General features: G+C 47.9%; 2 protein-coding genes across 3 annotated transcripts; both read right to left on the bottom strand.

The window, feature by feature from the left end:
• Positions 1-32622: 32622 nt before the first annotated feature.
• Positions 32623-51277, bottom strand: CLEC19A (C-type lectin domain containing 19A; the record flags this gene model as incomplete). The annotated part of the gene is made up of 5 exons (XM_080830396.1): positions 32623-32702; positions 33876-34008; positions 36725-36818; positions 42458-42623; positions 51187-51277. 5 exons carry the CDS (start codon positions 51275-51277, stop codon positions 32623-32625), a joined length of 564 nt encoding a protein of 187 aa, XP_080686522.1.
• Positions 51278-57338: 6061 nt separating this feature from the next.
• SYT17 (synaptotagmin 17) lies at positions 57339-142174 on the bottom strand. Of its 2 annotated transcripts, none has more exons than XM_080830197.1 (6): positions 141793-142174; positions 130447-130595; positions 126931-127550; positions 89103-89223; positions 87185-87340; positions 57339-58677 (listed from the first exon to the last, which is right to left on the bottom strand). In XM_080830197.1, the coding sequence occupies exons 2-6, from the start codon at positions 130592-130594 to the stop codon at positions 58481-58483; spliced, it is 1242 nt and encodes a 413-aa protein (XP_080686323.1). In that variant the 5' UTR covers position 130595; positions 141793-142174; the 3' UTR covers positions 57339-58480. The 2 variants fall into 2 exon arrangements, with proteins under 2 accessions (XP_080686323.1, XP_080686324.1); XM_080830198.1 differs by lacking the exon at positions 141793-142174 and adding an exon at positions 137247-137413.
• Between the last annotated feature and the right edge of the window lie 2005 nt (positions 142175-144179).

Genomic DNA, 144179 nt, shown 5'->3' with positions numbered 1-144179 from the left:
TCAGCATTCCCTAAGAAATTGTTAAAAACGCAGAACCTGGGGCGCCTGGGTGGCTCAGTGGGTTAAAGCCTCTGCCTTTGGCTCAGGTCATGATCCCAGGGTCCTGGGATCGGGCCCCGCATCGGGCTCTCTGCTCAGCGGGGAGCCTGCTTCCTCCTCTCTGCCTGCCTCTCTGCCTAGTTGTGATTTCTGTCTGTCAAATAAATAAAAAAAAACAAAACAAAAAAAAACCCCAAAACGCAGAACCTCTTGGGACACCTGGGGTGCGCAGTAGATGAAACGTCTGATTCTTGGTTTCAGCTCAGGTCGTGATCTCAGGGTCGTAAGGTCTCCGCTCTGAGCCTGGAGTCTGCTTCAGATTCTCTTCCCCTCTCCTCCAGCCCCTCCCCCCTCAAATTAATAAATAAATCTTTTTTAAAAAATCAGCACCTCTGATACCTGAAACTAATGCAGTTATATGTCAACTATTCTTCAATTTAAAAAAAAATGCAGGGGCACCTGGGTGCCTCAGTGGGTTAGGCCTCTGCCTTCAGCTCAGGTCATGGTCTCAGGGTCCTGGGATCGAGCCCCATGTTGGGCTCTCTGCTCAGCGGAGAGTCTGCTTCCCCCTCGCTCTCTGCCTGCCTCTCTGCCTGCTTGTAATCTCTCTCTCTGTTAAATAAATCTTTAAAAAAAAAAATGCAGATCCTCTGACTGCATTCCAGACCAACTGAATTCCAGTCCGCACACGAATAGGATTCCCGGGTGGTTTCTCTGCACGTTCAACTTGGCGATGTCCTACCTTGCCCTCCATAGAACACAGAGATTCCTATATCCTTGCCCAGTACCCACTCAGTCTTCTCATGGATGCCTCCCGCCATGGGTCTTATTCTGTGTTTTAGTACCCAGACACCTCCATGAAGAGCAGCTCAAATTATTTGCAGTTTTTCTTAGTCTAAATGGAAATACGCTTTTGTATAAATTCCACACTGTGATTCTAGCTCCGGCTTTTGGGTCAATCCAAAACACACATATTCTTCCTTCACCTGTTCTCTCTTTGGTTATTTACAGACTTAGTGTCCTTTTCTCTAGACCGGAGACTTCCAGATGCTACAATCATTTTTTGCATTCATTTATTCACTCGCTTTTAGTATTATTTTTATTGGTACTTACTACATCTAGTCACTGAACTTGACCTATCTCCAAAAAAAAATTTTTTTTAAAGACTTTATTTATTTACTTGATTTTACTTGACAGAGAGAGAGAGATCACAAGTAGGCAGAGAGGCGGGCAGAGAGAGAGGGGGAAGCAGGCTCGCTGCTGAGCAGAGGGCCCGATGCAGGGCTCGATCCCAGGACCCCAAGATCATGACCCGAGTTGAAGGCAGAGGCTTAACCCACTGAACCACCCAGGCGCCCCCCCAAAAATTTTGATGTAGAGTTAAAATGGGTTAACTGGATGGTATAGTTTTGAGTATTTCTGATAAGATTTAAAGGAAGGAAAGAAAGCATGTAATATAGATGGCTGTGACTGGAAGACACAAGCCCAAATGCTGGCAGGTAGCCCAAAAAACATCATTTAAAGGGGGGTGGTAGCTGCTGTAAGCACCAGTCTATTGTTCTGGCATGGGAAATAAGCCCCACTATTGAATCATCTTCTGACTTTCCAAAATAAGTCAGGAATGTGGGATTTGATGTGAATTTTCTGATCTGTAGATGTGTACAATTATACCAGTTGGTATATCCAGTGCTAACAGAATTCTCTCTGGTTGGCTTAAGCAGAAGAAGGGTTAACGGAAAGGTTAAACAGTTCAGAAAATTGCCCTGAAGGTGTAGAGCTGGGCTCAGGAAATGGGCAAGAACCATGAGAGGCCCAGCAGCTGGGGACATGTAGCCAGATTATGCCAAGGGAGGTAGCTGGTAAAAAGCTAACATTGGTATCTCTGCCTTGGGACATTGGGCAATGGTCCCCTGGTCCATCAATCCCACTGCCTTTTAACTTCCCCCTCCATTCATAATGCCAGGGCTGCCCTTCCAGTGGCAGCACTTGCATCCCATGTCCCAGGAACTAACAGAGGGAACATCTTCCCCTTTGACTTCCTTTAAATGGGAGAAGGACCTATTGGGGATTCTTATTTTTCAGAATTTAAATGCTGGGAGGTTAAAGAAACTGAACACAGCAACCAGATTAGGAATGCTTTAGGCTGCAAGCTACATAAACAGCTTAAAACATAAAGACACAAGAAACCAAAGACTGGCAGTCAGAGAGCTGACCCAGCAACAGCAGTGTCATCAAGGACCAGGTTTCTTTCTCTCTGCAGTCATCCTTTCCTTACTGGCTTTTTTTGCTCTTTGTCTTGTGACCATAAAGTGGCCACCACAGCTCCAGCATCACATCTCTATTCCAGTTGTGACTAAGGATGGGCTAGCATCCCTCAGTGCTCCTCATGAGGCTGGGCCTTTTATCAGGGTTTGGTCATACAACCACCTTTAGCTTCAACATAGGATAAGATGGTATCTGGCTTTTTCCTTTCCTTTTTAAAAAATTTTCCCTTGGGGCGCCTGGGTGGCTCAGTGGGTTAAGCCTCTGCCTTCGGCTCAGGTCATGATCTCAGGGTCCTGGGATCGAGCCCTGCATGGGGCTCTCTGCTCAGCGGGGAGCCTGCTTCCCCTCTGTCTCTGCCTGCTGCTCTGCCTACTTGTGATCTCTCTCTCTGTGTCAAATAAATAAATAAAATCTTTAAAAAAAATTTTTCCCTTATTTTTATTAATTTTGGCGACTTCATTTTGAAATAATTTCAAACTTATAGCAAAGTTGCAAGAATAATATTAAGAGCTTCCAAATACCTTTAGCCACATTCCCCAACTTTTCTTTTTTTTGCCACATTTGCTTTATAATTCTATATTTTTTCATACCAATGTTTTCTGGATTATTTAAAAATAAGAAGAAGGGGTGCCTGGCTGGCTCAGTCAGTAGAGCATGTGGCTCTTTGTGTTGAGGTCATGAGCTCAAGACCCACATTGAGCCTAGAGTTCACTATAAATAAATAAATAAACAAACAAATAAACAAACAAACAGATAAAAGTTGCAAACAGAACGCCCTTCATCTCTACACATTCCAGCATGTATTTCCTAAGTACAAGTTTCTTCTTACACATAACCACAATAGGATAATCAAATTCAGGAAATGACACATTTAATACAAGTATCTGGCTTTTTTCAGTCTCTGACGTGGATGACTGGCTAGAAAGAAGGGAGCTGGGAAGAGCCATTGGGGTAGAAAACTGTAGCAACTATTTTTTAAAAACTCCCACCACATAGACTACATCCCTCCGAGAGCCACTGATGTGGCTTTCCTGCTTTAAACTTCTTGCTGAACTACATTTCTTTTGATTAGAATCGTGAGACTATTTGTATACTACACAATTCCACGTTTCATATTGATGTCATTTACTTCCTAAATGGTGTTGGAAAACTTCTACTAGAGAGAACAGGGAGGTGTAGGAAGAGTATTATTCTTTCCAAATGTTTACTGAATGGATAAAAAACGAACAGGTTTTTTCTTTTCCTTCAATTTCCTTGTAATGTCAATTTCCTGAAAACCTTCCCTAAATGATGTAATTATGTTGCCTTAACTCTCACAATTTATAACGAAATCAGAAAATAAAAGAGGGATATTGAGAGTTCCTCCTCATCTCCCAGAAAAATTAAATTCAAATTGTACTTGGAGAGATAGGAGATGGTCACGTGGAATGATATTTTTATATTATCTTTTAAATGAAATTGAGGATAGGAAGTGTTCTGCAAAAAGTGGGTGTTACAGGGGCCTGGCCTCTGGTCTGCTTGGGGGTGTGGGGATGGTTATGTGTGACTGCCTAGGGGAAAGTCAGGGATGGGAGAGGAGTTAAGAAAGGAGGAGCGAGGCAGTAAGGTTTTACATGGGGAGAGGGAGAGACGTTTTGACTGTGTGAAATCTTTTGTTGTCCGAAAACTGTACTCCCTTTTGCCATCTTTCATGGATGTGCTGGGGGGTCTGAGCCCCAGGCAGAGGTTTAAGCAGGGAATATGAAAGAATGGGATATAATACAGCTGGTCCTCTGACAGGGAAGGAATTATTATTATTATTTTAAAGATTTTATCTATTTATTTGAGACAGAGAGAGAAAGAGCCTAAGTATGGAGAGGATCATGGGGCGCCAGCTTCTCCCCACTGAGGAGAGAGCCTGACTCAGGGCTTGACCCCAGGACCCTTGGATCATGAATCAAGCAGAAGACAGATGCTTAACTGCTTAACCGACTGAGCCACCCAGGTGCCCAAAAGGAGTCTGTTTGGTTTTTTAATCATTCAAGAATATATAAATAAGGAGCTGAAGGGATTTTGCTGGTTTCATTGAAAGCCAGGGTTCTGGAGGCTATCCAAAGGCAGCAGACATCCATGTTGACAAAAGCCAAGATCTTATTCATGACCAGCTTGAGGTCTCCCAGTGGCTTGATTACTGGGAATTGTGTGTAGGATATCATGGCAGATACTGTTAGTTGCTTACCTAGTAGACATTTTCCCTTTTTACATATCAACCATATTCTGGTCTTGTCCAGATATTCTGTGGTCATGAGCTTCAAAGAATGTTGGTTACCTCCCCAGCCCCATTGAATGGGGAGGGTAAATCCTGAATATTTCAAGCCAGCCATAATAATTCTGCTTCCTCGGCCAGTGACTGGTTAAAAAATGGGCATGTGACACAATTCTGCCCAGTGAAGGAAAGCCCGGGGAGGTGGGCTTCTGCAAAAGTTTCCACATCTCATAAACAGACACAAGGAGAAAGTATATCGTCTTTTCTTGCTTTGACCTTGGGATGTTCCTTTGTGGAGATGTGATTTTTGGACCTGTGGTAGTCATTGTGCACCCATAAGAAACAACATTGTATTTGGCAATGTGGAAAGCTCTAAAGAACTTAGGTATTTCATGATATTGTTGAACAATTAGGGACATCCCTCCCCTTCAGGCATCTTCTTGTATGATTGTTTCGTACATTGATCCTATTCTGCAACCTTGTCAAACTCATTGGTTCTAGTACTTGTTTTGTGGATTCTTCAGGCTCTTCAATGTAAATAATTATGCCATCTACAGAGACTGTCCTACTTCTTCCTTTCTGATCTTTTTTTTTCTTTAAAGATTTTATTTATTTATTTCTTTGACAGAGAGAGAGAGAGAGATCACAAGTAGGCAGAGAGGCAGGCAGAGAGAGAGGGGGAAGCAGGCTCCCTGCTGAGCAGAGAGCCTGATGCGGGGCTCGATCCCAGGACACTGAGATCATAACCTGAGCTGAAGGCAGAGGCTTAACCCACTGAGCCACCCAGGCGCCCCTTCCCTTCTGATCTTTATTCCTTTATTTCTTTTTCCTGCTTTATTGCAATGGCAAGAACTGGCCTTACAATGTTGAAAAGAACTGGTGAGAAGGAGCATTCTTACCTTGTTTATGATTTCATCCTGTTATTTGAGATTGTACATTTATCATTGTTTAAGCCAGTTAAACTGTGGTTTCTGCGAGCCTTAAATCTTCCAGCCGAAAACGCTATCGCTGACACGATTATTAAAGGAAAGATTGGTCCCAGAAGATGTGGTTGTTTATAGGTTGGTGTTACCAGTGAGATGGTTAAAATAATAACATCTCAAGTTACTTCTAACCACAGATCTGTTGGGTAACATTTGAAAATACAGTTTCTTTGCTCCTGGGAATCCCTGCTGTTCCCAGCGGTGTTGAGAACTGGATTTGAAATGGGGTGACCCGATCAGGCCAACATCTATGTCTCGTGAAATCCTGCCTGCATTCCCCACAGAATCAAGAAAGTACTAATACAGCTACATATTTCTGCGATGGGCTCCCAGTCTCCTAGGAGGAAGGCTGGAATTTGAGCTCACTGATGCCAATTATCCAAAGAGGATGTGATCCAGAAGCTAGATAAGGATCAACAGGGCTCAGCTGGGATTTGGCCTTCTCCAAGTGGAAGGCATAAAATCTTTGGTTGGCTCTGAAAATGAAAACTAAACAAAATCTCAGGCGATCACAGACACAGTTCTTTGCTATCTATGAGCTTTTTTTTAAAAAAAAAATTTTTTTTTTTAAACAAATGTTAAGACTCCTGTGTGGATCTTGACTCCGGCTTTTATGCTAAAACCCAACATCCCACTCAAAGCACCTGCAAGCCATATGTGCTCCAGCAAGGGCTTTGGGAATGTCAGGGGGCACCGGTGGGCACTTTTGATCCCCACCTGCTACCGCATGAATGCCCAGACCCATGGACTGCCAGTGCCTTTCTGAGAAGCCACCCGGAAGCCTGGCCAAAATATCGTGAGGCCAAGTAAGATGAACAGAGGGCGCCTGGCTTTTCACCTGCAGCGCCCACCTCTCTAATACCGGAGGCTTTGAGATTTTTCAGTTCCAAAAGCCATACGGCAGCTCTTAACCTGGAGAGAAGGCACATGGGACAAGTGGCATTCTTCCAAAGCCTTGATTTTTGTCGTTTGGGCTAACTGGGTTTTAAAATGCTGGTGCCTGTCATGTTCTTTCCAGCCTGACATTCGGGAGGAGGCGTGTCTAACTTTATAAATTTATGATGCATCATGAACCATGGAGAAATCATTTCAAGAATGTATTCTGGCGGCTTCTAAAGGGCCACTCCCACGGCTGCTGACACAGGTCGTTGATGGTGCTTGGAAGGGGGTTATGAACAGTCAGTCACCGTTTTTGGTTTGCCCTGGTTCTGAGCAGAGCCGAGCTCGCCGGCTGTTTACTTACGGTTTCGCTGTCAGTCATTAGGGCACGTTCACAAGACTGCAGGCTGGGAACACTGCTCTCTTGTGCTTGTTCAAATATCTCTGTATGGACAGCAATATCCTTTGAATAAAACACTAATATGAAACTCTCAGACCACATATCATCTGTCCAAAATAGCTCAGACACCGTGACAGTGTTAGGATGAACAAATGAGTATTTTTTTATTGTGGTAAATCGCACAGCATACAATTTGCCATTTTATACTAAATGCCACTGAATTGTACTCAAAATATCCACTGTGTTACTAATTGCTTTGTTGTAACAGGATTTGACTAAAAGCAGTTCATTTGGCAGAATCTTCGTTTCCATCTGCCAAAGCCAAGGTCAAGGTTGAAATGGACATGCAGCCTCTTTGCTACTGCCATTTTATTTATTTTTTAAAAAGATTTTATTTATTTATTTATCTAAGAGTGGGAGAGAGTGCCTGCACACGAGCAGGGGGAGGGGCATAAGGAGAGGGAGAAGCAGACCCCGGGTGAAGCACCCCGACCCCGGGTGAGCAGGGAGCCCGACATGGGGCTTGATCCCAGGACCCTGGCATCATGACCTGAGCCAAAGGCAGACGTTTAACCGACTGAGCCACCCAGGCTCCCCTGTGTATCTTTATATGTACTTGTGTGTGGGGGTGGGTGGGAGAGAGAGAGAGAGAGAAGGGCCCAAGATCACAGGCAGTGGCAAAACCAGTCTTTGAACTTGGCTCCTCTGCTCTGGCTTTTTTCGTTACTCTATGCTGCCCTTGGTGGTGGAATTAGCAATTGGGAAGTAGCACCTTTCCCTGTAAGGGAAGCAGAAAGATAGGTGGACCTGGTTTGAAGCCCAGCATTACTACCCACTGGGGGACCAATTCAAAACCAATCCCAGAGACCAAAAGATGTTAACTGACTTACTGTTTTATCTTCTGGGTCAAAGTGACCCAGACGTGTGGGCACCAGGATGGGCAAATGAGGTGGGGTCCTGTTGAGTCAGGTGGTCAGGGTTAAAACTCTGGCTCTATCACCTACCAGGTTTGTGACATTGAGCAAGTCACCGGAGCTCTATGCCTCAGTTTCCTTATCTGGAAAATGGCAACATCAGAATGGACCTACCTTGTAGGGTTGTGATGAAGTCATCTGTATACACAGTAAGAGCTCGGCAAGTCACTGTAAAAGATAATGACAATTTTCTCTATGTGGGTGCATTTTCAGGGATGTTTTAGGACCATCCCTGTGACTTGGCACCAACTGTCCCATCCCTTAATTCAGTTTGGACCCTCTGGACCCCCTCCCAGCCCCAGCCACTTTGCTAATCAGGATCTCATCACCTCTCAGTCTGGGCTCTCCCAGACCAGGAAGGGACCCCCTGGGTCCTGCCAGCCTCCTGCCACTGTCTGCACAGCCCTCAACTGGGGAGACAGAAACCAAATCCTTCCCAAAGATGCTGGGAAATTAGTTTAGCACCGTCTGCCGGTGTGCGGTGACTCAGAGGCAGCCAGCGTGCTGGGGCTCATGGGCTGTAGAGTTTGATCAAGATTGATGTCAGGAATGCAAAGTGGGGCGAGGCTGCTGGGCGGCCCGGAGGCAGGGGGGCAGGGAGAGCCCAGGCCTTCTGTCTGCTTCTTGGTTCTCCTAGGTGAGCTAAGGTTTGGGGCAGCAGGGCTGCCTTGGCCGCTCACTACGGGATGGCAGAGAACCCAGAGGGTTCTCTATCTCCTTGTTGGTCAGGTGGGTATAACAATAGCCACTGGGGTCGCTGGGAAGATGAGTGAAATCTCGGATGTGAAGAGCAGAGCTAAGCACAGTGCACCGTAAGCGCTCAGTCGTCACTCCAGTCACTAAGGTGGGGCTTTATATGCTCCCTGTCTCTTCCTTTCTTCAAGCATTCCCATCCCTTTGGACCCTTCAAAAGGACTCTCCGAAGGCAAACATTCACCAAAGCGTGGAGAAGGAAAGGACTGGAAGAAGTGTTGTGAGTGGGGCGCCTGGGTGGCTCAGTGGGTTAAGCTTCTGCCTTCGGCTCAGGTCATGGTCTCGGGGTCCTGGGATCAAGTCCCGCATCGGGCTCTCTCCTCCGCAGGGAGACTGCTTCCCCCTCTCTCTCTGCCTGCCTCTCTGCCTACTTGTGAGCTCTCTGTCAAATAAATAAATAAAATCTTAAAAAAAAAAAAAGAAGTGTTTTGTGTGTGTGTGTGTGTAAGTGTGAGAAAGAGAAGGAGAGAGACACACACACAGAAAGAGAAAGAGAGACGGCGGGGAGAGGGGGTCCAAACCCTGGCTCTGCCACTCACTAGCTGTGTGACCACAGTCACTCAACTTCTTGGTGCCTCACCTTGGTCATCAGTACAACAGGGACAGCAACAGCTCCTTCCTTCTTTGTAGGGTGAGTGTGAAGATTAGAGGAGTCCCTATAAAGAGGTTAGTAGAGAGCCTGGTACGTAGGAACTGCTCAGTGAATTGTGGCAGACAGGATTCCAAGATGGCGCCCCCGGTGTCCAGTCCCTATCCAGTCCCCTGCCCTGGAGCGTGGGTGGGACGTGGGAATATGGTGAGGCATCATCACTCTGCTGATGAGGTTACATTATTCGGCAAAGTGAAAGGATGCTGCAGACGTATCTAAGGTCTCTAATAGCTCAGTTTACCAAATGAGAGATTACCCCGAGTGAGCCTGGTTTAATTACACGAACCCTGAGAATCTGGGTCCAGAGGTCAGAGACAGAAGAAATGAAGAAAATCAAAGCCTCCGTGATGCTCTCCAGTTGGCCTTGAAGAAGCGAACAGCCGTGTGCCAAGAGGGCCCTGTGGCAGGGAACAGTGGGAAGCCTCCAGAAGCCGAGACCTCAGTCCCATGGCAGAAGGAACTGAGCTCTGTCAACAACCAGGAAAGCCCGGAAGAGGACCCCAGCCTCAGAGGAGACCTCAGCCCCTAGCTGGCACCTTGACTCAGGCAGGTGAGACCCAGAGCCATCATGGTATTAAGATACTGACTAGTCTACAGCTAATAGATGTCCGGGTTGTTTCCCATTCCCATTCCAGCTGACACTTTTGCTTTGCTCTGCACACTTCTTTCTTTCTTTCTTTCTTTTTTTTAACAACAGGGCCGATATAAAACTGTGAGAAATCCTGCCACTCCGTATTCATGCTACGGTTTGGTTCTACTTGGGTAAGAGCTTCAGCTGAACCTAGACTGTGGCCCCTCCCTTGAACTTGGAGCTGGAAGGAGAGATTAACACCTAGACCAGCCCTGTCACACTACTGTTTGCACGGAAGGGGAAGTGCCTTCCCTGAGATTACAGAGGAATAAACTTCCAGAGTAAGTTCATGGTTGAGCTGGAATTAGATCCAGGCATCTCGGAAAGAGCATGAGCTTTGGAGTTTGGAGGACACTGGTTCCAACCATGCGTCATCTGGGAAAATTCCTAGGGCCCTCTGAGCCTCGGTTTTCTGATCTGTAAAATGGGGCATCTAGTAACACCTTGCAGGAAGGATTAATGAGTTAATACTTGATTGTGCTCAGCACAGCGCCTGGCCCTTAGCAAGCATTCAGGGGAGGGGTTCTGATCCCCAACCACCCCCCTCCCCACTCTGGTGTGCTTGTCATGCACCTCACTATCTCCTTAATAACACGAAAGGGATCCCACGGTCTGAAAAGCTTCCGGCAGAACTTTGTGAGAGCCAGACTCCTCTCAGTCCCTTCCCAGAGATAACTATCTATTCATCTGGAAAGATCTATCTCGGCTTACCTACAGTGAAGAACGTATTTTGTTCCTTTAACGTCTGCTCTGGGTGCAGTAGACAGGAGCTGGTTTTTCATGGGAGGTGGAAGGAATGCCCCAGAGAAAGGAAAATCAAGAGCTCTCCCCACCCCACCCCTAGCCCCTTTCTTTTTTCTTTCCTCTCTGTCTGCAGTCCCTTCATTAAATCTTCTTATGCCAAATACTAATACTCTTTAGTATCTGGGAGTACATTCAATTTTTCAGATCCCTTCACATCTTATTATGTTTTAACTTCACAGCAATTTAGCTCTTAGCACAGGGCTATCACAGGCTAATAGCTGGTAGGATAATAGTTATGATAAATGATATAATTATATGGTAATTTAATAATGGCTAATATTTGTTGATCATTTACAAAATGTTTGGCACTGTTTTAAGTGCTTTTATGGATGTTATGGGTCTTTTTTTTTAAGATGAGGGTGCGTGCGCACATGAGTGGGGGGAGGGGCAGAGGGAGAGAATTGCCAAGCAGACTCCTCACTGAGCAGGGAGCCTGACTCCGGGCTTGATCCCACAACCCTGAGATCATGACCTGAGCCAAACCAAGAGCAGGACACTTAATGGATGGAGCCACCCAGGCACCCTGATGGGTATTAATCTTCACAACAACCCTAGGAGGCAGATACCAATACTGCTATCGGTCTATAGGTGAGGAAACTGAGGCACAGACAGGCAAAGCAACCGGCCCTAAGTTGCACAGCTAGTAAATAGAGGAGCTGGGAGTTGAATCCAGGCGGGCAGAATTTTCTCCCTTTATCCCCTTCGATCCAATGGCTGCTCTTCTCTGCCCCACTGTGTGAACCAGCACTCTGACCTCTGTGGCCTGTTCCCTTGTGCTCTGGTTTCCAGCTGGGTCCAGCCAGGGTGAGGTTTGGAGGACAGGAAGAGCTCTGGCTCTCTCTCACCTTCCTGCTCCTACTGTCCTGGCTGCAGTTCTGCTTGGCCACGCCTCTGTCTAGTGGCCCCTTCCCCCACATCCTGGCTCTCCTCTGGCTCTGGGGACACGTCCTCTCTTCCTGTATCGAGGCGGGTGGCCCGGCTCCCTGCTTCTGCTAGTCCTGCCTGTTGTACCACCTCGTCGTTAAACTCTTTTTAAAATAAACACTGTAGCAGGTGCCCTATGTTTTCCTGGCTGAGACCCCAGGTAATCCAACCTCCGAGCCTGAACACTCAGCCACTACCTTACATTGCCTTGACTCAGACAGGAAGCTTTAGGATTCCCCTTGGAGAGGGAAATGAGAGAGCCTCTAGTCTAATTATCTCATTTCACAATAAGAATGCTTTAGAAGGTGCTGCATGAGCTGTCTTGCTTCTGACTGTAACAGATGCTGGTGGGGCTCTGGGCTCTCACCATTCAGTACAGACCCACAGCTTCTTACTGCCATGCACCTGTGATTTTTCTGTCTGGGCTACTCTGTGTCTGTTCACAAATCACTCCAGTGAAGCAGCTTCAAGCGGTGACAGATAGAGGCTGGAGGATAAATGCCTCCACTCCCTCCCTGCTTAGATGAGTTTTAAACAATCTCCCAGAAGTCCCCAGCTGGATTGGGTCCCAACTGTCCTAAGCAGTAACCCACTCATGAATGCACCCGGTATTGGTTTCCCTCTGGTCCCTGTCTCACTTCCCCATGGCCTGATGGTGCTTTCCAGGGGGAAATCTCGCAAATAAACTACTTGCATCAAATTCTTGTTTCTGGGATCTGCCTCTAGAGCAGGGGGGGTCTATCCCACCTGAGCCATGGACTGACAGTGAGGAGGTAGCTTCTCAGAACAAAAGGAAATTATAGGACAAGAGAAATCCCTGAGTAGTCCCCACCTTAGTTTGGGTTCTCTAGACGGGGGGCACTCAGGGAGCATGGCAGCTCCACGCCCCTTCCTACATACCTTGCCCTAGATCTCTTCCATCTGGTTATTCCTGAGTTATATCCTTTATTCTATCCTTTTGTAATAAACCAGTCATCTCGTAAATACACGTTTTCCTGAATTCAGTGAGTCCCTCTAGCAAATTCATCAAACCCATGGAGGGCGTCACGGAAACCTGCAATTTATAGCTGATTGGTCAGAAGTAAAGGGAACAACTTGGACTTGCAATTGGCATCTGAAATCAGGTGGGGGGTGGGGGGTCAGTGTTGCAGGATGGGATCCGATGCTATCTCCAGGTAGACAGTGTCAGAATGGACCAGAACCGTAGTTGGTGATCGAATCTTAGTGTGTCACTCAAAGCCAGGCTCACAGAGATCAAGTATAAGACTACTGGTGGGTAGAGGAGCCCTCCTTCCATGGGGTCATTGAATTCTATGAAGAAGGGCGGTGGGATTGCCAGCAGACCTCTGCCACCTCTTAGAGGAAGCTTGTCTATGAATGAAGCCAGCTCCAAGGAAAACAGGGCTGAGAGAGAGAGGAAAGAGAGAGAGACTTAATTACGGCACTGCCTGCATCCCTGTTTCATAGGGTTTTTATTTTATTTTATTATCTTCTTTTATTTTAATTTAATTTTTTTTAAAATTTATTTATTTGTTAGAGAGAGAGAGTGAGCAAGCACAGGCAGACAGAGTGGTAGGCAGAGGCAGAGGGAGAAGCAGGCTCCCCACTGAGCAAGGAGCCCAATGTGGGACTCGATCCCAGGACACCGGGATCTGACCTGAGCCGAAGGCAGCTGCTCAACCAACTGAGCCACCCAGGCGTCCCTAATTTAATTTTTAAAAAAGATTTTATTTATTTATTTGACAGAGAGAGACACAGAGAGGGGGAACACAAGCAGGGGGAGTGGGAGAGGGAGAAGCAGGCTTCCCACCAAGCAGGGAGCCCAAATGCAGAGTTCGATCCCAGGATCTTGGGATCATGACCTGAGCTGAAGGCAGATGCTTAATGACTGAGCCACCCAGGCACTCCTTATTTTTTTATTTTAAAGATTTTATTTGTCAGAGAGAGAGAGAGCGTAAGCAGAGGGAGTAGCAGGCAGAGAGGGAGGGAGAGATGCAGACTCCCTGCTGAGCAGGGAGCCTGATGCCGGCTCTATCCCAGGACCCTGGGATCATGACCTGAGCCGAAGGCAGATGCTTAATAGACTGAGCCACCCAGGTCCCCTATAGGTTTGTTTCTTTTTTTTTTTTTTTAAGGTTTTATCTATTTATTTGAGAGAGAGAACGCAAGCACAGGGTGGGGGGAGGGGCAAAGAGAGGAATAAAAGCAGACTCCCCGCTGAGTGGGGATTTTTTTTTTTCCCCCCAAGGCGGGGCTTGATCCCAGGACCCTAAGACCATTGACCTGAGCCGAAGTCAGAGGTTAACCAACTGAGCCACCCAGGTGCCGGGTGAGAGTCCTTTTTTTTTTTTAATTAAATTTTTTATTTATTTTCAGCGTAACAGTATTCATTGTTTTTTCACCACACCCAGTGCTCCATGCAATCTGTGCCCTCCCTAATACCCACCACCTGGTTCCCCCACAGGTGAGAGTCTTTATTGCGGTTTCTGTGGGAAGGGACAGGTGAGGCAGGGTAAGCAGGTTTGAATAACTTCAGTGGGCCCTGGGGCTGTCCCTGATTGTTCCTCACCTGGCCCTGGGGCGAGGGGAGCAGGTGAATGGCACTTGGGTGTGATGAGGCCCCATAAAGAAGGTGATGAAGGGCGCAGACTCTGGATTTGTGCCTGAAAAGCACATCTGGAGGAGTTCTCATGAGGATCGAGGGTGACAAAGGAGGCAGGAGGCCCAGGCAAAGTGACTCGGAACTGAGGCATATTATCGGGTTGTCTAGAACAAGGCGTGTCCAGCATATGCACGCGGTGCAGACAGTAAAGCAACAAGTTTCCAAGATCTAGAAGCAGAGTGAATATTGTCCCTGGATCCAGCCATCCCTTAATTTTAGACTTAGTCACAGGAGCCAATAAATACCCTATTCTTTTGCCGAAGTCCTTTGACGTGTTGTCACTTACAAACCGGAAGAATTACGCAGCTGGTTGAAGGCAGGTTTGGGAGTAAGAAACCACATATCTTAATATTCAGGCCAGTCTTTTTTCCCATTGCACCCTTGATTGTGTTCTATGTGCCACATGGCCCCCGGCGTGCAAGAAAAGGGTGGGAGTGACAGGACTCCGTGGAGATCATAATGACACCCACGTGACCAGCCCCAGCCTCCCATCAAAGCTGGATGGGAGAATCAGGGACGCGAGCTGTGCTCAGCCGGGGCAGCAAACCCATCAGCACGGGCTGGGCACCTACTCCTTCATTTCAGTCTCCCCAGGATCACAGATTAAAATTCCAGAAATGTGCACCTGTTCTGTATTCTGGAGATTGTTTTTGTGCATAAAGAGACCACCTGAGGCCCTGTAAGCAAAGACTTAATGGAGCTGAGTCAAAGTCTGGGAATGTGATGAACTCACGTCCTCAGAGAAAGATGACTTGTGGGCATAAACTAACAGAGCAGATGTCATGGGATGGTGAGGACACTGCCGTTGGAAAGTGCTTTCCCTTCCTTCGGGGTCTGCTACCAAAACAAAGCAGAGACGCAGCCACTCCAGAGGGTTTCATCCAGAGACCAGAAGTTCCCTGAATGCGGGAGAGGGAGATGGGACATTGTGTCCGTCAGCACAGCGGTTTGACGACTGTAACCAAAACTCGAAATAATTACGGCTCTAACAAGATGAAAGTTTGTCTTTCTCTCTCAGGCAGAAGTCTCAGCTGGTATGGGGGCTCATTCTGTGATGTCATAAGGGTGCAGGCTCCTCCCATCTTGTCAGCCTGCCCTCTCTGGGGGTGTTGCCCCATCTGAAAGTTCCAAGATGGCCAACCCCGTGTCTGAATTCCAGACATCAGGGAGGGGAGAAGGGGAAGAGGAAGGCACACTTTTTCCTTGAAGGGCATGATACAGAAGTCACTCATATTGCATTGGGCAGATCTTGGTCACATGCAGTCATTATTCCCGACAGCCTGTGCCCAGCTGAAAATTGGGACTTTGTACCTATAGAGCTTGGTTCCCCAGCCTTGGTGCCATTGATATTTTAGGTCAGATAATTCTGTGTGTTGCGGTGGGAGGGAGGGGGGTGCTATCCTGTGTGTTATAGGGTGATGAGCGATGTCCCTGGATGCCAGGTGTCCTCCTCCTCCATGCTGTGACAACCCAAATAATGTATCTCCAGACATTGACCAATGTTCCCTCCGAGGCGAAACCGTCCCTGTTCGAGAATCCAGTGAATGGTGCTTTGTAAAGATAAAGCATTGTCTCTCACATGAAAAAAATCTGGAGGCAGGTGTCCAGAGTCGGAAAGAGAGCTCGGCATTGTCAGCAGAGATCCAGGTTCCTCTGGCTTTCTGCCCCACTATCATTAGCATGTGCCTTTCAATCTCAAGGTCGTCTCACGGTTACGAAGGTCATCTCACGGTTACAAGTAGTCGCTGCAGCCACTGCTCTCCCATCCGCATGCCAAATGGCAGGAAAGAAGGGATAGGAGCAAAAACATGACTATCATCCCCTTTTCAGAGAGCTTTCCCAGAAACCTTACCCAATAACTTCTATTTCCATCTCACTGGCCAGAATTCTCCCTGAAAGGGGATCTAGGAAATAGAGTTTTTTCAGGCAGGCATATTGCCTCTCCCGGCATCATCAGAATTCTTTTGGAAGGACTAAGGGGTGAATTGATGTTGTAGAGGCAACTAGAAGTTTCTGCCTCACTTTCCAAGGTAGGAAGAATCTATGAATGACCAAAGGAGAGGGGGTTGGGGCTGGGGTTGGGGGGAGTAGGGAGGAGTGAGAGAAAGGGAGGAGAGAGAAATCATTGCTGAGTCAAATTCTGAAAGGAAGCATCACTCCTAGGAGCTGCTGGGTCTGGGTTGAGGAGAAGCAGATCAGGGCAGAGCTGGCTTGTCACCCCTATGCTGGGTCTTGCCCTTTTGGCTCTTGGCTACTGGAGTGGCTAAGTGCATGGGAGGACCTCGGTCAGGTTCAGGCTCTTCCTGGGTACATGACTGAACCATCAACGGAAGCTCAGCTTGGATCTCAGGAATGGAGATGTCTGTGGCCTTGGGATGGGTAAGGGTATCTGGAGCTCTGGATCCCATAGCCACTTTGGTGGGTGGAGTCAGAGGTCAAGGTGGCAGGAGGCACTAAGCTCCAACGCGCTGAGCTTGGGGCTCTTTCAGGGGCTGCTTGGCTGGATTCCGGGAGGAGTCCTGGCTCTTCTGTGAAGTTACCTGGGGCTTTTTGACCTTGGAAGTCTTGGAATGCCTGCTGGAGAATTTCGAGGCTTCTGAATTAGGCTGGCGCCCTGTCTGGGGTATTCGTGATATAGGTCACTCGTTTTGTGAGTGAACGATAATAGGAGATTGTCTTGGACGCCCTGGGCTGGGACGCATGGGGGAGTCTGTGACAAGCTGGATGGCTTTGGTCTGAGCCAGTGATGGCTGGAGGGCACCAGGGGCCCTCTGGGGGCCGGTTGCCATGGGGACTTCCGCCTTACTTGCTTCAAAGGAAATTTCTTGCTAGGCACCCTTCCTCTTTCCTTTTCTGGGGTTTGGCAACGCTATTACACAAAACAAAAAGGAAGTTTTGTTCCTGAATGACTGTATGGATCAGAGTTGCCCCACCAGCCCAGACTACTCTCCTCTGAACTCAGAAAAGCAGGCGATAATAAGTCAATAAACATCATAAATAAATAACAAAAACAAGCCCAGAAATGACCGTATTTGGGGATCTCTGTTACCCAGCTTAGTTCATACAGGAATATAGAGTACATGTTCCTTTCTTCCCTCCTCCCCATTCTGTTCTTCTTCTTCTTCTTTTTTTTTTTTTTTAAGTTTTTATTTATTTCTTTGACAGAGATCACAAGTAGGCAGAGAGGCAGGCAGAGAGAGAGGGAGGAAGCTGGCTCCCTGCTGAGCAGAGAGCCTGATGTGGGGCTCGATCCCAGGACCCTGGCTGGGATCATGACCTGAGCCGAAGGCAGAGGCTTTAACCCACTGAGCCACCCAGGCGCCCCCCATTCTGTTCTTCTTCTCACCACCTGCACCCCTTCTCAGCTCAGCCTGAGGCAAAAGGAACACTTGTTTTGGGTTTCTGGTGAGTTCGGTTAAGCAAGTTATTTATCCAACCTGAGGAGCTCCTCTAGTGAGGGGTTACCACTGGGACATCAGAAACAGAGTGGGGGCACCCTTGTGGCCAAGAGGCTATCACAGCAGCCCCAGCAGGTGAGTGCCAACCATGTCAAGTTCTCACAGCAGTCACCACGGGGAGCTTTCCCACGTGGCAAGCAACCAGTAAGCACCTTACATCGCCAGGACCCACATGTCAGCTCCCCCAGCCTCACTGTGCTCCCACCACCCCGACCCTGAGTCAGAACCCATGCCCTACGCCGGTCTCATAGAGATCTGATCGCACCAAGAATGTGGGGGACATGATCGATGTCACTGAGGAGTTGCGGGGTCACCAGGCACAGGGGGCATATTAGGCTGGTCACATTGTCCCCTTGGTGGTCTGTAGTGGCTGTTTCTGTTCTCCCCAAGTTCCTCAACTGGGACGCCACTGAGCCCACACTCTGACTGCCTCTCATACCTAGCACCTAACCTTAATGTCTGCCCTCTTTCGGATTCCCATTCAAACTCTTTATCCTTTTAGTGTGAGGAGCAATTCAGCTTTTCTGTCCAAATCCACATCTAAACATCCATGATGAGACTAAACAAAACAGAGGCTCCTGAATGGATAAGACCCCTCACTTTGGAAGGTATCCTAGTGTGGCATGTTTCTGTATTTGAGCATGACCTTTGAGGGAAGGGCATGGTGTGGCCTCATCGAAAAACATCGCTGTAGTTTTTTCCTAAATAAATGTAGCCAAGTTTTATCCAAATTAATCTATTTCCCACATAGATATAGGAAAATAAAGATGAAATTTCCCACCAGCTACCGAGGCTTTAACAAAGAGCATCCCCTCCCTGCCAGACGCCATTCTAAGTGCTTCACGAGTATTAACTCATTTAGTTCACCAAAACTTGCTATTGGTTGGTAACTGAGGCACAGAGAGGTTAAGTAAGAAGCCCAAGGTCACCCAAGTGAACTGAGATTCAAACCCTGGCCGTCTGGTTCTAGAGCCTCTATGCTGACCCACTGTGTCATCTCTCCTTCCATCATTCTGAAGGAATAAATAAATAAATAGGGGTTCCTTGTGTGCCCGCTGTACACACAAGGTTTGTTCTCTCTTAGGGTGCTTTTGCATTCTGACTCATGTACAAATTAAGTCACGGATCCAATGAAGGGTCCTGGCTAAACATATAAAATAGAGACAGCCCTGCCCCCAGGGCAGTGGCTTCTCATAGCTGCTCTCAGGAAGTTACCAGAATTTGGGCACCTCAGTGAGAAAGCCCGGGAGGACAGCAATATCATGGGGAGCATGCTGGCCTGGGAGTCAGCCAACCTGGAACCAGAATCTTGACTCGCTTGGCCAATTCCTAGTCATGAGACTTGGGCCAAGCTACTTAAGTTCTTCATTGCTCAGTTTTCGTATCAGTAAAATGGGAATAATATCACTTAACCCACTGAGTTCTTAGAAGGCTCAGTTGAGATTATGCAAATGGAATGTCTGGAACACAGCGGGACCTCGCGAAGCACTGGCTCCTGGTATCGTTCCCCCCGTTATAGAGTGCGTCCCACTCAGCTGCGAGTCCATTATTTTTTTTTTCAGATTTTTAAAAAATTTATTTATTTCTTTATTTGACACAGAGAGAGAGATCACAAGTAGGCAGAGAGGCAGGCAGAGAGAGAGGAGGAAGCAGGCTCCCTGCCGAGCAGAGAGCCCGAGGTGGGGCTCAATCCCAGGACCCTGAGATCATGACCTGAGCCGAAGGCAGAGGCTTAACCCACTGAGGCACCCAGGTGCCCTGCGAGCCCATTATTTTTATGCGAGCACCTGTCTTCCATACTGGATTATAAACCCCAAGAGTGGAGGCTGTATATAATCCAGTGTTTTCAGAGGCATACCCGCCGGGCAGGCACAAGAGTAGGGTGATCAAACAGTTAGCAAACAGCATTTCTTTAGATCTGTCCCCTCTTTTCCCATAGAATATCCCTATTATCAATTCCTTCATGACTTGCAATGGGAGTCCCAAGGCACACGTGCTCTGAACGCAGACCTCTTGATTTTTAAGCTACTTCCTCCATTTGCCTCTTTCATTAGTGATGGGCTCTTGGAAGGAAATGATCGGGTCAAAGGCCATGGAACACAGCCCACCTCTCGACAGAAACCTCCAGACTGCCTCCACAAAAGCGTTACAACTTAAACGACCCAACAGTGTATGAGGGTGTCCGTTTCACCATAACATCTCCAACAACAAATCTTTTCTGTTTTTTAGCTTTTTGCCTATCTGAAGGGTGGACCCATCTGGGTCCTAGCCTTTACTTTATTATGGAGTCTGAATGTTATTTCCTACAGTTACTGGCCATGTGGTTTCCTATGAGACACCCTTCAGCAGTAGGGGTCATGTAGCTTGGATGACCACATTGGGACCTCTTTTTCATGTTTTCAAATTTCTGTGCTCCCAATGCCTACCACAGGGTATGGGATGAGGCTGGCCTTCCTTTGTGTCTGTTGAAGGGCACTGAATCTTTTTGCAGTCAGCAATGGTCTAACTAAGCTGTTCCTGGGGTTGGAAACCATCCAGCTCTAGAAATCATACAAAAACAAATTGCAGAGAGTGAGCGGAATAAATATTTGAGCATTTCAGAGCCACGGAGGCTTTGATTGTTAAGCTGAGTGTCTTGCTGGGGGGCAGGTGTCTAGATGGACAGATTACAGGCTGTGCAGCCCTTTGTGGGCCAGACCCACTGTGCTATTTGCCAAGTCTGTCCCCAAAGATTCATTTGGAAGCCACCCAGTGAAGAGTCCAGGCTACTGCAGAAAGCGCTGCCTCACGGGGCATGTGTTGGATGTGACCTGTCCTGTGAGTCAGAGGCTTCTTGGCTGCAAGGAATCCGGAGGGACCAATGTGAGCCTACCCTGACCACCAGCTTGCCACGTCATGCCCTTCACGACAGCCAGACTGCCCATAAAATTACCCACTTGTCCCCGAGCCTGGCCCTCTGGCCGTGGAGCCCGGCCTTGGTCTTGCTCCCCCAAGTCCCACCTACTATTGTTTCCATTCCCTGCATCTTGAGCACAAGTGCTCCCACTTCCTTGGCTGCGGGCACAAAGTTTGAAATCAGAGACCTCTGCATTCACACCCTGAGTGCTGAGCATGATGTCTGGTATATAAGAACTCCATCATCAATTGAAAATAAACGACTCCTTGCCACTCAAAGGAGGGTCCCTGGATCAGTAGCAAAGGCATCGACTGGGAGCTTGTGAGAAACCCAGCATCTCGGGGCCCCGCTCCAGACACACTGGAGCAGGAAGTGCATTGTAACAAGACCCCCAGGCGATCCATACGCACCTTCGAATTTGAGAAGCACTGTCCTAATTTATACGCTTGTCCTGAAAGTCAATGACATCAGGTGTGTACGTGCCGGGCAAAGAGTTTGGTATATTACAGATGTGCAAATAACATGAGTCATTTCTTTCTCTGTCCCTTCTGCCCTAGACTGCAAAATCTCTGAAGCTAGGGGCCATGTCTCATTTCTCTTGAGATCACTAGTCAAGTTTAGCACCTGGCTTGTTGTCACGCTCGTTAAGTTTTTAAGTGCTAAAGACGTAGGGTAGCTTAGTAGAGTGATCTTTCCAGTTGGAGGTGGAAATCCATTAGTGGGTAGGGAAATAAACTAAGTGGGTTGCAACCATTTAGAAAAATAATTAGGCGGTGCCTGGCTGGCTCAGTCAGTAGAGCGTGCGACTCTTGATCTTAGGGTTGTGAGTTCGAGCTCCAGGTTGGGTATGGATATTACTTGCGATATAAATAAATAGATAAATAAAAATTAAAATAGAATAAAAATATCAGAGTGCATCCCATGTAATAAGGGTGAGTTTTATTTTGTGAGATCTTGCTTTTGTCTTGTGTGTGCATGTGTGTGCCTGTGGGAGTGGACGGGGTCACTCTGTCAAGTGTATTTCTTCCTGAGAGTCACAGTCTAACTTGGTCATACTAATCCTTACTTAGCAATTCTGTGTGCAGGTTCTAGAGTCAGAGAAAGATGGATCCAAATCCCAGTTCCCAAATCCCAAGTTACTTAACCTCTCAGTTGCTTCCAACGGTGAATAAAGTTGTGATAAACATCTATGTGCAGATTTTTGTGTGAACATAAGTTTTCAAACCCTTTGGGTAAATACCAAAAAGCATGATTGCTAAGTTGTATGATAAGAGTATGTTTAGTTTTGTGGGTTTTTAAAAAGTTTTTATTGAATTCTTTTTTTTTTTTTAAGGAGGCTCCACACTCAGCATGGAGCCCAACATGGGGCTTGAACTCACAACCCTGAGTTGGAGACCTGATCTGAAATCAAGAGTAGGACACTTAACCGATTGAGCCATCCAGATGCCCCTTAAAAAGTTTTTATTTCAATTCCAGATAGTTAACATACAGTGTTATGTTAGTCTCAGGTATACAATATAGTGATTCAACTCTTCCATACATCACCCTGTGCCCATCATAACAGGTGCACGCCTTCATCCCCACCACCTGTTTCCCCCATCCCCCACCCACCTGCCCTCTGGCAGCCATCAGTGTCTTCTCTGTAGTTAGGAGTCTGGTTCTTGGTTTGCCTCTCTCTTGCTCTCCTTTTTTCTCCCTTTGCTCGTTTGTTTCTTAAACTCCACATACGAGTGAAATCATATGGTAATTGTCTTTCTCTGACTTACTTCCCTTAGTGTTCTACTCTCAACCTCCATCCACGTCATTGCAAGTGACGCAAGTATGCTTAGTTTTATAAGAAACCACCAAACTGGCTTCCAAAGTATCTGCACTATTTTGCATTCATTTCCACGAGCAATTAATGAGCATTCCTGTTGCTCCCCATCTTTATCAGCATTTTTTTATTGTCAGTCTTCCGGATTTGGGCAATTCTAATAGGTATGCGGTGGTATCTCACTGTTGCTTTGATTTGCGTGTCCCTCATGATATCTGATGTAGAGCCAACAACATGTTCAAGGTTCATCCGTGCTGTAGCAGGTGTCACTGCTTTGTTCCTTTTTATGGCTGAATAATACTCTCAATTATTTATAGTAGAAGAAATAAAGGACGTAGGTCCTGGGTGTTTTGGTTTATTTTGTTTTAATGCTTCAACAACTACATGGGGGAAAATAAAAGTCACTTGTGTATCATTTTCATGATGGCAGTATCACCTCCACGGTGCGAAGAACTGTCGCTAACGAACCTGTTGCGTGGCCTTAATATGCTTCTGTTTAAATTAGCTCTGCTGGAAAGAAGTTATTTGGTTTCCCCCACAACCCCTGCTTTCATTGGGCTGGTGATTTGGAGCTGACAAACTGTGTCGAATTTGTATTATATCAATGGGACTGCCTTTCTCAGAACTCCCTTTCTTGCAGGGTTCCCCGTTAGCATGAGCTACAGACATATCTGTGCAAGATCTGAAAGCTGGAAATGGAGTGGCTGCCATGTTGCTGTCCATATGACAGAGATTATACTGGGTTTTTTGCTGTTGTTTTTCTGGTGGAGTTGTGTCCTTTTTTTGCTCTCCCAACAGCTGATCACCCAAGGCCAGGGGAAAGATCCAGATTATATAGAATCTGTTGGAAAGTATGTTCAATGAATGGAAACCTATAACAAAACATATGGATATACTTCCCAAATTTGAAAATAAACAAGAGAATAAATTGGAAATGTGTGAATCACCAGATTTATTATGCATTTTCCCATATGAATCCCTCCTGCGAACACCTCCTCAATAAGTCCCTTGCACATACGTCCTTGTCTTGGGCTCTGCTTCTAGGAAATAGGACCTAAGAGAGCAGGAAGTCCTGGATGCCTGGAATGTGTACCTCCTAAATGCTGGTCTAGGGTCCTGAAAAGTCCGATGACAACAGCCCTCACCCACCTCTTTGGGGACAAGGGACTATGTTTCCCAAATGCCAACTGCCTACAGGTCCGTTTCACAAATCCAAATGTCTCCATGGCCCTTAAGATACTGATAAGTTACAGGAAAAAAAGGAAAACAAAGCAAGGAGTGTTATGGCACCATATAGCAGGGTCATCCTCTACCCCTCATCCTAGAAATGTACCTAAGAGCATAGGGTGGGGGGAGATGGTGGGAGCTGGAAGTGGGAGAAATATCATGGACTTGCAGGAATATTCCAATGCAATGAAATGCTGATGTTGGGACTTGGACTTTGGGTCTTGCCTGCTGGGAGCACATTGTAAAATAGGTGGGCAATACCTCTGTGATATATTGATGTGTTTAAGTCCCTGACTCACCCACTGTTAAAAAAAAAAAGAACAACAACAAAAAAGACAGCCCACTTGGCCTGGGGCTAGGGGCTTGGGGTGATGGCTAAGGAGTGTGTGTTTCCTTTTATGGGTAATTAAAATATCCTAAAAGTGATTACTGTGATGGGTGCACACATTTGTGTATGTTCTAAAAGCCATTAAACAATACACTTTAAATGAATGAATTTTATGGTGTGTGCTATAGACCGAATGTTTTGTTCCCCTCAACCCCCCCAATCCCTAATTCATAAGTTGAAATTTATCTCCAGTGTCATGGTAATCAGAGGTGGGGTCTTTGGGAGGTGATTAGGTCAGGAGGTGGAACCCTCATGAATGTAATTAGTACACATACCAAAGAGACCCCTGAGCTTTCCCTCGCCCCTCTCACCCTTTCCACCACATAAAGTCATGGCGGGAAGTTGGCACCATCTCTGAACCAGGAAGCGGGGTTCTCACCAGACACTAAATCTGCTGGTGACTTGATCTTAGATCTCCCCTCCAGTAGTGTGAGGGAGAAACTTGTTTATATAAACTACCCAGTCTGCGGTGCTCTGTTACAGCAGCATGCACAAAGACAGCGTGTGAATTATATCTCAGAAAGCTTTTTGAAAAAGAAACCCACCCAGACTTATTTCTGGCACACTCCCGTGGTGACAGCAGAGGTGGTGTGCCGTGTGGCCACTTGGATGGATGGGGATACCAGCCGGGAGTAAATGATGGGGAGCGCAATCTCTCCCCCAATTCATTGGAGAATGGCTACTAAGTCTTGGGAAGTTCCTTATACCAATAATAATCAAAATGTCACCCAAGTCCCAACATACCCCCAAGCCATCTTGGCTGCCACTTTGATATTTGCCCCTCTCCACCCCCATTCCACCTAGGCTGATGCAGAATGACCTATAAGGTAGACCAGCAGGCCAGCTTTTCCCCAGTCCTTCCTATCTTCTCCTAGGTCTGGTTGTCTGCTGTCTGCTCAAAATGAGAGGCCTCCTCATTCCCTGGGCTTTATGAGAGGGCTCGCCAATCTTTACTTCTGAGAACTCATGAGAAGGAAGTGACTTTCTAGACCGTGTATTGTAAATCATTAAAGATCACTGAGTATTACTTAATGATCTTTTGGTTCTAAGTGTTAAGAACAATTATCCGTGAGTTTGAAAAAAAAAAGGAAAAAAGACAGCAGTAAAACTTTTCAAAATTAAATCAGAACACTATCTGCTTTAAGGTTATCTGATTTTCGACGGGATGTAACTGTTTGACTTCGTTATTGACTGGGCCCCAATTCTATAAAGGTAGGTGTTAACTTGTAGAAAATTGATGAGTTGCAAACGATTTTTGTCCTGTGGAGATGCAGCTGATTTTTGCCCAGTAGAGACGGTAATCTCAAAGATTATTGCCATGTTATTATCTTCGAGCAGGGGTCAGCAAACTTCTTCTGAAACTTCTTCTTCTCTTTAGAGCCAGACAATAAATATTTCAGGCTTTGTGGGCCATACTAGTCCACTCTGCCATTGTTACGTGAAAGCCACCATGGACTGCTGGGAATGAGCACGGTTGTGTTCCAATAAAACTTCATTATGGACATTGAAATTTGAATCATATGTCATTTTGATGTTATAGAATATGTTCTTTCTTTCCCTAGCTGTGCAAAAATGTAAAAAAAAAAAAAAAAAAGAAAAGAAAAAAGAAAAAACAAATACAGGTGGTGGGTTTGATCACCAGGTCATAGTCTGCTAATTCTTGGCCTAAAAGTTTTATTGTCCTGTAGGTCCTTAACTAGTTTCATATTTAACTTGGAAATTTATTCCAATATTCTTTTTCTTTTTAAGATTTTATTTTATTTATTTGAAAGAGAGAACACAAGCAGAGGGAAGGGGCAGAAGGAGAGTTCTTAGAGAAGCAGACTCCCCACTGAGCAGGGATACCCATGCAGGGCTCAATCCCAGCACCCCGAAATCACGACCCAAGCTGAGCTGAAGGCACACACTCAACCAACTGAGCCACCCAGATGCCCCTAAGATTTCTTTTTAAAGTAATCTCTACATCCAATGCAGGGCTCGAACTCACAACCCCAGCTCCACTGACTGAACCAGCCAGGCACCTGGCATTCTTTTTTTCTTTCAAACCCTGTGCAGGTGTATATGTGGTGGCCGTGTGGCTGTATTAGTTTCTTCTATTCTCTGAACCAGTTTTGCCATCTAACTGGTCCCTTCATTAGTGACTTAAATACATCTTTGACACATGTCCACCATGTATTTCCAATTGAATGTGGAACCGTTTGGCTATCTCTTTCGTTCCCTGGGCTCCTCTCCTCTCCACCAAGTGCTTTATCAAGATGTTTGCCTAAATAAAGTCAGGTCTGTGCCTAAGAGAAATTCTGATGCCTATGATTTTTCCCCAGCCCTCTACTATTAGGATGAGGCCCTTTGTGCAACAATATCCTCTTTCAAGAGGCCAATTGCTGGGGCTGGCAATGGGCTGGCTTGTCTGGATGAAAGGTAATGAGTTAATGACACGGATAAGGGGACATGCACAGCGGGGCTTGGCAATGAGTTACCAGTGAACGTCAAGCTGCCAGGACCCATGTGGAGGAAAGCAGGGCGCACGTAGCCCCCGAGGGCTCCTGCACTGTTTCTCGCCGTCTCCCCCCTGCCTCCGTGCTCGCAGCACAGCTGGGCACTCATTCCTGGGGTGTCATTAGCAGGAACCAGGGATCCCTAGAAGACTTGGCTCTGACAGGCCAGCGTTACTGCTGGAGACTTTTTATAGTGAGACAATAGCAATGACTCCAGTGGGCATAGCGAGAAGCTAAGGCTCCTGCCGAAGGGAAGCTCAGTGTATGCTTGGTTGTTATTTGGTTCCATGGGGGGTAACTATCTATTAATTAAATAGTCCCTGGGTGGCAGGAGGGGGGCACTTCCCAGCTGAGGAGGCCTGGAAAGACTGGTACCTCTCCTCCCAATTCAAGATGGCAGTGATCACTATAAACAAATGCTCGCCCTTACTGGTAATCGAAGAATTACTGTTTTTAAAATCAGAACCGGCAATGAATGTCATTATTTTTGTCATCTTTGGCTAGATTTGGGTGGAAAGGGGTAGTACCTTCTGGAAGGCATTTGGCAATAAATATATTAAACATACTGGTGTTTTGTCCTGATTTCTGCAGTTGGTCCTGGGTCCCTGGCCAAGTCAAAGCTAGCCTTAGGGGTTATGAGAGAGAATGGGCTGAATTCATCATATTTTAGAAGTAGCCACAGGATGGACATCCCCTAGGGATCACAGAAGGAAAGATCTGTGGCCACAAAGACATTCTCAATAGGTGCAGTCATCCAGGTTGAGTACAAAATGGGCGGCGTCCTGTCCTTGTCCTAGCTGACGAAGAGGTAGGATACCAACCACCATAATGCCGGTGAACGCTTACTGAGTGTCTGCCGTGTGCCAGCCACTGCGTAAGCCCTCTTCATGGAGCGTCTCACTCCAACCTCACAGCCTCAGAGGAATACTGGCATTCCCATTTGCGTCTCCAAATGGAAGCCTGGCAAGGAGAAGCAGCTTGCCCAAGGTTACATCTTGCAAATGAGGCAGCCGGGGTCTGAGCCGTGAATCTGACTCCAAGCCCATGATCCTCACCTTGCCCCTGGTGTGGGGTCGTGGGGAGGACTGCATCGCCTTCCATGCCTAAGGTCCCTGACGGTCAGTAGACGTTAGGAAGAAGTGCTGCGCGGTTAAACCTGGATGGAAAAGAAAGCTGGATGCTTCTAACATGGCATATTTGTGAGGACTGGCTTCCTCAAGAGAATTCCCCAGCTGGTGACAGCCTCCGTAAAAAAGACGGATGCCGGGCTGTTGGCTCCGAAATTCGCTTCAGAATAACAGAGGTCTGATTTCTCTGTTGTTTTTTCTTCTTCTTTTAATATTATTACTATTATCCTTCGAATAGGGCAAACCACTTAACGACATCCCATGTGTTTATTTTGACAGCTGATACAGTTCCTGATTCTCTTTTGCAGCTCTACAGAGAATATCCTACTTCTTATGAGCTGAGAACAGGAAAAAAAAAAAAAAAAAACTTCCTCCAAAGACTCTTCACGGGAGTGAGATGTGGTCTTGCCCTTCTCCGGGAAGACTGCCCTAAGGCTGCAGTTAGCTGTTTCTGTTTTCAGCCTAGTTTGAAATTTAGAGTTTGTTCCTCGCTGCCTTCTTGTTTAGAGATATTTTATTTTGTTTTCAATATGGCTTCCATTAGTTTTTTGTTTTGTTTTGTTTTGTTTTAACAAAACTCACCTTCAATTCCTTCCGGAAAGCCATGTGTCTTTGTTCTCAGGCTTGATTGCATGGACCCTGATTTACTTAAACAACCAATCTTTTATCTTCCTGGCAATGATGATGGGTTGAATTGGCCAAATAACCCAGGGATAGCCAATGATACGAAAGGAGATGTTTGCCGGGGCTTCTGACAAGGAGACACCCCTTTTTCTCCTGAAGGATATAAGATGTAGAATTATAATGGCCATTTTTGCTTTCCCAAGTAGAGAGACTGGAGCCAATACCATGGAGACAAATATCTTTGGCAATACCATTTAAGCCCTAGATCACGCTGAGTCTGAAGCCAGATACCTCTGGACTGTTCAGTTAGAGTAGATCAAAGTCTTTTTGTGTTTAAGGCAGTTTGGGTTGGGTTTTCTGTCACTAACAATTAAAACAGTCTCAATGATGCACTTGCCTCTGAGGACAGCCAAGGGAGCAGAAGGAGTATCCATGTGCTCATTGGGGCTCAGTCTGAAGGTAGGGACCAATGTGTTGGCAAAAGCACAGGTGAAGAAGAGCTCTTGTATACTGTAGGTATGAGTATAAGTTAGTATGGGCTGTTGTGGGAGTGTCTCATTATATTGTAGGTGTTTACGTGTTAATCTGGGTCCTCTGAGAAGCAGACACAGGGATGGATTATATGTGCAAGGATTTTATTAGAGGAAATGCCTTTGTGAAGAAAATATGGAGGGAACCAGGGAAAGCCGGGAGAGGTATCAGCCTGTGATGCAAGTCTGGCCCTCTAGTGAAGGACAGAAGGTGAAGGCTTCCTAGACTGGCCTGTAGTCTAAGTCAAGTTCAGCAAGGCCATCAGGGTATCCCTGACCCAAAGTCCACTACCAAGATAATGCCACCCCCCAGGAATAAGGCTGCCTCACTTAGTCATAGCCTGAGAGCAGCCTATGGGAAGTAAGGCCTGCGAGCAAACAAAATGATGGATTTCGCCCACAAAAGACAGGACCCTCAGTCAATTTTGTCACTGGGAATAGGAGGCCCTCAAGGTGCATTCTCATGGTGTTCATGGTACATATGCCCAGAAAACACTATTTAAAAGGTCAGTAGTGGTTAATTCTGGCTGGTGGGATTATGGGAGATACACACAAGACACTTTATATATGTTTCTGCAGTCCACATACATATTTTTGAAATAGAAAACTAATCCTATTTTCTAAATGTGCTTGCACTTTGAACTGGTAATTCCACTTCTAGGACTATATCCCCAAGAAAATAATGAACGTGTATGCACAGATGATTAACACTGTGCTATTTGTAATCATGAAAAACTGGATGGCACTGAAAAGACTAACAGTAGAAGGTCTGTTAAATACATGTTGATATGTCTACATGTTGGGATCGTATGCTTCATTTGTGATGATCGTACCGCTGATATGTATTTACTGTCATGAGCCCCAGCCTCTCTGTTTGCCTGTCCATCTATCTATTATCTAGGTCTCTCTAAAAATATCTCTTGATTGTTTCCACCCTTTCCTCTATCCATCCATGCATCCATCCATCTACCCATCTAACCATGTGTCCACACACCCATGCATGCATCCATGCACCGTCCATCCATCTATTCATCTATCCATGCATCATCCATCCAACCACCCATCCATTCATGCATCATTCATCTATTCATCTATCCATGCATCATCTATCCAACCAACCATCCACCTACCCATGGATGCATGCATCCATCCATGCATTATCCATCTACTCATCTAACCATCTGTCCATCTACTCACGCATCCATCCATGCATCATCCATCTACCCATCTAACCATGTGTCCATGTACCCATGCATGCATCCATGCATCAGCCACTCATCTATTCATCTATCCATGCATCATCTATCCAACCATCCATCCACCTACCCATGTATGCATGCATGCATCCATGCATCATCCATCCATGCATCATCCATCCATGAATCAACCAACTACCCATCTAACCATCTGTCCATCTACTCATGCATGCACCCATGCATCATCTGTCCATCTATTCATCTATCCAACCATGCATCCATCCATCCATCCATGCATTATCCATCCATCCACCCACATACCATCCATGCATCCATCCACACATCATCTATCCATCCATGCATCACCCACCCATCCATGCCTCTCCGCATCTGTGCATGCAGGCATCCATCATCGATCTATGTCCCCCACTCTCCCCCCACCCTCTCTCTCCCTCTCTTTTTCACAGATTATTCTCAGGCTTGGTTGCCTGGCTTCCCTGCCCACAGCATCTCAGCAGCAACAGTCTAGAAAAGATGGGAGATTCTGTGGGCTGTCAGAGACTGGCACAGTGACACCCAGATATGATGACAGGCGACAAAAATACCTGAAGTAGATGAAGCGCACATGACCCTGAATCATCGAGAAAAGACTAATCTTGTTGAATATCATCTGTTTAGGGAAGCAGGGAAATGTATACGTGGTTTAAAAAGATTGCCACCCAAAGTAGAAAAAATAGAGATAGTTGTGATGCTTGGGGAATGAGTTTCAGTTTTCAGGAAAAGTCCTCTATGCAGAGCTCCTTGTTCCCCAGAGCTGTCTGATAAATCACAGTCAGAGCTGGTGGGGAATGCATCTCCATTCTGTAAATGAGGAAACTGAAACTCAGAGAGGTTAAGCCACTTTGATAAGGTCACATGGTAAGCTGCAGTGGTGGGATTTGAACCTTTTTTTTTTTTTTTTAAAGATTTATTATGGGTGGGGGGCAGAGGGAGAAGAGAAAGAGAATCTTAAGCAGGCTCCACACTCAGCACAGAGCCTGACTCGGGGCTTGATCCCACGACCCTGAGATCATGACCTGAGCCGAAACCAAGACTTGACTGCTTAACCAACTGAGCCACCCAGGTGCCCCCAACCTAGGTCTTTTGGATTCCAGTTGTGGTAACACGGAGTTGCACTACCCAGATCCCCCTTCGAGGAAGACAGCAGAGAGCTTTCAACCATCAGCTCCTTCAGGGTCAGTATCAGCTCTGGAGAAATCACATCCTTTCTAGGGAAGCCTGCGTCACCCACTGCATAAAGTTCAGGTCTAAAGATCTGGCCCTTTCCGCCCCATGTGGTCCACTCTGATGGCAGTATTTCTTTCTCTTGCATCTCCTGTGAGGTTGGCTGATAATCTGCCACGTCACACCCCAGTTCCACTTCTTTCTCTGCTCTCCCTTCACAGGTATTGATCCCTAAACGATATCTACACCAAACTTTGTCTCAGTGACTGCTACCGGAACACCCAGTCTTGAACCACTGATACTGGGAGCGGTCTGAAGAAGCAGGCAACACTGCCCGGCTGAAGAGCTGGATGGATTGCTTCCAGACTGGCAATCGGTCATGGTGGGTGGAGCACAGTCCCTGGCACAAGGTGGTTCAAACCCTCTGGAGTGAGCTGGGAGGGTATCCTGGGCGGGGGGGGGGGGCAGGGAAGGGAATGCACAGCAGAAGCCACGGATCGGGTAACTGATGAACAGAGAAAACAGTACGCAAAAGCATAAGTGGGTTGGATGGCTCTTGCTACAAGGCTTTAACGTTCTACTGTTCTACTGATAAGTAAGGATACTTATCAGTCAAGGACGAGTAGCAGGCCCTTGCTCTAGGAGTGAATGCCAGAGAGCCTCTTTGGTGGAAGACAAAGAAGATGGCAGGAGGGCAGACCAAGGCCAGGACTCAGAGTGACCGAACTTCAAAGACAGTGTAGGTCCCCAGGAAGGCATGCATTATACTATAGTCAGGGACCTGGTTGGGACCCTGACTCATGGGATGAGGTCATCTGGGTGGTACCCCCAAAGATGTTTCCACTTTGGGGGTCATTCCGAATAATGCTGCAATTTCAATGCTGCAATTCTGCTAATTCCAGAATTAGCATTTCTGGGTCATTCTATGTTGAACTTTTTGAGGAAGCACCATCCTGTTTTCCAGAATGGCTTCACCATCTTATATTCCCACCAGCCATGTATAAATCTATTGATGTGTTTCCCTCAGGAACTGCCCACCTCTTTGGGCCCATGTAGTTCAGAGGATATTGACTTCCAGCCCTTTCCGCCCCAGAGATGGTCATCTAAGTGGGGTCTAGCCAACGACATATGCCAAAGTGGAATGTGACTGATCCAGGCCAATGAAATTCAACTCTGAATCTAGAACAAACTTGGACTTCTGTTACTTAGAGCAGGAAATTCACCGCCCCCTTTTATTTATTAAGCCAGTTTAAGTTGTGTTTCCTGTCACTTATGACCAAATAACCACTCTGTAGCATTAAGACTTGCTTGTTTAAAATCTCTGCCCAGGAGCTTTATCTTCCCCGTGTTTCACATTTATTGAGTGTCGGATCTACACTCCATATAGCTATAAGATGGTGCTGGAGTCGGGCTCCCTGGGAGGGGGCAAGACCGGATCAGTGAATAGTCAGAGACGCGATCTTGCAGACAAAGGGGAACTTGTGGTTGCAGGTGTTATCATTCCATGACCTCAGAGCTGCAGTGGGAAGAAGCAGAGAATCTGGGTGAGGGTCCACCTACCACAGTAAAAGTCACCTCGCCTCCCCACTGGAGTAAAAGCCCCCTCTTCAGTGGCCTCATGTCTACACTGGCACCCGTTTCTTGCTGATGTTTGATGAGGCTGCTGTCCAGCCTCTCTCTCTCACAAGGCTGATCTTGACTTGCCACTGTGCGTGGGGCAAGACAAACTTCACGCAGAGGCTTGGCCCAGCTCTGGCTCCCAGAAGTCCCCATTCCATCCCTCCTTCCTCTAATCAGGAAAAGAAAAAGGAGCACAGAGGAAGTAGCAGTTGAGTGCTTGACTCTGGACTTTGGTAGGTTTATTTTGAAATCTGCTTCACTACTTGCTGTGTGACCATGCACAAATCACTTAAGTTCTCTGAGCTTCCGTTTCTTCCTCGGCTAAATGAGAATATTAATAGTTTTTACTTCTCAAGACTGGTGTGAAGAGTGATGATGTCGCTAATGCTGATGGCAGTGATTGCTGATACCCCATGGGGGCCACTGTGGCCACTTGATGTACATGAGCTTCTTTCTTCTTCACAGCAACCCTTTGAGTTAAGTATTATGAACCCATTTTGCAGATGCAGCCACTGAGGCACCACGAGGTTAAGGCATTCACTTTGGGCCACACGATTCATAAGGAGTGGAGCTGTGCTGGACCAACTCTACCTCCTAGAACCTTCAGATCTGCCCTGTGAGTTGGAACGATTACTAAATCCATTCTACAGAAGAGGAAACGGAATGTCAGAGAGAATAAGTAACTCCCCATAAGGACACAGAGCTAGAAAGCAGCAGTGCCCAAGCTTGAACCCAGGTGTGTATTCTTCTCACTGTTTATCCCCGGGTGCTGCCCCAGCACACCTCCGTTCTAACACTCAGGAGCCTGGGGTAGGGGGCTGACACTTGGGTGCATCGGTGAACAGACACAGAAGCACGGTCCTTTGACGGATCTTTGTACAAATCCTTCCCCTGACCCGCCCCACGCTTCTGCCACTAATACCTTTCCATGCAACACTGCACCACTATGTACTGTTAAATCCATCCACTGCAGAGAAGGACGCCCCAGCCACCCAATTCGCCGGTCTCCCTGCCGTCCGTGGCCCCTCCCCAGCGCCCCTGCGAGAGTCCTGATCTCAGGGGCACCCACCGCTGGTGGGCCGGTACCATATCTGCACGCAATCCTCCTCTTCCGGGTCCGCGTGGATGCCACCATCCGGCTGGCTCCCGTCCCAGTAGCTGTAGTCGTAGGAGGAGCCGTCGGTCCATTCAAACTGCCCTTCCTGGGCACGCCCATCCGGCGGCGAGGAGGAAAGCCGGCGAAAGAAAGATCTGGCATTAGCGCGAGCCCCAGCTCAGGGACGACGTTCTAACACCTCCACGTGGAGCAGCACAGACGTCCTCCCCGGGAGGTGAGATACCGTTACCGCTACCAGGTTTGCTGAAGCCTTATTAGGTGCCACGCCAGGCACTGTCCTCCGAGTGGGCATCCCCATTCCCCTTTCACAGATGAGGAAACCGAGACCCAGACTGGTCTAGCCGAATCCACACAGCTCATACGGCAGTGGTGCTGCGATTCAAACCCACGTCTTGACTGCGGTACCCAAGACCTCACCTGCTCCACTTTTTCAAATTTCTTATTTTTTTAAATTTACCACTGGACGGGGGTGGGGGGGGTCACCATTCATTTCTTTCCTTTCGTCCACATAGTGTGTGTTTTTTCTCGCCCGAGGTGGGACCGCTCTGTCCAATTACAAGAAAACGCCTGTTGGGAATTTGATTGGTGTTAAAATAAATGTGCAAATTAACTGGGGCGAGAACCACGTCTTTGCAGTGTTCTGGAACACAAGCCGTTTCTGCATTTATTCAGGCTCTGAGAAAAGTCTCCCCCGAAGCACTGATGATTACGGAGGGGGCGTCAGATAATGGAAATAGCATGCCGCCTCTGAGCCTGCCGTTTGGGCTCTACCCACTTCCTCACTGGAGGCTGGACAAGGGACTTAACCTCTCAGGGGTCTCTCTGCACCTGTACAACGGCGCTGTCTCCCCCAGAAAGCTACTGTGAGGACTGACGACGTAGAGCGGTGCAAAGGGCTCGCGGTGCCCAACCCTGAGAAGTTGAAAACACAGGCCCTTTGACTCTACTGTTTGTAGCTATTATTCTTAAATCTTGGGATACAAGTTCCTTAAACCCCAAATAAGTTTATTTGTCATTCCATTTTATTATATATATATTTTTAAAGTTTGTTTGTTTGCTTGCTTATTTAAGTACTCTCTGTGACCGACGAGGGGCTTGAACTCATGACCTCAAGATCGAGAGTCACATGCTCTTCTGACTGAGCCAGCCGGGCACCCTCTAATCCCACTTTATTTTAATATTTATTTATTTATTTGAGAGAGAGAGAGAGCGAGAGCATGAAAGCACATGCACACAGTGAGGGGAGGGAAAGTGGGAGAGAGAGAATCTTCAAGCAGACTCCCCGATGAGCACGGAGCCTGACCTGGGGCTTGATCTCATGATCCTGAGACCATGACCTGAGCCGAAACCAGGAGTCAGACGCTTAACCGACTGAGCCACCCAGGCAGACCCCGCCTCACCACAGTCCCATTGTAAAGTTACTATTACAAACAGAAATTTTGTGTTGTTTTTTTTTTAATTACTTCTATATCGCTTCTTGCCTGCCAAATTCTATGGATTTAGAAGATGGATCTCTCTTGAGTCTGGACCTCTGCTCCTTTGCCAGCAGCTCCTGCCAGCCTTAATGAGCTAGGACAGTGTACCAAGCACCAGGCTCATTGACTTTCTGCAGGAAGCCACTGTTATCACTATCCCCATTTTGTAGCTGAGGAAACTGAAGCTCAGAGAGGTTAAAAAAAAAAAAAATTGCACGAAGTCTCCTACCAGCCAGTCAGCGGTAGGACAGGAGCTGGCACTGCAGCCCTGTTCCCCACAGTACTCTGGGGCAGGGCTGGTAGCATACATCTCTCAGAACAGAGACAGTATTCAGCTCACCCAGGGAAAGTCTAGGGACAAAATTTCCAGCTGGAGTCTGTGGTGATATTTCCAGGCATAAGCTCTGGTGTCAGCTCTCTTTTTTGGCTTAAGCTTCACCATGAATCCATTGACCCCTGACCCTCTCTGCTTCCCAGAACCATTTGTCTCCAATGTCCTCAACTGGGTCAGGATTGCTCACACCTCAGGCCTCTTGCCCATGCTGGTCCCTCTACCTGGAATGCTTCCTCCTCTGGCTGACTCCTCTTTAACCATTAGATAGTAGCTTAAATGTCTCTAACCTAGGGAGGCTGCGGCAGCCACAGAAGCCGCTCCTTTAGGAGGACCGGCTACAGGGAACATGGCTGACTGACAGCCTCAGCTCCCCTGACCCGTGGGATCCATCCCTACATTCACAGTGAGACCAGATTTCCCCCAGGCTCTGCCCCAACAATAACCCAGCAAGAACTCAGGGGTGCCAGTGCTGGCCCAATTCTGCGCCATGTGGTCTTCCTCTCCTGGCCCTCCTCTGCCTGAGGAATCCCCTCTGACCTAGCCAAGTCTTTCTCAGAACTCTGCGATAATCAGAAGCTCTTCCTTCCCCCACTCTCCTCCCAGGTCTCAGACCCACACTGCTGTCCGGAGACCTTCCCTGCCTTGTAATGCCCTTCCTCTTTTTTTTCTTCACAGATCTTTCCCCTCGGAAATCTCTTGGACATCGAATCACATTTCTGTGTCTGCTTTTTTCAGAACTCAAACCCAAACAGAGGCCTTCCCTGACCATACTATGTTCCCATCATGCTCACACCACCGTATTCTAGTATTCACACCACACTATGTTCACACCACTGTCTTCTAACTGGGACACGCCAGTGTCGGATTTCTCTCCGTGGGCTGGGCATGGAGCAGTGACCTGGCATACAGGGTCCATGTGCAAGGCTGGCTAAATGGAAATGGCATCTTGGCTGGGAGCTTCCAGGAGGACCTGGTGGTCATCACTTCCTTACCTGTCTGTGATCATGAAGCCCTGTCCAGACATCAGCTGGGATCCCGGGCACACAGCTGTTCACAAGGTCATACACAAAGACATTCTCTTCCCAGCTGCAAATGTGAGCAACATGGCAAGAGGGTTACTCCTTGTCTCTTTTCATAGGACAGAGTTGAAAACTGAAAGCAATTCTTCTTAACCTTCTGGGACCACAGTAAATTGAGGGTATGACGTGACTCTGCCTTTTTCTTCTTTTTCTTCTTTAATTACATCACTCACACGTGACGGTCCTTTTATAGACCCCTCTGGATTGTATTCATTGCCAGTTTAAAGCAGATCTCAGCACGGCTATTCATCCTAAAAATTTACATCGGCCTCAAAAGCATGAGCAAGCGAGGTGGATTCTATCGACAATATCATGAAGACAAAGAAAGAGGTTTATGCCGCACTGAACCCATCAAACAACTTCATGAAAATCTCCACTAGACATTTTTGTTTTCTCTCAAAAGCCCTCCTTGTGCTGCGAGTCCTTACTTATCCTACTAATTTTTTTTTCTCACGTACCATCTCCAGAATCTTCTGCTTTCCTGGAAAATTCAGCTCTGGGCTTGAACTTACAGAGCTCACTCAGCAAACCAAAGCCCTCCAGTGAACAGTCCACTCTCCTTTAGAAAGTGTCTTAGTCTTTTCAGGCTGCTGTAACCAAATACCATACCCTGGGTGGCTTTCCAACAACAGAAATGTATTTTTCACAGCTCTGGAGGCTGGAAGTCCAAGGTCAGGGGGCCAGCACGGTCAGGGGAGGCCATCGTTGGGCTCACAGTCTTCTCACTGTATCCTCACATGGAGGAAGGTGCTAGGGAGCTCTGTGGAGGTGGGGCGGATCTCTGGCAGAAGGGCACTAATCCCATCCATGAGGGCCTCACCCTCACGAACAAATCACCTCCCAAAAGTCCCACCTCCCAAAACCATCACACTGGGGGTGAGGTATCAACATATGAATTTGGGAGAGACACAAAGATTCAGATCATAATGGGATCTATTAAGCAACTCCCTGAATTTGACTGCTTGGAGAACCGTGTCAAGAAAGATTCAGAGTGCTGGAAGTCTGAGTGCTTCTGGAATGAACTAGTAATTTCTTCCACAATCGCAAAATTAAGAAGAATAAACGTATCTGCCTTGATTTGCTACCAATGGCTCAGGACAAAGGTAATTTCATAGTGGGCATTTCAGACAAGGTGGCAGCCTTTGGAGAGTGGCAATGACAACTGCCAATGCGAGACAAAGCCAATGAGAGCAGACAGACTTTGTGGCAACTTAAATGGTAAACACCAACATAGTCCTATTTTGAAGTGAGTTATTTGTTGGGTGTTAGGTCCAAGGCTGATAATTATTACTTTATCATAACCTCTTCAACCCACTAATGTTTACTTTTTAATGCCACATGGAAGCTAAAAATGGGAGTCTCTCATCCAGTGGGATCTGGTCCTCAGGGGGTTGGAACTACTTGAGTAGAGTGTGCCTGTTGTTTGTCCACTGGCTCACAACTCCCATGCCAGCCTTCTGAGCTCGGCCAATGGCACTGTCCAGCCTCAGCGATGTCCGGGCACTGGGTAAGCCATGATCTTCCTCTAGGGTCTCCCTGCAGCAGCTCCAAGGACCATGTCCCCACGTGACCACAGCCCAAGAAGGAAAGGCAGCGATGGAAACCGGGGCCCTTTCCACACGCCTGTGTCCATTTATCAGGGAGGAGAGTATTTCCAAGATGCCCCCTACAAACTTCCCCTTACATCCAATTGGCCGAACTGGGTTTTATGGCCAGTTGGGAGCTGCAGAGGAGGTTGTAAAGTGAAATCTAGCTTTCCTAACTTCTTAGGCAGGCAGTAGGCAAAGGGATTAGTCGTGGCTGCAGAGTGAGCAGCCAGAAGGGTCTGCCCCAGTACCATTCTGATGGAAGGATTCAACGAGTTCACAAGTGCCAAACACACCACACGGTACTCAGGAAACACGTTAATGATCAAATGGAAGTGTCTGTACGTCTCTCTCTCTCTCTCTTTCCACCCATCTCCATTTCTTTGCTGTTTCTGGCAGCAGATCATCTTCGGTGTCCTTCACTGATTTCTTTTGTTAGGTGAATTATTTTATAAGCTCTTTGAACTAGGAGGTGAGAATCTCCAAGGAGACATCAATGCCTTCTGCTATGGTTTGAACATTTGTGTCCCCCCAAAGCTCCTATGTTGGAATCTTAACGCCCATGTGATCATATTAGGAGGTGGGGCATTTGGGAGGTCCTTAAGTGGGAGGTGCTTTGATAAAAGAGATGTCCTAGTGCGCTCTCACCCCTTCCGCCATGGGAGACGCAGCAGGAAGATGGGCCATTAGTGAACCAGGGAGCGGGCTCTCACCAAGAACCCAAACATGCTGGCACCCTGACCTTGGACTTTCAGCTACCAGAACTGGGAGAAATAAGTTTCTGTGGTTTATCAGCCCCCCTGTCTGTAGGTTGTTGTAATAGCAGCCTGAAGGGACTAACACCGATACTACTGGAGGAAACGGAAGGGAAAGAGGGTGAGTGAGGTAGGACTTATGTGCCTTAGGAAAGATGAGGTGACATGGGAATGCTTAGTAAGAACTGACCCCTTGAGATGCCAAGGATTATAATAAAAGAAACCATTAACAGCCCCCACTGTTGAGCACTCATCGCAGCTACTGGAAGGGCTTCAGGGGCTTGGTCTCCTTGGTCAGATTGTGCGCGGAGGAAGCGATGGAGTTGGGACTAGTCCAGGAATGACTCTCGTCCCTTAATAAGCATCATATCTCCTCCCAATGGCTTCACCATCTGGAATATCTGCTGTTCCCATTCCTTAAGCTTCCTAAATTCTTCAAGGTCCTGACCCAGGACCAGCTCTTCCAGGAAGCCTTCTGTGAGCACCCCCTATCCACTCCTGGATCACCTGGAGCACCCACTTTTGACCTCCTAAGGGCAGGCTAGTTGGTTTCGTTCTCTGTTTCTTAGGTCCCGTCTCCCCAAATGGGCCACAAGGACCACATAGACCATCATCAAGTCTTATTTGTATCTGACACCTTCTCTCATGCCAACAGCAGGCTCTAGTCAATATCAAAGTTCCAAGAGTGTGTGGTCTGACATGGGGAAGGATCCAGTTTCTGGAGACATAGTGTTCTTCAGCCCAGTGGGTCGCTGACCTTGGTCCTGCACAGCTGGGTAAGCGCTGGCATCCCCCAATGTCTCTCTTGTGCCCAACTTGGCTGAACCAACACTGACCGCTGAACATACATTGCAATGTATGACTGGCAGTCATCTGGTGGAGAGGCTGCCCGGTCACTTTTAGCGATTTTGCCATCTTTGTTCAACAACAGCTGCTTGGGAAACTATTTCAATATTTTATTGCATTTCCCCCATATCTGGTCAAAAATAACAGGAACAGAGAGAAGCCCAAGGTGCTACTGCAAGTAATAAGGAGTGTGTATCAGATGAACTTAATTCAATTCAGCTGTCGCTTGAACCGAAGATGGAAATTATTAGGTAAGCAGAAAGTATGAGGATCTTAAGCTTCAATCAGATGCTCCACAGACATAAGCTGATTGTGTGTGTAATTATGAAAGAAAAAAACTGAAAAGGCATGAAGAGAACACCAGAAATACTGGGCTATGTCTCAAAGACAAGATGTAATTAGGGACTTTATAAGGGTGTCTAGCTTCATGCCAACTGAACTTCATGTATTTATGAATTGATGTCTGTATGAATTTGTCAATGACTTTAACTTTCCTACATGTTTCCAGGAAAGTATTATATGCCAACATGGAAAACTACCTGTAAAGGAGAGGAAAGGGAGAGAATCTTAGTATAAGAAAGGCAGGGAGGGGCGTTAGGAGTTGAGGAGACAGGAAGAAGGTTAAGTCGAGGCAGGAAAGAACAGGAACTGGGTCAGAGGTTGCCGGGAGCCTCCCAGTTTGCCTGGAATCCTTTCTGACACCCAGCTAACCAAGGCTGAGGTTACAAGCACCATGAGCAGGCTGAGCTACCCTTCTTGTGGGCTGGCTAAAGGGAAATCTTCATTTAGAATTTTTTTTTAAGAAAGAGAGAGAGCTGGGGTGAGCTGGGGTGGGGGGTGGAGGGGCAGAAGAGAAGAGACAGAATCTTAAGCAGGCTCCACACTGAGCGTGGGGCTCGATCTCATGACCTGAGCTGAAATCAAGAATCGGACGCTTAACCGACTGAGCCACCCAGGCGCCCCTGGAATCATTTTAAAATTTACACTTCATCACCTGGATCACATTCTCCTTCTAAAGGCTCACGATTTTTGAGAACTTCTTTGAACCATCCTTGTCAGTGCCAACCCTGGGCTTTGTTCTCTTTTCTCTGTTCGGGGATTTGCCCCGAAGACCACTCTTCCCCGGTTTTCTTGTCCGCTGCCCTGCCCGTGGGGGGAAGCACAGATGATGGGAGGGCGGGAAGACAAGCCAGGGCATTTGTCTCTCAGCCTCAGGAGTCACTGGCAGGGGCTGCCCCACCTCGGAAGCTCCAGCTCCCCTGAGACCAGTCTGCCTTCCTCTTACGGGGCGGGATTGGTTTCCTGCCACGGTGAATCTCTAGACTGCCTCACTACTGCCTCCTTAAGTTGTAGATTCCATTACTCGTGTGTATTAAATTCTCTGTTGAATATTAGTAGTGGTTCCTGTTCTCCTGGACAGACCTGACTGCCTCACTACGTTCTTCAGCACCAGGGGACGTAGGGAGATGCAGGTATCTCCATATCGGTGGGACGAAAACATGAAGGATTCCCTTACAGACTAAGACAGAGGACCCCTTCCCTGTTCTTACCAAAATTTGGCGGCCCTAAAAGAACCAACTGTCTTTCTGACTTCAAGTGCCTAAGAGTCTCGAAAGACAGAAGCAGGATTGTGAAGTTGTAGTTTGGGTGCCTACTTGGCACCCTACGGCCTACTTGGCTTCAAGGAACCCACACACCGCGAGGACGTCTGAGGTGAAAACATGTCATCCTCGGGTGAGGAGAAAAGTGCTCTAGGAGAGGTGGGCAGTGAGTGCAGCTAGCGTGCCATGCAGTCAAGGTGACCTCAGTGAAGAGAAGAGAAGACGGGGATAGGAATTCCCAGCTGAGGGAACAGAATGTGCAAAGGTAAAGAGGAGCAAAAGGGCTGGACCAGACTGGAGAACTCTGAGACGGTCCGTGTGGCTGGGGCTTGGGAGACACAGACGAATGTGGAATTGGTGGGGGGGGGGGGGAGAATTCGGTGTTTCGGGTTCAAATCCCAGCCCCACCACTAGCTAACAGCTAGCTGACTTTGAGCAAGCTACCTTTCGGGAGGATCAAGTTGTGTGTGTACAATGGAGATAGCTCCCTCACCGGTCTGAGCGAGCTCCAGTGTGCCGATGTACACTGATGCCGAGAAAACAAATGTCGGTTATTATTCCTCATATTATGGTCTTTGTATGTGTGTTACACGAGTTGTATCACAGGGTCAAGCCCTCTGCACAAAATCAGCACTTAAAGAGATGGCTCCAGTAGATTGCTTTTTGCCACCCAGGCTCAAGGCTTTGCCTTCTACTATTTCAATGAGAAATTGGGCAGGATCCTCTTCGATGAGAATTTGGGCTGCATCAAAGTTAGCGAAAATTACCCAAGACAAACACTAGTAAGAGTTGCCATTTTTCACTCCTCTTTCCAAAGGGGGTGCCTGGTTGGGTCATGGGGGACGGACGTCTACTCACCTGTGGATGGAGGCCAGTTTGGCGGACTTCCTACCAATGGAGAACTCAGAGCAGTAGAAGTCAGCCTCGGCCCAAGTCTTATTGAGGGGGAAAAATCTATAGCAGTGGCCTTTGAACTCCATCCAGAACAGTGGGCACAAGGAAGCCCGGGGCAGCTCGGGCATGGCTGTGGACAGAAAGAAAACAGACTGGCAGGAGGGTGGGCAGTTGTGCAAACATTGTACCATAGCTTAGGACATCTTTCCAAGAGTGAACATAAAACATGGCCCAGGGGCACCTGGGTGGCTCAGTGAGTTAAAGCCTCTGCCTTCAGCTCGGGTCATGGTCCCAGGGTCCTGGGATTGAGCCCCACATTGGGCTCTCTCCTCGGCAGGGAGCCTGCTTCCCTTCCTCTCTCTCTGCCTGCCTCTCTGCCTACTTGTGATCTCTGTCTGTCAAATAAATAAATAAAATCTTTAAAAGTAAAATCTTAAAAAAAATAAAATAAAAGTAAATGTAAAACTTTAAAAAAAACAAAAGACAAAAACATGGCCCATTATGATCAGTAAAATTCTACGTTTGAGGTCTGGAGTACACGTGCATACCTAACATTTACCAAAAGACAAAAGTAATATATGCTCCTTATAGAACACCTGGAAAAATGTGACCGCTCTGGCATATTTTTCTTCATGTCACGCTTGAATGCAGTGGTTTGTAAAAATTCAGTAGTTATATTGTACTATACATACATGTGAGTATTCCAAGTTCCAAAAATGATAATACATTTCCCCCATGTCATTATAAATTTTTGTAAACATTGTTTGAAATAGCTCTTGAATCCTCCGCTGAGTGGCTCCCCCCGCCCCAGTTTATTTAATCATTCCCCTATTTGTGGATAATTAGACTGGTTGCCTTTTTGAAAAAACAATTACAACCAATGCTGAGATGAACAGCCCTTGTGCACCAAGCTTTTTCGGCATTTCTGCTGATTTTCCGAGGAGAGATTTTTAAGGCTTTGATACAATTTGCTAAATTGCCTCCTGAAAGCAATTTATACTCCCACGGCAATGCCGGAGAGTGCCCGTCTCACAGTGCCCTCGCCAGCGCTGAGTGTTACCACTTTCATGGCCATCTTTGCAAATTTTATAAGCAAAAAATGCTATCTCGTTTCAATTTGCAATTCTGGGCTCTCCGGTGAGCATGGAGATTTTTCCATGTGTTTATTGACAAACGAGAGCCCATCGAACTATTTATACCTGGAAGCCCATTGAACTACTGGGGTTCAGGATGTGTTCTTAATTCTGAAAAAAAAAAACCGCATGGGAAATCCACGATTGAGACAATAAAGTTCTCCCAAGCGTCAGCCCCCTGGAAGGCTTCTTAGAAGACACTTGTTTTGGAAACCACTCAAGATGACTGGCTGGGGGCAGGAGCGGTGGGGTTGGGGGGTGGTGGGGAGGAAGGCATTCTGAGAACCTTCCTTGAACAACGATAGGTGGCTCACCCGCAGCTGTGGGCAGTGGTGAAATCCGCTGGACTGGGATCTGGAGGCCGGGGTCCCAGCCGGGAGCTCTAGGCTGGACATACCCTGTGACAATGGTACATTCTCTCCCTTCTCAGCTGTCAAACTGGCTAATCTTTGGGGTCCCTTTGTGGCCACCCAAGGATGTGGGATCTTCGCCTTTCCAGCCACTGGAAGAGCTGGTTGAGCTCTTGAATAATTAAGTAGTAGACAACATTCACGGAGCCTCTGTGATGTGCCAAACACATACAGGGAAACGGAGGCTTAGACAGGTCAAGTGACTTGCTCAAGGTCATCCTGCTAGTCAGTCAGTGGCAGATAGGGATTTGAACTCAGTCTCCAGACACGAAAGTCTTTGAACTTAAAGTCTGCAGGATGTTTCATCATGGGAAATCAACAGGGCTGAAAATGGGTCACAGTCTTTTAGCACCTGCTTCATGAGGTTGGTAGGCTAACTCATTGGAGCTCGCGAATGTGTGGCATGTATGGATTGCTTTGTGACAGTATGATTTTTAATGATGAGCTCAGGAGTTCATAACCAGGGCTGATGGGGCTTCAGGGATCCAGCAAATCCCCTGAAATTAAGTGCAAAATCAGAAGTGTGTATGTGTGCGTGTGCACAGGCATGTACTCTGTGCACTTATTCGGGGAAAGGAAGAGTCCGTTGTTTTCATTGAGAGCTATGCTAAGTAGACAGCTTCCAAGCTTCCCATCACTGACCACAGCCACTGGGCTCTCTCATTTGACCAGAACCAGCCCTTCCCCAACCCAGGCTGCTGTGCTCCACAGTCCTGGCTTGTCCTTTCTAGCAATGCTGGGCGTTGCTGAGCTCTTTGTAGGGACTTTGCGGCACTACATTTTACATAGAAGGAGACGGCAATAATTAAATGAAGGGGGCTGGAAGGGGAAAGGAGGGGGCCAGGGCCCTTGCTCCCCTCTCCCCAAGGCCCAAAGGCTTCTCCTGGGTCCTAAAGCCTGGTGGATATTTTAAATCAAGTCTCCATGTGGAAAACAAGCTCCCTGCTCCACATGGCTGGTTCCTTTGATTTTCCCCACTGAACAAATGGTGATTATGGATGCCTGGAGTGAAACATACCAGAAAATGGGGCTGTGACAGGTCACCGCTCAATTACTCCCTTTTCCACCTGGGCAGGCAAAGGCCTTTAATTGGAAGGATCTAGGAGGAGGCAGAAAGCCACGTGTTTGTACCGGGATGATAATAAACTCCACCCTGCCTGGTATCCCGCACCCCCTTTGCCTCTAGGATTTGAGAAACTGAGAACTGAAGAGGATCTCTGAGGCCATTCATCAGCCTGAACCCCAAAGTAGCCTTCGCTAATCCGAGTCTCTCTCATGAAGGGATTTCTCGAGGTTTCCAGCTTCACAAGTCAGAGAATGATGGCAATATAATAAATAGGACCAACACTACTGAGCTTTCATCTGAGCCGGCTTTGTGTCAAGTTCTTTGTACCTATCAATTCATTTATCGTCCAAGCATCCTACAAGGTAGGCACCACAACCACTCCCACTTTACAGAGGAAGAAACCGAAAAAACAGAGAGGTTGAGTAACTTGCCCAAGATCACACAGCTCCTAAGCAGCAGAGGTAGTTCTTAAAGTCAGGCTGTGTGGCTCCAGACCTAATTTAGGGATTCCTGCTGCATTTAAGCCCGTTTCCTTTTGCCTCAGTCTTGATGGTCTGGTCCTTCACTCACTTTTTCATTCAAGAGGTCCTATTGGAGATCTCTTCTTGAGCTCAGGCTGTTAGCTGGCTACATGCTGGAGAGACTGTGGACGAACGACACATACACATACAAACAGAGGCCCCCTCTGACCTCTTGGGTCTTACAGTCTAATGGAGTTCGACATTAAGAAAAATGAGCACAGATATAAAATGTCATTACTGTGTCATCTGTGGGTGTGTGTCATGCAGGCAAAAACTTGAGGGAGCAGTCCCCAAATTATTTCTGGAAGCTGGTTATTTGTTTGCCCCCTTTGTCTCCCTTAGTTGAACTGGTGGCCGCCCCAACCCTCTCTTCAAGGAGCCTGTGGGGTGATTAAGACAGGGTACCCGAATCCCCTTCCCAGATGGGGGAATTTCAAGGAGTTACCACAGGAGCACCTAAACAGGTCATATAAGGATTTGGAGATCCGGGAGGCTTCCTGGAAGTGATGATGTCTCATCTGACACTTGAAAAGTAAGAGTCAGAGAAAATGTTTCAGGTGTTGTGTGGACACAGCAGGTGCAAAGGCCCTGAGGTCTGAGAGAGTGGAACATTTGCAAATGGTTCAGCCAAGCTGGGAATCTGAGAGGAGGGAAGGCAAGAGATGAGGCCAGAGGTGACAGGGAGGGTGGAGGGGTAGGGAGGGGAAGGGATGCACAAAGGAGCTTGTTGCTCTGGAAACCAGGAGGCCAACTGGTAAGGTCTTTTACTTCAATTAGCAGCACTAAAGGCCACCAAGGTCTCCCAGCTCTGGGGGAGTCAAAGTCTTTGGGAGCTCTGAGCTTGTGAAGAAAAAAGAACACACCAGTGGAGTTCAGGGCTCATTTTTTTTTTTCTCTCTCTCTCTCTTTTTTAAAAGAATAAATTGTCACCTTCCCACTCAATCTGGCTGCCTGCTCCCCTGGCCCCAATCCAGCCGCCTACAAATGCACTACCCTGCTGCCTCCTGCCCAGAGCAGCCTTGAGAGCCAGCCAGGAGAGGAGGTGAGGAAGGCTCTGGGGTCCACATCCCAACCCCCACCCCACTCCCACTGTTGGCCCCCAGAAGTCCCAGGAGATAGGAGGAAGTGTCTTTCGGTGTCCTGGAAGGTGGCAACTGGGAGGGCTGTCACCCTCACTGCACCCCTTTCCTTCCCACTGCCTCCCTGGGTCACTTGTCCCACCATCAGACCATGCTCCTCACCACTGAGTCCCGGCTCTGGTTTCCAGAGCTGGTGGCCCTGGGCCTCACATGCTGAACTTGGCTTTCCCTTCTCTGGGCCACGCTTATGGCCACGTGATACAAAGAGGAAAAAGCACTGGGCCATGTCTTCTATTGCCCAAACAGCGGCCATACACTCAGTGGTGAGTATGTAACTGCTGAGAGCAGCCTCGGAGGGTATCAACATCATCCCCATTTTACAGCTGAGGAAACGGAGTCTCGGAAAAGTTAAGTCACTTATTACCACATCTAGCAAGGTGCGGGGCGGGGGTGGGGTATCAGGATGAACTCAGAAATCCCTAAACACTAAGAAACACCTAAACACCAGAAAACATCTTTTTTCTGCCCTTGGTTTTCTCATTTGTAGGACAAATATATTAAACACTAAATGTAACAGTGTCACGGACTGAATGTTTGTGTCTCCCCCTCCTCAAATTCATACGTGGAAGCCCTAATCCCCAATGTCTTTGGAAGTGGGGCATTTGAGAGGGGACTAGGGTTAGACAGGGTCATGGTGGGGGCACCCGTGATAGGATTAGTGCTCTTATAAGAAGAGAAAGAGAGGCCAGAGTTCCCCACCTTGTCTGTCTCTGCCTGTGAGGACACTGTGAGGACACAACACGGTGGCCATCTTGGAGCCAGCAAGAGAGTCCTCGTCAGGACCCAGATCACTCAGGATCTTGATTTTGGACTTCCCACACTCCAGAACTGTGAGAAATCAATTCCGATTGTTTAAGCCTCCCAAACTGTGGCATTTTTAAATTTTTATTTGTTTTACTAAAGATTATAGCGGCCTGAGCTATAGACCAAAGTTAAGCTAAGACCAAAGTTAAGCAAGTAAGCTTAGACCAAAAGTTAAGCAAGTAAGTCCATGTCTCCTGGGCGCCTATATGGGTTTGAGGTCTGTGCCTTCAAGTCGCTCACAGTCTGGGGAGAAGAACACATGCATGGCAATGAGTCATCGTATACTATGATGCAGCCCAGAAATATGCAGAGTGCTCTGTGTCCACAGAGGTGGGGTGGGGAATCAGGCCAGAGTGTCCACGGGGCACTCTGGGATCTGACTCTATGATCCAGACTCCAAGGGGTACTCTAGGAAGTGCGGACATCCTGTCGCTCAGACCTCTAGGATCTAGCTTGGACTCTGGAGTCCTCAGCTCTTCATGCCTCTGTTTTCTCATCTATAAGGTGGACATGATGATAATGCCTACCTCACAAGGAAGCCATGGCCTGGCTCTTAGTTGGCATTAGCTATTACCGCAGCAGAGACAGCCTGGGCCCGGGACCGCCTGAAGCTGGGGGTGCAGAGTCAGCCTGATTGCCACTCCCCTGCCCGACTCCTGAGGCCCTGTAGCAGCAGCACCCCACCCCTACCCTCAGCTTCAAATGTCTTGCTGGAATGGCCTTTGCTGTGGAGACTTCTTGGCCTCGGGAGCCAGGAAGGGAAACTTGATGGTAATGGTTGAAGAATCATAATAGCAAATTTTCGTGCAGCTTTTCCCAGGTGCCAGGCTCTCTTCTAAAGCACTTTACACTCCTGAATCCCCTTGAACGATGCGATCAAAACTAAGTTCGCAGAAAAGGTTTTGGGAAATGGCTCTAGTCTGGCTAAACCCTCCCAAGTCTCTCAGAAGGGTCTAAAGGGTTGGTTGTTTTTTTTTTTTTTCCAAAGCAATTCTCGAGGTGTGGCTGAGTTGCACTCTGCACGTATATTTACACATTCATGGAAGGTCGGGAGACTTGGGATGAGGATGAAATGCTCTGTTCTGCTTTGCTCGGGAAGTCTGGGATCCAGAGGAGGATTGCAAACAAGGTTCATTCTCAACAAGGGGGGCTCACCTTTGTGGTCTGCAAAGGCCCATCAGGACCCTAGAGAAGCCCTCCCTAGGCACACATCAACAGACACACTCTTGCACACACACACACACACACGTGTGTGCATGCACACACATGCACACAGACACTCACGCATTCTCCTCTGGGTTGAAGTCACTTTCCTCCAGAAGATCTGTCTGCTCAGGCTTGAACTAGGCTTTCTGCTGGGATGGGCACCCGGAGATCAGAAGAACCACCACTTGGATGGATGATGACCTTGGCAGGGTCATTGGCCTCTGTAGGCCTCAGTTTCTCCAACTGTAACATGCCAACTCCTGCCAACTCCAGTTCTGAGCTCTCCAAGATGACTGGGTTTGAAGCGATCTTAGTCCCCCCCTGGGACGCAGGGAGGGTGAGCTGGAGGTGAGACATCTGGAAGGTCCTTTCTCCAAGGGAGGCTTCTGTCGCGACAGAGAGCCGTGTCGTCAGACCATTTCTATCCTATCACCAACAACTGCAGTAGCAGAAGAGCTAACAGTAATAATTCTCATTCCTTAAGCACTTGCTATGTGCTAAGCCCTTCATCTGCACGATCCCACTGAAGATCCCAAAAACGTTTGGTAGGAACCATTATAATCCCCACTCTCCAGGGGAAGACACTTGATGCTCAGAAGAGTGGCCACAGGCACAAGCTAGTGAGGGAGAAGACTCCCTGTTGTTCCCACATGCAAATTCAGCCTCAGGCCCTTCCCCCCGACACTGGACGGAAAGACAAGACCGTGGGATATACAAGGCAGACCTTAAGGATATTTGGTCCAGCTTCTCTCCTGCTCGCCCATTGCGTGGATGAGGAGACTGAGGCCTCAGAGCGAGGATGCAAAGTCACCGTTATGGACTGAATTTTTCTGTCTCCTCCTAAATCATATATTGGAACATGACCCCCCCAATGTGATGGTGTTTGGAAGTGGGGTCTTTGGGAGGTAATGAGGGTTACATGAGGTCATGAGGGGGACCATGATGGGATTAGAAGACAGACCAGCATGTGCACAGGCTCTTTCTCTCTCTGCTACATGAGGACTCAGCAAGAAAGGTGGCCATCTACAAACCAGGAAGAGAGCCCTCACCAGGGAATGGAATCAGGCAGCACCTCGACCTCCCAGCCCCCCAAAACTGTGAGAAGTAACTTCCTGTTGCAGCCCGAGCCGACTAAGACAGACTCTCAGAGAGTTTATGATCGATCGGAGCCCCTAATGCTTGCCCAAATGAACAAAGGCCACCACCACTCACCTTGGTTTAAGAGAGATGCCCAGGGACCTCCGAATTTCAGATAAACAACAAATCACTTTAAGCCTATGTCCCACGCAATATTTGATTGTCTAAAAGATGATTGTTTATTTGAAATTCATTTCTCTGAAATGTACCTGGGCATCCGGTGTTTTATCTGGCAACCTTATCACCCCCCAGTTTCATTTCACCCCAGCACCGTGACAGCCCAATGATGGGGTCTTATGGGATTCTCAGGAGTCTGTCACTATGAGTTGTACTTTCATGGGGACCAAAATATTATCTCTGCCATAGACTTACTGTGGAGGTTCAATAGGTCTGTGCACAGAAAGGCCTCAAAACGATGCCTGGCACATAGAGAGGGCTATGTAAATCTTAACTGGTGATAGGTATTATTATTACTTTAAATATTTTAAACAGGGTTCGGCAAGAGCCCTCACGGTGGAGGTGACCGGCAGGATCCTCAGCCCGGAGCAGACTGCAGGATTCAGGAATCCTCTTGCCCAGATGCGGGTCCCTCCCAGTGAGCTCCCGGGTCTCTGGTTCTCCGCATTGCAAAGAGGAAGAAACTGAGCTCATTTGAAGCCTTGAGTCTTTCACGAGGGACATTAGGAGGCCACATGCTGGTTAATTGCTGTCCTAATTGCTGGGGACACAGAAAACCCACAGAAGTGGGCCACAGAGCAGTGACCTCCAGGGAGGTCACGAGAAAGACAACTGCATCCCCTGGCATGCCCAAGCCATGGTGGCAAACAGCAGGTCTGAATGGTCCCTGGGAACAGCTGTCACAGCCAAGGTGGGGGTGGGGAACCCCCCGCGAAATCCCTAACAAAATAAATCCCATTTTCAGATCTTGCTGTGGTGTCGAGCACCAAGCATGAAGCACTTCCCCACTTTATCTTACTTCCCTGGTAGAGTCATCCCAGAGGGTGCTACCCTGACTCCCATTTTCCAAAGGAAGCTGAGCTCAGAGAGGTTAAGAAATTTGGGCAGGTCATACAGTTTTTAAGATGCACTGCTGGGATTTAAAAATCAGGACTTTTGGGGTCTGAGCGGGGGTAGGGTGGGGTGAACCATACCCCTGGGGTGGGGAGAGGGGAGCGGGAAGGGCTGTCAGGAGGCTCAGCTCGGCCTCACTGACAGAACCTCGAGTGTCTGGGGGTGTCCTCCTCTCCACCTGCTTGGGTCCTGGCCCCGGGGCTCACCTGGGCTGATACTGATGTCCGTCTGCGGAAAGGCCTGTGCAGAGAGGAGGGTCAGGGAGGCCGCCATGGCCCACAACCCCCACCTTTGCATCCTGACGCCCGAGGAAGCCACCTTCAGGCCCGCGTGGAGGAGAGAGGCCTTTTCACTGGAGCTCTCTTGAGAGCAGGCGAGATCTGCTGGGAGCTCAGGACACACCAGACAGCCTCCAGTCTCCTCCTCCTCCCCTCCCCTCTCTTCTCCCTCCTCTCTGGAGGGCTGTCTGAGCGACAGCTTGAAGGCCGCCCCTGGTCAGCCCCCTTCAGGGAACTAAGAGAAACCACCGCTCTGCTTCTGAGCCACCCTGTGGCCTTGGGCCTGGGCTCACTTCTCTGAGACTCAGTTTTCTCCTCTGTGAGATGGGACAGTAACAGAGCTTACATGTGGGCCTGTCACAGGAGATCAAGCATCTCGGGCCCCCTCAGAGGAAATACATACCAGAAGGTAAAAACAGAAGTCAGAGGCCGATGCAGAAGTCATGGGGCCTGTGTGCTTGGGCTCAGCTCGCCCCCATCTCACTCTGGCCTTAAACGCACTGACACGGCTTGCCTGGGAAGCAGGAAGGAAGGCCTAGGTGGGTTACCCTCCTCCCTTTCCCTCCACCTTTCAGGGTTTCTTAGGGGTTAAAGGAGGTGCCCGTAGAAGGTTCTTGGCCCAGAACAAGCACTCAACAAAGAGAAGCAAATGTTACCTTCGTGCATAGGTCTCGTGTGTGGTTTGCTCCAACTTAACATAAATGTTTTCAAACCCACTGGTGTTTCATTGGGAAGGTCACCGCACTCATGAATTAGTATCTCTGATAATCGGGATCGTTCTCTCCCCCACTTCCTGTGTGGTCAGGCAAGACATTCTGCCTTTCTGAGGCCTCCGTTTCCTCCTTAATAAAACAGGGGCTACCAAGAGAACCTACCTCGTACAGATTCAATGAAATCATTTGTTTGTAAAACTCAGCATAGATGCTGGCGAGTAGAAGGTGTTCAAGAAATGATAGGCAATTTCGCTACCATGATCATAGATCCTGTGCAAACCTTTTCCAGGCAGGAGACCCTGCATGCCACCCCCGCCCCCCACCCATGGTTCTACTCCCCCGTTCCTCTCTGGAGTGTTCTGACACTGTGCGTGGCTGGCGCCCACAGGGAGGACTTGAACCTGTCCCAGGCCCTGGCTTGCTCTCTGGTCCACCTGCGAGGCCTAAGTGCATTCCTCTCTTGGCACCGGCTGGAGAGCCAGCCAAGGCCGGACTCAGGCTCAGTTTCCTCCTCATGCCCCCACGTCTACCGGTTCCTCCAAACCTTCTGCTGGGGCCTACCCCAGAGGGCACATGTGTACTTATTTAGGAAGGATATACATTTATTATCCGAGTGTCGGGCACAGATGACTTATTGTACTGAGAGATCAGGTCTGCTATAAAAGAGCCCTCCCCCATAGTGACATTTTTTTTTAAAGGTTGATACAAAACATAAATAAAAAATGTGCACCTTAGGGGCACCTGGGTGGCTCAGTGGGTTAAAGCCTCTGCCTTCCGCTCAGGTCATGATCCCAGGGTCCTGAGTTTGAGCCCCCCATCGGGCTCTCTGCTCCGTGGAGAGCCTGCTTTCTACTCTCTCTCTCTGCCTGCCTCTCTGCCTACTGGTGATCTCTGTCTGTCAAATAAATAAATAAAATCTTTAAAAAATAAAATAAAATAAAATGTGCACCTTTTCTCCCCACTCTCCATCAGCTGGAGCACTGCATTTCGGGGAGCCCCTGTTGTCACGGGAATCACGCACCCTCCGGAGGGGGAACCCACCAGGGGGGGTGGAGGGTGGTGGGACAGAGGCCACTGGAAATGCTTTTGAAAAGTGGAGGATGCTTTGATGGCAAACAAACTAAATGATCTGTGTTGATAACGTGTCGCTAGGTGACGGCGGCAGGTTTTTGGTAAATGGGTTCATGCCCCCTCTCTGGACGGAAGCAAGCGAAGGTATGCCCCACCCCATGCACTGGTGTCTCCTGGGAGCTCGTTCAAAATGCAGAATATCAGGCCCCACCCCAGAACCACCGAATCAGAATCAAGGGGTTGTGTGTACATTAAAGTTTGTGAAGCATTGTTCAAGGCAGGGGTAGGCTAACTTTATTTTTTTAATTCCACTTTTTAATAAAACTTGCATCTATCGGAGGTATCCAACATGATGATTCAATACACGCATGCGCAGTACAACACTCCTAGAGTAGAACTGATCAACGTAGCATCTCCTCATACAGTTACCTTCTTTCTGGTGGTGAAAGCCCCTGAAATCTACTCTCTTTGCCAATTTCAGTATTCAGTCTGGTATCATTATCTGTCTTCATTATGCCGTGCATTCGTTCTCTGCGCTCATTCATCCTACATTTTTGTGACTTAAACTTCTACAAAGAGCCAGACAGCAAGTGTTTTTGGCTCTGCAGGCCCCACGGACTGGGTCTCAACTAATGAGCTCCGCCATAGACGATAGGAATAGGCCCGGCACGCTTCCCACAAAACTTCATTTCTAAAAACAAGCATCAGGCTGGATTCAGTCCATGGGCCAGAGTTGCCCGCCCCTGCTTTAGACCAAGTTTACTAACCAGAAAGTAGGTAATTTCCTTATTTAACAAATCAATCTTCGCTATCACTTGGAGGTTGTAGAGGTCTCCTTGTAACATATTATATGGATTTTCTGTCTTCCTAAAGTCGTATTTATTGTGTGAGGGCATTCTGTTTCCTCCTGCCCCCAGATACACATCCACCCACACTGTGTTCATGGTGGTCTGAGGATTCAGACCACCTGCTCTCCCCATTTCCCTCCTCTCCTATCTATCTATCTATCTATTATCTATCATCTCCGTTAGTTTCTTACCTTTTAAAAAATACTGTTTATATGCCAATAAAACAAAGTTCCCTGCACCCTCACCACCATTATAAAAGGGACAGTGGAGGCTAGTTCAATTTCATGGCTTTCCCTTCAGGCGCCTGTTGCAGAATGGCCAGATACCGATTACATCAGTATCTGAACAGCCTCAGTTTCCTCATCTGTAAAATGGGAACAAATCAATGCTTGCCCCGTACAAGTGCTTAGAAGAGTGCCTGACATGATAAGCGCTTAATATACGTTAGCTGCCATTAGATCACGACACGACCTTCGACAATACCGTAGAGGAAGGTGTACGGTTGAGCGAGCGGTCAAACCACTTCCCAAAGAGTAACCGCTGTCAACCTCGAGGGTGATGCTGTCCAGTTTTGTATTCCTAGGCATTCACTTTTAGTTTTTAGATAATGCTGATCGTTCCAGAGTTATTTAACACTTTATTTTTTACGATTTTTTAAGATTTATTTGAGAGAGAGAGAGAGAGAGATTGCCCATGTGTGCATGGGGGCGGGGGAGGGACAGAGGGAGAGAGCTTTCTAGCAGACTCCCCACTGAGCACGCAGCCTGATACAGGCTCCATCCCACCACCCTGAGAGCATGACCTGAGCTGAAATCAAGAGTCAGACACCTAACCGACGGAGCCACCCAGGCGCCCCTAAGATTTTAAGTCATCTCTACATCCAACACGGGGCTCGAACTCACAACCCCGAGATCAAGAGTCACATGCTCTACCGACTGAGCCAGACAGGCACCCCAATCCTTGAGTTATTTTCAATGGTCTTCTTGAACATGGAAAAGGGCAGGTAGCCCAGTGACGGTGGAAGACAGGCCACCCAGGAAGGAAAGGAATCCTTCTTTCCTCCCCTGCTGTGATTCCCAGTGCTCCAAAAGAGAAATATCAGAGCTCCAGACAGCTGTTCCTGGTGTGCCGGGACACAGCATGTCTGAGCTGACTCCTGGCAGGAGTCACAGGTTCTGTCACCTCCTGGGGGTGGACTGAAATCCCGAGGGGCCCTGGGGTCCCAAGAGACACCAGAACTCAAGGATTGGCTGTGGGAAAACAGACTCAGCTTTCAAATTTCACCCCACCGCTCCTGCCCACCTCCTCCCTTTGAACTTGGGTCCAAAGAGGGTGTGTAGGTAGTCTGTGACTCTCCTTCCCCACCTTCTATTTGAGGAGGAGGAAGAGGGGGTTGCTAATGAAAACAAGCGGGTAGCCCACGACAGGGCACCTGGAGCCCAAGTTTCTATAGAAACCAAGTCATTCCTTCACCTTCCAACACATTTTCCTCTTCTCCTGACAGACTCTCTCCTTAGAGACGTGGACAGCTCTGACATCCATCCTACAACTGTCCCCTCCGGCCAACCAGCAAACATCGCCTGATGTGCACCTCGTAGGAAGAGCCAGCAGGTAGCTCGTGTGAAGACTGTGCAGCCATTATCCAGGCTGGTCCTCATATGAACCGTACAGGGTAACAATAGTCACCCGAGTTTCAGACAGGGAAGTCTAGCATGTGGTTAGCCATACCAGCTCTGCACTCATCTTACGCAGAGATGGGGTGGCTTAACTGCCAGGAATTCATGGTCTCATAGTTCTGGAGCCCAGAAGTCCAAAATCAAGGTGTCCACAGGGTTGGTTTCTTCTGAGGGTTGTGAGCGACAGATCTGTTCCGGTCTCTCCCACTGTCTTGTAGACGGCCATCTTCTCCTGCGTCTCTGCCCATCATCTCCCCTGTGTGTCTGTCTCTGGGTCCTAGTCCCCCCACCCCAACTTGTTTTTTATAAGGTCCAGTCATACTGGATTAGGGCCCCGTCAATGGCCTCACTTCAACTTGACTACCTCTGTAAAGACCTAACCCCCAAAGAGGTTACACCCTGAGGTACCAGGGGCCAGGCCGCCATCTTTTTTGAGGGGCCACAGTTCAGCCCATAACAGGCTCTCCAGTCCCATAGGCCCGAACGGGTATCCTACTCTATCACTTACTGGCCACTTAATCCCATTAAACCCTGGCTTCCTCCTTTATAAAAGAGAAATAAGAACATCTTCCGTGTGGGCTTCTGCGTGAGGACTGCATGAGATGTTTGGCACTTCCTGTGGTGCTTAGTCAGCCCTTGTTACTACTGCTGAGGGAGGCAGATGCTGGGGATTCTCCACCTCAGCTCTCAGGTCATCTGACTTTCCCCGTGGTTGTGGCACATGCAGACGCAACACCTGGACGAGAACCGGCCCCTCCCACCCGCCACCCCGTTCTCTGCCTGGCGATTTCTTGGTGCTATTGAAGCTTGCTCGGCCCACACAGGACAGTCCTAAAGTGCCAAACATTTCACATCTCCAGGGGCAACCCTCAGGCCCTGAAACATAAGCACCGGGAGTTAAAATACCCCAGCTTCCCTGTCATGATCATTCTCAAGTGTATTCTCCGGGGTCCCCGGCATGGCTGCGCCCCCAGCTGCCCAGTGCTAGCCCAGGCAGCCTTCATCTGCTTTTCTCCCTTCTCTAACTTGTTCTTCCATTTCATGCTTCCTGGGGTCCCCTTCCTGGTAAACAAGCAGCACCCAAGTTCTTGTCTCAAGGTCTGCTTTCGAGGTACCCTGAGATAACGAGGAGAGAGTAGCTCAGAGAAGTTACCTGGCTTGTGCAAGGATACAAGGTTAGGGGGGAGGTGAGTCCACAATTTGAACCATGGCTTCTTTGGCTCCAGAGCCCATGGGCTCGGTCACTGGTATTCCCTCCCCTCTAGCGCCCAATGCCTCCTATGTTCCTATCCCCTCATTCTCTTTGTTCTCTCATGCTTTTATCCTCTTCTTTTAAAAAAAAATTTTTTTTTAAGATTTTATTTCCTTATTTGACAGAGAGATTGAGATCGCAAGTAGGCAGAGAGGCAGGCAGAGAAAGAGAGGGGGAAGCAGGCTCCCCGCTGAGCAGAGCCCGACGCAGGGCTCCATTCCAGGACCCCGAGATCATGACCTGAGCTGAAGGCAGAGGCTTAACCCACTGAGCCACCCGGGCGCTCCTTTCATCCTCTTCTGTACAACCACGATAAGGAAGTCACTCTGTAGAAAAGGAAAATGCCTTCCCTCTTTTTCTCTTGAGAAACTTAACCTAACCTAGCCCTCCTGCCTTCCCCCTCAACCTCCATGCCATATCAGGGCTCTGAGTCATTGGGACGGTTTGTTACGCAGCAGTGGTAACCGAAACACCTTGCACTCTTCATGCCCCAGGTTCATGAAGAAAAAGATACTCAAATGCATGGCACAAATAAATAATCTTTAATTTCAATAAATAGCTCCCTGTTATACCAGACAAGAGGCGGTGGGAAAGATACAGAAGCATCCAACAGGGAGAGATATATTCTAACTACACTAATTCCTTAGCATGAGAAAAATGACTTTGGTTCACACACAAACACAGGTTGATGCTCAGAGTATGACAAGGAAGGATTCCTATTGGATGGGAGTGTGGTGGCCATTTTAATCCAGGTAACTGCTTTTGCAAGTCTTCCATGTGCCACAATCACCATGAATCGGTCAAAAAAGGTTACTTTTGCTCTATCGTATTCTATTTACTTGACATACACACATGCTGTTACTGAAGGTGGGGCCTTGACAGACAGGAGGATATCGGGTGAAATTTCACTGGGGGGGAGCAGAGAGAAGGGAATGCTCAGGACTGAGGTCCTGCCGACCACCTTGCTCACTGGGAGGACACACAGGGACACACATGAGAACATTCCCCGGGGGAGGGGTGGTCCTTAGGAATAAGCTAACACAAGGACAAATTCAGTCAAGCCAGGGAGGTTTCTTACACTGGAATATTTTTTGAGGCCATTTGGTTTCTCCAAATAGTCTGATCTACCACGTCCACTAAAGAGAAGACAAAATACTTACACTTTTCGGGGAAAGGTATCAGGTTTGAAGAACCCCAGGGAAGAGCAGCCCGTTCAGAAGCCACCCAATCGGCTGGTGTGCCTTTTGGGTGTGGGTGTCGGGCCTCCCACACACTGGCCAAGCTCCTGGAGAATTTCATCTCGATGGAGGCTGGAACCCTTGGGGAGGCCCTTTCTCTGGCCTGAGGGTTTAAAGTGCATTTGGGGGAGGGGTATCAACAGTAGCAAGCACTGTCAGTAAGTCTCACAGCAGAGCCCACTCAGCTCATGACATAGAGATGGAGTTTCCAGAAAGTTCTCAGGCTTTGCTTATTGAGGGCAACCATTTTGTGTTCAATAGTCAGCTTCCTCTCAGTTCTGAGAGGATTTAGCGTGTGTGTGTCTGTGTGTGTGTGTGTGTGTTGTGTGGATGTCATAGGCATGTGACACGTTTTCTTTCTGTCTTAAATTTTTCTTTCTTTTTTTTTTTTTAAAACAAATGAGAGCTGCTTTTGCCGCAGGCCTCAGGTCACCTCCAGTGAGGCAGGAGACACGCGGTCACACTCGGCCCGGGACCTCAGGCTGTGCCACTGCTCCACGGCCGTGCGGTGAGTGTTCAGCATCCGCCGCCAGTGGTTGGATTCGGAGGGGCCCGAAGAGTACTGGCCGATGACAATCCTTCCGATGAAGTCATTGCTGCTCTTCATGTTGTGGCCAAACACTGGGGAGCCAGAGGGACGAGGGCGGCGGGGAGGAGGTCAGAGAAGGAGAGAAACGGAACAGGGAGGTGGGAACAAGACAGAGGTCGTTAGTCTACTCGTTCCTCAAATGCAGACACTGGGCTCGTTGCTTTTAGGACATCATCTGTTTCCTTTCATGGTAAGAATGCCCCACTCCCCTCATCTCATGCGCCCGTGAGTCCCTTCACTCCAGGTATACCAGATGGCCGGCCGTCCCTCACCACGCCAGGCACGTTCCTGCCTCCTGGCCTCCACACTGACTGTTCCTGCTGCCAGACAGCTGCGTCCCCCACAATAGACAACTTGAAACTCATGGCCATTGCCCTACCATGCTGTGTACAGAGCACTACAGTTGGGGAGTTCTCCGGGGACAGTCAGCCATCACTGGAGTCTGGTTGAGTAGTTAACCCAGGGTTTCTCAATGGCGGCCACCATGGACGTTCCTTGTCACGGGAGCTGTCCTGGGCACAACGCTGAGCAGCACCTCAGGCCTCTATGCACTCGATGCCATGAGCACCCCACTCACCAGCTGTCACAATCCAAAATGTCTCCAGATGGGGCCCAATGTCCCCTGAAAGGCCAGTTCACGCTGGAGAAGAGCCACTAGGTGAAGCCATGGGCCACAGGCCAGACATCCTCGGTGACCATTAGGCTAGCTCTGCGACCTGAGATAAGGGAAGGAATCTCCCTGAGACTCAGTTTCCTCCTAGGTTAAAGAGGACTCTTGCCAGTACTTTACTTCCACTGTCACTGTGAGATTTTGAGGAGACAATTTGTGTAATGTCTCAGCACACGGTACCTAGATAAGCACTCAGTGAAGGTTATACTGTGATTCTGACCCCAATTTCTGTCTGGTGGAGCCTTTTATAAGAGAGGCTTTATGCTTCCTCTGTTCCAGGCAATGGAGGCAAGTTCCTGAGAGAAATGGCCATGGCGATTTCTTCTACCCCTTGTCGTACTGCGTGTCTCTTTGGAAGGCTTCTCTGTTAATTCCAATGCAAGCTTAATTTGTGTCTTTCAAGCCTAATGAGATGGTTAGCTTGATTTATCTTCCCAGCCAAGTTCTGCCTAATTCTTTATCTGCGTGTGGGTAGTCCGGGCATGCCATCTCGCTAACGGGAAAGCAGGCTGCGTCTGTGTTATAAATGAAGGACTGCAGAATGGGAAATATCACAGATTCACCCAGCATGAGCCGAGCAAAAGCGGGCTGGATCCCAGGAGGGAAGCCGATTATCAAATAAACCAGCTAAAATATGCAGCCAAAAACAGAGTTTGAATGCTAATGAGCCTCTATTCTCCCCCATGGGGTTCACATCAAGAATTCTAAATGATAAAAATGGGGGAGGGGGTGAATGGGGGGGGGAAGAAAAGAAAAGTAGAAAAACAAAAACAAAACCCCATCCATTGTCTAAATACCAAAAAGACCCAGCGTGAACAAGACTAGCCTGTACCAATCAAGCCCACTACCACTCCAGTGTCCAGTACCTGTCAGCAATGTGGACAAAAATTGGACCGTGTATAGTTTTTGTAACTTGGTGAAGTGTTCGGTACGCACAGGGGGACCTTGTTTACATGAAGATCCCTTACAGAAGGGAAAAACTAGGACAGGAATCTTTGCTTAATAAAGAACATTACTAAGGAACTCTCTGAGGCATTCCAAGTTTTTTTTTTTTTTTTTTGAAGATTTTATTTATTCATTTGTCAGAGAGAGAGAGAGAGGGCACAAGCAGGGAGAACGGCAGGCAGAGGGAGAAGCAGCTCCCCACTGAGCAGGGAGCCTGATGCGGGGCTCCATCCCAGAACCTGGGATCATGACCTGAGTTGAAGGCAGACACAACCGACTGAGCCACCCAGGCATCCCTTGAGGTTTGTTTGTTTGTTTGTTTGTTTTTAAAGGTAACACTCAGGTTTGTTTTGAACGATGCCTAGTGGGCAGTATAAGGTTTGAAAACAAGTTAAACGAAAATAAGTTACTGGAGTCCCCTTCTCTGTGGGCCTTGGTAAAGCAAGATCCTAGCAGGAGGCCATTCCAGGCTCTGTTTGGTGTTCTTCCTTGGGGGCAAAATGTTCTATCTTCCTATGCCTCTCCAAAGCTCAAAAATGAAAATGCAGAAACATCCTCAGAGATGAGTGTACTTTCCCCTTGGGAAAAAGGTTTTAAGAAAGGAAATCTCAAACACCCTCATGTATTGTTGGTGTAAGAGGAAGCTGGTTCACCTTTCAGGAGAGGTTCACAGTAGCTACTCAAAATAAAAATGTTGTAACTTGTGGTCCAGCAATTCTATTTCTAGGAATTTATCCCATAGAATTATCTGCACAAATGGACAAAGATATACATAAAAGGATATTCTCTGAATATTAGATATTGGATAATACCTGGGTATTAGAGCCTCTAAGCCAAATCTGGCCCACTACCTGTTTTGTAAATAAAGTTTTATTGGAACTCAGTCAAACCCATTTGTTAACACAATGTCTACGGTTGCTATTATACTACAGAAGCAGAGCTGAATAGGTGCAAAAGAGACTGTGTGGTCCACAAAGCTCAAACTATTTTCTATCTGGCCCTTTATGGAAAAGTTTGCCAACTCCTGCCCTAGAACACTGTGAGAATGAAAAATGTAAATAACAAAGAGTGTCCATGAAGAAGTGTACCTGTGGCTGTGGTGCCCTGTCTGCCCCCTCAGCCCACCCTAGAGGCTATCCCCCCAGCTCTCAAGCACCCAGAGCCCTCGCCAGTCTACACCAACTATGACTTATGGTGGAGTCTTTGGGCCACTCAACAGCAGTTTGACCACTGCAGGGGCTGGAACCTAGGGTCAGCCACTTGGATGCCTAGAGGATGGACTGCATAATCAATATCCGACGCCAGTGTTTGTGTGAACCTCCCTGGATGGCAACTCTTCAAGTGTGTCTCCCCACATCATTCCTGGGACAATGAAGTGCTGTCCTCACAACTCCACTGGGAGAGGGCAACTGGAAACTCATTACCTGTTCTCTCCTTCACTCTGCCTTTTGTGCCTCTTTCCTTTGCTGATCTTGGTCTGTTTCCTTTTTCTGTAATAAACTAACCATGAGTGTAATAGCTTTGCTAAGTCTGTGAGTCCTTCCAGTGAATCACTGAACTTGATGGTCTCGGGGATCTTCTAGGCTGCAGTGACCCACTCATCAAATATCCCCGATTGGCTTGCCTCCCTTTTGCATTCTCTTAGCAGTACTTCCTGGGGTCACCTCCTTGGTAGCCTACCTGAACCCAAGTCATTATCTTAGGATCAGCTTTGGGACGCATACAGACAAAGACTGGCGGAGACTGACTAAATCGTTTCTGATGTAATAATACCATGGAAACCAATGTTGCTGTCAAACGAGATAGACCTATATATATATATATGAAATAGAAAAATCTCCAAGACATATTGCTAGGAGACAAAAGCAAGTTGCAAAATAGTATATGTAAACACAATCTCTTTTTTGTTAAAAAAAAAAAAAAGTTAATATATAGAATAGAAAACAATCTGGAGGAATTTCACCAAACTGGTAAGAATGGCTCTCTCTAGGGAGGGGAAACAGGGAACTTTCTGCGTTTGGTATTATGTAAGTATGGTTTGCACTTCTTACAGCACATACCGTTTTGGAAAGAAAACAAAAGAAAAAAAAAGTTGTCATTAGAGAATCCACATCTAAATCACCAGAAGGGAAAGAAGACTAAAAGGAAGTCTAATATCCTACGCTCCTTATCCCCACTTGCAAAGTTACTCGGTGTGGTGAATCACTTGGCCCTTGAAAGGTAGGAGCTCCTAAGTGATTCAGTCTTTCGATGGGAAGCAGTTGTGGCTGTGACCATCTGAGTTAATTGGCAGGCTTCGGCACTTGCAAATCACTCGGTAAAGTTATGGCAATCTTAACAGACTTTTAAAAATCGAACATTGGAAATTCAAGTTATAATAAAGCCAAAGCTGAATAACACTAATGACTTCTATGATAAAAGTCACCTGGGAGAATGTCAAGATTTGCCATCACTGTAAATTCTGGGGAGCATGTTGTTGGAGAAACGGGGAATTAAAACTGGGTATCTACAGGATCCAGAGAGGGGCTCAGAGACACAGCGCCAGAGACCCCCTAGCCCTCCACTTGACAGATAAAGAAACCAAGTCACTGAGCTAGTTGGTGATACAACTTGAAGTATTTGCAGCAAATACCCCAGGAAGGAAGCCAATTTTTTCGTCACTAGATCCCTACTGTCCTCCTCCTTACAGACAATCACAATTAGAAATTTTGTCGCAAGGCATCCCCAACTATCCCAACTGGTGGTTACGGGGGACTCAGTCTACGGCAGTCATAGTGTCACTGCAGGACCAGGTACCCTAGTCATCTAGAAGCAGCTTCCCAACGACCTGCACAATCCAGAGAGCAGCACAACGGCACTGCAACAATCAGAACAGGTTCAGAATTTGCGCAGGAAACCCACGGAGAGGGCTCCCCACGTTTTCCCTGAGAACCTACATACTCTGAATAAACTTGGTCATCTCATTTCCCCCTCTGCAGTGATTAACTTTTTAATTTAATTCTTTTCAAGATTTTGTTTATTTATTTGAGAGAGAAAGCACAAGCCAGGGGGAGGGGTAGAGGGAGAGAGACAAGCAGACTCCCCACCACGCAGGAGGCCCGAATTGGGGCTTGATCCTAGGACCCTGAGCTCACGACCTGAGCCGAAAGCAAGGGTCGGACACTTAGCTGACTAAGCCACCTGGGCACCCCAAGAACTTTAAAAAGTACAGTAGAACGGGGCCATTTGGTGAAGGGGCAAACAGCCCTGTATTCCCTCACAGAGCCAAAGTATACTGAACCATATCATCATTTATTTTTATAGTCATGACTCAATCAGTCAGAAAGCTCAGGGCTCTGGTTAATGGGTCAAAGGAGGTGTGACAAGTTCTCTCTCAAACACAGGAAAAAATGTGAAGCCTTTTTTAACATCAAAGGGGAGTGGATTCAGTCAGCGGAAGCTATACTCACACAAAACCCTTCAGTGCCCCTCCCCCCAAGGTTACAGAGTAGAGCAACCCTCCCGCCCAGCAAGGTGCTCGGTTACTGGTCACTGTGTTCCCTCCCTAGCCTCAACAAATCTCAACTGCCCTGATGCGACAGTCTCAGAGGATGGCCCTCCGTGCAGACAGACAAGCCACCAAGGTCCAGTTCTACCCTCGGGGCTTGGGTACCCCTGGCATATTCTACTTTCTGGAATTTAAGGCTCAACTATCTCTAAAGAATGACCAATCTATCTCTGTGGCACCAATCACCATGCCAATTTAGGTGAGGGAAACCTCTTTGGCAAAACCAAAGCACGCTGAGAGGCACCCACTGGGCTCAGGGACCAGGCTTTGAAGGAGCGCAGAGACTGCTTTATTAAGCACCTACTACATACGTATGGCCCGGGGCTAAGCACGTCATGTGGGTTAACTTGCTAAATCTCCCTGTCTACCCCTGTAGAGTCAGGTTTCTCACCTTGAGCACTACTGACATCTGGGGCCAGATCATTCTGGGTTGTGGGGCTGTTGTGAGTGGTGTAAGATGTTTAGGAACAGCTCTGGAGGATGCCACTAGCCGTCCCCTCCCCAGCTGTGACAACTCAAATGTATCTCCAGACATCACTGTACATCCCACAGGAACATCCCCTAACCCTTCTCCACCGAGAACCACCGCTGCTACCACCGGCCCATTTTACAGCTGAGGGGATGGAGGCCCAGGGCAGTGCAGAGGGAGACTGCGCACTGCTCCGGTCCAAACCGCAGTGCCCTGAGTGAGTCAGGGGCAAGCTGAGGCTTTCACATGTTGATACTTGCTGGGAAAATGAATCTGTCCTTCCCCGCAAGAGCTAAACTCTTTTGGTTGCTAATTTAGTTTGCCAAGGCAGCCGGTCTGGAAGGGAAGCTGGATGACTTAGCATGTGGGTGTCATAAACACTGCAAATTAAAAGGAAAAAAAAAAAAATCTCAACAGCTCCCCATTTTGCATGTTTGGTTCCAAGGTAATACCCCCACATGCAGCTTCGAGGCTGATGGCACAGTGCAGGGGTGCCCCAGGTCATGGTCAGAACCCCACCTCATCACAGGCCTCACTTGGGTACTGAGTTGCACTACTGGCCCATTTTTGGGAAAAAAAAAAAAAAAATGCATGAAGCCAGCAAAAAGCTGTTTCCCAGTCTTCCCTAATTCCTCAGCATGGAGGGATCCCCACACTTCATCTGGATTTTCAGGAGTTATCTCAACCCTCGGAAAAGCCCCATAACAAAGTCTTTGTCCCTCTTCCTCCTGTGCCTCCTCTCCAGAAGCCAACTCAGATACACCCCAACAAAGATGGTACCCATTCTCTTCCCAGCTTTTGCAAAACTTTCTCCGTCTATAGCACTCCCTCTTTTTTCTTCTTCCCTCTGAAAGCTAGACGCTGTTTCAGGGGTTTCTTCAAAACAAGATAAATCATAGCCTCTGCCTGGGCCTCAGTTTCCCATTTACACAAAGGGTGGGTTTATGTAGGTTTTAAGGCCCTCTTCAACTCGAACGTTTCTTTGGGTCTAGGAAGTTTCATCCGTGACGTCAGAGTGAGGGAACTGATCAATATTCTTATATGATTTAACTTTCCCCCAGAATTTATTCTGAAATGTGATATGAAATGAGGATCTTCTAAATAGATTTATTTATCCCATAGCTATCTATTGTCCCTGAACATTATTTCCCTGTTACTTTATGATGTATGTTAATTATTAAAATTTTTACATATAATAGTATTTGTTTTTAGCGACATTTTTGCATTAATCTATCTTTACATCAGCACCATAATATTTAATTAATTAATTTATTTATAAAAAATATTTTATTTATTTATTTGACAGACAGAGATCACAAGTAAGCAGAGAAGCAGGCAAAGAGAGAGAGGAGGAAGCAGGCTCCCTGCCAGGCAGAGAGCCCAGTGCGGGGCTCGATCCCAGGACCCTGGGATCAAGACCTGAGCCAAAGGCAGAGGCTTAACCCACTGAGCCACCCAGGTGCCCCTGCACCATAATATTTTAATGATTGTAGTTTTATAATATCTTATAATCCAGAGGGCAATTCTCCCCCCCAATACTCTTATTTCTCACAAATGTTATTTCTGATGAAATTTATAATCCTTTTCCATAGTTATTACCTTGCTCTCTGTACATTACGTTTAGTTACAAAACTAATGTATGCTTATTATAATAAATGCAAGTAATACAAGAGTAAACACACACACACACACACAAAAAGAGTGAGGTTTCATTTTGTGATTCATAGCAGCTGCTCGGACAGAACGTTTTCCTCCATGTTTTTCCTTCCAACGGTCAAAATGAAGAGTTTAGGTAACAGTATTATTGTAATTAAAAAACAGCAATACTAGGGCCCCTGGGTGGCTCAGTTGGTTGAGGGTCTGACTCTTGACTTTGGCTCAGGTCATGATCTCAGGCTCTGCACTGAGTGTGGAGTCTGCTTAAGAGTCTCTCTTAAAAAAAAAAAAAAGCTCTCTTTCCCTGTCCCCCTGCCCCTCCCCCCACCATCCCCCCTTGTTCATGTACAGACACACACATGCTCTCTCTCACTCTCTAAAAAAAATAAAATAAAATAAAATAAATGATGAGTGCTGTGAAAGGTGTAAACCTGGTGATTCACAGACCTGTACCCCTGGGGTTAAAAATACATTATATGTTTATTAAAATAAATAAATTAAAAAATAAAATAAAATAAAATAAAAATCAGCCAACACCAAATCCTGAGTCCTGTATGCTAGGCACTGAGAAAAGTAGTTAATATACATTTTTTCACTCAATCCACACCACAGTCCCATTAGGGAAGGTACCACTTATATCCTTTTGCAGACGGAGAATGTGAGGCTTGTAGGGGTTCGGAGGTTGAGTGCCCAAGTTCACAGGGCCGGCATGTGCAACAGTACAATGGACACTCAGAGCCCAGCAACACTTTTCCATCTCTTGTCTCAGAAAAGTCTCACCCATTCCCCCTTCCCCTGACCCCGCTGTATGACAAAAACAAGACCTAGAGCAGAAATACATTGCACGCATGTGTGTCAGAAGGGGAGTGAGCCCCCAGGATGGCCTGTTGGGCAAGAGGTGTCAAGAGTCAGACTGAGCCTCGGAAACCCCTCACAAAGGGGCCACGTTGGAGACTGTCCCATCGTCTCTGCGGGGCCCAGCAGGGTCAGGTTTGTCTCCATCATCTGAATGGCCTCTTCTTCAGCTGGCCAGCAGACACAAAAGCTGTCTTATGTCTCCAGACTAGTGCTATGAAAACTGTCACAGTAGCACCTAACACTTACATAGCGCTTATCACGTGTCAGCCCCCGTTCCATGGATTTGCAATGACACCAAATGATTTTATCCACGTGTCTATTCACAAGGAAGTCGATCATTATCTCTTGGGTCTAGAGGTCACACACCACCATCCTGGCCTGCTTTCCTGACGAGGGCCTGGAGAGAGCCCTGAGCATGGGCTGGGACGTCACCTCGACTCGCTGGGCTTGCCTTCAGTCCTCTCACCCCACTGACAGCACAAGGCCCAGAGGAGAGGACTCTTGTGGCCAGGTCTTTAGGAACTACCACCAGATTAAAGTGAGTTGTTTGATTCCTTTAACACAGGGGTTCTCAGCTGGCCCCATTCTGCTCCCCAAATTTACTGTGTAGGAGCCACTTGGATTGTCACCACTGGAGAGGAGATGCTGCTCACCACCCTACCATACTCAGGACAGCCTCACAATAATCTAACTGCCCAAAATGTCCACAGGCAACGAGGCTGAGAAATGATGCCTTCAGGGCAAAGCATGCGACCTGGGGTTTCCCTTCATTAATCCACCACCATGAACTGGGGAGTGGAGGAAGAAGTCTTCCAGGACTGTCGCCGTGGCTTATGGATTAGGTCTCTTCCTCCTTCCTCAAGACACGGGAGCCAAGAGCGAAATTCCTTTTGGGGCACCTGGGCAGCACAGTCAGTCAAGCGCCTGACTCTTGGCTTCGGCTCAGGTCATGATTTCAGGGTCATGAGATCGAGCCTGAAAGGGCTCCAAATTCAGGGCAGAGTCTGCTTGAGACTCTCTCTCCCTCGGCCCTTCCTCCCCCCACCTCTCTCTAAATAAAATAAAATAAGGTAAATCTTAAAAAAAAAAAAAAAGATTAAAATCCCTTTTAAAATTCCCTTGGACCACGGCTGGGCCGTTTCTTTACTCCTCTGTGTGGAAACTGAGCCATGCGGAGCCTGCGTTTATAAAGACGACATATGGGTTGAAGCATCACTTTCAGATCTGAATCACACCGTCTAGAAGGAAGCATTTAGAAGTGTGACGATAATGTAATGTGCTTGTTTTTACACGAACAACCAAAATCTGTCTGTCTGAAAGAGGACCATCCTTGTACACTCGTCTCAGAGACGCTGGCATTGCTCGGGGGGAAATGCTCACTACAAACCGCTTCAGAGCCTGCTGCAAGACACCTGTTGAAGCTTCTGGGGGATAATTAACCACGTCGTCCCCCTCTCTGTCCTCTGAAATCATTGAGAAATGACTGGGCAAACAAAGGAGAAAGATCGCAGACATGTGAATCCCTCGGAAGGCTCTTAGAAAAATACTAGTGCCCAGACCCCAGCCCAAGAGATTCTGTTGATGGGTTTGGGGAGCAGGGGACTGGATGACAGTGTTTTTCACATGCTCCCCCGGGAGTCTCATGGGGTCAGGTTAGGTACACTGTGTTGGTCGCAGAACAACGTTATCAGTAGGATTGGTAGTTCAGCTGGATTATAGTAAGGGGCCTGACCCTAGTGTTTGTTCCCCTGGAATTAAACTTCTCTGACCAAACACAGGGTAGGTCTCGTCCGGGCACGGGCAGGCCTGACCAGCAGGCTCAGGGAAGGAGCTACAGAGAATGCTCTCCGTTGTAGGCAGGTCCCAGCAGGAAGAGGAGGGCTGGGAGACCTTGAACACCTTAATCCCATCCAGCAGAAGACCGTGGACCTTCAGACAGAAAGCTTACCAGGGTCCCAGTCAGGTAAGTCAATTCTTCCCTGGGCAAGTAAATACAAGATAACAGAGAATAAAGCAAATAGTAAAATGAATAGGGGCACCTGGCTGGCTCAGTCCATTAAGCATCTGCCTTTGGCTCAGGTCATGATCCCAGGGTTCTGGGATCAAGTCCTGCACTGGGCTCCCTGCTCAGCGGGGAGCCAGCTTCTCCCTGTCCCTCTTCCCTTCCTCCCTCCTCATGCTCTCTCTCTCTCTCTCTCAACTAAATAAATAAAATCTTTAAAAAAAGTAAAATGAATAAAGAAAGCCCAGAGGTGTTACTTAAGTACAAGGATAGGCAGACTTTTACCATAAAGAGCCAGACAGTAAAGATTTAAGGCTTCAAGGGCCACCTAGAGTCTCTGTTCCAACTCCTCTGCCATTGTAGCAGAAAGAAGCCACAGCCTATGTGAAACTGAATAGCCATGGGAGTGACATATATATTGGTCTCTGCTCTCACTTCCTGACACAGAGCTCCTAAAATCCTTGTAATTTCCTAAGTCATAGGGGTGATAAGAGCGTCTTGTGTTATAATATTTGGTCTTAGTGCTCGGTTCATGTCCCAGGAGCTTCTAAGTCCCATAGAATCTTCAAGTGATGCGTGTCCTCCCGTATACTAATGAGATGGTCCGTGGCAGAGGTCGCCAGATAATTTCAGGATGGGAACTGGCTGCCAGAAAGACCAAGGCATGATTAGAGGGTTGGACCTTTCAGCCCATTCAGCGCCTGGGTGGCTCAGTGGGTTAAAGCCTCTGCCTTCGGCTCGGGTCATGATCTCAGGGTCCTGGGATCGAGCCCCACGTCGGGCTCTCTGCTCAGCGGGGGGGCCTGCTTCCCCACCCTCCTCTGCCTGCCTCTCTGCCTACTTGTGATCTCTCTCTCTGTCAAATAAATAAATAAAATCTTTAAAACAACAACAACAACAACAACAAAACCCCAGATGAATGGGACTAATGTTTGCAACTGATCTTGAAAGGCTTGAAAAAAATATGAACTAAGAGAGGGATGGATAGATGTGTGCTAAAGCAAAGAGCAAAATATTCATTGTAAAATCTAGGTGGTGGGAATATGGGTGTTGACTGAATAATTCTTCAATATTTTTTAAAGGTTCTCCATAAAATGTTGAGATTGTAAAAAACGAACACACAAACTCAACTGTTTCACTTTCATAGCTGCTAATCTGCCTTTTTTTTTTAATAAAGTAGGCTCCATGCCCAATGTGGGGCTTGAACTCATAACCCTGAGATTAAGAGTCCCATGCTCTACTGAGCCAGCCAGGCGCCCCCATTAACCTGCTTCTTTATGCCAGAGAAGTATCAGTTTTTAGGTCTGCATGGCTACCCCATCCACAGGCTGGTCATGGAGTTGTTGGATTCCAGACCAGAAGGGAACCTGGTGAGACATTGGGGACATAGGAGTGAACAAGCCTTCCCTACCTGGAGAGATGCCGAGCAGCTCCTGGTGGGTCCTGCTAGGTTATCCCAATGACCACAATAACCAGACCACATGTGGCCAGAAACACCGTCCTGGGCCTGAATGGAAGGGTCCAGCACCCTGATGTTCTGTCTGACCACAACAGCAAACAAAAGATTCAAGTCTACTTTGGACCAATGAGCACACTGGATCCTGCTCGGGGCACGCCCCTCCCTTCCACGCCTACCTCCTTCCAGAGGTAAAGTACATGAAAGATGTCCCACACCATGAGTCATCCAAGAAATGCAAAATAAAAATCACATCCACATGTTTTACTTTTTTAAAAAAATTTCCCCTTGCTTTTGTTTACTGAAGTATTTTTTTCCTAGAATAAAATCCACCCATTTTTAAGCACACAATTGGATGAGTTCTGATGATTGTACGGAAACATTTAACTACCACTACAATCAAGATAGAGTTCTCTCTCCCTGAAAAAGTTCTCTCTTAGGGAAAAAAAAACCCTCTTCCCTGACCCCAGTGGGCCAAGTTTTGTTGTCACTAGAATTTCATAAAAATGGGATCATATAGTATAGACTCATTTAGCTTACTGTTTCTGAAATTCAGCTGTCTATATGAGTATTCGTATTTTGTTCTTTTTTAATTGCTGAGTAGGATTCGAAGATACAATGTATCACAATTGGTTTATTCACCCAAGATGGGCACTGGGTTTATTCAGTCAATAATGGGCATTGTTGCTGTTTTCAGTTTTTTGCCCATTACAAATAATGCTGTTAGGAACATGGGTGTACACGACCTTGTTGGACACCTGTTTTCATGTCCCTTCTACTTCTAGCGGCATCACTGGTTTGTACGGTCAATGTGTATCTAACTTTATAAGGTCATGGCATCCTGCTTTCCAATGTGCTTATCACATCTGCCATTCTCACCTGAAATATAGTAGAGTCCTAGTGGTCCCACGTCCTCACCAACACTTGGAATTTTTTGTCTTTACACTTAACTGTACTAGTGGGTGTGCAGTGGATCTTACTGTGGTTTTACCTGGCATTACTCTTTTCTTTAAGATTTATTTATCTGAGAGAGAGAGAGAGAGAGAGAGAGCGCACCAGCAGAGGGAGCGGCAGGCAGAGGGAGAAGCAGGCTCCCCACCGAGCAGGGAGCCCGATGCGGGGCTTGGTCCAGGACCCTGGGATCATGACCTGAGATGAAGGCACAGGTGCTTAATGGGCTGAGCCACCCAGGCGCCCCTTTACTTTGCATTTCTAATGACTAATGAAGTACAGCATCTTTTCAGGTGTTTCTTTGCCACTGCTGCGTCTTCTTGCGAAGTGCATCTGTTCAAATCTTTGCCCACTTTTTACTGGATCCTGGATTGGGTATCTTGTTCCTGAGTTACTCAAGTTCTTTATATATTCTGGATACAGGCTCTTCATTGGATATGTTTTACAAAAAATTTCTCTTGGGATGTGCTTTGCTCTTTTATTTTCTTAACTACATCGTTCAAAGGCAAAAGTTTTACATCTCGATCAAGTCCATTTATCACGTTTTCACTCATTTCAAAATAAAATAATTGCACACCCTGGGCGTTTGAAGCCAGGGACCAATGTGGAACTGCTTTGCCTAGGCCAACTGAGAGATGAAAAACTAATCTAAGACAGATTTGGGGGGGGTGTCAATGACTACCTGTGATTTTTTTCCCCATATATGTGAAGTATTATATAATATAGAATTAAAAATCAAAATGCTTTTTAAAGGTAAAAATTAACACCTTATAGTTGTTCAACACTTCATAATCTTCAAAGCTTGTTTATTTCTGCCTGACAAGAATCCTTTTTTGGGGGAAAGGAGTTGGGGCCTTCGTGGGCCATAAAGGCGTAAAAAATTCGCCAAAGTCATCTGTTTCAAATGCATACTGCAAGAAGACACAAGAGTAAAAATTGTTGCCACTTTTTTGGGGGGCCTGCAAATTTTTTTAAATTAATTAATTTATTTTAGAGAGTGAGCGGGGGGGGGGAGCAGAGGGAGAGGGAGACAAGCAGACTCCCCGCTGAGCAGGAAGCCCAATGTGGGGCTCGATCCCAGGACCCTGAGATCACGACCTGAGTCAGAACCAAGAGCTGGACGCTTAACCAACTGAGCCACCCAGATGCCCCTGGACTACCCATCTTGACGACAGCTATCCAAATGGACAAACATACATGCTTCAGCCAAGCAAGCCCACCGGTGTGTTTTTAGCTCATGGTACACTGAACATACCCACGGAGACATGCCAAGGGTGCCCACCCAGTAATGTTCCTAAAGGGCGAAAAAAACTCTGGAATGAATCCCAGTGTTACCAACAGGGGACTAATTAAACACATTCTTCAACTGCTGGACTTAATGAAATATCACGCGGTCATTAAAAATAATGAGGGGAATGTGCACTCAGTGTCAGCCGCACCGATCTCCCCGCTCTCTCCCTCCCACCTAAGAGCTCTGGCCCTCGATATTCTTTTTGGCTGCAATGCTCTTCCCACATCCACGTCCATGTGGCCCATCTCCGGCCTCCTTCCCGTCTTGGCTCCAATGTCACCTTCTCCATGAGGCCTGGCCATCTTAGAAAAAACTGCAATCCTCCCCCCAACCTTCACTATTCTCTGCCCTCCCTTCTGTTGCCTCCTTAGCACGGAACTGCACCATACAGTTATTTGCTTTGTTTACTACCTGACTTCCCACATTCAAGAAGTCATCTGATGAAACCAGGATTGTTGTCTAATTTGCTCACTATTGTATCCACAGCACCTGGCTTGCGTATGTGTAAACATGCTAGTATGGAAAAATATCCACGATCTAGTGTATGAAAAGAGCAAGTTGCATAAAAGTAGATCTATTCTGGACACTAACGCTAGTGGACAGAGATACACACACAAACACACACTCATGTATACCTGCCCCCATACACACGAACACACGTGCACATAGTCACACACAGAGAAATGTATCTGTTCCTAGAGCGAAGGCTTGTGAGGAGTAATTACCTTTACGTAGGAAGAATTAGGGATTTTTACTTTTTATTCTACTCTCTCCTACACGGTTGCACTATATGCACACATATATTCATATGTATGTACATATGTCTGTATAAATATATATTCCTTATCATAACAACACTGAAAAGCCACCAGAACCCCTTTTTCCCTTATAAACCCTCGGTGTCACCATACGCAGGTGATAGGCACCCATAAGCCACAAGGTGGGGAGGAGCAGAAACCAGATTTAAACATCCTGAGCGGGCTCCCCACCCCCTCTCCCACAGAGCCAGGCTGCAAGCCATCTGTCCAGGTCATACCACCGGGGAGACGGGCTCGTGAGCCAAGCGGGAAGGTTCTGTCTGCCCAAATTCTCATGGAAGCAGGGAAGCCACTTGAAAAATCGGCACAGATTCCCTCGGGTTTCTGCCCCTGAATTCTTCACACTCGGGCAGCCGAAGAAAAACCACTAGAAATGCAGAGAGGGGAACAGGCCATCGGGAGATTAAACAAGCCTCCGAGAGGGGCAGGACTGGGGCGGGACTGGAGCAGACTGGCTCGGAGCCGGCACCCCCTCGCCGACCCTGCTCTGCAGACTCGGAGACCAGCAGAGACCACTGCCCAAGCTCGGGGGTGTCCACACTGCAGGGCGGGGGTGGTGGCTGGTCCACGCACTGTGAGATGTGAGCGACATCCTTGACCTCAACCCACTACATGCCAACAGCGCGCCTGGAGTTGTGACAACCATGAACGCTTCTGGACGCCGCTGGGGGACAACATCAGCCCAGCCGAGGACCCCGGGCCCGATGACTTGCCCATGTCCGCAGGTGCCCAGCGCTTATGTGGTTATGTGGTTATGTGGCGAATTCACTAGGAGGACCACTCTTGTCAGGTGAAGTCCCCGAGGCTGGGGACGCTCATGGCGAACTCAGGGGCAGCGGGGCCTCGGGGGAGGCAGTGGACCAGGCTTTTTCGGGGCCCAGGATGGCTTTTATTTGCCCCCTTGGGTAGCTACGGCAGAGGTGGCTGTGAGGTCACCAAAGTCTTTTCTTCCCAGACTATAAAGCCAGCCTCTCCCACAGGGAGTTGTAGCCGAGAGGGTCAGGGTGGAAGTGGAAGGGATATTCCCAACTTCTAGACCCGGCCTATTAAAACTTCCCACACAATCCTCCCCTCTCTCCCTCTGCTAACCACCGGCTGGGGCAAAAACTTCCAATGCCCGAAAAGATGGCAGAGCCACAAACCGGACAGGGCCTGGCTCGCTGAATCCTTGCATGGAAGGCCACTCGTGAAAGGCCCCCCAGACACCAGTGCACGAGCAAGAGATCAGCTTTGACGGCAGTAAACCCCAAACCAGCACGGCCAACCCGCGACAGCAGCCTTCCCTGACCTCAGCTAACACAAGAACGTCTATCAAGTCACGTGAGTTTCAGTTTCCTCCTCTGTAAAATGGGTATAACACTGGTACCTCTCTAATTCAGTTGTTGTGAGGATCGACTGAGAGAGTCCTTGGGACTGTGCCTGGACTTACTAAGCCTTAATGGAGGGTGCCTCGTAAGAGTGAGTGAGAAGAAGACGTACCCCCGAATCCCTGCCCTTCCCATTACCCCTTCTGTGACCTCTTTTCTGAGTCACGCTCAATAACCTGGGAAAGAATGATTTGCCCCAGTCCTCAAATGCCTTAGCGACATACAGAGGTTTTAGGGAAACTTCTTGTAGTAAGGCTGGGGACCCTTATTTTCTCACACAGCTGTCCATGCATGTCCGAAGCGTCCTGGCTCCTCCTTACCAAAGACACCACTGAGAGGCCAAGGTGACCTTGAATAAAAATGGAAGAGGATCCCACAGATGAATCAACCGTAAGGCTGTCTTTCTTTTGCTTTCTCCAGCCCCGATAAAATTAAGCAAGATAAAACCTAAAAGCAGGAGTACCTGGGTGGCTCAGTCAGTTAAGTGTCTGCCTTCGGCTCAGGTCATGATCCCAGGGTCCTGGGATGGAGCCCCGTGTCAGGCTCCCTGCTTAGCAGGGAGCCTGCTTCTTCCTCTGTTCCTCACCCCGCTCGTGCTTGTGCTCCCTCTCCTGCCCTCCCAAATAAATGAATAAAAATCTTTAAAAAATTTCTTAAAAAACCTAGAAGCAAACACATAACTTTGGCCCCGAGCCAGTGGACAGTCTTCCTGGGCCTGCTGTGTAACTCAGGATCACAAAGAGAGTGGCCATGAGTTAAGCCCCCAAAGACCGTGCCTCCCCTGGCCAGTGTGGGGGCACCACACAGAGCGGGAAGGCCGACCCCTGTGCCCACTCTGCTCATTTTTCGCCCACCTGTTTGTGGGCGAATAATGCCCTCGGCTAGGCAGTCTCTAGAAATGATTGCCATTATAAGCCAATGACTTCCTGCTTTAGTGTGGGGGCTGGGAGCTAGGCAGAAACCCAGGGGAGCAGTTTTCACATCAACTTACACGCAGGGAAAGAGAAAATTACACCCACTGAGCATCTGCTATGTGCTAAGTATCCCCGCACACATATCATCTCACTCCTTCGTGAAGACAGAAGCCACATCTGTCGTGTTCACTAGTTTCTCCAGTGCCTAACAGTCTTAGGCACACAGTAGGTGTTCACTAAATACTTGTCATCTGAGCTTACCATGACCCCTACTTATTGCTCTGACCTCACGTGTAATTTACTCCCTGCATTAACTATGCTCTGGCCACTTTCACCTTCTTACTCACTCTGGCCCCAGGGCCTTTGCACTTGCCAATTCCTCTGCCTAGAATGTTCCTCTCCCCAATCTTTGCACAGCTGGCCCTTTCTCAGCTTATATTGCCCAGTTTAAAGTGATGCTCCAGCTCCTGTCACCACACTCCATTACTATTTAGGTATTGATTTGTCTCACCCCAACCAGCATGCCAGTATCAAGGAAGGATTAATTATTTCTGCCTTTCTGCTATTTCTCCAGCAACTAGGCACCGCACCTCAACATAATAGGGGCTTGATAAATATTCGAGGTTGTGTAACTCAGTGATTGAGAGCCCAGATTCTGGACCCACATCACCTGACTTTGAATCCTGACCCCAGGACCTGGGGCACACTACTCCTCTGAGCACTGCCTCAGTTTCCCCATTCATAAAATGATGGCAATTCCTACATCACAGTGCTGCTATGAGGATTAAATGAGTTAATGCATATATGTCTGCTGTCATTGTTAGAGACAGAATGAGCCACCCCAAGGTAGATCTTAGATGCGTCCAAAAGACAGAAAGCGCAGGCTCCATGAGATGAAAAGGTCCTCCTTGAGATGATTCAGCAACCAAGCTCTTTTGGACCTGGTTCTCTGACATCTAAGCCGAAGCTATTTTCACAAGGTTTCCCCGCGATGTAGGGAGAGAAATGAGACCCAGCCGGTGCCCCACCGCCTTTTAAAGGTTAAGCCTTCTCCCCACTGACCGGCAGCTCAGGGCTGGAGCAGTAGAGAAGGCAAGAGACAGAAGGGCTGTCCGGAAAGGATATTCTTGGTTTCTGATTTCTTCCATGTGGCAGCCTTCATCTCACAGCCACCAGGCTCTGGCCTTGGCTGCTCAGCCCAGCTGCTTCTCGCCAGCTCGGAGGCCGAAGGCAAAGCTGAACCTGACCTTCACTGGTCCTCTCCTTTCACACTCCCAGCTAGGGCTCTGCAGGGACACGTGTGGTTGGACAAATCCCCAGCCCCCTGATGCTTCCCCCCATGGGGATGTGCCTGGAAGGAGGCTCCATCCAAAGGCACCAGAATCATTAAACAGCCACACAAACGGAGTAAAGCTCCCAGGAGCCCTGGCAGCTGGACTGGTCTTTAAAGGCTGCCACCAGACCCCAAAATGAATGTTTAAGATCCAGCCAAGTTTTACCGCCTGGGTGGATGGGCTTTGGCAGCTCAAGGAGCTCTCTGGAGAAGAGGTGAGGTGGGGGTGCCATGCGGGCTCTGTGCTCTGCCAGGAGAGCCCCAGGGTAGCAGGGGTCTGCTTCCATCTCCTGACTGCTTGGCTGGCGTTCCACCTCTACCCACGTCCAGGTTCAATGCCACAATCCACTGAGGCCTCACTAAGGGCCAAGCGCTATGCTAAGCACATTACATACTTCATTTCTCTTTGTCCCTACGACACCCTAGGAGTTGGGGGGCTGAAATCTACTGACGAGGAAATCCTCATTCAGAGGGTTAAGTAGCTTGCCAAAATAGAGCGCTGTCCTTTATATCTAATCCATGAGCACTTTCTGTTGACTCCTACATTATTTCCCACTGAGTAACTTCTCTGAAACACTTCTGCTACCTCCCTGGTCCAAGCCACCATCCCCTCCCCCTTAGACCAGCGCTGTAGCCTCCCAGATGGTCTCCTGGGTCCCACTCTTGTCTCCTGACAACGCCAGTCTCCATTCAACAGCTGGAGGGATACTTTAAAAGAGGATCATAGGACTTCCTTGGTCAAAACCCTCCAAAGGTTTTTCTAGGCACTTAGGAAAAAAAAATAGAGCTTCTAATCTTACAGGCTCTAGTCAACCTGCCCTGTGCTACTTTTCCAAACTCACACTGCCTTCTGTGCTCTGGACATATTGGGGTAACATGCAAGAACAGATTATGTGTCTTCTTGCTATTTGAAGTGTGGTCTTCAGACCCCAGCATCAGCATTATCCAGAGCTTACTAGAAATTCAGACGCTGGGATGCCTGAGTGGCTCAGTGGGTTAAGCCTCTGCCTTCAGCTCAGGTCATGATCCCAGGGTCCTGGGATGGAGTCCTGCATCGGGTTCCTTGCTCGGCAGGGAGACTGCTTCCTCCTCTACCTCTGCCTGCTGCTCCCCTGCTTGTGTGCACTCTCTAACAAGTAAATAAAATCTTAAAAAAAAAAAAAAAAAAAAAAGGAAAGAAATCCAGATGCTCAGGTCTCTTCCAGACTTACTGACTCAGAATCCATATTTTGACAAGGTCCCCAGAAGATTCCTACGCTCATTAAAGTGTAGTGGTTAAGAGTGAGGAAGACTTTGGAACCAAAGAACTTGGGATGGAAGCCTGGCCCAACCACTCACCAGCTGGGTAACTTGGCATCAGGGACTAGCTACTTTCTGCGTAGTGAAGAGCTCATCTTACCCAAAGAGAGACTTCGTCTATACCCTTGGCTCCTTGGAGGTGATTTCCAGGCTCATGGTATATCTGGCAGAGGTGTCTTTGATCATCTAGGGCTCTAGCCACAGGCAATGGGGTTTACAGCGACCGCTTTGGGGTCCCCTAGAGAAACTGATGACTAGAGGTATTAGCGGGACCTCCAACAGGCGCTGGAGATCAAAGGTCAGCTCCCTGAGAGTACAGGATTGAGCCCCAGTAAAAACTCTAGACACCTTAGGCTCAGGGAGCTCCCTTTGTTGGCAATATTCTGTGCACATGGCACAGTCGGTAAGCAGGAGGAGGTAACACCATCCATGACTCCATGGGGACAAAATGACTGAAGGCTCCACATCCCATCCGCCATGTGACTCTTCCCTGGGCTGATTTTAATTTGCATCCTTTTGCCATCCTAAAATTACAGATCTAAGGAGCACCTTTCTGAGTCCTGGGAGTCATTTTCATGAATTATTGAAACTGCATGGGCTCAGGGACCATGCATGCCCAGCCAGCTGGTCCAAAGCCAGGGCAGTCTTGTGAGGACCAGTCCCCCCCGACTTTGCAACTGGCTCCACTCTGTCATTCCCTTCCCGGAGCTTCAGTCTCCCCAGCTGAAAAATGGCCATAGAGTAGATCACACCTTCCATGTTTATCAAAAGACTAAATGAGATAATGAACGCACAGGAGTTCCATGATAAACACAAGTACAATGTCCCCCGTGGTTTGGTCAAGGAAGCGGAGGGTCAGAGAGGCAAAGCCACTTGCCCACAGTCAGAGGCTGAAGCTCGGTCTGACTGACTTGAACCCTGGTGTGATACCGTCTCCTCGTGACTTGCCATCGCTTTCCGGGAAGGGAGAGACACGTGTGGTTCTGCTGAGCCCATGGTCCAGCAACCTGCTAAGGAAGTTATGGGGCCTTTGGGGGTAAGTCTCCCACCGCCATCCCAGTGCTGCCTCCTGCTTCTCCTCACTCCTCTTTTTGGGATTCGCATGACATGAATATTCGGCTGTGTGACGTTGCTCCATAGGTTTCTTTCTTCCCCTTCTGTTCCTCTTTTCCCCCAATCTTTTTATTCTGTTGCTCACAGTATGTACTTTCTCTCCATCTATCTGTACGTTCCTTAACTCTTTCCTCGATCACCTGCATTCTGCCACGGACCCCATCCAGTGAATATTTTATTCAATTCGACATTTTCTACTCTGTTCTTTTCTTCTGTTTCTCTACCAACTCCTTCTTGGAGCACGGTTACAATCACTGCTCTAAAGTCTGTGTGACCATCCCACCGTCTGGGTCATCCTGTGGTGGGTGCCTGCTGATTATATTTCCTCTGAGAATTCGCCAGACTTGGCTGGTTCTTTACGAATCAGTTTGTTCCAGATGGTATCCTGGACGTCTTGAATATTATAAGACTCTAGGTCTTGCTTGAATCCTACTAAATATATTGACTTTTTTTGGCTGTACCAGGCAACTGAGTAGGTTGGCTTCAGACCACATGTTCTAACCTGCCTTCTAGGTGCTGTTAGGCCAGAGTCCGTTCAGTTTTCAAAGTGTCCTCAAGGCCCTGCCTATCTGTCCCTCATCTGTGTCCGCGGGGGCCAGCTGCAGACCGGGGCGGTCGTCTACACTATAGTTCAGTTCTCAAAGTCTCTCCTATACTGTTCAGGGTCATATCCACTCTGTGGGGGCAACTCCAGGGTGAGCCCAGGGGTTCATACCTAAGTCTGTGGGCCTCCTCTGGAGCTGTGTCCTCTCTAGTGTTTCCTGCACTCTGGCTCCCAGAGGCCCCCTTTCATTACCTGCTGTCTAGAAAGTGGAGGCTTTGGTCCCCCCTGCTCTGCCGCTTACTTCCCATGACTGGGTCTGGGTCTGGAGCCAGGTGCCCCCGCCAGCTCCCGCCACACACTGCCAACCCCAGCACCGGCGGGGAGCACAGACCAGGCCGGTTCTGTAGCTGAGTGGGCACAGCCAGTCCGTCCCTGGTTCCCGGACGCCAAACCAGCTGGCAGCTTTAGGGCGACGGTGATCAGGAGCGGACACTGCTCAGGACGCGACCCCGGGCTGTTCACCTCCAAAGGACCAGCATTTCAACGCCGGAATTATTAAACAACACTGGAATTATTAAAACAATAGGCATGATTTTCCAAGGGGCTATTTCTGGGACGGGCAGGTCCACGTGCTGATCTGCCTTTAATTCCCATGAGAGGAATGATTTGTTATTTTAAACATGTTACACAAGACAAAGTCCCGGTTCAGAGAGGGGGAGGCATCTGCTTCAAGTCACACAGCCGGTTACCAGTGGGGCCAAGATTCCAACCCGAGTCTGCGTAATGCCGCTCTTCTACGGCAAGGTCCAACAACACCGTCCTCATCACCATCGTCACCACCATCATCACCACGTTCGGTATTTGCTGAGCACTGACTATGCAGAAGGCACTGTCTAAAGTTCTGTGATGTACTGAGGTGGGAAGAGGAGGAAACTGCATGACAGGGATGTCATTTGCCCAAGGTCACATACACCTGCTGAGCGGCAGAGATGACATCTGAACCAAAAACTGCATCTCACTCCCACCGGTGCTCTGAGTGGCCCTGCAACCGTTTCTCTCGTAGGCAGGGCTGGGCCTGGTGCCCAAGGAGTCGGGTGGGGAGAGAAGACAGAGGCTGTGGGGAGGCTGCAGGGAGGAGGTGGGGCAGAGGTGGGCTGAGGCCAGATGCTGGGGAACATCTGTGACCTAGAACAAAGCCACAGCACCTCTCCATCTCAAGGGATCTTCTGGCCCTTTCAGAATGGCTATGTCCCTCTCAAAATGGTTTCCTTCTCTCTCCTGCTGGAAACCCTCAGCTTCTCCAGGTCTGCTTCCCAAACCCCAAAGCTTTCGCAGCATGTCCTCTGGGGCCCATCCAGCCCTGAGGTCTTCCTGGTGGCAGCATCGCTTCCTACCTCTCCTCTCCTCTCCTCTTCTGCCACCGCCGCTCCCCCCCCCCGCCCCCCCCCCCCGCACCTCAGCTCACCAGCAGATTCAATTAACCAATTAGATGCTGCAGCCACAGAAAGCCAAGCAATTATGGAAGCAGACCAGGTGCCTTGGAACTCCGTCTCACAGAGGGGCCTGGGAGGCCTCCAAGCAGACAGCGGGGCGGGGAGGGAGGCAGAACACTACGGGCAGTTGCTGCCAACCCTGGGCTGGGCGAGAGAGGCCACTGGGGGGCTGTGAAAAACACACCCCTCGCCCCAAATACAGATGCCCTGGCCCACTCCGTTGCTCTGCCTGGGGCCTGGGCATCAGGATTTTTTTACAGTCCCAACATAACACTAACAACAGATGGGATCAGCAGTCTAGTGGAGATGCAGGGTAAGGATCACTGATTCCTTCTAATGCACGTGGAATGGCTGGTGCCCCCCCAGCCACTCTTCTGGGGTCTTCTGTGTATTCTCTCCCCCAAAGTGTGGTCTGTAGACCCACAGCACTGGCAGCACCTGGGCACTGTTGAAAGGCAGAATCCCAAGCCGCAGACCAGGCTGACTGAATCAGGACCTGCATTTTTAACAAATCCTAGGAGACGTGAAGGATGGAGACTCCACACTCTCTAGTCCTAGCTAGACACACTAAGGTTGGCAAGAGAGCTAGGAGCATCGGTCATTGCCTTGGTTTCTCTTCTTGCGTGTTCCGCAGCTGCCTGGACACTGATTATCACTGGTGGGCTTCCCCTCCTTCTGAGCCTGTGCCCAGAGTAATTCCCGTAGCAGCTGCCTTGAGCATGGGGCTTCCCTGCTGACCCCTGTCAACCTGTCAGCCCCCAGGCTGAACGATGAGGTTGGCCTCAATTTCCCTCCAAGACCTCAGTTTCCCTTCTGGGCTGGAGGCCTGTCTGCTCTCGCCTCACTCCCCACAACCTTCCACGTCCAGCTAACACATCGCTGGCTCACTCCCCGGACAGGCTGGGCATTCGCAACACACCTTGCTTTTCTCCTTCATAACCTTTAGGCCGATTCACAATTACATCGTGACTGCTTTGGCCTTGGACTGACGTCTGCCTGTCCCCCACTAGAATGAAACACCATGAGAATATAGGTCACGATGGGGCGCCTGGGTGGCTCAGTCGTTGAGCCTCTGCCTTCGGCTCAGGTCACGGTCCCAGGGTCCTGGGATCGAGCCCCACATGGGGCTCCCTGCTCAGCGGGGAGCCTGCTTCTCTCTCTCCCACTCCCCCTGCTTGTGTTCCCTCTCTCACTGTGTCTCTCTATTAAAAAAATAAATAAAATCTTAAAAAAAAAAAAAAAAGAACATGGGTCATGAATGTCTAGTTCTCTGTTGAATACATAACACATAGTAGGTGCTCAAAAAATATTCAGTCCGTGGAGACTGACACTTGGTCAGCTCCTGCCCCAGGGAGCTGAAATCTACCCCCACCCCCCGCTCCCCGACATCAGAGGCGGCCTCTACTCTCCTTTCTGTCTCTATCCATCTATCCACTGGAGGTACCTCATGTAAGTAAAATTCTATAGTATTTGCCCTTTCATTTCTGGCCTACGTCCCTTAACAGAATGTCTCCAAGATTCACCCATGTTGTAGCATGTGACCATGTCCCTCCTTTGAAGGCTGAATAACTGTGCCCTGAATGGATAGATCCCATTTTATTTATCCATTTATCCATCTGTCGATGGACACCTGGGCTGCTTCACCCTTTTTGCTACTGGGAATAACGCCGCTAGGAGCCTGGGTGCGCGAATGTCTGTTGGGAGTCCCGCTTTCCGTTCTTTTGGGGATATTCCCAGAAGGGGAATTGCTAGATCACAGAGTGACTCTATTTTTAATTTTTTTGAAAAGGCCTCATCAAGCTGTATTTCTTTTTTTTTTTTTCCTTCCTTTCCTTTCCCCACTTCCAAGAATAGCCCACTAACCTCAGTGGCCAATTCTACTCTACGTTCCCGGAAGGCCTCTGGGCCGCACGTCATTCTCTCATGAGCTGAAAAGCAATTTTTCCCCTTTTTTAAAACTTCAGCTGCAGAAATCACCTGACTGAAAACTGCAGAAAAACCCTCATCCCACACAGGAACGGAAGGGCTTAACCAGCCCCGCCCGCCGGCTGAGTACAGGCTTTTACCAGGATTCTTGGCAAACCCTCTAAGTGTAGCTCAACCTTACTTTTTTATCAAGTGTTTGGAAACAAGCTAATAGGCTAGGTTTCAGAGCCTTCGCCTGGAGGTGACAGCTTTCCACCCCTACCTGATAGATAAAGCAAGTTAGAACGTCATGGATTCGAATTCGGAATAACGGTAGCTTTGCCCAGACAGATCCCAGCTCTACCGGATTTCTTTTATCACTATGGTCAGTGCCCTCTAGGTAAAATGTCATCCCAGCTGCAATTTCCATTCACGGTTATGGCTCCAAACCCCGACTCAGCACAGAAATATCTGAGGTGCTTTAAAAATACATAAACACAGATAGGGAGACAGCCGACGTCCCCAGCTCAGTCTACTTGGTCATAGTCTCCGGGGGTGGGGTCTGGTCACTGGCAGCACTTTATTTTTTTCAAGATTTTATTTACCTATTAGAGAGAGACAGAGAGAGCGCTCGAGCAGGGGGAAGCAGCAGAGGGAGGGGGAGAAGCAGGCTCCGCACTGGGGGTTGATCCCAGGACTCTGAGATCATGACCGGAGCCGAAGGCAGATGCTTATTAACACAGTGAGGCACCGAGGCGCTCCTAGAAGCACCTGAGAGCTCCAGCCATTGTCAAGCATAGCCCGAGCTGAGCATCCCTTCCTTAAGAAGGCAAGAAGACCTGCGATCCTTCCTTCTCTAGAAAGAATATTTTCAATGGGCTTTAACCTGACGAGAGGCACCCCTGAGCTAGGGGCATGGAACCCCAACATTTAAACAGGAGAAGCAGGTGTTCCACAAATGGAGAGCACGGCCTTGCCTGATGGGTGGATGGAGCTGATGCCAGTCACCCGCAGTGCAGTGGGTGGAATGAGAGAAGAATGGGGGGGGCATGGGGGTGCTGCTCCAGTTCAAGGCTTTTGCCTGATGGGGTTCACATAGCGGATTCAAGGGGTTCAAAAAAAACCCCTCTGAATGGAAGGCAAAATTTTCTGTCCTTCAGGGTGTTTTTCTGGGAAGGGTGCCCCATAGTCCTGTCACCTCACCTCAGGTTCCGTCACACGCCCCTCACCTCCCCACACCCTCCCCTGCCCCCCACCGTGCGTAATGCAATCATTAAAAATAAAGAGCTAGATCCATCCACATTTGCACCGACCTAGAGGGACTGGACACAGTCACTTGTTAATCAAACAAAAGCCACTTTTTCAGGGTGGTGTCCACAGAATGATCCGCCAAGCCCCCCAAGAACAGGGGCTGTCCGTTTTGTTCCCGGCCATATTCCCAGCACCAGGAAACTGTGTCCGGCCCGAAGAAACGGCTTCATCCCCACTTCCGGAATGAATGAGTAACTTCCCAAAAGAGCTGAATCCTCTATATGCGGACGATGTTTGTGTGAATGATGAAAAAAGCGTGAAATGAGGCATATCAGGACATTACAGGCAGAGACCTCGGGGAGAAGAGACTGGAAGGGGGGTGAGAAAAAGTAACACTGCCCCTTAAGAATAGTTCGTGGTTACTGAGTGCTTATCTTGCACGAGGGACGGTGCTCAGTACTGATTATGTCTTGTTCTCATCTGAGCCACACAACAATCCTTCAAGACGTCCTCCCGTGGTTATACCCATTTTACAGCTGAGAAAGTCTAAGCACACAGATCTTGTTCAAGGCCACAAAGCCCAGACCCAGGCCCTGGCTCCACAGCCCGTGCATTTAACCCCTCTGCTCTTCTGACTCTCCGTCCAAACTCCTCTTTTGGTTGTAACACTCACTGTGACCAGCACGTGCTACGTGTGTCCTAAAATCTTAAGTAAAATATAAAAGTGTCAGGGCTTTCCTTCTGGGCACTTGATGTCCCCGTGGGGTCCCTTCCTGATCTAAATGTGCAAGCTTAAGTCCTTCACTCTCAACAGGGACTTGGGAACTGATACTCCATGCTTGGATCTTATCTCGGTTCGGCAGAGTTTCCACTGCCTAATCCATACCATTTAAAGATTCAGTGGAATCACGGTCTCTGGCTTTACCTGAAACCTTGGGGACAGTGGGACCCGTGGACAGCAGCCATCCCAGGCTGCAACAGATAGGACTGTCACACCTGCTTAGGGCAGGCGGGCCCTGACTGGATGCAGACTCTCTGGGTGACAGGCCCTAAGAAAACCCAGAACCAACCTGCCTCAGAGGAGTCTCGGAGCATGGAGCATTTGCAATCCTGGAAATGAGAAGCAGGAAGGCCGTGCAGAGGAAGCCTAGCGTACAAGGGTTTTTTTCAGCCATGGCCTTCTTTTTCGGGAGACCAGCAGCTAAGGTGTTAGAGTAGATCCGAACAGATTAGGCTTTCGATTACTCTGGAGCACCACTCCTCAGTGTGAGCTCAGGTCCCCAATGCCAGCACTCCCCAGATGTTTGGGGAAGTGCAGACCCCCTCATCTTTGAAGCGAGGAAGACCAGAGCTTAAATCTTGACTCTACCGGTTGGAGACTGGGTGGACTGCTTAGGTTTTAAGCCTCAGTCCCCAGCCTTATAAGCCGATGACGATGATGCTGACCTGACTGGGTGAATTACGATGCGTATTAGCAATAAGGGGAGTGAAGCCCTGCCGGGGACAGGACACAGGAAATAACAACCATTACTCCTATTAACTTGACGCGGTGAGAGCCAGGTTCTAAAATGGCTCCCAATGATCCCTAACTCCCAGTATTCACATCCTTTTCTAACCCCCTCCCCTGGAATGTGAGCTGGACCCAGTGCATTGCTTCTAAGGAACAGAAGACGGCAAAAGGAAAAGGATGTCATTGCTAAGATCAGGTCACTATAAGACTCCGGCTTCCATCTTGCTCAGCTGCCCACTCTGATGGAAACCATCCGCCATGTTGTGAGCTGCCCCGTGGAGAAGCCCACGTCGTGAGAAAAAGAGGAAGATCACCGGCCGACATCCAGGAGGGAATGCAGCACCATGCAGCACCCCCGTGCCCCCTCATTCTTCTCTCAATCCAATGCACCCTCGCTGTGAGGAACTGAATCCTACCAACCGCTAACGACGCGAGTAAGCCTGAGAACAGGTCCTCCCCCAGCTGAGCCTTAAGATAAGACTGCAGCCCAGCCAATACCCTGACTGCTGCCTTGGCAGAGAACCTCACCCAGAGGCACGCAGAGAAGCTGAGTCTGGGTTCTTGACCCACAGGAACCATGAGCTTAATAAATGTTGCTTTAAGTCATTATGTTTGTTCTGCAGCAGTAGATAACTAATACACCCTGAAAACAATAGATTAAATTCAACCAGAGCAGCACGTGAAGCCTTTTAAAGTCCTCCTCTCCAAGTTAGGTCACGTGTTTCTCACGTTTCCCTATAAGGTGATAAGCTACTTGAATCACCATAGCGTCTAAACGAACAGGGTGAGCACTTATCGTTTTAGACTTGATTTCACTTCATTGTATAGTCTCACTGAATCTTACAAACCTATGAAGCAGGTACTGTGATTGCCCACATTTTACAGATGAAGCCGAGACTTACAGGGGCCAAGCAACATGCCCCAGGTGTCAGCAGTTATGTAGAAGTGCCAGGAAATCTGGCTCTAAAATTTAATTTGTAATAATTATGCTTTATGGTTCTATGAATCTTGCCCAACTCCACAAATGGTAAGTGGATTCATACCCAGGTAGCTAACACCAGACATGACCCTCTCTAGACACCTTCTATCTCTAGGACAGTGAGCAGACTATGTCTCACCTGGAATTCATCAGGGTCCCACTACCTACCTGTAAACACTAAGCTGGCATTTTCAAGTTCTTCTTGGGGAACTTTGAAGCTGAAGGATTCATTGTAGAAAGGATCAATTGTGCCTCTTAAGAAGGATGTCTTCTTTGTTTTCACAAGTTTGAGTCCATGTACCAGCTGGATTTTCACAAAAGGGTCTGAGAATTGGAGACAGAATTAAAGAACGCTGGAGCTCATGAAACTCAATCCATCCATCCAACTTCCCAGCTGTCTGATAACCCAACCACCTACCTATTCTTTCTTCTCTCTTTTTTTCCATCATTCCACCAATCTTTCCGTCCATCAGTCCAGATACCCACCCCTTCTTCCATTCATCCATTACCCATCCCTCCTTTTTCCCATCCAGCTGCTTATCTGCTCATCCCTATCTCTCTTCCTCCAACCATCCAAGACTTATTGAGCTCCTCCCATGTGTCAGGCACTGTGTTCATTTTACAGATGAAGACACTGAAGACTCAAGACAGGAAATGGTCTGCTTAAGATCAGATGAGTGGGGGCGCCTGGGTGGCTCAGTGGGTTAAGGCCTCTGCTTTCGGCTCAGGTCATGATCCCAGGGTCCTGGGATCGAGCCCCACATCAGGCTTTCCGCTCCGCGGAGAGCCTGCTTCCTCCTCTCTCTCCCTGCCTGCCTCTCTTGCCTACTTGTAATCTCTGTCTGTCAAATAAATAAATAAAAAACCTTAAAAAAAAAAAAAAAAAAAAAGATCAGATGAGTGGAAGAAAATCCAGACCCAGAGCCTGCCCTGGTTTTTTTGTCCCTAGAAATCCATTATCATGTCAGTGAGCCCATAACTCCATACACGGGAGTATAGAGATGGCAGATTAGTAACCATCATTCTTAGATCGCTTTACAGTTACAAAGAGATTCATGGACACTATCTAATTTAATATTTGTCTAAACAACTCCATGAGATGGATACTGTTGTTATCTCAATTTTTCAGATGGAGAAATTGAGGCTTAGGGAGATTAAGTATCTTCCCCAAGGCCACATCATTTGTGAGTAGTGGAACCAGGACTTGGTTCCAGGCAGTTTGACTCCAGAACCTTTTATCATTTGATCCTATTGCTTCCCCCCGGTGGTCAGTCTGAAACTCTCCAGCCTTAACATCATTCCCTCCACGGACCCCTCCCAAATCTCTATTTTTTACAATGTGGTTTCTGAGAATGCAAGTTGTCTTCTAAAGGCAGCTGTCACTTTACAGCAAAAGTAATTTATTTTGGCTACTGTCCTTAGAGGAGACAGTGGTTTCTCCAAGGAGCTGAAGAGGTCCCAGAGACCCTGGCTACTTTCAGGATAATATCCTTTGCTGTCATGGGAGAAGCTCCATACAAATGGAATGTAATCTGTTCCATTTCATGAAAAGTCATCTTTGAATTGGTTTACTATAAAGCAGACATTTTAAATACAACAGTCTTTTCAGAGCCGGGATTTATAAAGATTCAAGGTACACTTGAAATGAGCTGGGGGGAAAAAAAAACACCTCAGGGCCTGTCCGCTGCTTGGGCAAATGGGACTGGGCGGTCGGTGCACACTAGCACCACCCGGAGCCTGACATCTCCATTGTAGGCACAGCTGCCGAAGGGCGGGTCCCTTCCTTGGGGGCTGCGTGGGCACAGAGGATCTGGAGGTCAGTACTTACCACACGTGGTCTCAGTCAAATCCCCCATTCGAATGGGGTTACTGAGATACCATCATTTACCTGCCTCACCCTAAGAGACATCTGATCATTTATTTTTCCTCTTGATCCAACATCCTAGTTCTAAATGCTATCTGTTTATCCTTGCGGGGTTTTAATAATAGTATCCAGAATGCAGAAAAAAAAAAAATTTTGGCCCTGGGTCAAACAAACACAGATGCCTCGTTAAGGAAATGGGGGAAGAAGGGGGTCGCACTGTACCTGAACCTTGGCTCACATCTGTCTGAAGAAGTTGCTTGGCTCGAATGACATCAACATTCAGTCTCCCAGCACTCGGGAGGTAATTCAGTGACAGAAGCAGCTCCCCCAGCTCTACTTCATTCTGCGGAGAAAGGACATGGTCGGGAAGTTGCTTTTTTCTTGTATTCCTTTTTGTACCTACTGGGCAGGAAAGTGACTCCACCAGGTCACGCATGGGCTTCTGTAGGTAGATCAGTTGACCATGGGTACCTCCTTCTTTGACTTCTTTTAGCCTCTGCCCCCAGTTATCCCATCTATCTCAGAAAGTTCTTGGGGCACGCAGGTGGCTCAATCGGTTAAGTGCGCAACTCTTGGTTTTCGCTCAGGTCATGATCTCCCTTTTGTGAGATCGAGCCTCACGTTGGACTCTGCGGTCAGTGCAAAGTCCACTTCCAGACTCTCTCCCTCTCCCTCTGCCCCTCCCCCTGCTCATGCTCTCTCTCTCTCTCAAATGGATAAATAAAAAAATCTTTAAAGAAAAAAAGTTCTTTCTGTTCTTGGAATGCTTAACAGCAGCAACAACATACTAACAACAAAACTTGCATAATGATAACACATAACTGTTACACGTCAAGTTCTGTGCTCAGCACTTTATATGTAATAACTAGTTCAATCTTCATAATAAATCTGCAAGATGTTAGAATTATTCTTATTTAATGATGAAACTAAAGATCAGAGCAGTGAAATTATATGTCCAAGGCCATACAGCCAGAAAAAGTGGTAGCCCTTGCATCTGGACCCAGGGAGGCTGATTCCAGATAATCTGACCACTAATCTCTTCTGTATCCAGGCAGAATACATTGGGAGGTTTAGAACTGGGAGTGAGAATACCCTGCAGGGCAACTATGTGGCTGAGAATCAGTTCTCAACCTGCAGTCCGCAACAGCTCACGCTTCCCATCTCATTGCACCAACACTCAGCGTGTGACACCCCTTGTTAAAAAATACCCATTCTGGGGGCACCTGGGTGGCAAAATCGTTAAGCGTCTGCCTTCACTCAGGTCATGATCCCAGGGTGCCGGGATCAAGCCCCACATCAGGCTCTCTGCTCAGCAGGAGGCCTGCTTCTCCCTCTCTCACTCCCTCTGCTTCTGTTCCCTCTCTCTCTGACAAATGAATAAATAAAATCTTTAAAAAAAAAAAATACCCATTCTGGGGCACCTGGATGGCTCAGGTGTTAAGCGTCTGCCTTCGGCTCAGGTCATGATCCCAGTGTCCTGGGATCGAGCCCCGCATCAGGCTCCCTGCTCAGCAGAAGGCCTGCTTCTCCTTCTCCCTCTGCCCTGGCTTGTGTTCCCTCTCTTGCTGTGTCTCTCTCTGTCAAATAAATAAATAAAATCTTAAAAAACCCCACAAAAACCCATTCCGTGGATAGCAACACTACCACATCGGTGGGAAATTCACCCAGGGTATGATTCTTTCCACACTTCCAAAAGTACCTAGAAAACATGAGGCCCCCACTCCTGTGTCCCATTTTTATTATTTATTTACTTATTTATTAAAAGATTTTATTTATTTATGACAGAGAGAGATAGCGAGAGAGGGAATACAAGCAGAGGGGAGCTGGAGAGGGAGAAGCAGGCTCCCCGCCAAGCTTGATCCTAGGACGCCAGGACCATGACCAGAGTTGAAGGCAGATGCTTCATGGCTGAGCCATCCAGGCGTCCATCCCTCTATCCCATTTAAAAAAAAAAAAAAAAAAAAAAAAAAAATATATATATATATATATATATATATATATATATAAAACTTGCAACCATATACAAATTACACAGGCCAGTGTAACAAATCTCCATATACCCACCACCCAGTGGTAACAACGATCAGAATACTTCTTTTGCTAAAGGCTGCTTCATTGTGTCTTAGTCTGTACTTGTCTTGGTTCGTATAACAAAAATACCATAGACTGGGTGGCTTATAAACAACAGAAATTTCTTTCTCATAGTTCTGGAGGCTGGGAGTCCAAGATTAGGGTACCAGCATGGTTGGGTGAGGGCTGTTTTCTGGGTAACAAACTTCTCGTTGTGTCCACATTTGGTGGAAGGGACTAGGGACCATTGTGGGGCCTTGTACCTAAGGCACTAAGCCCACTCACGGGGGCCCCACCTTTGTGACCTAATCACCTCCCAAAGGCCCTATCTTGCAACACCATCACATTGGACGTTAGGATTCCAACATATGAACTTTGAGGAGACACAAACATTCAGACCACAGCCTATCTACACACTGACTTGCAAAAAATTTTAGTTGAGTATTTTAAAACACGTCCCAGACATGATGTCATTTTACCTGTATATCCTTCAGAGTGTATCTCTAAATGGTAAGGACATTAAAACAAATATTTTTAGCATGAGAAATTTCCAATCATATTCAAAAGAAAGCACAAAAGTACAAGGAAACTCACTCAGATTCAATAATTATCATCTCACAGCCAATCTTGATTTACTTATAACCTCATTCAACTCCCCATACCATTTTGAAGTAATACTCAGACATAAAATTTTTCTGAATATTTTTATATCTCTAAAAGAGCAGATTGATCTATGTATTTACCTAACCATCCACTAGCTATTCAATCTTCATCCACCCTTCCATCCACCCACCCATCCACCCATCTACCATCCATCCATTCATCCCTCATCCTTCCTTTATCCATCCATCCATCCATCCATCCACCCATCCACCCATCCACCATCCATCCATCTATCCTCCACCCATTCATCCCTCATCCTTCCTTTATCTATCCAACCATCCATCCACCCACCTACCCACAATCTCTATCCATCCCTTTCATTATCAGTCATTCCAGCAAATTTATGCCAAGTGGCAGCTCTAGAACGTAGCTTGGCACACAACAGATGCTAACAAACATGGGTTGACTAGATCCCCAGTCAAACCAAAAGAGTTCTGTACTGAGTGAGCTAGTCCCCAAACAAGAAACAATCTCACACATTAACTCAGAAGTTGCAAACTGTCAGCCCGTAGATGTGTTTTATTTGGCTCATGTCAAGCTTAAATGTAATTATCTGATAATTATTAAAAAATTCAAGAATCAAGATATCTCACACGTTCAAAAAAAAAAAAAATCTAGATTTCCTGCCTTGCTTGAAAAATGAGAAGGTCCAGCAAGGCTGGACCCACATTCCTACCTGGCAACATCTGGCACAGCATCCCCTTAAGATGGGACTTGCCTCCTTCATTTCATTAGGTCCCCATCTATCCTTCACTGCTTTACGTATGAGCTCACAGGTTTTTCAAGATAGAAATGGTGAAATCAGTGTCCTGTGCGATCGGGGAAATTCCGAGCCCCTATACACAGCTTCTAGGGGTTTCCCCCTTGTTCTTGAAGGCCTGGAAGATGCTGTATCCTCAGGGCCTGACCCTGCAGACATATTTATCCTGAGACAAGAAATACTGAGAATTCTGCTGACTCCTTCCTATCCTTGTGGAGTTAGCGCAAAGTCTTCTCTGCTTCTACAACTAACCTGTGGCTCATCTCATGATATAGCTTCACAGGTAAGGATCCTAACTTGTAATTCAGTCTGCTGACCTGGTGAAAAATGGACTTGGCCAGTCTAGTGTCATCAAGGGTAGTTCAGGGAGAGATGGACCCAACTGAGAACAAAACAATGCAGCAGGAAATCAGCCTACAGACATAGACCAGTGGTTCTCAAACTGGGAGAATTTTGCCGCCACCACCCTCAATGTCTAAAGACATTTCAGATTGCAGAACTGAGATGGGGGATGCTACCGGGATCTAGTGGGTAGAGGCTAGGGATGTGGTTCAACATCCTCCAACACAAGACAGCCCCCCGCCCCGATCCCCATAACAAAGGATGATCCAGCCCAAAATGGCCACAGCACTGATTGAGAGACAAGGGACAGAAGAGAGAAAGGGGGGATAGATACCTCTTTTACAATAGCAAAAAACGTCAATATCCGTTGACTAATTATTTCCATTTCCAGGAACTTACCCCACTGACATACCTCACTGTGCGTCACAATGTGCACACAAGAATAACAAATACAGGATCATGACCTTGACAGAGTGACTGTGGGCCATGACGTGCAAGGACTGGGGAGCAAACAGCCCCTGCCTTCATGGAACATACACTCTGGCGGGGGAGACAGAGAGTAAACAGACTGAAAGAGACACAAACGAGGTGATTTCAGATACGGTTGAGTACTAGGGAGAAAAATCCAGCAGGGGAAGGGAGATGAGGGTCCTTTCTGGGTTGAGGGAAATATTCTGTATCTTGATTATGGAGGCAGTGACATGGGTACATTTGCCAAAGATCAACTATTTAAAATGTACAAATGTATTGTAAGCAAATTATACCTTAATAAAGTTGATGAAAAGAGGGGGGGAATCTGACATAAGCAAATAGGGCAGAATATTATTAGCACTTGTCAAATCTGGGAGATGGGTACCTGGGGGTTTATCACTTTATGTTAGAAATATTACATTTAAAAACATATTAAACATTTAGAACATATTTTAAAAAATAAATATTAAAAAAGCAAGCACAAAAACTTAGGGTAACAGAATGGTGACTGATAAGGCGCACTTGGGGACTGCCATGTCTGCTGCAGTGGTCAGGCAAGGCCTCCCTGAGGTGAGGTTTGAGGAAGGCCTGAAGGATGTGGTGGGGAGAGGGACACATGAGCATGCAGGTGGGAAGAGGGAGAAATCCAGGAACACAGTGAAGGCGAGTGTGGTTGGGGTGCACTAAAATGTGGGTTCTGGAAAGGTCCATGGGAGCTAGAGAAAGCTGCCCAGGGGCTGACCTGTGGGAGTGTGTCCACCCCCAGCCCTACAGGAGATGATAGAAAAGGAGTGAGGCCAGCTACCAGCTCTCATTGCCTAAGGGGGCCCTCAAGCCCTTTCCAGAGTGGAGAGAGTTGGGCCATTGACCAACCTTCAACAAGACAGCTGCCTGGTGTCATCCCCAATTTTCCTCTTTCTAGGAAGAATGTTTTTTCATCTCAAAAAAAAAAAAAGGGAAAGCTCTTTTCTTCCTCCTTCCCTTTGAGGGATACAAGCGGCTGCTCCCTCTGCCCCACCCCAACCCCAGCACAAGCCTATCAAGGTCTGCATGATGTATTTTTCCAAGGGAAGTTGTCCCATTGATCCAGCCTTTCTTTCCGTCTGCCTCGCTTTGGGAATGATCAATCTGCAAGACAGTCGTCTGTTCCTCAGGGAACAGTTGGTAGAAATTAAAAAAGAGGGCTAACTGAGCAATATCCAAAGGTTCGCTGCTTTATTAAACAAACATTTATTCTACAGTGACTCAGTCCTAGGCACCGAGACCCCACAATCATAAGAATGATGGCAAACTTTTACTGTGAAACCGCCCTTGGCCAGGCACCAGTTCTGGCAGGCTAAGGCGAAATCTCATTTCTTCCCTTCAGCAGCTCTAGAGGCTCCCACTTTACAGATGAGAGAATTCAGACTCAGAGAAGGCAAGGACACCTCGAGATCACATTCTGAGTAAAGACAGGAGGCAAGCGCAGCCTGCTTTAACTCTTATACCACATTGTTGGTAGTGAAAGCACAATGGCACCAACCATTCAAGTCTCTTGGTGGGGAATAGGGAAGATATTAGAAAAAAAAAATCAAAATTTCAGTGGCCTCACACTCACTAGGTTGGCTATAAGAATGCCACCACCAAGAGCAAAGAGAAAATAACAGGTGTCTGATGCAGGTGTGGAGAAAGTGGAAGCCTGTGCCCAGTTGGTAGGGTTGGAAAATGGCACAGCTGCTGTGCCCCGTGGTCTGATGGCTGTTCCTTAAAAGGTTACAACCAGAGTTACCATATGACCTAGCAATTCCTCTCCGCGGTATTTCTATTCTCCCAGGAGAACAGAAAAACTTGTACATGAATGTTCACGGTTGCACTGTTGGCAACAGCAGGGAAGGTGGAAATGGGCCAAATATCCACCGATGGGTGAACGGACAGACACAATGTAGCATATCCATACAACGGAATGTTACGAAGAGAAATGACATATGATACATGCTATGGTATTGTGTAGCTAAACCTTGTTAACATTAGAGTAGGTGAAAGAAGCCAGACACAAAATCTTATATGGTATGATTCCATTTCTGAGATATCCAGAACAGGTCAATCTCTGAAGACAGAAAGCAGATGGGTGGTTGCTGGGATCTGGTAGGAGTGGGGCTGGGGTGTGGGGAGCAGATACAGGGAGTGATCGCTTAGTAGGCACAGGGTCCCCTTTGGAATGATAAAAATATTCTGGACACGGGATGGTTATATTGAGAATGTACTAAATGTCACTGAGCCGTACACTTTAAAATGGTTAGATTGATGTGAAGTGAAGTTCACCTCAATTAAAGCAAATTATGGGTCTGCAGTATTAATCAGCCATATAAACCTGACCTAGTGCAAGACATACTGAAGCACAACCCATCCCGGGGAGGGGCATGGTCAAGGAAGGCTTCCTGGAGGAGGCCTTTAAGTCTTTAAAGGTAAGTAGGATGTGTTAACTAACCATATCATGGTAATCACTTCAAAATATATACGCGTATGAAATCAAGACATTGTACGCCTTACACTTACATAATATTATGTCAACTATATTCCAATTAACTAGGAAAGAAAAAAGGTAAGAACAATTTTGTCTAGCACATATTTCAGGGAAGGACAACCCCTGTAGATGGAACAGAATGAGAGAACCTTTCACCACAGTTCCATTACCCTTTGCTGTTCTGGCCCTGAAGTTCTTAATTTCCTAACAGAAAGTCCCAAGTAACTAACTATTAATAATAAAGCAGGCAAAGATGATTAATCACTTGGATTTCTAAAATAAATCAGTGACTCTCTCCTTACAAATAACATTACGGTCACTCATTTACAGTCTTGGTTTTTGTTTTTGTTTTTGTTTTAAAGATTTTATTTATTTATCTGACAGAGAGAGAGAGACAGAGAGCACAAGCAGGCAGAGGCAGAGAGAGAAGCAGGCTCCCCACTGAGCAAGGAGCCCGATGCGGGGCTCAATCCCAGGACCCTGAGATCATGACCTGAGCCGAAGGCAGCGGCTTAACCCACTGAGCCACCCAGGCGCCCCTACAGTCTTGGTTTTTGAACATTGTTTTGTTTGTTTTTTAAAATGGGAAAGACAATGCTGGCTTACCCTTAGGCAGAACAGGTATGTGCTCTCAATGCCCCCAACCTCCATTTCAAAAAAAAAATAATAATAATTTTTTGGCAAGAATATAATAGCTGGATGTTCAGAAGTAATGGTGAAGTCATCACTATGGAGAAATTAAACCATTGCAGTTATCCTGAATGACTTAGGATGGGAGGTTCCACAATTTTCAGGGCTTAGGATCTCAAGATTGTATCTTTACCCAGGCCAGGAGAAAGGAGAGGGTTCTCACTAAACTCAGGGTCTTTGTCCCAGATTATATGACACATCTGAACAACAACATTCACTTAGACATCAAAAACTGCAGCTCTAAATAATCAGAGGGCAAAAATGTTCCTTGAGGGTTCCTGAAGACAGCATCTTCTTTGTTCTTCTTCCATAGAAATATCTGATGCTAAATTTATAAGCTGACCAGCGGCCAGATGGTAAGGAACTTAGATTATAGGAACAGAAAAAGTAGGACCATCTAGTCAGTAGCTCCCCAATCTGCTCTTCCTCCCCCAAAAGAATCATGAAATTTATGGTGATCTTTGTGGACCCCATTAAGTACTGGACCCTTAACCTTATATAAACGTGAGGGCAATTTTGCCCTCCCCCACACCTCTAGAACATTTGGCAATGTCTGGAGACATTTTTTTGTTGTCACAAGTGGGATGAAGGTTGCTACTGACATCTACTGGATGGAGGCCAGGGATGCTGTTAAAAATCTTACAAAGTACAGGACACCCTCGCCCCCTCAATACAAATGATTTGGCCCAAAATATCAGTAGTACTGAGGCTGAGAAATCTTAACTACGATTCTTTTCTTATCCAATTCCAGCCTGAACAAGTGTTAACAGCAACCCAAGACTGAATTTTTCTCCAAGAGATATGAGGACAAGTCCATTCACCAGCTAAGATGAGCCTCTCTTGGATCCTCTACAGACCAAAAGAGGACAGAGCACTAGCCGTAAGCCAAAGATCAAGCTAAATTCCATCCTTTCACTTCCTCCTTGGGCTGTTCTTCGCTGCAAGCAAAGACCCAAGCACCCGATACAAAAACCCTCCCAAGAAGTGGGCTCAGCTGCCCCAGGAAGAACGGACCGCTTATTCTGGGAGAGTCTCCAACTCCCAAGAAGTCTCCCTTCTCCCACCCAAATTTAGTCAGATAAGGTTGGCGTGTCACAGCGAGAATAATTTGGTCCAACACTCTAGGTTTATAAAAGAAAACTGAACCAGGACATTCTCTCACTTCCCTATGTAATATCCTCCATCCACCACTCTTAGAATGAAAGCCAACGTCTTTAGCCTCATCTAGAGGCATCTGGCTGGCTCAGTCAGAAGAGTATGAGACTCTTGATCTCAAGGCTGAGAGTTCAAGCCCCACAGTGGGTGCAGAGATTACGTAAATAAACTTAAAAAAAAAAAAAAAAGTCCTTAGCCTCATCTACCACAAGATTTATTTATCAGCCTCAGCACTATTTGGGGCTAGATCATTCTATGTTGTGGGTGTGGTCCTGTGTACTGTAGGATGTTTAACAGCATCCCTGGTCTCTACCTACTTGATGCCAGTAGCATACCAACCACCTGAAATGTCTATATACATTGCCTAATATCCTCAAAGGTAAAATCCCCCCACTGAGAACCACTGATCTACCAGAATCCAAATAATCGGACCCCAGCCTCCATCTCAGACCTCATCCACCAACCCCATCTGCCTCCTTTCTATTCCTTGAAAACACAAGACCATTCCTGCAGCAGGGGTGTGCACCTGTTATTCCGTCAGCCTGGAAACGTCCCTTCAAACGTCACCTCCTTATCTCTGCATTCCCAGACTACCCCACCAAAAATAGTCTCCTGTCTCCCTCACTTTTGAATGCTTCTTTCATTTTATTTCTTTCAAGGCACTTTGTCCTTATGTGATGTTTTCTGGCCCTCCACGAAGGCAAGGACAGCATCCAACTCTCCACCACCATGTCCATAGCACGTGGAGCAAATTCCATCCAGATGACCATGAGAACAGGCTACACCGGGAGGAGCAAGATGGCGGAGGAGTAGGAGACCTAACTATCATCAGGTCCCAGCAGTTCAGATGGATAGTTATCAAACCATTCTCAACAGCTACAAACTCAACAGGAGAGAGAAGAGAAGAGCAGCAATTCTAGGAACAGAAAACCAATCACTTTCTGGAAGACAGGACATGCAGAGAAGTGAATCAGAGCCAACATTCAGGAAGACAGACCACGGGGGAGGGGCCGGCGGAGAGCAGCGGAGCACAAAATCAGAACTTTTACAAGTCTGCTCCACTGAGGGATGTCACTTCAGAGACTAAGGGAGGGAGGGAATCCTCACGGGGACAGTGTGGTCTCAGGACCCACAGGGATACAAAAAGAAGTGTATAGAAGTGGAGAAGCCCGTGGCAGAGATGGCGGCTCTTAGCTCGGGGCCACGGCACAGTCAGGCCGCTGCTCTTTAGGCAGCCCCCCCCCCCACAAGTGGCACATCCGGGGAGACTCACCTTCCTCCTCTGGGAGAAACGCTACAGGAGCGAGCTGCAGGGATCTGCTGGGTTTGGAGACTCCAAATGGGGCCGAGCGGCAGAGACAGAAACGCTCAGTCACAGGCCGGGTGAGCTCGGAGCGTGGCCGGAGACCATAGAGACAGGGGAGGAATTGAGCTCTTTTCTCTGAGAGCGCACTAAGAAGTGGGGACCCGAGCTCTCGGCAACTACGGGCTGGAGAATGGGAGGCCGCCATTTTCATTCCCGTCCTCCAATGCTCTAGGGAAAGAGTTCAGGGAACAAAAGCTCCAAGAACGAACCTGAGCAGATTGCTTAGCCCGGCCCCTGGCAAGGGCAGTGCAATTCCGCCTCAGGCAAAGACATTTGAGAATCACTGCAACACGCCCCTCCCCCAGAAGATCAGCAAGAATATTCAGCCAAGACTAAGTTTATGGATCAATGAGAACTGCGGAACTCCCGAGATATAGGAAAGCAACACACAGAATTCATGGCTTTTTTCCCACAATCCTCTAGTCTTTTAAAGTTAATTTTTAAAAATTTTTCTTATTCTATTTTTCTTAATTTTTCCTCTTTCCTATTTTAACATTTTTTAAACTATTTTATCTTATCAATACCTTTTTAAAAATCTTTTTTAGTTTTCATTATTATAGTCATATTTTATCCCTTCATTGTATTTAGCCTTATTTTTTGTATACATATAGGTTTTTGTTTCTTTAAAATTTTGGGATACAATTTCTTCTAATAGATCAAAAAATACCCTAAATCTAGCACATGGCTTTGTTCTATCTCCTGCTTTCCTCTTTTTTTCTTTTCCTTTTTTCAACCAACTTCTCATCAATTCCTTTTTTAGAATCTTTTTAAATTTTCATCTTTACAGTGCTATTCCATTCTTTCATCATGTTTACCCTTATTTTTATATATAAGTTTTTCTTTCTTTAAAATTTTAGAAGGTAATTTCTTCTTTTTTTAAAAAAATTTCTTCTCACAGACCAAAATACACCCAAAATCAAGCCTGCCTCTGTTTTATTCACCAACCTAATATATATATATGAAAAAAAGAAAAGAAATTTCATACATATATATGAATTTTTTCCCCCTTTCTTCTTCCCCCTGGTTTTGAGTCTCTTCTGATTTGGTTTTGTATATTTTTCTGGGGTCATTACGACCCTTTTAGTATTTTGTTCTCTCATTCATCTATTCTTATCTGGATAAAATGACAAGGAGGAAAAACTCACTCCAAAAAAAAAAAAAAAAGGAACAAGATGCAGTACCGATAGCTAGGGAACTAATCAATATGGACATTAGTAATACGTCAGAACTAGAGTTCAGAATGATGATTATCAAGGTGCTAGCTGGGCTCAAAAAAAGCATGGAAGATATTAGAGAATCCCTTTCTGGAGAAATAAAATCCCTTTCAGGAGAAATAAAAGAACTAAAATCTAACCAAGTTAAAATTTAGAAAGTTATTAATGAGGTGCATTTAGAAATGGAGGCTCTTACTGCTAGGATAAATGAGACAGAAGAGAGAATTAGTGACATAGCAGACCAAATGATGGAGAATAAAGAAACTGAGCAAAAGAGAGACAAACAACTACTGGACCACGAGGGGAGAACTCAAGAGCTAAGTGATACCATAAGACAAAACAGCATTAGAGTAATTGGGATCCCAGAAGAAGAAAGAGAGAGAGGGGCAGAAGACATACGGGAGGAAATTACAGTAGAGACTTTCCCTAATTGGGCGAAGGGAACAAGCATCAAAATCCAGGAGGCAGGGCACCTGCTCAGTGGGTTAAGGCCTCTGCCTTCAGCTCAGGTCATGATCCCAGGGTCCTGGGATCGAGTCCCGCATCAGGCTCTCTGCTCAGCAGGGAGCCTGCTTCCTTCTCTCTGCCTGCCTCTCCGTCTACTTGTGATCTCTGTCAAATAAATAAATAAAATAAAATCTTAAAAAAAAAATCCAGGAGGCACAGAGAACCCCACTCAAAATCAATAAAAGTAATCCACACCCTGCCATCTAATAGTAAAACTTAGAAGTAATAAAACTTAGAAATCTCAGTGACAAACAGAAAATCCTGAAAGCAGCTTGAGACAAGAGGCCTATAACATACAACGGTAGAAATATTAGATTGGCAGCACAGAGACCTGGCAGGCCAGAAAGGACTGGCATGATATATTCAGAGCACTAAACGAGAAAAATATGCAGTCAAGAATACTATATCCAGGTAGCCTGTCACTGAAAATAGAAGGAGAAATTAAAGGCTTCCAGGACGAACAAAAACTAAAAGAATTTGCAAACACCAAACCAGCCCTACAGGAAATATTGAAAGGGGTCCTTTAGCAAAGAGACAGTCTAAAAGTAACAGACCAGAAAGGAACAGAGACAATACACAGTAACAGTCACCTTACAGGCAATAAAATGGCACTAAATGCATACCTTTCAATAGTTACCCTGAATGTAAATGGGCTAAATGCCCCAATCAAGAGACACAGGGTATCAGAATGGATTAAAAAAAAAAAAAAACCAAGACCCATCGATATGCTGTCTACAAGAAACTCATTTTACACCCAAAGACACATCCAGATTTAAACTGAGGGGGTGGAAAACAGTTTACCGTGCTAATGGTCATCAAAAGAAAGCTGAGGTGGCAATCCTAATATCAGACAAATTTGATTTTAAGCCAAAGACCATATTAAGAGATGAAGAAGAACACTATATCATACTTAAAGGGTCTGCCCAACAAGAAGATCTAACAATTTTAAATATCTATGCCCCTAACGTGGGTTCAGCCAATTATACAAACCAATTAATAACAACATCAAAGAAACACATCAACAATAATACAATAATAGTAGGGGACGTTAAGACCCCCCTCACTAAAATGGACAGATCATCTAAGCAAAAGATCAACAAGGAAATAAAGGCTTTAAATGATACAATGGACCAGATGGGCATCACAGATATATTTAGAACATTCCATCCCAAAACAAGTGAATACACATTTTTCTCTAGTGCACACGGAACATTCTCCAGAATAGATCACATCCTGGGTCACAGATCAGGTCTCAACTGGTACCAAAAGACTGGGATCATTCCCTGTATATTTTCAGACCACAATGCTTTGAAACTAGAACTCAATCACAAGAGGAAAGTTGGAAAGAACTCAAATACATGGAGGCTAAAGAGCATCCCACTGAGAAATAAATGGGTCAACCAGGAAATTAAAGAAGAATTTTAAAAATTCATGGAAACAAATGAAAATGAAAAAACACAACTGTTCAAAATCTTTGGGACATAGCAAAGGCAGCCCTGAAAGGAAAGGATATAGCAATACAAGCCTTTCTCAAGAAACAAGAAAGGTTTCAAGTACACAACCTAAACCTACACCTAAAGGAACTGAAGGAAGCACACCAAAAAAAAGCTTAAACCCAGCAGAAGAAGAGAAATAATGAAGATCAGAGCAGAAATCAATGAAATAGAAACCAAAAGAACAGTAGAACAAATCAATGAAACTAGGAGCTGGTTCTTTGAAATAATTAATAGGATTGATAAACCCCTGGCCATACTTATCAAAAAGAAAAGAGAAAGGACCCAAATTAATAAAATCATGAATGAAAGAGGAGAGATCACAACCAACACCAAAGAAATACAAACAATTATAAGAACATACTATGAGCAACTATACGCCAGCAAATTTGACAATCTGGAAGAAATGGATGCACTCCTAGAGACATATAAACTACCAAAACTGAACCAGGAAGAAATAGAAAACCTGTACAGCCCCATAACCAGTAAGGAGATTGAAGCAGTCATTAAAAATCTCCCAACGAACAAGAGCCCAAGGCCAGACAGCTTCCGAGGGGAATTCTACCAATCATTTAAAGAATAATTAATACCTATTCTCCTGAAACTGTTCCAAAAAATAGAAATGGAAGGAAAACTTCCAAACTCATTTTATGAGGCCAGCATTACCTTGATCCCAAAACCAGACAAAGACCCCACCAAAAAGGAGAATTACAGACCAATATCCTTGATGAACACGGATGCAAAAATTCTCACCAAAATACTAGCCAATAGGATCCAACAGCTTCCAAGGGGAATTCTACCAATCATTTAAAGAATAATTAATACCTATTCTCCTGAAACTGTTCCAAAAAATAGAAATGGAAGGAAAATTTCCAAACTCATTTTATGAGGCCAGCATTACCTTGATCCCAAAACCAGACAAAGACCCCACCAAAAAGGAGAATTACAGACCAATATCCTTGATGAACACGGATGCAAAAATTCTCACCAAAATACTAGCCAATAGGATCCAACAGTACACTAAAAGGATTATTCACCATGACCAAGTGGGATTTATTCCTGGGCCGCAAGGTTGATTCAACATCTGCAAATCAATCAATGCGATACAATACATTAATAAAAGAAAGAACAAGAACCATATGATACTCTCAATAGATGTTGAAAAAGCATTTGACAAAGGACAGCATCCTTTCTTGATCAAAACTCTTCAAAGTGTAGGGATAGAGGGTACATAACTCAATACCATCAAAGCCATCTATGAAAAACTCACAGAGAGTATCATTCTCAACGGCGAAAAACTGAGGGCTTTTCCCCTAAGGTCAGGATCACGGCAGGGATGTCCACTATCACCACCGCTAGAAGTCCTAGCCTCAGCAATCAGAAAACAAAAAGAAATGAAAGGCATCCAAATTGGCAAAGAAGAAGTCAAACTCTCACTTTGCAGGTGATATGATACTTTATGTGTAAAACCCAAAAGACTTCACTCCAAAACTGCTAGGACTCATACAGAATTCAGTAAAGTGTCAGGATATAAAATCAATGCACAGAAATCAGTTGCCTTTCTATATACCAACAACAAAACAGAAGAAAGAGAAATTAAATAGCTGGTCCCATTTACAATTGCACTCAAACCCATAAGATACCTAGGAATGAATCTAACCAAAGAGGCAAAGGATCTATACTCATAAAACTACAAAGTACTCATGAAAGCAATTGAGGAAGACACAAAGAAACCTAGAAACATTCCATGCTCATGGATTGGAAGAACAAATATTGTGAAAATGTCTATGCTACCCAGAGCAATCTACACATTTAATGCAATTCCTATCAAAATGCCATCAACTTTTTTCAAAGAAATGGAACAAATAATACTAAAATTTATATGGAACCAGAAAAGACCTCGAATAGCCAGAGGAATGTTGAAAAAGAAAGCCAAAGGTGGTGGCATCACGATTCCAGACTTCAAGCTCTATTACAAAGCTGTAATCATCAGTACAGTATGGTACTGGCACAAAAACAGACACATAGATCAATGGAACAGAATAGAGAGCCCAGAAATGGACCCTCAACTCTATGGTCAACTAATCTTCGACAAAGGAGGAAAGAATGTCCAGTGGAAAAAAGACAGTCTCTTCAACAAATGGTGTTGGGAAAATTGGACAGCCACATGCAGAAGAATGGAACCGGACAATTTCCTTATACCACACACAAAAATAAACTCAAAATGGATGAAAGACCTCAATATGAGACAGGAATCCATCAAAATCCTTGAGGAGAACACAGGCAGTAACCTCTTTGACCTTAGCCACAGCAACTTCTTCATAGAAATATCGCCAAAAGCGAGGGAAGCAAAGGCAAAAATGAACTATTGAGACTTCATCAAGATCAAGAGCTTTTGCACAGCAAAGGAAACAGTCAACAAAACCAAAAGACAACTGATAGAATGGGAGAAGACCTTCGCAAATGACATATCAGATAAAGGGCTAGTATCCAAAATCCATAAAGAACTTATCAAACTCAACACCCAAAGAACAAATAATCCAATCAAGAAATGGGCAGAAGACATGAACAGACACTTCTGCAAAGAAGACATCCAAATGGCCAACAGACACATGAAAAAGTGCTCAACATCACTTGGCATCAGGGAAATACAAATCCAAACCAGTGAGATATCACCTCACACCAGTCAGAATGGCTAAAATTAACAGGTCAGGAAATGACAGATGTTAGTGAGGATGCAGAGAAAGGGGAACCCTCCTACACTGTTGGTGGGAATGCAAGCTGGTGTAGTCACTCTGGAAAACAGCATGGAGGTTCCTCAAAAAGTTTAAAATAGAGCTACCTTATGACCCATAATTGCACTCTGGGTATTTACCCTGAAGATACAAATGTAGTGATCCAAAGGGGCACGTGCACCCGAATGTTTATAGCAGCAATGTCCACAATAGCCACACTGTGGAAAGAACCTAGATGTCCATCAACAGATGAATGGATAAAGAAGATGTGATATGTATGTGTATATATATGTATATTTATATGTATGTGTGTATGTGTGTGTGTGTGTGTGTGTGTGTGTATGATGGAATATTATGCAGCCATCAAACCCCCCCCCCAAATCTTGCCATTTGCAACGACGTGGATGGAACTAGGAGGTATTATGCTAAGCGAAATAAGTCAATCAGAGAAAGACAATTATCATATGATCTCTCTGATATGAGGAATTTGAGAGGCAGGGTGAGGGGTTGGGGGGGTAGGGAGGGAAAAAAATGAAACAAGATGGGATCGGGAGGGAGACAAACCATAAGAGACGCTTAATCTCACGAAACAAACTGGGAGTTGCTGGGGGTGGGGGGGTAGGGATAAGGTGGCTGGGTTATGGACATCGGAGAGGGTATGTGCTATGGTGAGTGCTGTGAAACGTGTAAGCCTGAAGATTTACAGACCTGTACCCCTGGGGAAAATAATACATTATATGTTAATATAAAATAAAAATTTAAAAATTTTTTAAAAATTAAAAATGAAAAAAAAAAAAGAAAAGAAAAAGAACAGGCTCCACGGCCCCTCCGTGGAGGGTCACCACCACCACGTCACGGTCTGAAGTGGGGTCCCCCTCTGGGTCTGTTGCCTGCCCTACTCAACCTCAAGAGAACTGAAGCTGTGCTGGGAGAAGAAACTGGGTGACAGGTGCCACTTCTCCCTTTTCCCATTTTAACGCCATGTCACAAATAAACAGTCCCGGTTTCCTTTTTGAAGAGCCTGATGTGCTTAATTTGGTTGAACCACATGGGGTGGGCTTGGGAGAACCAAAATAGACCATCTGTAAATTACTCAAATGAACCCAGAAGCCATCCTACAAGCCCTTACAAGCAGCTTGTACAAATGCCGCTCTGCTCTCTACCCAGACAAAAATCCTCTCCCCCACCCTGCCCCCCGCAGCCTTTGAAAACCACTAGGTTCTAATCAATAAAAAGGAACTCAAAGAAAACCATCTGGGACAAAGGACATTTTCTGTGAAAAACAATAACCTGGCTCTCCTGGAAGACGTCCTCCGACATCTATCAGGAGATAGATGTCATCGGACATTCGAAATGGCGCTCGGGCTCTCACACGCCTAGCAGAGGCTTCCAGATGTCACTTTCCATGAGGACCAAACAAGGCTGCTCTGTGCTTCCCCATCTTTGTTCTCATGGGTCGCGAGAAATCTTTTGTCTCTTCACTTACTGCATGAACAACATTAAAATAGGAATGGATTTTTAAAAAAGCAAAACTCCAACGATCATCCCAGCCACACTGTGTCATGCCTTCTAGTCTCTGTTGCCTCTACCCTGTCACCTTTGGAATTCTTTCGCAGTCCCTATCAACACACAAAAATATTACTTGCATAACTGCATTGACAACACAGGCACATTCTGAACCACTCCCTAAACTTAAATGAACAGACATGCTTGTTTCTCATGTTAGCACCTAGACATCATAAGTATCTAATTCATTCATTCATCCTTTTTTTTTTTTTTTAAAGATCTTATTTATTTGAGAGAGAGAGACACAGTGAGAGAGGGAACACAAGCAGGGGGAGTGGGAGAGGGAGAAGCAGGCTTCCACTAAGCAGGGAGCCCAATGCGGGGCTGGATCCCAGGACCCTGGGATCATGAGCTGAGCCGAACAACTGAGCCACCCGTGCGCCCCATCATTCATTCATTCTTGAGTTCTATGCCCAACATGGGGCTTGAACTCACGACCCCAAGATCAAGAGTCACATGCTCTACCCACTGAGCCAGCCAGGCGCCCCATTAGTTTCATTTTTAATGTCTACACAGAATATTCCATTAGGCTAAAATACTGTAATTTATTTTAACCATTTTCCTATCGCTAGGTACTTAGGTTATTTTTAATGACCTAAATGGGCATTAAATGACCTAAAATTGGCCACTAAACTCTTCTTTTAGATTACATCCCTTTTTTTTTTTTAAGATTTTTATTTATTTATTTGAGAGAGAACATGAGACAGAGTACAAGCAGGGGGAGAGGCAGAGGGAGAAGCAGGCTCCCCACAGAGCAAGGGTATCCCCAAAGGCAGACACTTAACCGACTGAGCCACCCAAGCACCCCAGATTACATCCTTCTAATAAAACCCACTAGTGGTATTATGGGGTCAAAGAATAGATCAAGATGTATCAAAAATGTTTTTCTGCTGATATTTTTCTGCTGCTCAGTATGAACTGCAAAACCAGCCAAAAGGGCTGGACTTAATTTCATGACCAGCAGAAAGATAGGATATAAGTCTCCCCACAAAGCCACCAGGACTGAACACTAACATTTTGACACCCAGGCATGGGATCAGTGGGGCCACTAAAATATTTTGTTTGAATGAATATCTAGTCATATACTGATTTAACTGCATTTCCTCTTTGGCATGGAAACGTTGGTGTTCTTTCTGGGTGAGTTCAATGCCCCTCTGTATGCCCGCGGCGTGCCTGGTAATATATATTTCAGACTGGTAAGGCTTTCTAATTATTCCTGTCCCCTGGATATCTTATTCTGGATTTAGTTTGTATTTCCCTGGCCACTTTCATGTTCATCAGCTCTTTATACTTTCTCTTTCATGAAAACCCTGTTCATTTCTTTGTGCCCATTTTTCTGTTGGGTATTTGTCTTTCTCTTATTAATTTACAAAAAGGCCTTTAAATATTATGGATTCTATATTACCCATAGGTTATGTGTTGTTATGGGTTGAGTTGTGTGTCCCCCTGCCTCTGCAGCCAAATATTCATGTTTAAGTCCCAACCCCCAGGATCTCAGAATGTGACTTTATTTGGAAATAGCGTCCTTACAGATGGAATTACGTAAGATGAAGTCATAAGGGAGTAGGATAGGCCTTTAATCCAGTATGACCAGTATCTTTATAAAAGAGAGAAAATGGACACAGACATGTGCATTAGAGGGAGAGCTATGCGAAGAATTAAGTTATGTTTCCAAAAGCCGTGGAATTATCAGAAACCAGGAGAGAGGACTCCAGCAGATCCTTCCTAGAACCTTCCTAGAACCTTCCTAGAACCTTCATGGCCCTGCTGATATCCGGATCTTGAACCGCTAGCCTCCAAAACTGAGAGACAGTACATTTCTGTTGCTGAAGCCACTCAACTCAGTTTTTAGTACTTTGTTACAACAGCCCTAGCAACCTAATACGTGTGTATAGCAAATATATATTTCCAGTTTGTGGCTTGACTTTTAATTTTTTGAACCCTATTTTCTGATGAGCCGAGTGCAGAATTCTAATGTGGTAGAATGCACCCAACGTCCTCTTCCATGGCTTGTGCTTAATGACTTTTTTTAGAAATGCTTTGCTATGCTCAGGTTGTAAAAATAGTCTCCTTCTTTTCCTTCTAAAGGTTTGGCCTTTCAAGTCTAAGTCCTTGGACCATCTGGACTTGGTTTTGGTGTATGGTGTGAGGTAAGGCTCTGTTTTCATTTTTGAGGCAGTAACCATCTTCCCTCCTGTCTTTCTGCCCCACGAGACAAGGACCTCCTTGAGGGTAGGGATTTTACATTACTCTGTACAGAACAGAGTCCTGATGAATGCTGATGCAGAGAAATGTTTGTTTATATCCTGCAAATGAAGCTAAACCTTCCAGAGAAGACAGGAGAGAAGCTCAACGGAAAGATACGGCCTTTCTGTCTAGCATTCAATGGCTATCTAAATTCAGTCAACGTACTTCAGAACCACTCAAGCATCTCAAGAGTGAGATCCTGACTCTATTGTAAATTGAGCACCTAGTGAACATCTTAAAGCCAAGATGTTTGTTCTAAGAGACATTGCTCCAGGATATGCAATGGTATCAACCCAAACTGGAAAGGACAGCATGAAGCCTTGTCTCCAGCGACCCAGTGTCTGTGACAAAGGACTACAGTGGATACAAATGACGTCAGGGAGAGTCCCCCTCAAGCAGAAGGAGCAGCGGCCAGGATGGGCCAGGGCGCTTACTGACAAGGGCGGGGAGAAGTTCTACCAGCTAAGGGAGGGCTTGTTTTTTTTTTTTTTTAAGATTTTATTTATTTATTTGACAGACAGAGATCCCAGGTAGGCAGAGAAGCAGGCAGAGAGAGAGGAGGAAGTAGGCTCCCTGCCGAGCAGAGAGCCCGATGCGGGGCCCGATCCCAGGACCCTGGGATCACGACCTGAGCCGAAGGCAGAGGCTTTAACCCACTGAGCCACCCAGGCGCCCCTAAGGGGGGGCTTTTGAGCCAGCACAGCCCAGTCCCCAGAGCCTTCTTCCATCTACTCATTCCACTTCTGTGCAGCATGTCCCTCTCTGCTTCTCTGGGTCTCACCAATGTCTCCCAACCTCAGGTCCAGCCCCAGCATCCCATGAGTAGTTATTTACAGAGTATCCACCACATGGAGGGCACAGGGCTGGCACACAGTGGGTGCTCCATGATTATCCTGATGGTGCTAGACACAGAGGACACAGCAGTGCGCATGACAGTCAAGGTCCCTGTAATGCAGTTCCTGATAGTGAGCATTATTTAATTAATTACCATGCATGACTAATGGATATGAGATGACTTCAGTGGCACTGTGGTGTACACTCTGAAGAATAACAGAGCGCTATGGGAACAGACCTTCCCAAGACACACCCTGCAGAAGTAGGGACAGGGGTCAGAGAGCCAAGGAACAGGCACACACAATCACCCAAATGGCCAATATGGACAAGTGAGGGGGGTAAGGGGGCCTGGGGTGAGGGGTGGGTGCAGACGTGAGGCTGGTGCAGAAGACAGGTTAGCTCCTGCTTTGTCGCCAGGTAAGGAGTATGGACTCACCTGAGAAACAGGGAGCCGCAGAAGGCTTTAGCCAGGGAGTCACCTAATTAGACCTAACATTTTAAAAGGATTTATCTGGCTGCACCTCGTTGCTCCTCTGCCGTTTCAAGCCATCTCTCCTTCCAGCTCCCTCTTCCACTCACATTGTGCTTACCTGCTTCTCCAGTACCTCTCGTAACAGACTCTTTTATGAGGCTACTGGACTTTTCATGTCCTATAATTTCTGCGAGGAGGGACCACACACTCCCTGTTCTCACGCACCCCTCTTTTCTGCCCTAGCACTTGGGGTTAGGGTAGTTGTTACACATTAGACTGTTTCCATCAAAAGACAGGCTGAAACCCTAACCCGTGACATCTGTGAATAATATGACCTTATTGGGACATGGGGATCTGGTCATTTTTAATTAAGACAAGACCATACTGGCGTTGGGTGGGCCCTGGTGTCGTTATAAGAAGACAGACACAGATGGAGAAGAACACAGTGTGACAATGGAAGCAGAGCCAGGTGATATGTCTAGAAGCCTACGAGTGCCGAGGACTGCCACGCCAGCAGAAGGACATGGAACGGGATCCCCCTCAATGCCTCCAGAAAGGAACCAACTCCCGCCAACACCTTGATGTCGGACTTCCAGACTCCAGAACCATGAGAGAGCCATGAAAGAATAAATTCCTGCTGCAGTGATACATCTCCCGATTTGTGGGAACTTGTGACGGTAGTCCCGGGAAACTAACACGGTGGTAGATCAGGCAAAGGACCGAGGTCACAGTCCTACATTCCAATGCCAGCTCCAGCACATACTCACTGTGTGGCCTCGGACTTGCTGCTGAACCCCTCTGGGCCTCATTACCTATCCTCCTGGGGAAAACGGGGACATAACAGACACCCCCATGAAGTTCTATAGTGGAGAAGACCTCTTCTTGAAATTCCTGTCGATTGGCATGACCGTGCTCCCTCCCGGCTTCCAATTCTTGGTCTTCATTGTTCTCATTCCCTTTCTTTTGCTCTTAAAGGAAGTTTTCCCCAGAATTCAACTCCTAGGGAATTCAACCTTTTCTTCCTACATTATCCAGTGTTACTGGGCGATTCTGTGCCAGGCACGGGATTCCGAGTCCTTTCCTTTATTTTCTCATTTAATCCGCACCACAGGCCCCTGGAGAGGGACTAGCATTATCCTCACTGTACCCATGAGTGACCTGAGATGGAGGACGGCCACGGTGTATGCTGGACATCACAGCAAGGAGGTAGCAGAGCTGCTGTGTGACACAGTACGAAAAACATACTTCGTTTCTGTCCGAAGTTTCTGGCACACAGCTCCTAAAACCCTTGGAATTTCTGGGGAAGATAAGAGTGTCCTCTGGATGCTAACGAGATGACTAAGGGCTAGGGGTCCCCAGATAGCTTCAGGAGGAAGGCTGGTCACCAGAGAGACAAAGGCACATTAGAGAGTTAGAACTCTCTTGGCCCCAAACCCCATCCTCTGGGGAGGGGAGAGAGTAAAGGCTGAGTTCAATCACCAATGGCCAATGGTTTAATCAATTGTGTCTATGTAATGAAACTTCCATTAAAAAAAAAAAAAAAACTCCTAAATAACAGCGTTTAGAGAGCTTCTTAGTTAGTGAACACATCAAGGTACTAGGAGGGTGGTGGACCCCGAGAGGGTCCTGTGCCCCTCCCCCAATACCTTGCCTTATGCTTTGATTTCCATCTGGCTGCTCCTGAGTGATATCCTTTAAAAAAAAAAAAAAAGAAAGAAAAACAGTAAAATGTCTCCCTGAGTTTTGTGAGCAATTCTGGCAAATTACAGAACCTGAGGCAGAGGTCAGGAGATCCCCTGATTGATAGCTGGGTCTGTTAGAAGTATGGATTCACCTTGGGATTTGTAATTGGCATCTGAAATGGGGGTGGTTGGTGAGGATGGAGCCCTTCACCTGCGGGATCTGAGCTAACTCCAGGCAGTGAGTGTCAGAACTGAGCTCAGTTGTAGGACAGGTGCCCTGAAAGTAAGGTGTTTGTGTGTGTGTGTGTGTGTGTGTGTGTTTAATAACAGGGCTTCTGAGGGCAGCCGACGTAAAAAGGAAAATAGTGGGGCGCCTGGGTGGCTCAGCAGGTTAAGCATCTGCCTTCGGCTCAGGTCATGATCCGAGGGTTCTGGGATCGAGCCCCACATAGGGCTCCCTGCTCAGGCTCTCTGCTTGCTGCTCCATGGGGATTTGCCTCTCCCTCTCCCTCTGCTCCTCCCCCACACTCTCTTGCTCCCTCTCAAATGAATAAAATCTTTTTAAAAACCCCGCACTTTCTCTCAGTTTCAGGTTTTAGGGAGCCCTATAGGCAGTACGTGTTGTTTTGGTCTATTCGGCATCCCTCCCCACTTACTCTGGTCCCAGAACCTCTTTGGCTATGGTTTGGGTGGGGCTAAACCTGGGCATCTGACCCCACCAGACAAGTCCGTGGTCCCAGAGCTGCCTGGGAGCCTCGCGGTTCAATTCTTCCTTTGCGTCTGTGAACTACTCCATCACCCTTCAGAACGGCCCTCCTTTTCTCCCAGAAAGCCTGGTACGGATCTCGGCTCCACCACTTACTCTGTGAGCAGAGAGGTTCCCCAACTTCCCGGCCTTTGCGTTCTTATCTGTGCAATGGGATCGTAAGAACACCTATCAGGCCGAGCTGATGAAAGAATTAAATGGGTTAGTAAGTGGGAAGAGCTCAGAGCCCAGCATTTAGTATGTGAATCTGTTATCATTTCATTTATCCTTTCCCTTAAGCTGGCCAGACTCAGTTCTGCTGCTGCTGGAACTGAAGACCCTTCCCTTAGGGCCCCCGTCATTTTCACCTTGTATCCTCGTTACTGATGGCCACAACTGTTTGTCAGAGGCCACTCCAGGAAAGGAGGACATGTTGAGGTCACCTCGGTTCAAGCCCTGGCTTCAACATTTACTCCTTGAACATCTGAGGCAAGTCATTCAGTGACTAGGACCTCTGTTTTCTCATGTGGAACATGGGGATGATCACTGTACCTCCAGGGCTTGCGTGATTCAACGGGGTCATGTACGGAAAATGCTTCCCAAGCACTGACAGGCGCTCACCATTTGTTATACTGAGAGTCTTGAAGGAAGGGACCGGGTCTCACGCTTGTCTGTAGCCCCAGAACCTGCCATGAGAACAGCCTCGGTCCATGGCGACAAGCCCCCTGAGACCGTCCACCTCTCCTTCTCGGAGCAGAGCCCCAACGTTCTCTCTGAAGCTGATCGCCAGATGCCTGGGCCACCCAACCCACCAGCTGCTCATCGGCTCAACCCCAGCTGGGGTTGACGAATTACTTGCTAGCCAATGTTGCTTTAATCTCCTTGGTCACATTGGAGTCCAAGTTCCCTGGCTAAGAAGATTTCAGTACCATGATCACGGTAATGATGGACAGCAACATTTCCTTGTGGCTTACCAGCAGTCAGCACGCCTGACGCGAGGACCTGTGCTGTGCTGGGCCAGTGTGAACACCGCAGGCATAAGCAGATGCCACCCTCCCCACAACTCTTGAGCTCCAATTTGCTTTTCCTGCCACTTCCCACGGAGGAAGCTGAGCCTCAGGGAGACAGGGTGGAGGCCGGGAGCAGACGCCAGGCTTTGAAGTCAGACTCCCCCCAATCACTAACCGCATAGCCTTGGGCGAGCTCCTCAGACTTTCTGCGCCTCCGGTTTTGAATTTAGTTTAATTTAAACTTTTTTAAAGATTTTTTTTTTTTTAAGGTAACCTCTACCCCCAAAGTGGGGCTTGAACACACGACCCTGAGGTCAAGCATTGTACGTTCTACCGACTGAGCCAGCCAGGCGTTCCCGTGCCTCGGGTGTTTAAAATGAAAAGTGGGGAATAATGACAGTCCCTCAGGGATTTTCAGATGTATACAGAAAGCGCTAAAACAATGGCTGGTCTATGGGACAAGCTCAGGAAGAGTCAGCAATTGTCATTACCAGCAACAGAGAGTAACCACCCAAGGTCACACCACAGGAAGTGGCTGGGCTCCTGCTGGCCCGAGGACTGCGGGACTGCGGGACTATGGGGCTGTCCTCTTCACATGGCACCACTGTATACATACATCAAGGCTCTGCGCTTTCAGCCTCGAGCGAACTACCCCCTGGTAGCCCAAAAATACACCCTGAGGTAAGTACCACTATGGTCAGTGATGCGCAGATAAGTATGTAGCCCTCCAGGAGGGGAAAGGGCTCTGACTGGTAGCATGTGTCCATTTCATACACAATGGCTGACTTCAGTGTGAAGTTAAGTGGCTTGTGAAATGCTTGAAAATTTACAATTAGCTCTGTGAGCCAGGGGAAGCTAGCTCCAGCACACGATACAACCCTCATTTTATAGACAAAGAAACCGAGGCTTAGAGATGACACGGTAACTCTCTGGGCCCCACACCTCTAGCGGGTATAAAGGCCAGGACTTGAACCGAAGTCTGTATATTCCAGGGCTCTCGGGCACCACAGATCCTTTCCCGTGTGAGGTAAAACAGTGTACCACAGAGGTAAGACCCCCCACCTGGATGTGAGGCAACCTAACTTGTCTCCAAAAGCTATCGCTGAAAGCTGTGTGACCTTGGACAAGTCACTCAACAGCTCTGTGCTGCAGTCGTCTCATCTAGAAAACTGGCTCGGACCAAACCATCTCTCGTTCCCCTTCTGGTTGACATTATAACTAGGAACCAAAAGCTCATGTTGAGGTCTGAGATGTAAACTCCATTTCTATTTCAGGAGGAGGAACACAAGAAGGACCACATGAAAAGAAACTTCTAGTTAACGCTGCCTTCTAAGGCTCTGGCCTGGGCCGGACACTGCCTGCACAGTGTTGCCAAAACACGGCTGCTCACCAAAACCGAGGCAGGGAACCCTTTTAACACACAGAAAGGCCAGCATCCTATTGGACGAGTCAAGGCTGACAGCAGCTCAGGGTAAGTTAAAGAGGAATGCTCATTAAAAAACTGACATTTGCTTTGTCCAGGGCTTCGCCCGTTACGGTATCTGGCGGTGAAGGATCTCAAAATACAATATGCGGTCAGGAGAGGCTGGCGGTGTGTGTCACTTCTGGCAGCTTCCAGGTTCTGGGCCCAATCAACACATAACTCTGGGTGTCTGAGGTCATCACCGGTTTTTCCTTCTAAAAAATGTCCTAAATTCTTTCTACCTCTGTCTGCCTGGGACGCGGTAAGGTCAAAGTAGCACCTACTGACACACAAATCAGAACCTCTGGCCAATTCCTCATGGCCTCTGCCTTACTTGCTTCCCAACGTCTCCTTCCTCTTTCTGGCTTCCTCCCTCCTCCTTCCCCGCACGGGAGCTCCCAGTTAGTCCTTACTCGGTGTATATTATACGCCAGGGGCTTTGCCTGCCTGATCGTGGTTTATCAAGATGGAATGTAGTGGAGTAGAATGGCTCACAGCTGGACAGCCTGGGTGCAAATCCCAGTTCGGCGGCCTTGGGCATGTTACTTAATGCATGCCTCAGTTTCCCCATCTATAAAATGGGATGGTAACAATTGTTAATACAATAGAAATGCTTAGCCCCCTGCCTGACACAGTGAGTACTAGGCCAGAGTCAGCCCTCTCCATTATTATCCTCACATCACTGCCCCGACTTCCGACGCCGTAAGCATGGGAAGCTTATGGCATTATTGCATTATTATCCCTAACTGACAGGTGAGGAGTGGGGCTCAAATTCACACAGCTGGTAAAAGGTGAAGCCAGGACCTTCACCAGGTCCCAACTCCTTTAGTCTAACTCTAAAGCTAATCCTCTTCACACAACAATATTTATTCAACTCAGAAAACATCTAACGAGGTCCTTCCCCACGCCAGAAGCACTGAGAATACACAGAAGCAGAAGCTGATGTCATGGAGGGTCTGGCCAAGTCTTAAGCTATACAGCAACAGGATACGGAGGGGGACGTCCCCCGCTGGGCCCAGAACTGGCTGCCTGGGCCCAAAGCTGGGGACAAGGGACAGGCACCAAGGAGCAGACAACTGGTGGGGCCCAGCACCTCGCTCTGGGATTTCTAAAACGCAGAGACCAGGTCCCGCAGTATTCCAAACCATCCCCGTTCCCTGCCTCTATGAGCAGAAGAGGAGACACTGGCTGAGCGGGGAAAGCTGAGGACTGTCCCCGCCCAGCCACCCCAGAGCCGAGAGAGATGGCTGCCAAGAGATTCACTTGCAGAGGTCACACGCCCCTACAGGAAGGGGAGACCAGCACCTTCTTCTCTACAGGCATCTGTTTAACCAGCGGTCTTACCCACCTGCTTTTCAGCATTCTGACCAGATGAGAGGAGAAATGGAGAGAAGTGGCAAGCAGAGGGAAGGGAGAGCACAGGAGATCCTGCACCCGGAGCCATTGACGTGGCAAGAGTGAGTGTGGGGACGCAGAAGGTGCCACCCGCCCCCGGGCCTGACCACATCACTGCCAGAGACCACCGAGCTCCCTACTGCCAGTCCCACCTCTCCCCACCTTGAGGAGTCTCTCTGGCCACCAGAGTCCTCCCTTTCCATGTCCACAAAAGGCTGCAGGAGCCCAGGGAATTAAAGGTTTCTGGAAACAGCCCTCAGCCTCACCCTGCAGGGAGCTGGTGAGTAAACGCTCGGGCGCCATCACCCCTACACTGAGTGCCCGGGCAGATCACAACCCAGGTGCCCACAGTGGTAAACCGCCCTATAACACATCCTTTAGTACAGGTCTCACCCTCCCACTTCCCTTCTGGTTCTTCTTGGCATCACCCCGAAATACAATACTTGCACTCAAATCTTGGTCTCAGGGTCTGCTTCGAGGAGAGCGTAGCCTAGGTCAGAGACCACTTGCCCAGGGCCAATGTGCCCTCTGATTAGGACCCATCCTTGAGAGCGCCTCCCCCAGGGAAGGGAGCCCAACAGTGAAGAACCATGAGGTACTCTCCTCTACTTCCAGGAACTTCCAAAGAGTTGACATCCGCCTGCTACCAGGGCCCTGCCTACTCACCTTCTTCAGTTGGGGAGGTTGGCCAGGAAAGCGTTAGCCAGGGAAGCGGCAACAAAGAAAGAAAGAACCGCAACCATGGCAGCTAAGTAAGAAGACATTCACCCTTCCTTCTCCCAAACCACGCTCACTCCCACTGCAAGGCTCCTGAGTAGTGGCCACCGGCCAGAATGTGGATGTGGAACCACACGGTAGAAGAAGAACCAACCTTCTTCCACCATGTGGACAAGGGTAGGACTCAAGGAAAGACGGGCCCCTGAGAATCCTCCCTGGGACTTCCGGAACTCATAGAAGAGAGGACCTCTCTTCCCCCATGTATGTCCTGGTTGGTGGAAGGGAAGCCTGGGCCACCTTGCGGCCACTTTTGCTCCTGTGCACAGGAAGGGTCTTCCTGAGAAGAAAGACGAGGGAGGAAGGCCGAGAGGAGGAACACTGCAGCTGAGAAAGATTCCCAAGGCATAACCTGAACCCCCCCAGACCCAATGGCACTGGACGCCCACGTGACCACAAGCCTTCCTCTCTGGCCAAAGCTAGCTTGAGATGAGTTCTGTCAAGTTTAACCAAGATTCCTGAACAAACAGACATTTTGAGGGCCACACAAGGAAAGTAAATCTCTTTACCTCAGGGTTATGCAATTTTTTTTCTCTATTCCTCAATCAAAAAAACAGCAATCCCACACTGACACTTGTCTTGGTTCCCAAATCAGACTGTCCTGTGGACATTTAAAAAAATCCAGTCAGGGGCACCTGGGTGGATCAGTTGGTTAAGTGACTGCCTTCGGCTCAGGTCATGATCCTGGAGTCCTGGGATTGAGTCCCACATCGGGCTCCCTGCTCGGCAGGGAGTCTGCTTCTCCCGCTGACCTCTCTCCTCTCATGCTCTCTCTCTCTCATGCTCTCTCTCTCTCTCAAATAAATAAATAAAATCTTAAAAAAGAAAAATCCAGTCAGTTTGGTGCTGCTGAGGAAAGCCATGCACACGCCCCTTGGACTCTGAAGGCTCTGTTCAACAACACGTTCCAAGCAAACACAGAGTTCCTTCTAAGATAACTCCAAAGGGGGAAGGAAGCAAGGCACATATTCATATAAAAATGTGGTTATACTTATGAAAAATGCAGTCTTATCCCACTTGACTTACATAGGCTAGATCAATATACAAAGTCGTTGGCCGGGGCTTTCTCCTAAATAGATTATGTACAGGTGTGGGCTTAGACTCAAGCTCAGTTTCCAGTCCCCATTCCAACTGTGCAACCATGGGTAAGTACCTTAACCTCTCTGAGCCTCAGGGTCCCCCATCTATGAAATGCAAGTGTCATTACCATCCACCTGGTGGGGTAATGTAAGTGTTGCACACCGCCTAGGTTCTAGGATGTGTGAGGACCCAGAACATATTTACTGCTAAATGTAAATCGTTCAATCCTACTTGGCAAAGGCAATATACACAGACTTCGCTTCCTAAGCCACGGGGCCCTGAGTGCTAGGCATCAAAGACCGGAAACACGTTCCTTCAGTCAGAGCAAATCTCAGGTGAAAGCAATTTTCAGAAACATAAATATCCAGCATTCCTGTGCGCAAATGTCACTTTTGACGCAACACATTTTCTTCTTCTGAGCACAAGTCAAACATTGCTCCTCAGTAGAAAATCTGGCTTTGTAATAAAGGATACTATGTGCCACGCAATGCAGAATTATCCCCCAAGAACTTTAAAGAGCATTCCAACCTGAGTCTTCTCCTTCCCAAATGGCCCCATCAAACATAATCCTGATGGCAGCCGATGTGGGCGACGCAGCTCATTCAACCACCACAAGGGCCAGCCAGCGAGTGGCAGAGCCACGCTTCTGAGCCCTATGTCCGGCTAGGACGGCCAGCCCTTCCTACTTCCCTCTGGCCACTCAGCATCGCTCAGCATGAGGACCCCAGCCGACATGGACCAGAATCTCCCCACACGTTCACTGAAGTGTGATTCATCCAGGACTCAGGACCTTGGAATCAGTGGGGCCGAAGTCCGGGAGCCTCTGCCCCTCGTGAAAAGAAGAGAACAGCCAGCATGACAGCAGAAGCCCCACTCTGTCGGGCAGCTTTTTTTTACAGCGCCCCCAAAGCCGGCGTTGAACGTCTAAGGGCTGGTCCTGTGCCTTCTAACCATCTCTCCACCTGGCCCCTCGTGCACCTGCACCTCACACCAGGTCCAGGACATCGCCTCCTGCCTACATGACTGCAGCAAATCACTCCTAACTGGTGCCTCTGTTTTCGTCTCTCTTTGCACTCCAACATGTTATTATAAGAACTGTCAGATCCAGAAAAGCTGAAAGATCTGTACAGTCCCCTCCTTTATACATATCACCTAGCTTCTGCAATGCAGCTATTAATAATTCTACATTAATATTTTAAAGCCATGCTACACTTGCCTTATGGTGCATCTAATGATCTTTTTTTTTTTTTTTTTAAGATTCACTTATTTATTTGAGGGGGGAAGAGGTAGAGGGAGAGAGAGAGAGAGTGTCTCAAGTAGGCTCCCCGCTGCTTAGCACGGAGCCCGATGTGGGGGCTCAATCTCCCTGCCGAAATCAAGAGTTTGACCCTTAACCGACTGAGTCACCCAGGCGCCCCTCCAAAGATCTTTTTTGGAAGGCATCTTAAAATAGGCTACAGACATTGGCAGACTTCTCCCTGAAGCTTCAGCAGGCCTGTCAGTAGCCCGATCTCAATGCATCTTTACAGCATCCCACCCCCCGCAAATAACATTTACACCCAACAAGGTGCACAAACCTTACATGCACCTGATGAGTTGGACAAATGCACAACCTGTGTATCAAAAGCCTGTCAAGATGCAGAACATCACTATTCATCCAGAAATGACCCTCCTGCTCCCTTCCACTCAATCCCCTCCCCTACTGTCCCCTTCCCACAGCCACTGTTCTGATTTTTTTCACCACAGATTAGTTTTGCTGGTTCTCAAACTTGACACAAATGCAGCCGTATGTGTGTTCTCTTGGGTCTGGCTTCTGCTTAGCATGATGGTTGCTCAGAAACATGTTCTACTTGGCATAATGTTAGTGACATTCAACCGTGTTACTGTGTGTATCCCAGTACTTTGTTCCTTATTTCCGAATAATGCTCCATCACAGGAATATACCTTGGCTTGTTATCCTTCATCCTGCTGATGGGACACCTGGCTGCTTCCAGTTTGGGGACCTGTGACAGGAGAAGGTGCTGTGAATACCTCAGTGTGATTTTTTTTGTGTCGACATAATGTGATCTCTCTTAGGCAAATACCTAGGCGTGGCAGTGCTGGATCATGGAGGTAGATAAACGTTCAGTTTCACAAGAACTACTACCACATTATACCCCTCTGCTGTCTGAGAGTTCCGGCTGCTCCACGTCCTCATCGACATTTGGTGTTGTCAGTCTTTGTAGCTTTTAGACATTCCAAGAGGTGGGTGTGTAGTGATGTTTCGCTGCGGTTTGAATCTGCAGTTCTCTGACTGGCTAACAATGTCAAGCACCTCTCCATGCGCTTAGAGACCATCTGTATGTATCTTTTTTTGTGCAGTGTCTGTTCAAAACTGTTGCCCATTTCGAAATTGGGATTTTTTTTTTTTTAAAGGGGAGAAAAAGAGTGCAAGCAACAGGGAGGGGCAGAGGGAAAGAGAGAATCTTAAGCGGGTTCCATGTCCAGCACAGAGCCTGATGTGGGGCTCAATCTCACAACCCTGAGAATCATGACCTGAGCCAAAATCAAGTGTCAGATGCTTAACCCAGTGAGCCACTCAGGTGCATTTCTTTCTTTACTTTCTTTTTTTTTTTTTTTTTAATTTTTGGGTCTTTGCTGTTCTTTATATATTTTGGATGTAAGTATGTTGTCCCCTAGTGATTTCTCTGGAGGGTAGCCTGACAGGGTCACCTCTCCTTCTCAAAAACCCAGGGCTTGCCATCATACTTATGATTAAAATTAAAGTCTTCACCTATACCTTTAAGTCTGATGTGAAGTGACCTTTTATACCAATTCAACTTCATCTCTTATCATGCTTTCCCCCTTACACTACTCCAGTAACCAAGATGCCAAACCAGCTCCTGCCTCAGGGCCTTTGCACTTCCCAAAGTCACTGTTTGGAGTGCTCTTCCTCCAGACATCCTCCAGGCTCATGCCCTCACTCCATCTAGCTCTCTACTTTAATTCATCTCCTCGCCCATTTAAAATAGCTTCTTCAGCCTCACCACCCAGCCATCCCTCTCCAGCCCCTCATCCTACTTTGCTTACTCTCTTGGCATTGAGAGTGAAACCCGGCATTATTTGTTAACTCATTTATTCGCTACAAGTCTCCCTCCACCAGAATGTAAACTCCACGAGGGCAGGGACTTTTGGCTTGTGGGAGAGAACCAGTACAATGTTGTGGTTATGGCACACCATTTTTTACATCAAACAGTCTCAGTCCTACCACTTAGCAGCACAGACAAATTATTTCCCTCTGCCCAGTTCCCACATTTGTAAAATGGACCCTTGTTAGGATAAACTACTTGGGCTATGTACATCATTTAGAGCTGCACAGACACCAACCTACAGCTCTATCACAAGTCCCAGACCCTAGAACATGAAAAGCACCTGACAAATACAGAATGCATAACTGAATAATTTATACAGGCACGCTATTTTTATTGCAGATTTACTGGGTCAAAATCATTATCATTCTCCCCCAGTTCAAGGGACTTTCACTTCCAAAAAGTCCTTTCTCCTGAAAAGAGCTCACATCCGTGCAAATGCACGGTAAGGGACGCAAAGTTGTAGGTACTAGGTCTCTGCTCGGCACAGGCAAACCAGTACCCACAGGTTATGTTATTCTAGCCACAAACCAGAACAAGAACTCTGCTCCCTCCTAACGTTCTGGGGGGTTCTGCTATGTCTATGCGGCATCTACTCTCCCCACCACCTTGCCCATCCTTCCCAAAGCCACGGGATCTTAAAAGAAAATAAATTGCCTTCATCCTGGGTAGGTTTCTGGCTCAAAAAAGGATTGAAGAAATACGTATACACCCATATTCATCACAGTATTACTCACAGTGTTATTATATACTGTAGTATATGACATATTAACATCTAATAATAGCTACCCCATTTGTTACATAATAATATGTCATAATATATGTTGCAATATCTACTACAGTATCATGAAGTTCCTTACAAGAAGCAGAAGGTAGAGTGTCCACTGACGGATGAACGAATGAGCAAACAAAACGTGGTATACATACAGAACGGGGTATTACTCAACCTTCAAAAGGAAGGTCGTTCGGACGCATGCTATGACATAGATGAACTCTGAGGACATTATGTCACAAAAAGACAAATGCTGTATGACTCTACATATAGGAGGCACCTAGAGTCCGATTCATAGAAACATAAGGAATGGTGACTACCGGTTGCTGGGGGCAACAGGGGATGGGGAGCTATTGTTTAATAGGTATAAAGTTTCCGTTTTGCACCATGAAAAGAGTTCTGGAGACAGATGGCAGTGACTGTTGTATAATACTGTGAATATACTTAATACCACTGAAATGTACACTTAAAATTGGCTAAGCTGTTGCACTGTATGTTAACTAGCTAGAATTTAAGTTAAAATTTTAAAAAAATGGGTAAGCTGGTAAATTTTGTTATGTGTGTTTTTTCATAATTACTAATTTTTTTTTTTTAAAGAAAGAGTAGAGTCTAGAGGATGCCTGGGTGGCTCAGTCAGTTAAGCATCTACCTTTGGCCAAGGTCATGATCCCAAGGTCATGGGATCCAGCCCCGCTTAGGGCTCCCTGCTTAGCGGGAAGCCTGCTTCTCCGTCTCCCTCTGCCCCTCCGCTCCACTCATGCTCTGTCAAATAAATAAAATCTTTTTTAAAAAAAAAAAGTGGAGCCTACAAAGATTTCACATTCAATAGCCACAGTGTTGATTCGCTGCCGTCCACTTGGATGAGCAGAATTTCTCTCAGCGGTGAGAGTAACTTCACACCTGTTCAATCACCCCATATGCTTTCTATTTCTCTGTCCTCATTTTCATTATCTCCTAGCCAAACCTTATCAACGAGACCAAAAACCTGACAGAAGCTCCATTAGCTGCTACTGTCCTGAAGGCCAAGATCAAAGACGCAATGTTCAAAGTCACGAAACAGCTGGGACGCTCCGCCGTGAGCCAGACGATGCCTACACGCCGGCCCCACCCGCCACCGCTCCCGTGGGTTCTCCAAGGCACAGAAATGCAGAACTCAGCCCTAATAGCCACACTGATCCCACACCGGCGAGGTAGGCTGAAAACAAGAAACTGCCAAGCTCTGCTTTCCACCCCCAGACACGGCTGCATCTACCCCTCCCATTCAGTGCTCGCTCAGGTGAAGGCAGACCCTGGCCTGCCAGGAAAACCAGCATCAACATCCAGTGGCCTCCAGGGCATCGTGTGAGGATTTTGTTTTCTGTCTCCAAGGCAGGCTTACTTTGCACAGTATGGATTTTTGATCAGAACTAGTATCTCCTTTTCTACATTTGGGATGAAAACACACTTATCTGGATGTCTGCTCCTAACACCCTCCGCCCCTGGCTCTCCCTGCTTCCCAGCGACTGTTTCCCCTGGAAAAACGCTCCCCAGCCTTCGGGGACCAGCCCTGCCCTCCTCTTGCCTGCATGGCAGACCCTGTTGCTGTCCCTGAACCTCCATTTCCCCTTCTTCCACCATGGGCTTTCTCCCTCTGGCACTACGGACGCTTTGGGCTAGAACATTCTTCGTGGCAGGGGCTGTCCCGCGCACTGCAGGTGCTCAGCGGCATCCCAGAGATCTCCACCCACCAAACCCACAATGCTTCCCAGCACCGTCAACCATCCTGAGAGCAAGACTGCCCCTGGCTTAGAACCACCGTTCTGCAGGGCAGAAGCTACAGGCAGGCCCAGGGCCACCCCACTGAAAATCAGATCTCCCTGTAGGGTCCCAGCCAATGACTGACAGGTGGGGGTACCAATGACTGGCTCCCAGGCTGAGGGAGGAAGTGCCCTACAGCGCCATCCTGCGATCCACAGTCCGCCTCCCCACCCGCAATCAGGGGGAGGCTAAGACCACATCCTCCCTGGGCCATCACCCTTCCCTCCCCCCTCCCCTGCAGGGCATTGTCCTAGATCCTGTTGTGGGTTCAATGATACCCCCCAAAAGATACGTTATCATCCTTACTCCCATCACTCCAGAATGTGACCTGACTTGGAAATATGGTTGTTGCAGATGTGATTATTTGAAATGGGAACATAATGGGGTAGAGTGGGCCCCTCATCCAATAGGACTGGTGTCCTTGTAAGACAGAGATACACACAAAAAAGGTCACGTGACGACAGAGGCGAGATTCAAGTGACGCAGCTATAAGCCCAGGGACGCCAAGGATGGTGAGCAACCACCAGAAGCCAGAAAGTGGCAAAGAAAGATTCTCCCCTATAGGTTTCAGAGGGAGCGTGGCCTCGATCTTGGACTTCTAACATCCAGACTGGGAGACAATGAATTTCTAGTTTTAAGCCTCTAATTTGTGATGTTTTGTCACAGCAGCCCTACAAACAAATCCACACCCAAACCCTTCTCTCAAGCTCTGCTTCCAGGGAACCCAAATCTCGGACAACTGGCTTTTCTACTCACAGAGTGTAATTTCCACAGCCAGTCCGCGAAGGGAGAGGGGAGTCCACTCTTCCCTCAGTCGGTTTCCATGAACCTTTCTTAGAGCAAGATGGAAGGAGGGAAGGAGGGAGGGTGGCAGGTGAGGGAAAGAAACTCACTTCGGGGAATCCTTCCTTCCCTCCATCTTTCATTCATTCAACAAAGATTACTGAGCGCTACCTACCACATGCCAGGCACTGTTCTAGGCACAGGACACGGAGAAGTGGACAGAAAAGATAAAAATCTGTCCTCATGGGGTTTGCACACTAGCAGGGGAGACAGAGCAGAGAATGTACGGTCTGTGGGATGACAGAAGGGGCCAGACGATCCTTAGGTGGGGGCCACCAGGTCAGCAGAGGGATGTGGCAGACGCCGCCTCTGGTGCCAGCTACAGACCGTCCCAAAGTCCTGCTGGGGCATGGTATCAGCTTGGGCAGACAGCTGTCCCTGAGGCTGTGCGAGCGCACCTGACCAGCAGCCAAAGGGCCATTTTGGCCCAAAGACCCACTGTGGCCTTTCCCTCTTCCCTGTGTTCTCCTCACCCCCTCACTCCTGTTTCCTGGGATCACCTCCTAAAAAAACCACCTGCACCCAGGGCCTTGCCTTGGCCTCGGGTTTTGGGAGAATCAAACTAAGGTAGATGGGCCAGGACCTCCTGACTGAGACTCTAACACTTCACACTACAGCCAAGGCAAGGTGTGCGGATGTCCAGATTCTCTGGGTGTCCAGGGACTTCCACTCGAATGTATACAATCGAGCTTGACCACACAGAGTCGATGTGGTCCAGTGGGTCTCCCTCTTTCAAGTTTCTTAATAGTTGGAAACCCAGTGAGGAGGCTACACAGAAAGCATCCAGTGTGTCCTGGTCATGTGATGGGAAGGAGGACATGGGATTAGAGCACACACTGGTAACACCTGGACCACCCCGTCCCCATCCCGATCGCTTCGGTGCATGTGGGCCCGAACGCGGCTGCCAGCTCTCGTACTTTTTTTTTTTTTTTCTTTTTTGCATCTGTGGATATCAAAGATCTCTTTATCCCCCAGTGGAACAGGTCAGAAATGCCAGGGAAGAAGCGTCTCCATCCCCCACAGCCCTTATTCAACGGCTGATAGGAGCTGGTGTATAAACACCCCAGCTCCCCAGCCCCCCAGGTGGAAAGACTCGTAGGCATGTGTCTAACGCTGGCTTCCCATTTCCCCAGCACGTTTTGGCTCCGTTCACCCACAGTGGTGGCCGGCCGGGTAATACACACGTTATGTGACTGTCCCACTCCTTCCTGGTGTGTCCTCTGGTGTCACCTCCCTGATAAATGATTTCCCTTGCCTTGGGATTTTCTCCTTCTTGGGGGATCCAAATGAAGAGAAGGATAAATCTATCTTTGAATGGAAAGACACACACACAGTAGAGCAACCCCTCCAGTCCCCATGTTTAAAGCCTGTCCTCAGGTGTGATGCTGGCTCATCAAATCCCTGACCAGGAGAGCTCAGCTCTGAAAAGCACCTTGGTATGTCAGACCTAAAGTAAACCTGCCTGTGTTACACGTGATTGTCACCCTCGGCGTGAACGGACGACACTGGCCTCCAACCGGCTGGGTCTTTTCCTTCCCTGGGGCGCCCACCTCCTCCTTCCGCCCACACGGAGTGCACTGTCATCCTCCAGTCCACAGAATGCCCAAGCGAGGGACGCTCCCAGCCCACTGGGGACAGAGCCTGGTCCGTGGGTGGCTTCCCCGGCAGCCAACTGCCTGTCTGTGGGCTGGTCGGGGGAAAGAAGCCAATCTCACAATTTGCCTGAAAAACATCCATATATCATCCTGTTCTTCAGCCCTCATTTTATTTTTCCCAAATCAATTTCTGAAAGTCAAAATGACTGATAGCTTCATACCCTGGACCATCATTCTCCTTATTAAATAACCCGGCATCAACGACAAAAACCTCTCAGGGTGGTAATGGTTACGTGAATCTATACATGTGATAAAACTTCATGGAACTATATAAACACATACACACACATGCACGCACAGAAACACACGCATGCGCACACGCACACACACAGTGGTGCATGTAAAACTCCGCGAAAATTCAATAAGGTCCAGAGCCTCGTGGCCAACGTCACTTTGCTGGCATTGCTAACACGCTCTGGTTGTGTAAGATTTGTGACTGGGGCTGCTGGGTGACGAGAACACAAGAACTCCACGTGGCGTCTGCGACTGCTTGTAAGTCAAAACTTATTTCAAAATTGAAAGTTTTTAAAATGCAAAGGCGATTTACAGAACGAAATGAAAATCAGCTTTAAAAAAAAAAAAATCTCTCAGCAGATAAGACCGCCAACCCGCCCCTTACCTGAGAACTGGGGACCAGCGCCTTCCACCAGTGCCCGCCTTTCACCAGGTCAACTTCGCACAGGGGCACGGACACCTTCCCAATGACACAGTGGCGGGAGAACTTATCAAAATCCACCACGGTCAGCAGCAGGGTCCTCCTCTGCGCTTCTAGGAAGGGGATCTCGAAGGTGTAACGCTCCTCAAACACGGGTTTCTGGGTCTTGCGTTTGACCCCCGTCTGCTTCGAGTTCTTCTGGTCCGGCAGGAGACAGATCTTGACGTAGGGGTTTGAGTGCGCCATGTCCTGGCGCGAGCCGTCGTGGGAGATGGGGGGCGGCAAGTCCCTGGCCTCGATCACCCTCACGGTCAGGTGGTTGTGCAGCAGGTCGTACTGGGTGCTGAAATGCAACATGCCCAGCTGGTACTTGGACAAGATCTCCTCATCAGTCAGGAAGTCCACATCGTCGCTGTTGGAGTCGAGGGAGTACAGCTGAGGCTCAAACTTTCTGAAATAGTCGTCCGGGGTATAGGTCCGTCTGAGCACCGAGGGCTGGATGGGCTCCTTTTTGGCGCTGAGCACGCCAAACTCGATAGGTTTAATATCAATGAGCGGGGAGCTGGGCCGTCTGGATTCAAGACCTAAACAGCCGCCAGAAAGAACAATTAACACCGCCACACGTGGGACCGAACCCGGGCGGCTTCATGAGACTGGCAACACTTCCTAGATTCTCACCCTGTTGACCCTGTTTCCTAAGGCTCTTCGCCATCTGCCCTCCACACCTTGAGATCCTCTTACTAATTCTCTGAGACGCAACATGGCGGCACGACCATCCCCATCACAACCAGCCACTGTTCTCAACGCACTGATGTATCAAGTCACCGATCTCCACAAGGTAGAGATCCCTCTCTCTAGGAGCAGCGATCCCTTCTTGACAGATGAGGAAACAGAAACTCAAAGTAACTCTCCGGAAGTGACATAGGTCGTAAAGAAGCAGAACCAGGAGTCAAGCCCAGCTTGTCTGGCCCCAGAGTCTTGAGGCTGACCGTGAGCCTATACTGCCTCCACTTCCGGAGAGCAGACTTCCTGGAGCCAGACTTCCTGGGACTCGGGTTTCCCATCTGTAAAATGGACTCAGTCATAGCACCTGCTTCAGAGGATGGTGATTCATGGAGCCAACGCATGGAAAGGGCTCGGCACAGAACGTGCTCATGGTAAGAGTTTACTAAACGACAAGTTACTGTACTTCTTCAAGGATCACATTTGGACTTTCCCACTCGTGGGGCACCTCTCCCCTTCCCCTCAACCAGCAGACTTCATGGCTCCCAAGTCCATCATTTGAATCTTTGCTCCCCCCTCGATTCTAGTAATGAGCTCATGGAATTAAGAAAAGAAAGAAAGAAAGAAAACAACTATTTAACTGAGGGACAACTAACACAAAAATGCGGTGCATATGAGCTGGGAGGGAAGTACGCACCCGGGAAGCCATCGCCACGCTCCGTGCTACAGACATACCCATCACCCCCCAAAGTGTTCTCCTGCCTTCTTTATGGAATTTTTCTGGGGATAAGGACCTTTAACATAAGATCAAGTCTCTTAGTAAAATGTTAAGTATACAACATTGTTAACTGTAGGCACCATGCTGTCCAAGAGAATTCTAGAACTTACTTATCTAGAGTAATGGAAACCAACACCGCCCCAGGTCCTGGTCCCTGCAGAACCTGGTAACTACACTTTCCTCTCTGCCCCTACAAGCCTGACCGCTAGATTGAGCACATAAAGCAGGGTCATGTAGCATTCATTCTTTCATGACATCCTTATTAAGTGCCCCAACACCTGTCCTGTCCGCTAACATCATGAGACTTTGGTCTGATGCATGGTTGGTACTCTGGTAACTCTGTGCTAAATGGAAATCGTCTGTGTACAGAGCTGGGCGGGAGACCTAGGAATCATCTAGACGGGTTCTATTCAAGACATATATAATGGGGTTCAGAAAGACAAACGACATAGGTAACATAAAACTGTCTCATTTTTTAAGAGGGCAAAGAAACGGGTGAAATGAATGTTAATATGTTCAACATCTAATCAAAAGGAAAACATTTTAGTGGACAGTTTAAATTCTCTCGTGTTTCCTGGCTTCAGAATCGTGGGTATTTAACACATACAGCGTGTCTCCACGGGGCTTAGCCCCATTTAAATGCTCACCAGTGACATGTGGCTGGAGGTCGCTGGACTGGACAGCGCAGGTCGAGAACAGGCCTCTTGTTTTACAGATGGAAAGACTGAGGCCAGAGAAGCCTTCACGTCCCCTCTGTTTCACTCTTTCAAGCCCTTGAACTTTTCCTACTTCCTCCCCACCACATACCCCCAGGAAAGATCAGACACAAATATTTCCCGAGAGGATTTACTTCATGCATTGTAAGCTTTTCCCCCCTCTGGTGAGTGAACTGCAGACAGCTGACCGAGAGAGGAGAGATACTTTGGGGGAGTGAAAGGAGGCTGGGAGACTCTGGGCTTCATTCTCTTCCTTCTTCCTCACCCAAACCATCCCACCTTGTCAAACACAGATGCTGCACATCCGAGTGGACCTAGTGGGGGAGGGGGGGTCTGTGGACCCTATCTGACCCTGAGATACATTCTGTCTGGGTTTAAAGCTGAAGAAGTTTCGTATAAAAACCCAGACTTCCAGTTTCTCCTTAGAAAGGGCAGGCACTACGGAGCCCACAGTGTCGTTCCCACAGCAAGAATGAGTCGCAACTGTCCCTTTCAGTCGGGCGGTAGCTTCCCAAAAGGGCCACAGTCCCCACCCTGCCCTGGAAACTGAGGCCAAGTCAGCTGCCACTTGTCACTGCATTAGAACAATCCTGATCTCTGTTCAACCCTTTGCAAGTCACTCACTGACACGACCCACCTGGCCCTGAAAGTTACTCGAATTTGCACCTTTTGGGGTCTGAAATGATACACGCGGACCACGTCAATCAGCTGAGCCAACTCGGTGAAACTTGTGATCAGTAAAAAGAAAAATCGATCAAAGTTAAGTGCTTCTGGGGCGCCTGGGTAGCTCAGTGGGTTAAGCCTCTGCCTTCAGCTCAGGTCATGATCTCAGGGTCCTGGGATTGAGCCCTGCATCGGGATCTCTGCTCAGCAGGAAGCCTGCTTCCCCTTCTCTCTGCCTGCCTTTCTGCCTACTTGTGATCTCTCTGTCAAATAAATAAATAAAATCTTTAAAAAAAAAAAAAAAGTGCTTCTGACTGAACTCAGCAGAAATCAGGTGCAACGCACTCCTGTCACATCACCATTCTTTCTCCATCCTCTTGTTTCCCGGCTGCCATCCCACTGTGCCCCCTCCCCAGAGACAACCCCTTCCCTCATCTCTTTCCTCGGAGATGCTGCCGAGTGTCTGGGAAAGGCAGCTCTCTCCTTTGGTCCTGAAGACCTGGCTAATGGGATTTTTAACCCGCGGACCCCGCATGGAGGGGGAACAGCACAGGACCGCGTGAGCCACGATCCCTAGGCAGTCACAGCAAAGATACTTACTTGAAATCCTCCGGGTCAGGCTGTACGTAGACTTAGATGTGTCTGAGGACGAGCATCTTCGATCTGGGGAATTGGTCCGTGGGGTCAGAGGGACTTCACTGCCTGTGTGGACGGAGTCCCCGTCCTTGTCACTGCTCCGGCTGGCCATCCTATAGGAGGGAAGAGGTCTCAATGGTTGTTAAAAATCTCCAGGAACTGGCATCTCTGTCCCTGGGAGGACAGCCCCGCGATCCAACAGCTCTCAGATCTCCAGTGTATACAACTTGCAGTAACACAAACTTGAATCAGCGCGGCAGCCCTAAACGCTCAGTAATGTCTTACTTTTTGCACAAAATATGAAATGATATGAATGAATACTTTCCGATTTAGAACAATCTGTCAAGAATGTGCATAATTTCCAGAGAGGGCGGTGGGGAGGGATATGCACTTATTTAGGCTATTGCCGCATGGGGGCGCCACGTTGGCTAAGTCAAGCCAAGACCTCTTGATGCTCAGTCTGACAGGAACCATGGGGTTGCGTATTCTCCTCCGAACTTCTGCAAGTGGCTTTTGGTGGAAATGGCCTGCTATTTCAATCGTGTGTCTATACTTTAACATCTTTAAAAGTAACCTACATGGGCGCCTGGGTGGCTCAGTCATTAAGCCTCTGCCTTTGGCTCAGGTCATGATCCCAGAGCCCTGAAACAAGACCTGCATAGGCTTCCTGCTTGGCAAGAAGCCTGCTTCTCCCTCTTCCACACTCCCTGCCTGTGTTCCCCCTCTAGCTGTCTCTCTGTCAAATAAATAAATAAAATCTTTAAAAAAATGAATAAAATAAATAAAAGTATCCTATAACAGTGTCAACTCAAGAGTTCTCTGAGTCGAGGTTAAAGCTACAAAATGGCCCTGAGGATCAATGACTTAAGAACAATAGTTTGATGGGAAGAAATAGCTAAAAATAAGCAGCAGCCGTGATCCAATGTGCTCCCAAGAAGGATGAAAAACACTAAAAGAAAAAGCACTGGGTCGGGGATGAGAACATACAGGGTAGTAGTTAAGAGCACAACCTCTTGGTCTGAACTCTGGCTGGGTGACCTTGGGCAAGGCCCTTCCTCTCTCCGTGCCTCCATCTACCCATCTGTCAAATGGGAATAATAACAGAACCTACCTTAGATGGTTGCTCTCAACACCAAATGAGTTAGCACATATAAAATGCTTAGAATAGTCCGAAGTAGTAGGTATGTGCTCAATACATTTTAGCTGGTATTATTACAATCTTTAAGAGCCCCCAGTCCCCCAAAAGCTAGGTGAGGATGCCATGCGGAGGGGAAGGGAGAGGAGGGTAAAAACGTGGCAGAGTGGCTGGGAGACTGATGCTGCTATTGACCCGCCCCTAAGCTACCCTGGCTGTGGATGGATACCTTCTGAGACCACACACCCCTACTCCCTCCCCAGCTTGACATTTAAGCCTGTGCAGAAGCTACTCTTGAAAAAATGCAAGTTTCCAATTCTAGGAGGTCTTCAGATACATCCTGTGCATGAAATGAGATGGCTCTGATGTTCTCCCGAAGCAATATAAGGGTCACAGCCAGGACAAGACCGGGCATATGATGGGGTGTGGAGGGGAGCTGCAGAGGAATGCCCAGTCCTTGCTTGCCTCCCGCTCCCGGTCTGTAAGAGGTGCACGTAGCAGAGGAATGGCGGGGGGGGGGGGGCAGGGGAAGGCACAGAAATGCAGCCATACTGTACGCTTGATTCTTCTCTCGAAGGTGGAACCACCTCAGGCACCCTCAGCCATGTGCCTGTTTCCTGGAGGGCCGCTGCCATAGGTCAGAGCGGTGGCCACCTCCACCTGTGAAGTCCCATCCAGTTTTCAAGGCTCAGCTGATGGGCTGTCGCCCCTGAAGCCTCCGATGAGTCCTCTCAGACAATGACTGAGCCACCCCTGCTCCTCTGCACTCCCCGGGCTTCCCAGCCCTTCCCCCAGCACACTGAGCTGAGCCATGCTCTTCCCTCTGCCCAGAACACTCTTCCTGTCTCCATCTCCTGTCCGGTTCCTTCTCATCCTGAGTCAGGTCTCAGCTTCAACAGCATCTCCTCTGAGAGGCCCCACCCTGACGCTACCTATCGCCTCCTCCCACCCCATCAGCCCTTCTCTCCCTCTTCAACGATGCACGGAAATCGTCTTTAGTTGTGGCTTATCTTTTGTGTCTGACACTAAATTCTGACTCGGTGTCGCCCGTTCACCACGGCCGACCTTGCCCCAGTACGGCGTCTGGCACGTGTGCGGTCTTCCACATTTATTTCTCAGTAAATGAATGAATGAATTCACCCTTCTTAGGATTCTTTTCTGATGTATCTTGTCTCAAAATGATCTGAGTGCCTATCTTGCCCCCCCGCCCCGCCACCGCACAGCAGGGTACACTCCTTAATGGGGCATCTGTACTTCTCTTGATTAAAGGTACCAGGTGCTAGGCACCCAGTATGTGTCAGGCACTGTGCTAAATGCTCTGTCTGAACCATCTCATTAATCCTTAAAACAATCCAGAGTTTACTTGTTATTAACAAGGTTCACCCCATTTACAGATTGGCGGCGGGGGGGTGTGGGCACGAGGGGCAGGGTGTGGAATGGAAGCCTGATGGGGAGGGGGATGGGATGGATAATTATTTTGCACCACTGTTACACTCCCAATGGAGTCCAGCAATACCAGCACAGCCCCAACTACTGAGCTGGGTATCCCTTATGAGAACTATCAGAGCTACAGACATGGTAGGTCCTTGATACACACTTGATGGACAAAGAAATGACCTGATGTTAGTTCACTCTTCAATGAGGGTCTTTCTGGCTTTGCTCCAAAAGCAGCCAGTCGGACTGTATATGGTTTTCCTGACCTTCACCAGCCTGGCCCAGCCAAGGAAAGCTGGGGGACCCAAATGACAGGAGCATGTGTGACAATTAATGGTGTGGTATGTTCCCCAAAATCCCACACACAAAGGACTAGCTCATCTGCCACAGGCCACCCCATGGAAAGGTATGTCCTGTGGTTCTTAGCTCAAATGTCACAGTAGGAAGAGCACTGCAAAGCCTGTACACTTGACATTTCTACTCCCTGCCTGTTTGATAACATGCAACTGCCCACTTGGTAAATAAATCTGGGGAAAGCGCAAGCTGCAAATTCACTTTTTGAATGATTTAACCCGCCTCCCCTTTACAGATTTCTCTCAACATTTTGCATTATGTTGAGTGCCAAAAATGTATACTAAGGTGCTACCCAGGATTCAAGATATTCATCCTGAGAAGCACGGAAAGTCATGTACCGTTGTTCAGGCTCTAGACTGCAAAGTTCTAGGTGGTATTCATAAGGACCACCAGGTAAATGGGGCCTTCCAGAGTTGTGCGGTATGTCGGCCCTGCTGGGAAGGTTCCAGACCTCTTCTCAGCCTGTGGCAAAACCAAAGCGTCTTCCCAGAGGGTCTCCACCCCTTGCCCCCAGAAGCAGTCCCCCACTTGCACAATGGGGCAGCAACCAGGGGAAGTGCAACCGTCCTCTAGCTCAGTGCTAGAACCTAGGCCATGCATCCGTAACACTCAACATCTGGGCATCTGCGGTAAACAGGTAGCTGACTGTGATTTTCGGGGTCCATCAGGATTCTGCACTGGCTCAGAGGCCAATTCAAATTCCTTGATCTGGCATTCAAGACCCTACAGGATCTGAGCTTACAGGCTCATTTTCCATGATTTCCCCAACTCTTCCTGGGTGCTGTGGAGTTTGCCCACCCTGGGTCCATTCCCCCTGTAACCGCGCTGGTTACAGCACCCAAACTGTCTATTACAAAAATCGGCAAACTATGGGGCCCAATCTGCTGCCTGACTTTGAAGTAAGACAGGAACACAGCCATGCCCGTTCAGTAACGCACGGCCTATTGCTGCTCCCACACTATGTCTAGGAGCGGTTGGGACAAACTAAGCCCTCTCTAGGAAAAGTTTGCCCAGCCCTGGTCTACAAGCTTGGTTCACGTGTGTCAGGTGGGATGGCCCTTTCCCTGGTTCCAGGGTGGTCGGACAATCCAGGCATGATCCTAGCACCACTTCCTCCAAGCAAAAGTGACTGGCTCAACTGATTGGCACATGACCCAAATCAGACAAATGAGAGCCCTTCCTGGTTTGTTTGCTGCTGTTGAGAATGAAGAAAAGAAGCAAGCAAGCTTAAGAATGAAGCAAATATGGGGGTGCCTGGGTGGCTCAGTTGTTTAAGCGTCTGACTCTTGATTTTGGCTCAGGTCATGATCTCAGGGTTGTGAGACTGAGCCCTGCATTGGGCTCTAAGTTAGGCATGGAGCCTGCTTAAGATTCTCTCTCCCGGGGCACCTGGGTAGCTCAGCTGGTTTGGCTCGGGTCATGATCCTGGAGTCCCGGGATCGAGTCCCACATCTGGCTCCCTGCTCAGCAGGGACTCTGCTTCTCCCACTGACTTCTCTCCTCTCATGCTCTCTCTCTCTCATTCTCTCTCAAATAAATAAATTAAAAAAAAAAAAAAAAGATTCTCTCTCCCTCTCCCTCTTCCCCTCCCCACTCCTCAAAAAAGAATGAGGCCGGTATAGAAGAAATGGGTGGGGGAAGAGGGCACAAATGCATGCCCATGACAACATATGACCCCTGGATCCAGCTATGCCTGAAGCCACTGTCCCTGGATTTTTCTCTACAATGAGACTATGCAAAACTGTCATAAAGGTGTGCAGGGTGTGAATGCACAACTCTTGGGGGTGGCTGGACCTACATACCTGCCTTATCCCCTCTACCACATTTAAAATCTCCTGAGCACAGTAATCAGACTCTATTGAGTCTCTGCATCCCACAGTGCCTGGCCCACAAAGCATACCAGAGACATATTTACCAAAGAAACAGATTAAGTTTTCAACCAGATGACTGGCACTTTCTGCCTGTAGGTTCAATTTCTGCCTATAGGTTAATCAGTTGGTCAATAACCATTTTTTGGAGTGAACAACACAGATAAAAACCATGCCCTCACTAAGCTGGCATCCTTCTGAGCATGGCTTTCAAGATACCAGATGCGCTGAGCACACAAGGCACTAGACAGTGGAAATGATCTCTCGATCATTCACCAAACATCTCAACTCCGTGTGTACCTGCAGGATTCAGGCTATATATACCCCGTGACTAATGAAAGCATTGCTTAACACTGTCTTTACACCAGTTTAAAGAATCTCCATCCATACCTACAAATTCAGAAATGAACACTTACTACTCTGTGAAGCATGTTATGTGCACACCTCATTACTCTGAATCACAACCCTATAAAAACAAGTTCTATTACTATTCTCACTTTACAGGCGAAGAACCCAAGACCAAACAGGGTTACGACGAACCACTTACATTAATGCTTGCCAAGCAAGTGTCAAGCATTTGTAAATGCTTTTCTGTGTACGAATTCAGGCAGTCACCACAACAACCATGTGACATAAACCCTATTATTTTTTTTATTAAGGTTTTTATTTATTTATGTGACAGACAGAGATCACAAGTAGCCAGAGAGGGAGGCAGAGAGAGAGGAGGAAGCAGGCTCCCTGCTGAGCAGAGAGCCCGATGTGGGGCTTGATCCCAGGACCTGGGATCATGACCTGAGCCGAAGGCAGAGGATTCAACCCACTGAGCCACCCAGGTGCCCCAACCCTATTATTTTTATCATCCCCATTTCACAGATGGGAAATCAAGGCACAGAGATCTAACAACTTGCCCCAGGTCACAGAACTGGGAAAAAGTAGGAGACACGGGATTTGAAGGCGCAGAGCCTGACACAGAGCCATTTTGCTATGGCAATATTTGATGCTTCTAAGAAGAGGAAGTGAGAGGACGGAGACGTGACCCCCTAGCTTGGAGGGAACGAGGGATGTCATGGACTTCCAGAACCTCAGCTCATAGTCTGAGCTGGAACAGCACCGGGTTCCCACTGCGGCTCTGGCTGTGGGCCCTCGCATTGCCTCCTGCCCTCTCCGGGCTCCCAGCTCTCACTCAGGAGGAGCTGGACTCAGTGACGGCCAGGTCCTTCTTGGCGCTGGCCTTCCAGACTCAACCCAGGCTCTCTGGCCGAGTTCTTCCCTTAGCCACTGAGAGGTGGACCAGACACATGGCTGAGAAGCTTCAAAACTATGTTCCCAAAATATCTGAGCGACTGGCAGATGGAGACGTTGTGTGCAGGCGCGGGAGGAGCACGAATTGGAAATAAAATGAAAGATGCCAGAGAGAACATAAACAGCGTTGGAGGACAGGATGGAGCCTGGCGGTGCTTTTCTGCTTGCCTGTGCCTGAAGTTCTCGTTCAGACCAGCAAAAAGGCACCTGTTTGTCCACTCGGTCTACCAACCAGGCAGCAGCTGGTCCTGAGCATCAACTCTGTGCCAGGCACTGGGTCGGCGGGGGCTAGGACCGTGGGTCATTCTGACGTGGACAGCCGTCCTTAGAATCTGGACATCCCTTGAGGTGCTCCCAGATCTCTCCTTCCACGTGGAATGACACTCAACGTTGATTAAAAGCACGCACAGGCTTAGCGCTGAGCAGTTCGCGTCCCAGAGGAACCGAGGGAAACGGGGGGGAAGCTAGAGGCCGGCCACCAGCTTGCCGGACAAAATGAGAGGCGCGCGGCAGGTCCCCGTGCGCAGCACAGAGGTCCGAGGACGCCCGGCGTTTCCCCTCTTTCACGCCCCGAGCCCTCCTACCCGCACCCCCCCACACACCAACAGAGCAAAGCAAACACCTCGAGATTGAGATCGCTTCCAAGGAAGTTCAGAGCAGTTTTTACTTACAGCCAGGGAGGGGTCTGGGCAGGGAAAGGTCCCAGAATTTCAACTTCATCCTCACTCGACTGGCAACAGCTGGATTCACAGCACCTCTGACAGCAGTGCCTGCGAGTCCATCTGCACAGTAGCAGATCGGAGATTCTAGAAAGAAAACCCTGAGGCCATCGGGGGAGGTGGGCAGCGGAGGGGGGGGGAGGGGGAGGAGGAAAAGGAAAAACACCCGAAAATTACAAGCGGCCGATCCCTGCTGGGAAATAAGGACATTCAGGAGGTCTGTCTCTGCGGCTGAACACTTAGAACAAAATGTTTTCCGTTTCTATTTACCAACTGCAGGCACCAAGATGGCAAACACCAACTCGCTGAGCCGTTAATAGCGAGCAAAACATTTGCAGGTACTTTCCCGGGTAGTTTACGTGAATGTCTTTCTTGACAGGTGGGTGGTTTATACAACACCGTGAGGGCTTATACAATATGTTCTCGAGACACAATGAATATTACTCTGCCTTCTTGAAAGCAAAGCAAAAGAGGTTTTTAAAAAAAAAAATCATCTCAGTGACATGAAAGTAAACAGAGGTAACTGAACGGAGTAAGGAGGGGGCAGGTGGGGAGCAATCTAGCCTGTCTACAGGAGTGTCTCCTCTTCCTCGGGATCTCCCTCCCTTCCGCAGAAAGGCAGCAAAACCACTGTTGCTCTAAGCATCCAGTCATTCTTTAATACTGAAGAGCCCCGCAGCCCCACATAAGACTTCAAAGCAAAAGGCAAGCACCTCTTGATCAGAAACCAGACCAAAGGAATCATCAAATGAACCCACCTCGTTCAAAGGTTCCAACTGCCCTTTTAGAGATCCACGAAGAAGCCAAGGGGCGTCGGGGGCGAGAGGATTACAAAAAGAGAGACAAGACCAGTTTAGCAATATTCCAGCAACTCAGAAAAGAAAAAAAGAAAGAAAGAAAGAAAGAAAGAAAAAAAAAGCCTGCATCTTTCCAATCTTTCCACTTACCATCCTGGGAAGGGAGCTGACTCCCTAACAAGCTGCTGCTGTCTACGGGGCTGCCGGTAGCCTCCTGGCTAACCAGCACCGAATAAATGGGAAACTTTAGCATTTCGATTTGATTTGCACCGTATGCTGTTATGAATCAGAGCGGGTGGATAGATAGTCATGCTATCCAACGCAGCCACACTTCAGAAGAGCAAACCTTCCCATACAGAAATAGCCATGAAGCCAACCCAGAAGGACATGATTAGCTAACAGGCAGGCAGACACAATGTGTGACTTGGGATGTGACTTGGCTTCTCCCACCCTCCCAGGGGCCCTACCTTAAAATCCTGCTCCAATGGTGATGGTGGGGAGTTCCATATGACCACCCACAAACACAGGGAGCAGAAAAGGAAGCCATAATCTGGTCCTGGGAGGGGGCGGGGGGGTGGGGCTACCTCCCTTTTCAGCCCCACCTCCCACCAGGACTTCTTCTCACAGGTTCCCAAGGCATAGACTCCCTCCCCCCACCCCCCACCGCCAGGGAAGAGTGGCAGTGGCTTAGGAACCAAGAGGCCAAGTAAACCAGATAGATTAGGAAGAGTTCCGCATCCCAGCCTGGGATAAATCCCGAAGATGAACTCAAACTCAGAACGTTGAATCCAGACAAAGAAAGTTACCCTCTTTCTCAGTTCTCTCGCAAGGAGGTGAAGGTCTCAGTTTGGTACCACTGCATGTTAACACGTTTCTAACCCTTGTACATCCACCCCCCCACCCCCAGTCCCTCTTCCTTTTTAAACAGAGAGCAGACCTCAGCTCGGAGTCTTGGATATAACAAATATGTGGCATTATCATCATTGTGTTTATTTTTCCAGCTGCCTTCTGTTTATATCAAGTGATTCTGGTTTTCTATTATGGAAGTGACATCAAGTTTCCTTTTCATACGATTTTAAGTTAAAAAAAAAAAAAGAGTCCCTTTATAGGAAAAAGTATTAAGTAAATATAGTACAAGTGGTACACAGCTCATGAAAAACTCAAAATCCTTGAAGAGATAAGGGAATGGCTGCAGCTTGGGAAAGAAAGTCTCAGGCACTAATCAAAAATTCTTCCAAAAGCAAAAGTTGAACCACACACAGAACAAGACCTGAAGATGCCTGGGGGGCCACACAGAGCTGAGAGGATAAGTGTTAGAGCTGGCTTCGTCACCAGCCAATCATGTGACTTAGGTAAATCAGGGGGCCACTCTGAACCTCAGTTACCTCTTTTCTTCAGTGGAAGGGCTAAGCTAGGACTCTCTGAAAATCCCTGCATGTGCTGACCAGCTACAAAGTATCTGCTCTCTTTCCTGGCTTTATGAGAATAAGGTGGTGTTGTCAAGACCAGCTAGAACCTATCAGGCATCAGAGACTGTCCTGGCCAACACAACAGTGAAAAGGCAGCAAAAAGCTACGCCCTCATGCACTGACATGAGAAAGTGCCTGAAGATGCTTACAATAAAGTGCAAAGATAAAGGGCTGCTTTTTCCTTGGACAGCAGTCCATGCCCGTTCTTTTCTAAGAGGAAAGCATTTCTTGGGTGTGTGGTGATCAAAAGACACCGTTTATAAAATCATGTGTGTAGAGACAAGGCCACCACAGGGCCCAATCATCCAGCTTTCTCAAACCCCAGGTACAGGAGGAAGGTCCAGGAGCAAAGAGACATTAAGGAAGAGGAGGGGAGGGAACATGTTTTTACATTCCCAGCATCCTAAGTCTTTCTTTACACTGGGTCCACGGCGTTCATGTATTTGACTGGATGGAGGATCATTGATTCAAGCCAGAAAGAAAGAGGAAGAAGGAGAATCCAGATATTCTAGAACAGGGGTTGGCCAGCTATGACTTGAAAGGCTACGTCTAGCCCACAACCTCCTTTCGTACGGTCCTCCAGTTAAGGATGGTTTTTGTACATTTTAGAATGGTTGGGAAAAAAATCAAAAGAAAATAAGTACTTCTTGACTTAGCACACAGTATATGAAATTCAAATTTCAGCAGCCACAAGGAGTTTTATTGGAACACAGCCACGCCCATGCATTTACTATTGTCTACGGCTGTTTGAAGCCATAGTCAGACTTGAGTATCTGTGACACAGACCATGTAGTGCTCCAAGAAAAAAATTTACTATTTGGACCCTTATAGAAAAAGTTTCATACCTTGTTGCAGAAGGAAAGTCAGTTTCACCAAGCCAGTCTCATGTTAGCTGCATAACAAATCCCCCACTGATCCCCACCATCTCCCTTTTAGATCCCACCATGACCCCTAAGCAGCTGTGTGACCTTGGGCAAGTCACTGATCTCTGTCCTGAAGGTGGTTATTAAAAACCACAGAAGCCTGTTCTAATAATGTGTATTTCACACTGGACTATGCATTCTGAGGGGCAGAGACTGTGCTGTTTTCACAACTGTATCCCCAGCACTCACATACAGTAGGTGGCCACTCACGTATTTGTTGCAAGACTACTGAATAGCCCCCCAACATTCAGCATGCAGTAAATGTACAATAAATATGACCTTCACTGAACTTGAAAAGAGGACCTAAAGATTCCACAGAAGCCAAAGGAGCAAATCTAAGCTTCCCCCCCAGAGGGATGGGAAGACCAAGATGGGTGACAGAGCAGAGAGTTCCTGCCAGGTTGTAAAGTCTGAGGACAAGATGTGAGCCAGTGGGGCACTAGGAAATCAGCAGCCCTCCCAGCTGTAGCCGAGGATAAGAGAAGTGAGCCCAGATGCACCCTCAGTGTGGGAACCTGTAGCCTTCTCCGCTGGGCAGAGAGGAGCCAACCCCAGAAAGCAAGCAGCTCAACGGGTCTGACTGCGGGTCTGACTGCATGACCTTGGCGCTGACCTGTCGCCACTTCCCCGCCTTGTATTGAAGGGAAAGGTCTCCTGTCAAGCAGCCTCCCCCCAAAAAGGATGCCTGGAAATTATTTCGGTCCAAGAATTCTTGCGAGAGTTTCCTCAAGGTGATGGGGGTCCACAACTGCCAGACCCCAATGCAATGGCCGAAAATGACCGGTTGCTCCCGCCCCCACCAACAGCGCGCCTATAGTATATCCCCCACCCCTCAGCACCCAGTGCCCAGGAGAGACGACGTCCTTGTCCCTCCAGGCCGGAACAGCTGCCTCAGGCTCGCTCCGCCGGCCAATTAGCCAGAGCCGTCACCACGGCAACGGCAGCTGGCGGGCCGGGCGGCTGGCGCGTCCCGGGCCGCCCTCCCCGCGGCCCCTCCCCTGGGGTGGGGTGCAAGGGGAGGGGATGGGGGCAGAAAAGTCCGCCCCACCCCCACTTCCTCCCCAGGAGGTGAGGGCGCGCGTGCGGAGTCCACAGGGGCCCTTCATCCCGGGGTGTGGGGGTCCCCAGCCCCCCTATCCTGGGTCGCACCCCCGCCACTGCACAGGTTGCGTGCCCTCGGGCACCCTTTTTCTCAAGGCAAGTTTGTGGGAGCCCCGCCGCGTGTCCTCCCTTCTGCGCGCTCACGGCCGGAGGGGGCGCGGCACCCCCCACCCGCACCGCGGACCTTGCCCCCCAGCCTCAGCCCTACCTGGATGTACGCCATTTTCGCCCTCGCGCACTCACTCCGGCCCGGGCATGGCGCCGCCACGGCCACTTTGCCCTCGCCAACAGGGGAGGGGGGAGAAAGCAAAGGGGGAAAGGAAGAAAAAGGCAGCCGGGTGGCCCCAGACGTGACTGGCGTGGCTGATGAGCGGCGCCCGCCCCTCTGCCGGCCGCCCCGTCCTTGCCTTTCCCTGCGTTCCGGCTCCCGGAGTCGGGGCCGCCTCCCAGGTTGGGAGAGCTGGGGCGCCCAGAGCCCCCGCCTCGGCCACTCTCGCAGTCCGGCGCTCCCCCCGAGGCGCTGCCCTGGCTGGAAAGAGGCCGGGGCGCCTGGGGAAGGAGCCCGGGGCAGCCGCGGGGACTGCAGCGACCCCGGCGCAGGCGGGGCTGGAGACGCGGGGCTGGTGCGCGCCGGAGGCGGGGGAGGGGATGGGGAAGGGGGTGGGAGGGGGCGGTGCGCGGGTCAGCCCATCCGGTCGGCACCGGGGCTGGCACCTACCCAGAGCAGAGCCCCCGGGACGGCCTTGAAGCCGAGGGGATACAGTCCTGCCCGCTGTGGAGTCTGGAGCGGGGAGGGTCCTCCCCATCCAGCCCTCTCCCAGTCCGGGTTGGGAAAACTTTATTCCCGCCCCACCCGACGCGCCTAGAACTGTTGCGGCGAGAAACGCAGAGGCCAAATGAATGGGAGCCTTAAGTTCAGATGGGGCCTAGGGTGCCCGGAGGAACGTGCTGTGGCCAGGGCCGCAGGGGCGCGCGGAGACAGCGGAGCGCCCCTTTTACCCTAAACCTGCCCTAGTTGCGCCCTGGGCGCAACAGGTCTGGAGTGGGGCGGCCCGGCAGCGCCACCCAGCGTCGAGCCCGCGACGTGCGCTCCTCCGCGCGCTCAAAGCTCAGCCAACGTGCGCCCCCGGGCGTGTCCACCCTGTCCCGCCCGCCCGCGAGGCTGGGGCGCCCTGGGTCTGGAATCCTCCCGCAAACCGGTTCTCCCACCCTCCGCGGCGTCAGAACTGGGGCCCACTCCGCTACTGAGGGATTTGAAGTGGAACATTGCCCTCCGCTGGTTCTCTTTTTAAAATGCCCCGCCGTCTCCCGTTGTCAGTCACCGGTTTATCAACCTTTTAACTCCCCAGCGCCCCCGCCTGTCTTCTTCATCACTAAAAATGGCATAAAATCTCTGTCCTGCCTTTTCCCCAGGGCCGTTTTGTGGGGATAAATAAGGAACGTGGAAGTTACAAAAGGCGTAATGTGCGTCTGTGTATGTATGTTGCGTGAAAATCTAACCGGTACACAGTTTTTAGTCTGTCCGTCGTATTTCATTCGTAGCACGTGGCCTGCAGCACATGCTGCGCACTTATCATCTGGGAGACACTGTGATCACAAGCACTTCACAAGCATGATTTCATTTCATCGTCCTCTGCCTTGCTCACTATGTGTCTAGCACACCGCTGGACCAGAGTGGGCACTCAATAAATGTTTTTCTTGTTGCTGTGGACTCCTCCTAACTATTTGAAGGAGGTGCTGCAGTTTTCCCCAGTTCACAGATGAGACTGAGGTACAATGAGGTAGGACCCCCCCCCCCAAAACCACCACAGAAGCATGGCAGATATCACCACTGGCGTTTGAAGCCACACAGTGTGCCCTCCTAACTACTTGTGTTTACCCATAGTGTTTCTTCAGCATTGAAGGAAACGGTGCTTGGTGGGGAGAGGGCTTCACAGAGGAGGGGTGATTACTGGGATGGGAGCTTTTGGGGAGAATTTGAGAGACGTGCAAGAGGTTGCCAGGTGTTTCCAGGAAGAAGAGCTAACCTTTTTGAGACTGTGGGCCAGGCTCTGCTTTAGGCCTTTTACACAAATTGAATTTTCAATTCCCTGATGACCATGAGGTGGGCACTATTATATCCCAGTCTCTAGATGAGAAAAGAGGAGGCATAAAGCTGTTAAGTAACTTGCCCAGGGGGTAAATGTCATTGAGGGGCTGGGATTCAAACTAGACAGCCTACACCCAATGTGTCCCCTAGCCACCGCACCACACTGCCTCACAGTACTGGGTATTGGGGAAAGGGAAGGAAATCCTTAAGATTAATTTGATACCTTAATCCCTAAAGACTTAAAACTGTCAGAAAACCAAGCACCCCTCCTCCCATGAAGGTTATTTTAAATGGGCATAACGGAAACTACTTCTGGAGTAATCAAATACTTCTCCATATGTAAAGCACCTGGCACACAATAGGTGCTTAATAAATGCTTGTTGAATGCATAAATGGATGGATGCTGCCAACTCTTGAGTCATTATCATGGTTGAGAGCTGAGCACTTTGCATGTGTTCCTTTATAATCCTCACCAGAGCCCTACAAGGTGGACACTATCATTGTCC

The sequence above is a fragment of the Martes martes genome (assembly GCF_963455335.1).
Source record: "Martes martes genome assembly, chromosome: 18".
Classification (NCBI taxonomy): domain Eukaryota; kingdom Metazoa; phylum Chordata; class Mammalia; order Carnivora; family Mustelidae; genus Martes; species Martes martes.
This window is presented reverse-complemented; position numbering and strand designations above follow the sequence as displayed.

Coding starts and splice junctions, on each gene's coding strand:
- SYT17 (XM_080830197.1), bottom strand. CDS start 130,594: ATGGCCAGCCGGAGCAGTGACAAGGACGGGGACTCCGTCCACACAGGC. Junction 89,224..126,930: donor CGCTGGTCCCCAGTTCTCAG/GTAAGGGGCGGG, acceptor CTTTCTCCGCAG/AATGAAGTAGAGCTGGGGGA. Junction 58,678..87,184: donor TGCCAGCTTAGTGTTTACAG/GTAGGTAGTGGG, acceptor CTGGCTCCCCAG/TGTTTGGCCACAACATGAAG.